We start from the raw sequence: 130,638 nt of genomic DNA, 5'->3' as shown, positions 1-130,638 counted from the left end.
ATTGCATTATATTTTTCGTGCAATGATTAGATATCTGATAAAAATTCATTTTACTCATTTAATTGCATATTGCAGAAATGTATTATAATTTTTTTAAAAGTCATTAAGTCAAGAAAAACCAGTTCGACAAACTTTTCCACTTTGAGAATTTAATTTCTGGAACCAGAATAAGAATTTAAGAAAAAGGAAACAAAGAGAAACTTTAAAAATGACATATTATTTGTCAGGAAAAATAAAAATAAGCAAAAATAATCTGCATTTCCGGTAGTATTCCTTCCAGATTGTATGTTTTTTGAAAACTTGATCCCGATTCCATACTTTAAGATCATTCAATAGGAAGAGTTCATTTCTATGATACTTGTTTATTAGTTAAATTTGTTTAAAGCGAATTGAATTTTCAATATTTCATTAAAACATAATTTATTCACAAATAAAACCAACAATTTAAACAACAGACAAGAAGAAAATAAGAGATCTTATTAGACATAAGAGGAACACTGATAAATAATTAGTACGTATTTTACTACTCTGTGAAAGAATTAACTTTTTAATTACATTTACTAACCGATGGTAGATAATGTATTTTCAAATAAAACAAAGTATGAAATAGTAGGTAATAAAATCAAGTATCAAATAAATTCTAGAAAAGAAACCTGTTGTTATGCTACAGAATATTTATGAGGAAATTATAGTTTTACCGGGAGAAAGAGAATCAAGTAGCATTCACTGTAATATGTTTATTTATTAATCATTTTCATGAAGAAAACAAAAACTTTGCAACAATGAAAAGAATTAGAGAAAAGAGAGAAAGATGACTTAAAAAACGACCCTTCCATCACTTTCAACTTTTGCAATAAGTCATTATTATTATTAGAAAATAGAGAGAAATGAGAGATCATTGTCATGTCAGGAGCGCTCTTTAAAAAAAAATCAAATATAACTTGTCACCAGTAATGAAATTCAACTGCTGCACCCATCAATAAAGATCTTTTGTGAGATATATGTCACCTTTATGGATCTTAAATTACAAAACTATCAAGTAAGTTCTGAATTACAGAAAGTACTCATTAAAATACGTAATTAGAATGTTAAAACACCAGAAGATAAGTGAAAAATTCCGTCTTGAATGACAACAAGATTGTATATTTCACACCATATCAAAAATAAAACTGTAAATCTCATGACTGTCTTTAAAAAAAAAAAGCATCATTATTCAATTCTAATCAGTAGCAAATGATCATTATTGATTCATTGGTAGCATAGATCGTTTATCCTGTTTCTTGGTTTTACGACGAAGGTATTTTTCTAATTTCTTTCCACCTTTTAATTCATCATACTTTTTTCGCCATATAAGTTCTCGAATTTGTGCTTCAAATATTAAAATAGACATTAGTTCAGAATGCATATCATCTGTTTGCAAATAGCTTTGTTTTTTGCTTTTTTTTTTTCCTCTAAATCACTTCGAAATTTGAAATGATTATATGAATTTCATCAAAAACATCACTAAAAAGTGCAATGTTTGAATCAGCGAATTATAAATTTAAAAAGCTAATTCTTTTAGTATAAATAAAGAAGTAATATACTGCAGAGAAGTAATATTTTGATGAAAGATAATTCAACAATACTAATGTTTGAATATACAAACAAATCTCACCTCTTGTCTTAAAGACAGGTGGTAAACCTTGACGCATCCGTTCATTATTCTCATGACGTATTTCACGGATTACTTCTTTACGACGATTAACATCTGCTTGTGTTCTGCAATGGAAATTGTAATTACTTAATGTACAAATACAAATAATTATTTAAAAAACCAACATATTAACAGTATCCCTAGTAAATTTTAATTTATTTCTATAAGAGAAAATAATATGGATTATGAATGATGATTAGCTATATCAATGACAACGGTAATTATTGACAACTTCTTATATCAAAAGTGTTAATTAATTTATATTAGTTTATAAAATGGTCAAAACCTTGACAAACTTACTTTTCCTGATTTTTCATCTTCCTAAGTGCTTCTTTTAACCGATTTCTGTTAACAACGTCCGCTTCTGTCGTATTTTTTAATTCTTTCATTAAGATCTAAAAAAAGAAATTTATAGATACAAAATCAGACAAGAATACAATGAGAAATATATATCGGAATCTTAAACATCTGAATGTATTAAGTGAAATATTAAAAAACCACAACTTCTAATCAACTTTCCATTTATTATTATCAAATCTCTATCATACTAAAACAGTTTGGCAGATATCATTTATTACAATAAATGAAGAGATAAATACCTTTTTCTCTTGTTGACGTATTTCATCTAGAAAACTATAATTATTGTGATATATGTAATCATTAAATTCACCATATCTGCTATCAAATCGAGGATCAATTCTATAACAAAATTATAGATGGTAAATTAAAATAATCTGATGCGCATTACTGAACTCTTTCTATAAGTTCTATCTTTCTAGAAAAAAAAAAAAAAAAAAAACACTATCCAGTAATATAAATAAAGATTTTATTCGATTGTTAAAACTGTATTAATTATTAGAAAAATAAAATAACAAACAAGGAAAGTAACTGGGGAAAAGAAAAGTAATCGAATAAAAAAATAAAATACTGGATATCAATGATGATGAATATTACATTATTCTGAATATACCTATTCAATATTTAAATGATTAAAGAAGAGAATATATGAAATAGTGCCTATATAAAGTACAATATTTACTAAATGAAAAAAAAAAGAAGGATTTACAACAAACAACAAAATGTCACTTACGCAGGTTTTTCCAATTTTTCATTCTCGAACACATTCCTAAATTTCGACACCGGTATTTTTGATGACACTTCACGCGGCCTTTTTGGATTTTCACGCTGTAAATCAAATAACTGCATTAATCCTGCGTAAGAAACCGGTGAATTAATCAGCATAAAACTTGTAATTACTTGAAATATTTTTATGAATAAAACAAAATTACTTTATTTTCAGGAAGATAGCTAAACTTTTGATACTATTTCTCACTAGTGCTCAAACATCACATTCCATAGTATATATTCGCCATAACAAACAAAGTTATGATAAATTTTTAAACTACCAATTATCGATGAGATTTTTTAATAAAATTTAAAACAAATACCACAAAAGATTTGTGAGACGATTTTCTGTTAAGATCAGATGACGAATCTTCAACAAAGAATGCCTTGTCGAATAATTTCTTCCCTAATCGTTCTTGCAGTTGTTTTGCTTTACCTAATGGAATCTTTGCTACTTCTGAAATGTGAGAAAAAAATTTATTAGCTTAGCAATTCTCATAAATGCAAATTAAAAGAAAATGTGGTAAAAATGTGAAATGTGATAATTAAAAGAAAAATATAATGATTAGAAAATGCGATGGAATAATTTGAAATCAAAATATCATGATAATCCATGAAAATTCAATCGTCAAAACAGTTTTGCATTGAAAAAAAGAACAATTGACAAAAAAAAATTCTTTCAATATACAATTTCATAATTGGAAGAGATGAACGATTTAAAAATCTTTTAAAATACCTGCTCGAAATCCCATAGTATCCAAATCTGATTTTTCATGCTCCTCAACTGGAGAATTCATTGTACTATGAACAGACTTTTTAGGTTCTGTAAATTCCACTTCCTTCTCATCTGAGGAATGTCTAATGGACTCTTCTGCTATGCTATTAAAAACAAAATTATGTTAGACAGTTCCTTTGAGAATATACATCAATTTAAAAAGTGCAAAATGCATCTAATTTACATTATATCATCTAGTAAGTAGCTTTTTTAACATATCAAAAATGATTAAACATCCTACCTACTATGTTCAATATAGATTGAAAGTACGATAACGATCGATGTGATCCGGAATTTTTTCCGGATCCTTCCACAGTTATATGCACCGTATCATTGAAAGAAATTCAGAGTAAACTTAATAATAAAAAAAACAATGAAAGAAATGAAATTTCAACACTTACTTGGGTTGATGTTTTGACTTCATATTAGTTTCATCGTTATTACAGGTGCCATCACTTTCATCAAAAATAGATTTAGTATATTTCTGACGACATTTTCTCCATCCTTTTCCTTTTTTTGACTTTGATTTCAAATTATTATTCGCTGTTGTCTTCTTTGGAAATGTCCGTTGCAAAGTTTTTCCTTCCATTTATTCTACCTTAAATCAAAAACAAAATGAAATCATATCTGTAATTAATAACTTAAATATTATCTATGCAAAAAGAAAACTGAAGCTTTGATATTGCTATTGGATAAATTCCAAAGCATAATGGCTTGTGTTTTGTTGAACTAAATTTCATCACTAATTTCTTGGAAGATCTCTTAAGCTATAAATAATGTGGAATAGAAACGATAGAAACGGTGAAACCTATCTTAAGTAAGAATTTAAGAAGAAATGATTATTTAACATTGTTTAAAATGATTAATAACAAATAATAATAATTATCGTAATAAAAATAGTAATAATAATAATAATAGTAATAATAATTCTAACCATAATAATAAATGGTTACAAATGGAACTCTTTGGGCAGAAAAAAAGAAAAACTTCCGCATTATATTCATTTTAAATTCAAAATAATCAATAATCTCTTGGATTATTAGAAAAAAATGAGAGGTACATTACAAATTACGGAAGAAATTGTTTCAAACAATAAATCTTAGTTTATTTAATTGCGGATGGAGTAAATCAAAATTTAAAATATGCAACAAATTATGAATATAGACGATATCATAGAATGATCTACTCCTATAAAATTATCCTTCTCATATTAAAATATCGTGTATGAATATAACAGTTTAAAAGCATAAACGAAAGTATTTAAATTAATTCGATTTGTTATTTTGTGGTTAATTATTATAATTACTGAATTTTTAGAAAAGATTTTTTTCTTTTAAAAAATAAATCTGAAAATAAAAAGATATATAAGCTATTCAACATGGAAGGAAAGCAAAAAATATTGTAGAAACTAAATATTTTATTTACAAATTCTATTTACAAATGTTGAAAATGAAAAAAAAAAAAAAAAAAAAAAAATGTAAACACTGAAGCATTTAGCACTATACGAAGCGAAAGCAAGCAAACAAAAAAATTGATTATACTGAAATTTACAAGTGTATATGTTACAAAAATAAGCAGACAGATGTGATGAACATATATTAATAAAATGAGATGAACACTCTCCAATTAATGTAAAATCTTAAAAAACGAGAATACAGAACAAAAAGAAAACACTAATTACAAAAAATTACAACTAATAAAATGACAAACTTTTTACTTATTTCTCATAGTGTTATCCTTATTTAATCAAATGATTACCATCATTCCATGCTCAAAATAAAACTGTTAACAGTGAAAGCTAAAAATTATAGCAATAATATGTTTCAGGATGTGTATCTTAAATCAAAATTAATGTGATAATGAAGTGAAAATAACAATTCGTGCACAATTTTTCTTTTCTTTTGCTAAATAGCTCTATAATTTAGCTCGATTTACACGAATGAAATTAAAATATAATGAGAATAATATGAAAAAAAAAAGAAGTGTACAGCAAGGGTTCAGTTTTTATACAAAATCTGTGTAATTTCAAGTAAAGCAACAAGTTATTCAATGGCACAACAAATATTTTTGCAAATACATCTCCAATAATTTTTTTTTTTAGTAAATATATATTCATTAAAACTTTTTCAAGGTATATAAGCTGTTGTAATATCAGAAAGAAAATATAAAAACATGACTATCAAAGCATAATGAGAACTTCTGATAAGAGAAAAGGAACACACACACATACACACAAAAAAAAAAAAAAGCATTAGCATATAAAATACAATAGCTTTCTTATACAGTGAGCAAGTGGCAATTAAAACAAAAATACGACCCGTTGCGAAAATTTCCAATCTTTCACAATAGCACTGCTTATCAAATAAATCGGATAACTGCATCAAATCATAACTGCAAAAAGTATCAATCTATCGGGAAAAATTTCACTACCATTTCAAGCTATCTCATAATTACTAAAAGAAAAAAAAAGCTTCCTTTGGTAAATACAAATAAACCTTTACAAGCATGGGTCGCAAAGAGGAAAGAATATTTCGAATTCATTACATAATAAAAAATGAATCGAAAAAAAAAGAAAGAAAATACAGTTTCTTTTCAAACATTCAAAATATTATGTGACAGTCCAGGAGGTGATTGTTCATCACCAGTTATTTCCTGTTGTAGCTGTTCATCGTCGCTTCGAGGTGAAAGCGAAGCTTGAAGAGGTGAAATTGCACTTTGTGCTGGTACACCCCAAACACTGCCCGCTGCTTCGACCACTGTATCTGAACCTCGTACTGTAGTTTCGACTACTATTGGTGCTACAGTTGGAGAAATCGGAGAGATTTGCGCAACATGACGACAAGCCATAGTTGTCGGAGATGATACTATTTCAAGGCGACGATTATCGTAATTAGCATGTAAATTACGCAGATATACAATACTTAATGCGGTCGTCTGTGATGTAAGTACCATATCACCAATATGATTTTTTCCTGCAAAATTGACCTTTAGTCTGCTCTGACAGTTAAAAGAAAAAAGAAACTAATAAATAATTACTACTTCTTCAACAGACAACATATTTCGAATATCTTGAGAGAGAACGAAGAAACAATAAGAATATATAATAGCAGTTATTAATCATTACGTAAATACACGCCTATTATCATTCTTCCATTTCTGACAATTAACATTTATCTAAACAATGCTTAAAATAAAATATATATATATATATATAAACTTACTTTCACCATGCAAAGACATATTTGCTGCACCACTAAACAAATCAGGATTACGGAAGGATACAAAAGATGGTTGTCCACCTATAAATCTCCTAAGTTGCTGGTCAGTATTGAAGTTGAAAGAATGTAGACTATTCAATAATATGTTATCATCCATAACAACACCATCTTTCAGTGTATTAATATCTTGTGTCATCTGAAATTTCATAGGAAAAAATTTTTGTTCCCATTCTTTACCAGTGTAAATATATTTCTGATCTTATCTGAAATTAAAACCAACAACATACCCGGCTTCGTATATCATCAAGAAAACGAGCAGCACGAGGTGGTGGCTTCCACTCTGGATGATTGCTAGCAAAATGTATCAAAGATAATTCTGTTTTTCCATCGTTAGCATGAACTCGTCCATGCATATTTAAAATTTCTGAAAATAAGAAAGGAAATACTATTAAGAAACGTCAGAAAGAATATATATGAATAAAACTAACTATCTCACATTTCGTACAGTTTGAAAATATCAGGTAACAAAAAGAGGAAGGTTATAAAGAGGAAAGGTCGTTTAAGAAATTATATAATTACAAATTATTGACAGGCGCCTAAAATTAATAATAATGGAAATTTTTAATATGAATTTCACCTTGTTTCGTAACCTCATCAAAACTCCAATTTGGATCGCCGTGCTGTCTGATATCCATCTGCGCAAATGAGCAAACATCACCGAGGCCTTCTACAGAAACCGTAAAATTGTGGAAAAAATCCACAAACTCTTTCGCTTTGGGACGAATCCTGGAAAAGAACAGTAAAACGTAATACATTTTTGCCACTATGTTAAAAGTAAGAAGTGCTAACTTTAAAGCATGCACTATAGAGTAAGAAACATAATGAAAAAAGTTTCACTGTAAAATTATCGGAGGAAAGATTTTTTACTATCTTCTTCCTTTTGCTATCACAATATACTTTGCATTGAGAGCTTACCAAAACAGTAGAACAAATGGAGTTAAAACTGGACTCAAAAGTTCCTCAAGTAAAAATTTCGCCTTTAGTTCGAACAAATGCCCAAATTCTCTCCGAACCGTATCTGGAATAAAAGTCCATTTTCCCTGATTTAAACTTGTGCAAAATTTTCATATTTACAGAACAAATAAAGTGTTGCTATCAAGCTAATTTAAATGGCACCAAATTATCCGAAAATAAAAAGCAGAAATCCCGAAAGTTGCAATGTTGATGTAATGCTCAGTTAATATTAAACTAAATGGTAAACTTATTTCAACTCGGCTCAAATCATAGCTTGTTGTAAAATCTATTCTCATAAGCCATTCTTTTCAAAATCGAAATCACTGTAAAATATTCTGAATTTGGTTAGAACAAAATTATAAAACACATTAATCATAAATTCTCTCTATTCTTGTTAGCCTATCTTGACAGGCACCATAACCATTATCTGAGTTATGGAAATTATAAACGGAAATAGAATGATCAAGATCAGTGAAGCACTTTTGGAATACTTTTTCAGTACGACATAACATTTTTACATTATGACGGAAACATTTAAGAAACGAATACCACCTGTATGAGCTTTCCCTTTCCATGAGTCTGGCGCATAATGTATGTGTGCAATCACCATATTTAGCAATGTTTCAGGCCAATAAATCATATTTTCATCTCCAATGAGTGACTGACATGCGACAGCAATCAAACCACATAAAGATATAATCGTCAGAACGTGTTCAACCTACAATACAAACAAGGTATCATTCATTTGATCTGGATAAAGTTGTTTCTTTTTTCTTATGCATAAGTTGAAATCGTGTATGGTACCATATTTTGTGCTAGGCAGTATCCTGTAACTTCATGAATTATAGCATATGAAAACTTAAAACACAATCACTGGAGAGTTCAAAGCTTTTTTCTCTTCTAAGGTTAGATTCCTGATTACCCAACTTTCTGACAATATGACTCTTTTCGTATCTAATTTCAATCTTGAAACTCATTAAAAAAATTTTTTTTTTCAAAGATAATGGAATAAAGTAAAAGAACAACAGCTTTGATTAAAAAAACAAAATGACAAAAAATGTGCATTAAACTAACCGACAATACATCTTCATCCCATAGACCCAACAAAAGCAAAACTATGCAGATTGCACTTGCAACGAATTGCATTTTTCTAGCTATAACCTGCCCAAGCGGTGAAAGAAATTGTTCCATATATTGGGTTGCTGCCCGATGGCTTTTTGAAAGACGTATTCGTAATTCATGGTCTAACTCGTTGAAATGTCGTAACTTATTCCTGCAATACATTCATTCTTTGTTATCATATGATCGTATATTAACAGTTAGAAATTGTACACTCATCAATCCGTATAGAGATTACAAAAAACATTACTTTGCAAATTTTGTTATTAGGAATGTTGAAATGAACACTGTCAAAAATTACTTTCCAAAAAAATGAATACTATCAAAACTACTTTCTAAAGAAGTTCTAAAAAAATGAATACTGTCGACAATTACCTTCCGTAATTTGAATACCTACGCATAGCAAATGATCCCGGATCTCGCTTTAGTAGCTCACCATAAGTAAAAAAGAAATATAATACTTGATATACGAATACAAGTGGAAAAAAAATAAAATTGCCAATAGCCATTTTCAATATAGCCGAATCTAACTCATCCGCTGCAATGTGATGGCTATATTATCAACAGTGTTGGATATTGTGGAATGCTTCACTATCATTTCAACACTTAAATCTCACATATTCATAAAATGAAAATCTGAATTCTATTCCTGCTGCTGTTCATTAGGTAATTTCTACCTGATGAATTTTAATGATAGCCGAATTTAAAGTGAAGGAAGAGCTTATAGTGATTCAAATCTATATTAAGCTGCATTTTTATTCTTATATAATTTTATAATTTTAGCAATCTCACCAAGCCTGAAAATATTCTGTGGATGTTTGTACTCTTCCTTAAGTTCATACGGTCCCTTCCACGGCGACCATACTCCATAAAATAACAGCCATTCCAGATTCATTTTCAAACCGTTCGGTAAATATGGCATTGAACCAATGAAAGGCACATTGATTACTGGTGGCAGTATTTCCTTATTGATAAGGGCGACAAAATAATTCTGAAATATAAAAAAAAACAAAAATTTCTTCAAGTATTACGCAGTTACCATGCCACAGAATTACTTCAGCAGAATTTGTATTTGCACGATTCTTCACATCAATTAAGAGGAAAAGACAAGAATTTGTCACCTTATGCCTCAAAATACGTTGATAAAGATCCAAAGCAGTAATACCATCTTTATTTAAAATTAAATGTATGGATGGCTGCTTCTCGCATATAAGCTGCACAACTTCCTGCCATTTAAGGTCACTCAATAATGTATCCTCAATTCCTTAAAAAAAATAACATTTTATTATTTATTTAAGCAAGAAAAATCAAGGTTAGTAAAATAGTTGAAGATGATGCTTCATAAGGAGTAGTGAAAATTTAATCAGATAAACACATATTTATGAATATGTAGACATTAAATTTAATATTGGCACTGAATTTTTTTAAATTGGAATCTAGATAATAGAGTTGATAAACGGGCAAATTTTTACTAGTTTCCTATAACCAAAAGAAAAAGAATCAGAAAAAAATTAAAAAAATCATTAAGTCTTACCCAACGCTGAATGGTAAAAAGTACGTATTTCGCTAAACTGATAAATTTGATAAAAAACCCGTGCAGCCCGGAAAATCCAAAATAAAACGGCAAAAACCAGCAAACATAGTGTGAAACCACCAATATGACTCCAATCCGGATATATGACATCCTAGACACAAAAGGAATAGCAAACACTATTAAGTATAGAATTCATTTTAACAATTTCAAACAAAACATGAACCACGCGAGTCACTCAGATTCTTCACGTCCTTCGACAATTTTCTTTTCCATCGCAAAAACTTCCATAATATCACAACAAACTTATCCGTATATTAAAAAAAAAAACTAATTCTTCCTACAAGTTTCTTAGATTTTGGCAAGTCCAAACCAAGCAAAATTTTATGCGGAGAATTTCTTTTTATATAGTTATTTCCATCAAAGAAAACAAACTATTTTCAAAACAAAAATGAAAATCAGAAAAAGGAAAGAGAAGATAGACTTACTTCAAGTCGAATTTTCCCACCAATTGGCTTTCCCTCTGCAGAGATATTCTTATTCTTGAACAAAACATCATAATCCACGCGTACTAGTAAAAATGTAACAAACCAAACCACAAATATGAATTGAAATAAGGTAAGAATATGCTTAATAACTATACAAAGATATCCACCATTTTGATGATACTCATAAACTCGAGTGAAAAACTGAAAAATATATTATTTCATTATACTTTCTTTTCTGCTATCAGTCGTAAATATCTTAAAAATACGAACTTCATAACCTTTCATATTTTAAAGCAATTCATATATTCGTAAAAAAAAGAGTATACTTTTTTTTTTTTTTTTTTTTTTTTTTTGAGAGAGAGAATAAAATCATTCAAAGATAACATGAAAGAATGAGTAAATCGTATGTCTTAGATGAAATATTAGAAGATGGTCAATTAATTAGAAGAAGCAAAACTTTCGTTTTACGATAAACAGTGATATTTATAACGGAATGTTAGCAATTAAAACTTATACAATTATCTAATAAAAAATATCTATGAGCTGTGAGAGTAAGCTGAACGTAGCATACAAGATGCATTACCCAAAATTTATCGATCTTATATTAATATATCTTATATTAATAACACCAGACTAAAAAATTCGATCACCTATTGGCGCAATATTAAGATCCATAAAATAACTTATATAGGAATGAGACATTTCAGGTATACTAGATCCAAGTTTTTAGGCATATCCTAAGTTTTCAAGTTTTAAAACGAAAAATCAATCAACGAATCATTTAGCTATGGCATTTTTTTCCGAGGTAATTTATATAATATACCTGATCTAAATTTTCTACTCCATCCCATAAAATACCAGAACTCGTAGCAGCATGACATTCAACGGTTCCACCTACTTCATTCGCTGCGATATCGTGTTCCAATGGTGGACTACCATATACTTCCGATGGTCCATCATCTTCCCTGTTACAAAGGAAACGTTTGATATCATTAAATTGAAATTATAATTTACTAGACTACTAATTATTGCAAGCAACAACAATATCATTATCGACAAATGATTGGTAATCTTTTTGTATTTTTGTATTTGAATATCTTTAAAATAGTTTTCAACTTCAAAAAAGTTAGATCATAGCAAATTATCGTGATTTAATCATATTTTACGAGAATTTTTTATAGAAAGTAGAGATCAGTGATTTAAAAAAAAGAAAAAAAAAACTTACAGTACACTGTTTCTGGGAATCAAAAGTGTCTGCTCGTTGTCAGTAGAATATATTCGAGATTCAGTACTTTCATCTTCAATGCTCTGATAACCTATCCTAGAACGGAACCCAAACATCTACGATGACATTGGCCTGAATGAACAGTAGCATAAAATATTAATTATAATCTAAGATGAAACGATCCACTAAATCTGCAAAATTAATATGATGAGTTGTCGATGCATTAATTTTTATTGTAACTTCTATGCTAACAAACGAAATTCTTTCCTCGCACATTAATCCAATCTTATTATATTCATTAAAGATTTTTTATAACTGGATAAATTCAAAGAAAATAATAGCTATGGTACAAAAGATTAGAAACAAGTACTTTTATAGATGTAGGAATATATGTAATTAAAAAACATAACTAAAATGAAATAAAAAATAAAAAAAAAAAAAAAGAAACTTCTCAAAAAAAGAAAGAAACAATCGACTATAAAAACTACATAACTCCATAAAATTTAATAAATTTACTAGCCTAAAAATTATGTAAAGATTAAAATATTTTAGGAATGAATATATATCACACAGAATATAGCATATTTGAAGCATAGTGAAGTGCAATGTAAAAAAGATATTTGATTAGAATTGAATTAGCATTAATTCAAAGATCAATTTTACCTCTTTTTTTTCTTAAAAGGATTTTAAAAGAATGTAAAGATGTAAGTTTAACTGTTAATGAATTGATTGCTCTCAAAATTACCATCAACTGAACATGTGACCTCAATCGACAACATACATCGAATCGATCACAATTCTCCTTCACCCCGACAATCTCATCTCATTTTCACTCTATCCATTATGCAATTCCAATTATCCCATAAACTATAAGTTTTGATATTGATGTTGTTACGTGCTTAAACGTCATGTTTACGTGTGTGTGTGTATGTGTGTGTGTGTGTGTGACGTAAATGAATACGTGCACACATTTACACATATATTTTATCTTTTTTTTTTCTGTATAAGTAATAATTACGTAATAAGTGCTGAAATTTTGTCCATCATAATAGAAATAATGGAAGAGTGAAAAGTTTTATAACAATTTAATGATTTGCAGTAAGTAAACACTCATATAAGTTGTTAGGCAATAGTATATCAGATGACTTCTATTACTTACGTCATAATAATTAATGATCGAATATTTGAAGTTGTTTACTTGAAAGTAACGAGAAATATGTTGCTACATGTGTTAAATGTATTATATTTACATAAATACAAATAGAGAAAGATTTGTACACGTATGATATATATATATATGTACGTAGACGTATGAAGAAAGTAAAAGTACATACGTACGAGAAATGAGAAATTGTACACGTATCACATACGTTGCACAGATAAGTATGAGAAAAGAATGATGTACATTATGACGTATATTAATACATAAGTATGAATGTATGAGTTTAACTGTTTTACGTAAAATGCGCATTTCAATTGTCTCACGTAAGCAACACGCAAATTATCTATGAAAGTACACGTATTTATCAGAAAAGTGTAGGGAATACTATGCGTATCAATGGAAAATTCAAATTATTTTCATGCATCTATAAATTATATAATATAAACAAAACTAACAATTATTTTTTCTTTTAATTTTTAATAATATTTTCAAAATTTTATTAGTTTAAATTATTATTTCTATTTAAAACAAAAAGTTTAATTTTTTCTCATATGAATTGCTCCATAGTTGAGTGAATGAGTGGATAAATAGCCTATAGATTAAAAGTAAGGAAAGTGGTATGATCAAATATAGCCTATTATACTCCATCTCTTGGCTAATAATATTTAGGGTAAAAAACAAGCCAAGTTATTATTGTTTAGAAAATCAATCATCAGATATTAGCTTCCTCATAATAGTTACACATACTTATAATTTAATTTATAATTGCCTATAAATAATATTGTAATTTATATAAATATAAATAATATTAATAATAATAATAACAATAATAATGACAATAATAATAATAACAATAATAATAATAATAGTAATTCATACATTATATTGTAAAATAATCCGTCGTTAAATTTGGAAGTTTTTTTATTCACTTGAAAAACGAAATTCTTTTGCTCAATTTAATGAAAAAAAATTTTTTTTCTTTATTAATTTAGTCTTATTCTTTAAATTTTTTAATTAAAATTTTTCATATAATTCAAATAAAAAGTTCTCTTATTTTCCATTTCCAATCCTGTTTCTTCCCCTTTTTCCTTCTTCTCCCTCACTTTTTTTACCTTTTTTTTTTTTCAATTCATTTATAATCTTTGAACTTATACTTTGATTAAATTTCAGGAAGAAAAGGACTTCTTTCTTTTTTGATAAGAAAAAAGATGATGAATATAGACGACAGCTGTGTGACAAAATTGAACAAAATGAGTTGACAACGGACAGAAGTGATCGATTCGTTGCATCAAAATAACTTGTTTACTAGCAAACAATCACACTTGTTTACAATTATTACATATTTACTAATTTTATGATCGTTTCTTATTTACTTACATATTATTTCTAATTTTTCATTTGTTTCCTGTTTTTCCACTCAGTGCTTTTCATATTGTTGCATACTTTATTTAAATGTAATAATTGATTATGCAAATTGTTAATTTGCATAGAATTCAAATATGACTTTAAATATATTTTTTATTTAAAATAAAAGAAAAATAAAAGGAACATAACAAAAAAATATTGTTTTATTGAAACAAAATAATCAACGGAAAAAAAAAGTAGCGAAATAAATCTTTTTAATAATACTTCACTTTTCATTAATCTCTCCCTCTCTCTCTCCCTCTCTCTCTCTTTCCCTCTCTCCCACTTTTAAATTAATGCATTTCAATTAACTGAAAGTTTGGATACATCTTCAGTTTCCAATCGAAGCAAAAAACAAACAAACAAAAATCCATTTTTTCATTTTTTCTTTCTGTCTGCTTTTAGAATTAATTTCCTTCTTCTTTACTGTAACACAAAAAACAAAAATACATCCTTGTTGGTTCATTTCAAATTCCATTTTAATTTCTTATCGAATCGTTTAAAGTAAAGAATGTTTTAATTTCATGTAAGTAATGATTAATTGTTGATTAATGAGTGAGAATTTTAATAAAAAGTTGCTTTCATGATTATTGTTGCTATGTAATTAATTTAAATTTATGTAACAATTTAAATTTAAATTGTTACATAAATGAATTTCATCTTATTGCTATCTTGTTAATTTGAATTTTCAATTCTTTTCATTCTTTTTTTTTTTTTTTTTTTTTTGCTATCTAATTAATTTGAATCTATAATATTTAAATAATTCGGTAAATGAATTTCACTGCATTGCTATCTAGATAAATTTAATTCATTAACATTTAGACAATTCCATAAATTCAGAATTTTTTTAAGACTTCAATTTCATATTATCAAATATCTTTCATTCCACAAAAAGAAAAAAGAAGAAAAAAAAAAGAGGAAAAAAAGTACTATACTAATTATATGAAATATATTACTATCAAAAAATTTTAAAATTATTTGTTAAGTAAATTCAGCAAATAATTTACACCAAATGTTCAATCTCTTTTTTTTAAAAAAAAAATTCATTTTTTTTTTTTTTTTGACAGCAAAAACAAACAAATATTTTCCGTATTACATATTGAATTTTGCAAATTGCTGTTAAATGCTAACAATATATCATTCAAAAGTAAATGCAATTAGAAATGGATGTCAATGGAAGAGAAAAAAATAAAAGAAAATGAAAAAAAAAAACGAAAAAAACGAAAAAAAAAAAAAAAAAAAGCATTCATTTTCTTTTTCTTTCATTTTTCTTTGTATCAATTCATAATGAATTTATCAATCATTAACAGCTGATATAACCATTTTCACTCATTTATTATCATATCCATTAATTTGCAAACATTTTACTACAACAGATTACTTATTTAAATATCAAAAATGCCGATCAGAAATGATTTTTCCTCATTCTTTCTTATTTTAAAATTTTAATTCCATTTTGTTCATTTTTATCATCAATTTATTAAAATGAAAAATAACATTAATTCATCAAAATAATTTTTAAATTAAATTATATTAAAATTTAATTTAATACAGCAGTTTTTAGGTTATCATACATAATAATCACAATAATTTGTTAAATTTTAAGCTATGCTAATTTAATTAATTACAATGTTTTTTTATTTAAGTTAAAGTATCCACGAATTTTGTTCATTACAATTGTTTTTGAGTTATAATATACAAATTTTTTTCTTTTTTTTTCTTCTGATATTATATGAATAGTTGATATAAGTGATATATAATAGATTTATATTATCAATTTTTGCACAATTGCAAAATCTGTATAACTCATTCAATTTGTGTAAAAATTGGCAATATAAATCTAAAGAAATATATGAATAATAATAATCCTTAAATTAAATAAACACTTACTGCATCGTTTTAATGAAATTATTTTTCGCAAATTATTCAGAAAATCTTCGATAAATTGTGCAAAATTTAATTAAAGTCAAAAATCAATTTTCAAATTTGCAAAATTTTGGTTTTTTTTTTTTTCTTTTTTTTTTTTGAAAATTTTTAACAAATGTTAGAGAGGATTAGTTTATTGAACAAAAGTTTAAAATCATTTGCTGTAATGAACTCTTAAAGATTGCTGTCTTTGTTTAAAAAACAAAAATTGTTTTCATTATTATCATTTAACTTTTTTAATTGATTAACATTTGAATGTTCAACAAATCATACGTATATATCATAAAATATATTCGATTAAATTTTATTATTAAAAAAAGATAAATTTCATTAAATATAGCAACAATTTATTTCACTAAAATAAAACTATACAATAATTTATGTTTGATTAATTTATTCTCATCATTATGGTGCATTAGATTAGAAAAAAAAATTGAAATTTAGATAATTTTGGATATATTTTAATTTTAGTCATTTTTTAGAATTTATTTTGCATATTTAATTAAATTTTTTCCATTACATACCATTTGAATAATAATAATGCATTTTGCAATTTAAAATGATTCTTAAGAGGGAATTTCAGTTTTTAGCAATAGTGTAAGTAATTTTATGATTGATAATAATAGCCGATGATAATGAAAAGTCAGAATGAAGTGGAGCGAATATTAAAAGCTAATGAAGGACGAATAAATGCTAAAATAAATCAATTTTAAGCATTTTGTTTCTTCTATTAATCTTCAATTTTTAATTTCAAATTCAAAAGTATAAATTTTAAATGATAATTTCAGTATTAAATATTAGCATATTAAATATAGTTAGTCATTAATCATTTACCACCAATCGTTTTCATTAATATGCATAAATGGAATTACTGAAAACAATTTTTTTACATTTTTTTGTTTTGATTATACAATTTTTCTTTTTTTTTGAAAAGACTTTAAAAATGAAAATTTTAGTTATCATTTAGTGTAATTTTTTCTTTTCATGTCATTACTTCTCAATTATTTATTCAACATTAATACAAAAATGCAATAACGATTTTAATTCTCTAATTTTCTGCTGAGACCAAATTAAGACTAATTTCAACCATATTTTATGAATCATGTTCAATAACAATTAAAACTAACATTTAATAATAATAATAAATAAATATTATTAGAATTATGATAATAATAACAAAAATAATAATAATAATAAATGATAATAAATAATATAATAATGATTACAACAATAACATTTAATTTGCTTAACAGGGAAACAAAACTAATGAACTTCTCATTTTTGCATTTAGTGAATTCCTTCTTGAGAAGAAGATTTGCTTTTATTTATTATTGTTATTCTTAACTCAAATGAAATATATAATTTTCAAATCTTTAAGAATAAAGAAGGAGAAAAAAAGAAAACACTTTATTATTATTTTATGGTTTTCAAATAATCAATGAATGCTATTGCAAGGAAAATTCATTCACATAATGAGTTTTTTTTCTGTTTGGTTTCGTTTAGTATTTTTTAAAAATTCTCCAAAATTTTGCAAGTGCTTAAATTTTAACTTCGTTTTCTTCCTTTATTTATTTTTTTTTTTATTTTTTATTAGTAAATGATTTAAATTTTCGATGGTAATTTGTGAAAGAAAGTGAAAAAGAAATTAAATTAATTTGAATATTCATTGCTTTCATTATCACAATTTTATATTATGTACAGTTGGTATAAACATAGAAAAATGGAAGAAATGCACAATTTATCGTTGTTTCTCATTTGTATCCAATTTTTTATTTCCTTTTTTATTTTCACAATCAATTCACAAAAATTGAAAATAATTTTTTTTTTTTTCTTTTTGAAATAATCTCTTACTGAACTTTTAGATAGTAAAAGGATGCGGAGAGAGAGAGGGAGAGAGAGAAAGGAAAAAGTACGAAAAAATGGATCAATGAGAGACTAAAAAGAAAAAAAATGAAAAGTAACAAAATGAGGTTGAAAGTGGGATAAAAGAAAATGAAGGTAAAAATGGAAAAAATAAAATCAAAAAAAATAGAAAAAAACCGGAGAAACGAAAAAAGCAAGGGAGAGAGAAAGAGAAAGAAAGAGAGGGAGGGGAAGAGAGAGAGAGAGAGAGAGACTAAGCCGTTCAAATGTGACATTTAATTGAAGTGCAGTAACGATACCCTTCCTCCAATAATTTTACCAACGTCCCACTTCTTTCTTACTTTTAGTTGCTAAAATGTTGGCCATATAATGCTACGAGTGATGGGACGCTATGAAATAGTTAATGTTTCGTGTGAAATTTAACTTTTATTACGTATTCTTCTTATCGTTACTCCCATTGTTTTCAGTGCTGTTTTTAACTTGAAATTAACCTCCAATTAATCTGAAAACATTATTTTAAAGTCAGCAAAAAATTTTGATGAAACTAAAAGGAAAGACAAAAGAAAAGAGAGGGAAAGTAAATGTTAATTTGTCATACATTGGCTTTTTTACGTTGTGTGTGTTTGTATTTTCAATTCTAAATATTTATCATTTTGCAGGATTTTAATCTTTCATTTGCTTTTACACCTAATAATGTTTATTTATTACTTGTTGAATAATACTTTCATGAATTTTTATCCAAATAAAATTGAAGAAACGAGAGAAAGGTAAAACTTTTTCGTTTACAAATAATTCGTTCATCAATAAGGAATATATTCAGTATTTTGTTTCTAAAATATATTTTAGACAACAATTAAAAATTAATAAGGTGATTAAATGTGTAGTAGGTATATACATATGTATGTAAATATGGAAGAGAGAAATTAGTGTGGGAATTTTTAAGAGATATATTGATATAAATATTAAAAATTGATGTCATGTTAAGAAAAAGAAAAGTAGATGTTATGTTAGCTAATATAAACAAAATAGTTAGCGAAATTGTTTGAAACAAATATTAGAAATAGTATTTGTGAGGTGAAAAATTAGTGTTTGATCATATTAGCATATTTTGATAGTTTTATCAAAAGATAACATTTTTAAGTGTAATCTTTGGTCATTTTGTACATTTTTCAGCTCTGTATGATTGATAGGAATGAATGAATTATTTATCTAGTTTAATCAATTGATCATCTCGTTATTCGAATCATTCAATCATTTAAACAATATGGATATTGTTACAAATCGTACGGTACCTATGCGATTGTTTGCAAACTGGGAAACGGATCGAACAGTTACTTGTGCCGTACAACGGTTGATCGTTTTTTCTTTCTTTTTTCATTGCTAATTAAACATTTAAATTAATTTGAATATAATGTATTTTTCTTTTTTGCTAAAAAATGTTATTGCTTATGTTGTGTAATTATTCTACATACATTTGTTATGTTTCGTGAATATTTCAGGATGTTTTCAATGGCTTTAACTCGCTTAGTATTTAATGCATTTCTTGGGAATCAATCTACTTTAGTTATTACTGTTAAATTACACGTAAGTTTTTAAATTTAAACTTTAAAATTTCTTTTATTCCTTCTTCTTTTCTTTTCTCTTCCGTTCTGTTCTGCTGTCTTTATGAATTATTTTTGTCATGAACAGCGCAGAAATTATTTAATGAAAAGAAATATGATGAAAAAGGTTGAAGTTATATTATTCGTTTTGTTTGCTTTGGATATAATCGAGCCAAATGAAAGTGATTTATAATCGGGATCATTTTATAAAGAAAAAGTCAAAATATCAGTATTAGTTTGCAAGTATTTTCGTATTTTTAGGGTTCGAAACGATCTCTTCGTAGTAATGATTTTTTAATTCAATCCAGGAACGGCAGAGTTGATATAGATTTAAATATATCATTCACAATACAGGTGTTTTAATCGAATTTCAAATTTTTATTTTGACTTTTTCAATATCTTCATTTAAATTCGTTTGTTTAAAGTTACATCCAAAAAAGAAAAGAAAAGAAATTTCGAACAAATTCTAAGAGAAACGCATCGTTTCTTTTTCCTTCTCTCTCTCTCTCTCTCTAATATGTTTTCAACTTTGCATCGTTTCATTTCGTAGAATATTATATTTATTTGTAATATGTTTTGTATTAACTCTTTACATTCAATATGTATTTATGGGATGGTGTTCTGTTTGCTTTTTTGGTAACTGTTGATCGCAGCAAACGTTGCTCAAATTTTTTTAGTACCCACATTTCTTGAAAAGAAAAGGAAATATCTTACATATATTGCTTCAAAGGCGCAAACGATATAAAAACCGACCAATTTTGGGTTATAAAACGCTTGCTGTTGGTAATTTTTTTTTTTAATATCGTATTATTCATCTTTATTTGGTGATGCTTGGTGATTTTTTTTATAGCATATTACTCATCAGTATTTGGTGGTACTTTTTTGTAAGTCATTTTATTTGCATTTTTATAGGCTTTCTTTTATTAATTGACATGAGTTTGAAGAATTCAAATATCCTTCAAAATATGATTTTTAGATGTCATATTATCTTACAGGTACGATTAACTTATCGGAAATGCTCCAAAATTGTTCTATTCGTGAGATTGCTCTTTTTGATCCAGATGCAGAGAAGGATGAAGTGCAAAATATCAATCGTGAGTTACCTTTGCTATAATTAGTAATAAATTTTAGATATCGTCAAGTAGGTATAATTCATAATAGCTGCTTATTTGGGCATAGAATGAATTTGTATATAGTAGTTTCTTTTTTTTTTTTTTTTTTTGTTTATATGATTATTGATGCCATTTAGTACATTTAGTTGTTTACAAGTATTATTTTTTACTTATTTATTCTGTAAGCACGTTCTTATCATCGATATATTAAAGAGGCTAGTAGTAAAACATCGGAAAGTAATATTGTAATGTTTTTGTTTAACTAGTATTCTTGTTGCTCAAGTTATTGAAACAGTTAAGATAATAATCTGTATTTCCAGTCGTGTTGTGTTTCGTTTTCTTAAGTATTGAGAATTTTGAATTCCTGGTGATGGGTGAGGAATATTTCATTTGCAGCAGTTGGACGACTTGTAGTTGGGTCTTGTCAAAGTCAAGCATTCGAAGCTCAAAATGAAGTGAGTGTACGAAGGATCAAAGAGAAGGGATTGGAAAGTGAGGATGACGACGACAGTTCATCAGATGGACAAGAAACAAATGACGAACAAGAAATGCAGGATTCAAGTCGTTCAGAATCAAAGCAGAGGTAAAATATTAATACATTAAATTTCAACTGTTCGACAAATTCTTCATTGTTTTTTGTTTTTGACTCCTTATTAGGTTATATGTTCTATTCTATGCATCTACGCATTACTGTACAATTTGTTCTTTATTTTCTTGCATTCTTAGATGCTATGTCTCTATATTTACTTTACCAATTGACAGTTTATGCATTTTCTAGGTATAAGAAAACACAAGAAAGAAAAATAGCGCGGAAGAATTTGAAGCAGAAATTTTCATCTTTGTTAAAACGATTCAAAATCCCTGAAGAAGGAATTGCAGGTTAATCTGCAAGTATTTGATTTTTATTAAATTTTTTTTTACTGTTGTTTAATCAAGATATTAGACAATAAGTGTTAATTTATTCAGATTCTACATCACGAACTGGTAGTGTAGCACCGACAGCACAAGAGCTTGAGGAGCTGTTCGAAGAACTGGATAATTTATCGGATTCAGGACCAGAAATGGTCATGGATAATTTGAGTATAGTGAGCAATCCACGACCAAGTTTGCGGCCATACTTTGCATCACGGGAAATGTTACCATCAGTCAGCAATGATAAAGTATTGATATATTTCAATCATTCTCTTTAATCCGATTATGATGTTTTATTTTAAAGCAATCAAATATAAGAAAAAAGGAAAAAAGAAAATCCGTTTCAGGATAATACTGAAGAAACGGATAGCGATGAAGAAGTTAGCACTGATGTTGATAATCTGATGGCTATGTCATCTAACATGTAAGTGAGGAAGTTATTTTAAAGTTCACGTAATTTTTCTATTATTTGAAGTACTTGACCTTTGTTAGACATTTCGTTATTGCTTTCTAAACATATCAAATCATTCCATTATTATTTTTTAAAAAAGGGAAAAAAGACTTATAATTTAAGTTTTCCTTAATATGTAGTTTTATTATTTTATTTGATTTAATTATTCCCAGGTAAATATTATTCTTTATTATATAAACTAGGACATTTGTTTAAAAATTGTCATTTAGACGATAGATATTTCAAACTTTTGCTATATAGAAACACCAGATTTATTGGTTGCAGATGTGCTTCAGTTGACAAGAGTCATCAAAAGTTATTAGCAACATTAGAAACAATTCCAAGTACTACCACAATGAGTAGTATTCCTGGTCATCATTTTACCGCTTCAAATGTACCAGCATCAGCTTCTGCTGTTTCATTTCCTCTTTGTTTGCCAAATTCTGATTCAGCAGGAAATGTTGGGAAATCTCATTGGCATCCCATGCGTACAACATCTGTCACCGATTGGGTAAATTTTTACATAGTTAGAAAAGTAAAGTAGTTTTTTTTTTTCTCTGTGTACTCCCGATTATAATTTAGTAAAAATTAAGTATTTAGGGTTTATTTTACTCAACTACTTTATCACATTTAGTTTATTAGGTTTATGTAAAATGAAATGTTATATTTTAGCTGAAATTAAACTTAATTGCAATTACAGAAGTGTTCTGAATTACATTTTTCGAAACTGATTGCTTAATTCTTCAAATTCAAAACTTAAGAGTTGAAATGGAATTATTTGATTACTTAGTATAGGTATGATTAGTTGTAGTTGTCTTTTATAGTTGCTTCATTTTTATTTCCTTTATTTTCTATCTCTATATTACTGAATTACTTTTTTCTTTTTTCGTCCTTTCAAATAGTTTTTTGGAGCTAATTTTTTTTTTTTCTTCTTTTCGTTTCGTTTTTATATTTCATAGTGATAGGCACTCTAATTGAGGTATGAAAAGTTTTTATAGTTATCCGCTGTTATAAACGATGAAGAGTTATGGAATGTTAGTGAACGTTTATGGTTATGTGATAGTTGTGATATCCAGATTCCATCATTTTTTGGTTCCGGTTTTCGGGTACTGGATTGCTCATCATTCAATGATTGCCGCTTATTGATCTCATCAGTTGTTGCGAAAATACAAAAATTGTAGGTATTTTTTGTATGTATTCTATAAAATTTATTAGCAAATTACGGGTAGAATTTATATATACGAAAAAGTTTTGCCAGAAAAGTTTGCTGTTTCATTTTTATATCAAAATTTATTGAAGTTTAAAAATTAGGATATTTTTTTATAGTTGTAACAGCTCATCAATATCTCCACCGTGTACAGTTCTTGGTGTAATTGGTTCAGAAAAATTAATTAGTTTTATTCTTCGTGCGTATGTTGAATCGTTGCAAGATAAATCAGCTGAATGGATCAATTTTCTAAGGTGAGACATTTTATTTTATGTGATGAATTATATGAAATAAATAGTTTTTTCTTTTTATTATCCAACATAGTCGAACTCTTTACGGCAACTTTTTATTTTATCTTTCTTTTTTTTCTTTCATTTTATTTTAGATTTTGCGTAATTACACAACCGTCTAGTCCACTTGGTAAAGTTCTTCAAGCTGGAACCGGTGGTACATGTGGATTGGGTGAATTTTTTGTGAAAAATCCTGATGAATTTCTAATGTCTGAGCTAAAAACATTTTCGGAAAAATTGCGAAATATACAGGAGGGAACATTTCGAAAACTACCAATTGGTGAAGCAATGTTACAGTTGCACAGTAAAGCGTATGTCTTCTCATTTTATATATTATATAAATATTAGTTTCTCAGTACTGTTAGTTAATTATTCGATCGGTCCAAATGGCACTTATGCTCCCGCTATATTTTAATTAGTCAGTAAATAGTTCATTCAGTAATTTTATTCAACTACTACTTAAATACTTGATTAATATTAATGATTAATATTAAAATTTTTTCCAACAAAATACTTGACTAATATTAGATGGCATTATACTTTTTTTGACATTCTTTTGACACTTCTGGTTGTACATTTTCTTAAGAACTAATTGATGAAATTACAGTTTAATCGATGAAAAGGAAAGTTCACAGTTTGTTCCATTTCTTTCCGAAATTCGAGTTGGTCAGTTTGAAGAGGACATAGAAGCTTGCACAATGTCTGCACGACTTAATGAGGAAACTCAGGTACTTGTAAAATGATTTATATGTTTCTTTTCTAAAATCTGTTGATGCCATTAAAATTTCGTTTTGATTTTAATGAAATCTTACAAAACATTGTGGAAATCTTATAAAAAAGTGTTAGTTGATGTCTAACTTAACCAAATAGCCAAGAGTAGAATAATTAATACTTTTGAAATTGCAGAATTCTGTGAATTCCTCTGCAGTGTCATACTGTTAGTCCCTAAACCTGTTTTTTTTTTTTTAGGTAATGTTATTAATTAAGTTGAAAAATAGTTTTATTAATTAAGCATTTTTCCTATGAATGAAAAAATTTACTGATGAAAAAATGCTGACATTATCGTTGCAGGGTATTTTTGGTGTGCAACAATTATCTCCTCCATTAACTCCACATAATATCAAAATATCTGATTCACAGGACCTTCTAATCGAATATTGGATACCAAGTAATCAAAATGTAAGTTAGAGATCCGTCTTTAATTTCGATAATGCTTTTATTTCTTTCATATGCAAATACGAAGGCATAATTTGCGTATATAACAATCTAAATTGAAGATTTTTGATTTTTAGAACTTTGATATTACAATAATATACTACCTGTCCGTTTATTTCTTCTATTATATAAGTTAGCTGTTTTTTGTGGTTTCATAATTTAATAACTTTCATTTCTAGAATGAAAGCGGTGCAAATAGTGGTATCGGCAGCGGTGGCAGTGGAGTAATCAAACGTGAACCTCAATTTTTGAAGTATTCAATTCGATCAGCATTTCGTTCATTTGCAGTATTTCGAAAGCCATTTAGTGCCCTTCTTTCTTTTCAATTTGTTAAAGAGCGAAGGCGCGACAAAATGTTGCATAAATTTGGAATGAAAAAAGTGCAAGTACGTTTCCAATAGTTACTTTAAATATAAGTAGCATAGTTTGTAAAATAATCATTCCATTAATATAAAATTCAAGAACAGCTTTGTTTTTTTTTTGATTTGAAAATATAAGTTTTATATTTGCTACTATTTCTTTGTTCACTTTCTATGATTTTTTAGTAACTATATTTTAATTATTTAACTTCATTGGTGGAAATTTTCATTTGTAGCGAAATGAGTCAGAGGGTCAAAGTTCAGTTCAGTGCATTAACAATGTGGCACGTCTTATTTGTAGTGGAAAACATCCTCTTACAAGTAAGTTAATTTATAGCATCCTTATACGTTTCTTAAAACTGATCAAGTTGTTTAAAGCATTTGGCTTATTTTATCTGATAATATTTCAAAGAATGATTTTCACATATTGTTTTGTTAGAACAAAAGGGGCTCAAATTATTTGCACACAATGAAGTCAGTGAAATAAGGAGGATTGAATTCGAATTATTATAATAATAACAAGATATTATCTCTTTTTTAGCTATGATGCTAATAAATAATTTAAATTAAGAATAACAAATAAAATATCACAAATTAATCTTTATAGCTTATGCATTTTTCTGTCTTGCGGTTTCCATTAAATTATTCATCATTTCATTGATCAACCTTCCTTTTTTCTTTCTTTTTCAGTTTCGATTGATGGTTGTATTTGGTCAGAGATACGATTTTTCCAAATCTCTGCTCAGTGGCAAACACACGTGAAGTATTTTCCAATATGTTTATTATCGCGAGATTTATGACACCAAATTTAAATTTATTTATTGCATTTCTATTTAACTTTCAAGAGCTTATTTGTCTGTTTATGCATGTTTTTGTAATTCTTAATTCGGCTGCATTTAAATTGTAGCTTTCCTCGATAAGTTACAGTGTGTTGGATGTATAGGAATTAAAAAGCATTAATTTTAGCATATTTAATTTCTTTTTAAAAGTTAAGTTTAAAAGCTTATTGAAAATACACGAAATTTAACTTGAAAATTATCCAACATAATGGTATCATTTGATTGCATTATTTCTGCACTGTCATAAAATAAGAATTGCATCTTATATCTTTGCCTTGTTTATTGTAACCGTCCTAGTCAAAATATTGTGTAACGGAATTTTCTCATCGTTTTTTTTCTGCTAACTTTTATTTGAAATCTGAAATCCATAATTTAAATACGTAAGCATGATATTATTTATAACGAAAATTCCTTTTGTCATCGCAAAAAATCCTCACACTGTTTTTATTTAATTATTGATTCAATTTATAATTTTGTAAAGTTTAATTTGAAATTCAAAATTTGTAGCATTTTCATGTTTTGTGATTGTTATTTTCTCCCTTTTTTCTTTCCTCTTTTTTCTTTTTTTCACATCAAATGCTTCGGATATTATTACTGTTACAACGTTTGTAGTTTGTTTTTATCCCTTTCAAATACTTGCTGTTATTTGATTTTTGATAAAATTCCATTTTTCTAACAAATTAGTCTACAAAAAAAAAAAAAAAAGAAAAAAAAAACGCTAAAACATATTTCTTCAATCCATCATTTGATTATAAAAATAAAATTACTTTAATTACTTTGATTACAAAATTACTTTAGTAATTTAAAAAAAAAAAAAAAAAAAAAAAACATGATTATTTTAGCAAAAGAGACCGTCGTCCAAACATTTGTCATCTTATCATATCGCCACAAATATTATTTCATTAATTTGCTGCATACAACATTTTCAAGAGTAATCTGCGGAATTTACTGTAAATGTTAATGCATATTAATTGATAAATGTTTAACAGATAAGAATAAATTACTCTTATCAGTAAGTGATATTTCTGATTAATATGCAAACTTTATAAAACATTTTTTTTCTCCTTTCTTGTTTCACAAATACATTTTTAACAGTTAATTTTGCATATAATCAAATCATCTTAGTTAGAAAAAATTATTTTAATAATCGTAAATAAGTTTAATTTTAATTTAATTTCTACTCTATGGATGTTTACAATCGGCGTAATTTCTACTCTATGAATGTGAGTGTGTTAATTGTAGCCATAGTTGTTTGCTCTTCATGGTTTGTTTACTTAATGCTGTCACAACCAAGAAAAAAAAAAAAAAAAAAAAAAAATTAAAAAATAGGGTAAATAAAATTTCAATCATCCTAAAACCTTAAGTTGATGAAAGTCTTATCTTTGCTTTTATTGGTCTCTTTCTCTTTGTTGAATTTTTATTTTTTTTAATGGTAAAAATTTCAGAAATATGTTATATTATTAAGTATTTTAATTATACTTGTAAATCCAAGCAATTTCTTCAACAATAATATTATTCAACTTACATTTCATGAATCATTTAATGATGAAATAAAGGTTAGCTAAATTATCTAATTTAAATTTTTAAAAATTCCAATTTTCATTTGTTTAATTAGAATGTATTTAGGAACTGAAAATAGTACTATTTGCAATAATTGTTGGATAAATAAATTAATTTTATTGAAATAAGCAGTAAATAATTTTGTACTTGTCAAATTAAAACTTTCTCATTCCATATCAGAAATTATTTGTTTGAATCAAATAATTATATTTTGTGAATTAATTTGAAATGAATTATAATTATTTCATTTAGGTGCATTATACATTACAAAAATGTTTACATGTCGCATTATTGTCCACACAAAAATATCAACTTTTTCTAAATTTAATAATTCATAATGACAGTAATCGTTGTCATATGGAAATTTTTATGCTATTTGCAACTTATAAACCATACATTCTTATCGACTGGCATAATTTATTTGAAGTAGTAAAATTTGCATTTTTATTTTTTTCATTTTTAAAAATTTTGATTCTTTTTTTTTTTTGGTTTATGAAAATAATTGTGTATTTCATAAATATAAAAGCTTTTTTGATTTTATTTTTTTCTTCTTTTCACAGTTCTTTAAAACAGTTACTAAGAAAAAAAAAAAAATGTTCAATAATATTTTTCATTTATAGGTGACAATTTTTTATTTCTATCATTTACACCTCATTTAAATTTATCAGTTTGACATATAATTTTAATAGAACGTTTTTGTGTTCTAACAAAATGATTATTCTCTGTTTCTTGTTTTTTTTTTTCATTTCTATTAGAAAAGCAGGAACAGGTGTTAGATAGAATTTCTAACAATTGATTTCTACTCATTGAAAAAAAAAAAAGTAAAATTTGGTATTACATGAAAAAAAAATTCAAATTAAACACAAAAATAGAATATTTTAATGCAGTGATAAATAGGTCAAAACACTAATGTTTTTTTTTTTTTTTTTTTTTTTTTTTGAGCAGGTTAATTAGGTTATCAATTGTTTGTTACTATTTGTTAAAATTTAATAATTATTAAAATATCAGTTGATTAGTTTGAAATTTGTAATGATTAGACTAAAAAATGTTCGACTGTTCGTTTTACTTTTTTCTTTTTTCATAATTTTTTCTTCACAGTAAAGAGTTAATCGAATATGTAATAAAAGCTACTGTTTTCAAAGCAATTGTTAAGTCTTAGTTTTATTTGAAGATTGAATTTAATTCGCCAACGTTTATTTAGATATTAAAAAAATAATCCACTCATTTCATTTATATAAGAAAAAAAGAAAAAAAAAAAAAATCAAAATGAATTATTCAAAAAATTATTACTTACTACTTTTTTTTTTTTCATGATCATAATTATTGTCCATTAATGTGGAATGTGCGAAAAGAAAACAAAAATCAGTTAATTATGGAAGTTAATTGTATATTAGAAGAGAATATGCTAAAGAATAGATTAGATAATATTGATCAAAAACATTTTAAATGTATTCGTTTATGGATAACAAGTGATCATAATGAATATAATACATTATTTATGCAAAATTTTTTATCAGGTTAAAATTACTATTTTAAATATTTATGTTAATTATTGCTTTAAATGATTTAAATTATTAATGAAAATTAAAAAAAATTTCCAAGTTAATAATATATTTTAAATGTATGCAGTTTTATGCATACAATAATGAAAGCATGAAATTAGTATTATTTATTTTCAAATACTTTAAAAAATTTGGAATAAAAAAAAAAAAAAAAAAACTGTATTCAAATCATATTTAACAGTTTTAAATTTAAAATTCATTTCCTTTTTGCTTTCCTTATTTTCGGAACAAAAAAAGCGAAAGGTGAAAACAAAAAAAAAGAACGTAATTTGCCTTTTTTTTTCTCCTAAAATTTGAATAACAGTTCGGTAACATTTTTATTATTAAGTAAAAGCTTCTGTTTTAAATTGAAATTTATAGAATGGGAAAAAAATTTCTTTGAACCAAAAATGCGACATATCAGAGAAGTGGTAGAAGTTACTAAAACGAATGCAAAATTAAGTGAACATGAAATACAACGATCAAATATTAGTCAGCGTTTGCAAAGAAATATAATAAGTGCGACAACTTATATTCCATTCACATGGATTTCGGATTATAATGATTCGATATGGAATGATACAGAATCTAATATGACATTAACAAATATTACTATCGTATCAACAAAATACAAAAATAATTTAATTTTTGGTTATTTTGAGTTAGTTATAATTATTATTTTTATTATTTTGATGTTTTCCTTTTTCTTAGTATTTAATTATGACAGCTATTTGTAATCATTAATAGAAAACAGTGTTCAAAGCAATACCTTAAGTCAAATTTGACTGAGTAAAATGAAATTTCTTGCTTAAATTCAAAATGAATTCTAATTGTTTTGCAAAGTGCTAAATCCATTTTGAAATTTAAATTAAAATTTGAAACATTACTATCTAATATAGCACTATTAAAAACTTGATAAGTTAGTCGATTTGAAGTTACACTGACTTATTTTTAGCTTACTTCCCTATATTTCTGTTTAATTAAATATTAGTTTTTCTTATTCAATTCGATTGTTAAATGAAATTTTAAAATAATTAGATCATTATTAAAACAAATTTAAAATATTCATTGTCCATAGTTTTAGGCTATATGTCTTGATATTACTTACAATTTTCATCATACTTCTACTTATAACCACATCAATTGCGTGCTATTATGACTGCGAGAATCGTCGCATCACTTTACAAGGTGATAAATACAGTAACATTAAAAAGGGTGCCGCACCAATTGTTACGATCAAGCATGTAAGCAAACAGCCTGATAATATACACGAAAGGATGATTCGAGATGTTAGAATTTGTAATTTGTTTTTATTTCTTTATAAATATTCTGTATACGAATTCAAAGTTCGTACTATAAAATTGTAATCTACCGTAATAATTTGCAATTATACCACTGAACACAAGATAGTCTTGTATTACTGTATCTAAGTACTGTAATTACAGCAATGATTTGTAATCATACTATCACAATATCCAATGTACGTAGTATTAGGTACTTGCATGATAGCTTAAACTCATTACTATAATTTACAGTAATAATTTACGTACTACTATACCCAATGAAAATATTACTTGATTGCGTTTTGAAAAAATAAAATCATTACTGTATTCTACAGTAACAATTTACATACTACTGTACGCGAAGAAACTAGTAGTATATAATTGTACGGCGAGTATAAATTCATTACCGTATTATCCATATCGTAAATCTGTAGTTTATAATTATTTCTTGTAAACATAGATGTATTATTTAAAACAAAAATGTAAAAATAATTTAAGAAAAAATTACCGAATACGATAAGTATATTATATTATGATTATAATGATACTATTTTAGAAGGCAGAAGAATTATCAGTGCATTCACGTACACTGCGTAAGCGTAAAATGCTAATTGCAGCACGTCGTTCAACATCAACACAATCTGTTACATGCAGTGAATATGGTAATTCTTTGATTCAAACCAACAATAAAGCTTTATGCTTAGATTAATCAGAATTTGATAAAAGTAATTCACAAAATTACAAAGTTATAAACTACATTATCATCTTTTTTCATTTTCCTAAAACGAAAATTTATAATTCAAATAATTTTTGATTTTTCCATTAACATTATGATTCATTGTTTTTCTTTTTTTAGAAATGCTAATATTATTTGAATTATTTTATTTCAAATTAATCAACGCTTAAATTTGATTTTAATTTGATAAAATTAGTTTATTATTTTTATTGTATGATTAATTTGTTTAATATTACCATAAATTACATGACATTTAAGCATCGCCGTATTCTTGTTCTCCCTTTTTTTGTTAAAAATTTTTGAAACAAATTTTTACTTTTCTAGTATTGAAAGCTTACTGAAATGATTTCCATTTTATTTACAATTTTTACATTTAATTTTTTGCTTCCTTGTACAAACGTTTTTGCTTTGTTTTTATATTTCACTTTTTTCTCTTTTTTATTAATCATGTCCATATTCTTTTGATGAACAAATGTCATTTATGTGCTTGCTATTATTTTTAACTATTAATGCTATTAATTTTACTAATAATAGTATTAACGTTATTATAATTAATATTATCACTGTCATCATCGAAAAAAAAAAAAAAAAAATTTGTAGGTGACAGCACTTTATGTGAAAAAGATAGGTTGCGTCAATTAATTAATCAAATCCGAGAAAAAGTATGTTTTTTGTTTTTTTGCTTTTTTAAGTATTTTTCCTTATCATTTAATTAGTTGACATACAACTAAAATTATTTTTTTATTCTTTCAAATCAAATTTGTCGATCAAATAGAGTTAGTTTATCATTAGGTAATAACAAAGATTTTAATATTGCATTTTCAAGCAGTTCTTGAAATTTTATGATATTAGTTTCATTTCACTTTCTTGTTTACCGTTTTGCACCATATTTGTTTGAAATTTTAAAAAGCAGATTATTCTTTAGTTGTTATTTCAAAGAAAAAAAAAAATTATAAATGAATAATTTTTTAAACTAATAACAATGTATTATTAATGAGAATATTTGCTTTTTGTTTTAAATTACTATTTCAAATTACTTAAATTTTATATTGATAGTTTATTTAAGCAAATTAGGTTTTATTTACAAAAAATTTTAAGCGTTAACATAAAATTGGCAAAATATTATTATAAAATTTTTTGTTTACATTAGTAACATTATGTTTCATTTGTTGTTTTTGTTTTATATTTCAATTCTGCTTTCTTTTTCTTTCTTTTTTTTTTGAACTAAATTTGTTGTTATATACTAAAAATATGCTTATGTAAGATGAAAGAATTTTAGATAATACTATCGGATGTAACACACAAAATATCGCATTTTTTTTTTTAATAAAAATTGAATTTAAAAAAAAAAGTTTAAAAAGTAATTTCGAAAAAAGCAGTAAGAATACTTTGGTTATTTTTACTTTTCAATGAAATTATGCCATTTTAATAAGGCAAATGCGAAGTTATTATAGAAAGATTTGATGGAACATAACAATGCACACGCAGTAGTATCACAAGGTGAAGAAATGAAAAGGTTTGTGACAATTTTTCTGATTTTTTGATTTAAAATTTTAATATTAAAAGTGACAAATATAAAATGGATAAGTTGAATAGAATATATTGTGGTTTGCTTGAATTATTGATAAAATTGAATTGTAGTAGTGGTGAAAGCAAAACGGGTGATATACCGGATGTATCATCAGTATCAGATTCAAAAAGTATGAAAAAATCAGTAACCGGAAGCGATGATATGGAAGAAGATGAAACGAAATAGTAATAGAGCAAAATTAACTTAAATTTAAAAACAAAAATGCATTCAGTTATTGCTTTTTTTATGTGTGTCTATTTATAGCACTTTTTTTTTCTTGCAATAAATTTGGTTTATTTGATTTTTTTCTATAAAAAATTAATTAATTAGCTGAATGAGTTTTTTTCAAATTCAAATAGTGAAGTAAATAAATAAATAAAACGTCAGAGTGAAATTCAGAGTTAATTCACAATACCTTCGAGTAATACAAATAATTAGTATAAATGAAATTATTAAGAATTTAATTAATTGAAATGCTCAAACTATGATAGCATGCTAATGAGTCAGACTGTAACAGTTGGCCATATTTTATTTTTGAAAATGTTGTTATGATGTAGATTTCATTTGAAATTTTTATTTACTTATTCATTAATAATAAATCATAATTTTAATTTATCACTTAGTGATATGATGATGGATATTGATAAGAATTTCTGTTGTCAACAAAATAAACATCCAAACATTCACTGATAATATTAAACAAGCTATCATATTCAGATTGTTGCATTTCGTTGATTATTTTTGCAGTGTTACGATGCTGATTCATCCTTAGTTGCTTTTGTTCTTCGCTAGCATATTTAAAGCAAAATTAAACTTTAAAATTAGTTACATTAAAATTTGTCAATTAAACTTTAAAATTCGTTACATTAAAATTTGTCAATTAAACTTTAAAATTAGTTACATTAAAATTTGTCAATTAAACTTTAAAATTAGTTACATTAAAATTTGTCATATCTTCCAGTGATATTAAAATTAGAAATTAAATTTCTAGCTCATGCAAAGTTTATGGCTTAGAGAGATAAAAACGCTAAAAATCCGTTGCAAGCCAAAAAGTCTATTGCCCAATATTTGCAAAAAAAATGACAACAAATGTGTCTCTAACAGAAAATAATTTCTTACCGATTCTCAGTCGAATAAAAAATTGCAATGAAAAATTGAAATAAATTTTAATTTAAATACATATGTATTTTATTACTTCATTGAAGTAATAATAGCAATAACAATAATAATAATAAACAACTTTTTAAATGTTTTTTAAATAATCATTTTTAAGTAATCGAATGATGACAAAACGGTTAGTTAGTTTTTTATTTTTATTTAGTTCAATTTATTAACTCAAATCTTCTCATTACACAAACAGTATGAAATTATTTATTCGTTTACATTTTGCTCTAGCACTGAAAAATTTTTAAAACTGAAAATTAAATTTTTTTTTTTTTTTTTGAAAAAGTAAGATAAATTTGAAATTAAAACAAAAATTTTTGAAAAAATTGTTTTTTTTTTTTTTTAAAAGCATATACTTTCTCTTCAAATAATTTTCAAGAAGATGAATTGATTACTTAAATAATTTGAAATTAGGAATAATTCGATAATATTAAAATGAAAGCAAAATTAAAATTTTTTCCATTTTTTTTTAAAAAATGTGTTTCAAATGTCAACGAATTACATATTTTAGTACACTGTGTAAAATTTATTTAAAGGAAAAAAAAGTTAATGCGATCTCATCAATGATAAAGGCTGGAACTGATAATGATAATAATATCAGTTATCTATTATCACTGCCACCATTGTTTAAAGTGGATTTGCTGTTTTAGAATGAATCAGTCAGATATGAAATATTAAAAATGCATTAACTAATAAAATATTATGCATCACAAACAATTGTTCCAATTCAATTTGATATTTGAAGTTTGATTTACCATTTTTACATCAGACATAATACTTCAAGGACATGAGAACGAGTGACGGATGACAACAGATGAATAACAATGGACGGGTGACAACGGATTGGTGACAACGAATGGGTTGACAACGGATCAGTTGGGTTCAAAAAGATATGTTGCAGTAAACAGTCTCGCGATGATGTGAATACCAATAATTTATAATGCTGAACGGTATGCGAAACAATTATTTACAATTATTCGCAATTATTTACAATTATTTATTATAATCATTATTATTTCCATTATTATTTATTTGTTGTTAATATATTATTATTATTTATTATCAATATTATTTATTATTATTATTAATAGTAGTATTGAATAAATATTGTTATATTATCCATTATTGACATTATCGTTAATTACTTTCGCTTCTTTGGTAAATTTGATTAATCATTTAATTAGTTTTTTTTTTAGAATAAAATGAAATGATAAATTCAGTGAAAAAAAGAATAAAAGAAAAAAAAAAAGGTAAATGTAAAGGAAAAAATAAGTAGAACAAATTATAGTAATAATTATTGTTTATTCAAAAAAAAGTAATACAATTTGATTTTTTTTTTTTTTGAACTTGAATTAAAACTAAAAGTGGATAATTTCAATTTCCTGTTTTGTATTATTTTGAATTCGTTACAAAATTTACAAAAAAATAAACATTAATGATTAATAATTTTTGCAGAAATTTCAAAACATACGAAAAAGTTAGGATAAAATATAAAAAATGTTTGAAAAAAATTTTTCACAACATTTTGGATTTTTTTTTTTTTTTTAGTGATGGATAAATTAAAAATGAACTGATTGAAATTATATTATTATGCAATAATAGCTGAAATTAATTCAATTAAAATAAATGAAAAAGATGTATCGAAAAAACACATTTTTTTCATTAACAAATCATCGAGATGAAAAGAATAACCATAATAAATTATAAACCAAAAATTCTAATTTTAATTCAAATTTTTTCTAATTGAAAAAAAGAAAAATTCTAATTGAAATTTTTGGTCAGAAAAATGAAAAGTTAAAATGAAACTTTCCTCAGGTAGAAAAAAAAAAAAACTTAAAATGTTAGGTATTATCATTGTATAAAATTTGTTAATTACTGACTTTAGTATTACTATTATCATTTATTATTGGAATTAAACAATTTCAAATAACACTGATTCAAAATTTTCTTTTGTTTTTATCTTCTTTAGTAAATATTACCTTATAATTTCTTCATCTTTCAATTTAAACCAATTTTTTTTTTTTATTTTTTGAGTTCGAGTTTTCAGCAGATTTTATTTGTTAGCTTTAGTTTTTAATTCAATATTTTTACTGATCAAAAATTTCTATTTTTCATTTGTTTTAAAGTTAAAATTTTTCCTTTTTCTTTTTTTTTTAAATTCAATTTGTTTATTTTTGCTTTAGCTTCTTAAATGTTACTTTTTAATCTTGGAAAAGTGGCAAGCTTTAAATAGTAAATAAATGAATTAAATTTTATATTAAAAACAATTAAAACAAAATTTAAAAATATTATTTAAAAACAATTTTGTATTAAAAAATGTTTGTAATGTAATGCAAAATTTATAGCAAATAGAATTTTTATCAACATTTTGACGCAAAAGACAAAAGAATAAAAGCATCAAAAAAAAAAAAAGAAGAAAATAAAAAATGAAATGAAAAAAAAGACGTATAATGCAATGAAACAGTAATCATATCATATCATATCATATCATATCAAATCATATCATATCATATCATATATCATATCATATCATATCAAATCAGATCATATCGCATCATATCAAATCAAATTATTTATAATCATTCACAGTTAACAATACATTATGCTGCTTCTATGATCATAAATACAACCTAATATCAATCAATTGTACTAATATATTTAAATAAAATAATTAATTTTTAATTCCAATTTCACAATGAATTGAAAAATTAATTACATTTCTTCCAATGAATGCAATTTGTTTAAACAAAATCTTAATAAAAAAAAACTTTTTCTCCGTTATATCTTTCTAATACAAACTTATTTATAGAAACAATTTGAATTCTATAATTAAATTTTCGATTTATTTTTATTAAATTATCTAATAAAAAATCATGCAAATGTTTATCTTATATAAGCAATTATATTGCAAATTTTTGAAACGTTAAAATTATTTGAACTCAAGCTAATCTATTAATTTAGAGCCTAATTAATTAATTAATCAATCTATCAAATACTAAATTTAGACCTGTATAACAAAAATGAAATTGGTTTTTGAAATGTAAATTAAATTTTCTCAGTTCATCATGAAATAATATCTCCGTTTAGGATAAATAATTAAAAAATTTTAAGAAATACAATAATATCATAATATAACTAGCTGAATTTATTATTTAAAACTAATCTAAAATTTAAGATAAAACTTCAAATTCCAACTATTAATAAAGATTACAAAAAAAAAAAAGAAGGAATTAAAGTTTTGTTTCGTTTTTTCCTCATTTTCTTTTTTTTTTTTTTTTTTTTCACTTTCTCTGTTATTATTTTGTTTCTTTTTTCCTTTTTCCTATCCAAATGAATGAAATGCAACGGAAATAGAATTCCTTTCTTAAAAAACAAAAAGAAAACAAATAAACAAATAAATAAACAAATAAACAAACAAAATTACACGCATATTTGAGTACGAAAGAATAGTAAATAAACAGTCATGGATAACAGAGCCCGCGTCATAAGAAGGAAAAAAAAAAGAAGAGAACAAAATTTCGCTTCATTTTGATTTCTAAATTTTAAAATTTGATTTAAAGAGAAAGAGAGGAAAAAGAAAGAAAGAAAAGAGGATAAAAAAAAAGAGCCAAGAAAAGAAATAAACTAGAAAATGAAGTACTATTTCTTAAAATAATTTAAATTTAGCTATCTTTTTACATTTTTCATTTTTTTTGACTTTTGTCAAAACATTTTCTAAAATGCTTCTTTCCAGAATAATCGATTAGCATTTTACATTCTAATTAGAAATATGATAATTGATAAATTATTATTATCTTTTTCAATTTATTTAAAACTAATATTTTCTCAGGGTGAGAAAGAGACAAAAAATAAGAAATAAACGAGAAGAGAAAAAGCAAGAGCCCTGTATGTACCGACAAATAATAATAACAACGATAATAATTACAATAATAATAATAATAATAATAGTAATAACAATAATAGTAATAAAATGATAACGATAAAAAATGGCGAAATAAATAAAGCATAAATAATAAGTACAGTTTTTATGCAATCAATTAACTAATTAATTCTATAATTTCTAATAAATAAATTATTTATCATAATCATTTGTGCTGACATTTTTACTGATAATAATTGTCAATTTTTTTTTTTTTTTTTGCCACAAAATATTTGATCTTTTAGAAATTTTCTTTCCATTTATTAATTAATCACTTCTAAAAAAAGAAATTAATGAAAGCTTATAATAGTAAATGTCAAGTTCATATCATACTGTACTTATCAGTTATCAGTACATCAAAAAAAAAAAAAAAATAAATGTTCGAGAAAAAAAAAAGAAAACATATCTGGAAGATCTTTATTTGTCCACCGGCCTATGAATAATTGAGTTTATATATTTCGAATTATATGCAAATTATTATTTTGCCAGTTGATATAGCATTATTATCATATGCATTTTCATTGCAATTGGTTGAAAAAAAAATAAAAAAAAAATAAAAAATAACAAACTTGCAGGAAATGATTTGAAATGATTGATTGATCGCTTGATCGATTGATTGTTTGATTGGCTGATTCATTGATTGATTGATAAATAAGCTCTTTTTAAACATATTTATTCAAAAAATACTTTTTGCAGTAAATTTAAACTGACAAATGGTTAAAGTTTGTTATTTTAGCACAAATTGTTACTCTGTTCCATTTTGTTATGAAAACATATAATTTCATTTCAAATTTAATTTCACATATAAATTATGATGAAAGATTGATTATTTATTGAAAAGAAAGCGCAAATTTTTAAATACAAAAAATGAAAAAAAGAAAAGATTTCTATCAATTAATTTCAATTCCCGTAATTAATCTATTTTTCTATTTTCTTTTTTTTTTTTTTTTTTTTTTTGAGAAAAAAGCTTTATGAGGAATATTCCTTTTAATTTTTTAAAATCTTTCATTCAAATAATTTAAGTTAATACAACAATAACAGTATCACTAATATATATATTTTTTTTTGTTTTGTTTTGTTTTGATATTATACAATTTTGAATAGTTGGCGCTATTTGATTAACATTTTAACACATATCAATGAGTAAGAAAAAGAGAAAAAAAAATTGATTTAATTTCACAATTTCAAAAATAAACAATTAAGTTTGAAATAAAATATGAATTTTATTTTTATTCAAATTTGCACATAAATTAGTGATAAATTAATATTGTATTATTCAGCTTTGAAACATATAAAAGAGTAATAAATAGAAAAAAAATACGAAAAAAAAAAAGATTTTTGAAAAATAGAAAAAAAAAAAACACCGACACAAGCAGAACTGAGTTCAAAAATTCAATTTGAGCAAATTATGAAAAAAAAAAAAAAAATTAATAATAACATTTAAAAAAGTAATAAATTTGTTTTACAGTGATTTTATTATCTTTTCTTTTTTTTGCTAAAGACTTGAAAGAATTGCGGAATTGAATTTTATAAATAATAAAATTAAAATGCTTTCTTTTTTTTTTTTGGTTAAAAAAAAATTTTTGAACTATTATTACCATCATTTCCTAATATATTTTATTTTCTATTACTTGCATTTCTTTAATTTTTAAACTTTAAATTAAATGAAAAAGAGGAAGAGAGAAAGAGAAAGAGAAAAAAAGAAGAGAATAACCCATCCGTATATCTACTATCATTAATATAGAAATTACAGTATCCTCTTCCTTCATACATATCACAATACTTCTTTTTTTTTTTTCTTTGTAATTATTTTCTGTGTATTCAGATATTATTATCCGTGTATGCAAATATTCATTTCCATGTTGAAAATATTCCAAATAATTGTAGCTGTTACACGGATGATTGATCGTTCCGGAATTCCGGAATTTTTTCTTGTTTTTTTTTTCCTTCTCGATCTTCATTGCTTCATCAAGAAGAAATCACAAAGTCATCCCATATAGATCATTAATGACTTCCTTCAAATGCCATAACAATATTTATGCATCCATAGACATATGGCCTGGCATCAATGATTCCATCCATACATTTGCGCCCATCTGCGTTTGCGCCGCACTATACGGTGCCATCATATGACTCATCGGTCCCGGCATAAACATATGGCCCGTTAATGCACTGTAAAAATATACTTTTTTTTTTTTGTTAGAAAAACAGAATTTTAATTTAAAAATAAAAAATAAAAATTTAAAAACTTAATATGTTAATTTTAGAAGCAGAAAAATTTTTACACACATAATTAGTTTATTTTCTGATATTTTATCGCAGTTATTTTAATAAATAATAAATGTTCTTAGTTTAAAACCAAGAAATTATTTATTTATGAATGAAATGAATTTTTTCACCAACTGAAAAGTCCAAAATTTTCATTAAGTTCTCATACATATTTATTTTTATTGTGATTCTTTTTTTTTAAAAAAAATTATTTTTCTTTTTTCATTTCTTTGCAATCATTTTTCACAGTATACATAACTTGTAGACTTAATTTACTAGTTATTTTGGTGGGAAATAAAAATACATTGAAGTGAAGAAATTTTTAAAATTTCATAAATTATGCAAAATATGCCAAAGCTTATATAAATACCAAAAAAAAAAAAAGTAAATTAAATAATCCTACTATACTATAGGTTATGAATTGTAATTTTAATCTACTTTCAATGCTTCAATGCTTTCAGTACATTTAATTAATTAGCAAAAATGTAATTTCAAAATATAACTCATCAAATGTAATGTTAAACTAAATACAATACACCTTTAAATGTTTTAATAGTTAATATTGTAGTTTATTAGAAATAAAAAAATAACAGTGAATTATTGGAAAAGTGACGAAAAAATTTAGAATTAAAAATATATCATATTTTGAATATTATTACATACTTGAATATGATATTTGCATCAATCAGTTATCATTTATCAAATGTAAAAGGAAAGGAAAACATACGCCGGATTGGTAAATGCCGGATGAGCAATACCGGCTGCATACGGATTACCGGGAAACATCGCTTGTGCTGGATAACCCGCTGCTGCTGCTGCAGTTAACTGATTACTGTCAGGACTGTAGGTATGACCAACACCTAGTAAATCTGAAATAATGAAACATTTTTTTTTTTAAAAGAGAAAAGACAAAAGAAATTAAATAAATAAATTGCAGGAATTTTTATTAAATTTGAATTAAATTAATGAATTATTATACAATAAACTGTTTGGAAGGATTTAGTAGAGGATTATATATAAGAAATTTCAAAAACTATGAATAAGAAGAAAAATTATTTAACTGATTAATTTTTAAAATTAATTTATTGGCTAAAATTATTGATATTGCAAAAAAAAAAAAAAAAAAAAAAAAGTTGTGCAACTATAATATAATTTAAATAGTAGTATAAATTTTCCAACGTTTTTTCGCATCAAAATTTGCAGGAATAGTGAAGAAAAAAAAAAGATATTATTCTATAAAAATTTATAAAATTAATTAAATTAAATTGCTATAAATTTTGTTGTAAAATTTGGACAAAAAAAAATTGTTTTAATTTGTGAAAACTAAATTTTTCTTAAAATAAGAATTGAATTTAAAAATTAGAAAACATAAGCAATAACAACAATAAAGTTAACTGACCAGGTGATGGACCAGGACTTTGACCACTACTTTTCCTCCTCCTATTTTTAAAAACGCTAACACCATTTGGCCGGCCAGCACGATTACTTTGATCAATCATCGGTTGGACAATCCTTCGCCTAGCATTGATAAACCTATAAAAAAATAATCAATGATATCATTGCATAACATTTTAGCAATTTTTTAAATTTAGCATAAAAAATTTATTTCTATAAGCAATTGATATTTGAATTCTGTCTACTTTTAAATTCATTTAGACACGAATAAAATATATATTTAATGATTTTTCTTTTTCTTTCTCTTTTTTTTTTCTCAAATAGCATTATTTTTAATGATCATTTCTTTCTGTCATATAATATCAAAGTATTTATTGGACAATTAATTACATAAATTATATAATTCAAAATTTTATAAATCAAAGATGCGTAGAATTGAAATTTGCAAATAATAATTTAAAAGTTTGATCTTTATTATTTTTTTATTATTAATACTTTTTTTGATCTTTATTACTATTACTTTTATTAGCAAATGATAATTTAAAAGTTTGATGTTTATTATTACTATTATCACTATTTCTTTGTTATTTTTAGTTATCAAAAATACTATTATCTTGCTTATTCATTCCTTTCGTGTTAATTTTTTTGCTAATATAAAAATTTTTGTTTTTAATTTCAATCTACTGCTTATTTCTTCCGTTCATTTCTCTCTCTCTCTCTCTCTCTCTCCATTATGTTCTTAATTTCAAATTCCCCCAACTTCGATAACAACTCCATAATCCATTTATGGATGCCATAAGATCTAATTTTTTATTACCCTCATAAAATGACTCCTTCTCATACTTATATATCATTTAATACTTACAGCAACAATATATCTAATCGATTTATTTTATTTTGATGAATAAATGTGCCAAATGAATGGTATAAAAAAATGATTTTTGTGATGCCATAAATAACTATCAAAAACAGTTACAAAATAATTTATATAATATTTAAAAAAGACTAATCAAAATAGCCATATTTTCATTCTATTTTAATTTTTATTCCAATTCTATTCATCCATTCATTCATTCATTCATTAATATCTAAATTTATTCATTCAGCACAATCAATAGAAATCTAAAATAATTTTATATCTAAATATCTAAATTTCAATTTAATATTTAAATTTATCCATTCAGCACAATCAATAGAAATCTAAAATTAATTCATTACTAGTTCATTAATCATATCATCTCATAGAAAACCATACTGATCGAAATTCATTCAAACAATTCATTTATTTATTTCTGATTCAATTCAAATTCATTCTAATTCATTCATTTCACATGAAAAATGCTATGACTCATTTTAAAGCCATTCCAAATTCCAATTCATTAATTAATTCATCCATTCATTTCAATTCAGTTCTGTTCATTTTGTCCATGAATAATTAATGCAACATATTAATAGCTATTTTAATTAAGTTATTCATTTCAGGAATGATATCAGATTATTTAGTTGCATTTCATATTAAAATTTAAAATTTTTAAAATATTTTTCGCAAATTATTAGAACTTATAAAATATATGCAAGAATATTAAAAAATGTATGGTTGTAAATATTATAATTCAAGTAGAAATAAGTTTGTAGATTAAAAACAAACTAAAATAATACATTTATCTTTTGTCAAAGAAATATTATTTGTTATTTAATGTAGATCAATAATAGCAATATTCTTGTCGTAAACTTTAAATCTTATTACTATCAATGAAAAAAAATTTATATTAGACAAAATTTCTAGCAATTGTTTTTAATAATATAATAAATTTATTAACCGTAATTCTCTCCAAGCTTATATTACAGTTCCTACTACTGCTTATAAAAAAAAGAACATTAATCTGATTAAAAATCAAATCATAAATCTTTTTTTCTTTTTATTACCTCTTAATCTTGCTAAATTTATGGCAGTAGATAACTAATCTATTTTGCTATAATCATTTTATAAATGTTACGTGGAACTCAATCAACAAAACTTATGTAATTTTAGTTTTTTTTTTTTAAAAAAAAAACTAAATGATTGAATATTTTTTGTTGAAATTACACTTTAAAAAATAATAGCAAAAATATATTGCATAAATCATTTCTTTTATTACATTTTACTCTTCATATACTTCCAATTTTTATTTTTATTTATATTTTTCTTTTTAGTCCTCTTTTTTTTTTCCATGCAAATTTTTTAGCTACAAAACATTTTAAACATACGAATGAAATGAATATTAAATAAAATATAAAAATATTCCTAAAAGCGTTTGTTTTTACTTTTTTTTTTTTCATTTGTTTCTTCTTTTTTTTTTTTTCATTTTTAAATTTCAAAAAAATCTTTCAAATGTCATAAATCGTTTCGTTCCGCTTCATTCATCTTACATAAAAAAGAAAAAAGAAAGAAATGGATAGGAAAAAGTTTCAAAATTTTGTTCTTTTCTATTTGCTTTATTCTTTCTGTTTTCTTTTTTTTTTTTTTTTTTTTTGCTTCGCTTTTTAAAAAATGATGAAAATTTGACCACTATTCTCGAGAAAACTGCAATATTTGCCATCAATCTCGAGAAAAAATAAATAAAAAGTATGATAAATTAGAAAGGATAGGACAAAATGCAAAACAAATTTTAATTGCTTCATCTATTAAAATATTTCCCGTGGGAAAATAAATGTTGCTGTTTAGTTGCATAGTCAATACAAAATAATAGCACACATAGATAAAATTAATTTTTTTTTTTTTTAATACTTTAATTACAGGTCGAAAAGAAGTTTGCATGATAACAAATAAATAATATATTTATAAATAAATTTTAAATTGTAAAATATTCAATTTTTTTTTTTTTTGAACTTTGAAATGTGTTAGTTGAATTATTTATATATTAATAAATCACTGTAATTATCGAATACATACAAGCATATATATATATATATATATATATATGTAAACCTCTTGAAACATTTATTGATGATAATATCAGGTGAAATTTATTGGTAATAATAAGCATAGCTTATTATCTCATTTGACATTTAGCATTAATAGCAAGTTTTATCTTTTATTTATTTATTATGTTCTTTTCAAGTTATTAAGTTTAAATCAGTTCAAATTATTTGAAATTTACTAATAATTATTGAAATTTATTAACATAGTTTAACCGAAATCAATTCTAGTTACTTGAAATTTGACATAAGAAACAAGCATAGTTTAATTTAACATCAATTAAAATTGTTTGAAATTTAGCAGAAACAATAAGTTTTACTTCTTCAGCTCTTGTAAAGTTAATTATCATATGAAATTGTCTTAGTATCTTTTTTTTATGTTTATCTATTTTCTCTTTCTCTCTCTCTCTCTCCTCCTTCATTCTTTCTCTATTTTTTTTTGAAACTATTAAATTCCACCTTTCAAAATGTCGATAATTTGTGTTCCATAAAAGTGTCAAGGACAGTAAAAGAATAAAATAACACAGTTTAATATTATAACTGGAAATTAAGGGAAAGAAATTGAAAGGGCAGAGAGAGAGAGAGAAAAAAAAAGGGAAAATGAAATTTTTTTTGAAATCTTTCATTTTTTTTTTGTAAAATAATTTCTAAATAAGAGAAATAAACTAATGAAATTCAATATCGTTGTTATTGAAATGGTGGTAAAAAATATGTTTCACCGTTTTTTTTTTTTTTTTTTAAACTATCTCTCTCTCTCTTTCATCATTTTTTTAATAAACTGATTGAAAATGAATAAAGAGAGAAGAACAAGAAATACTTCAAAGATTAAAAAAGAAGAAAGAAATAATATGAGAAGCAAAAAGAAGAAAAAAGAAAACCCCCCAATTAGTTTAATTTTGTTCAAGAAAATTCAAGTCTAAACTAGAAAGACATCATTTCTACTCTCTCTCTTTCACTTTCTCTCCCCTTTCCCTCTCTTTTTACTTTCCCGATAATATCAACATCATCATCATCATCATATCATCATCATCACTATCACCATTATCATTATCATCACCATTATTATCATCGTCATCATCCTTCTTCCTTTCTCCACATATTTTTCCCCCAGTTCGACATTAAAAAAAACCTTTTTCCATCCATACCATCCCTTTCTCTTGCTTTCTTTCTTCCCCCCTTACCCTACAATCATTTTCTTCATTCGACAGCTGTGATAATCCATCATTTTCAAGGCTGCTTTCCTCTTTACTTAACGAACTCTGTGACAGCTCCAATCGAAAAATCTCTCCTTTTTATCTCTTACCCTCTCTCTGCTTCCTTCTCTTTCTCTTTCAGTCATCCTATCTATCTATAGGATAAAACTTATTCCATCTTTTCTCATCAATTCCATTTTCACATTTATCTTAAAACCATATTTAATATCATTCGCGATTGCTTCAAAGATTATTTAAATATGCAAATTTTGCAAATATGGTATTCTACTTTAGTTTGTCGTCTATTCTCTCTCTCTCTCTCTCTCTTTCCCTTTCTCCCTTGAGACTTTTTATTCCATCTTTCTATTCTTCCATCTCTTTATTGATATCATAGCAGTTGTAATCGTTGTACTTGTAGGAGTAGTAGTAGCATTCTTATTATTATAAATCCAAATGCGTCATCATATCATTAAATATTGATATGATGAAAATATGAAATGTAAAGTGAAATGAAGTGAAAAGAAAAGAATTTGAAAAGTACTGAGAGGGTAAAAGAGAGATAGAAGTATTACATGTAGGATACGGTAGGAACAGCTGAGGGAATGAACGGTGTGTTCTTTAAACCTCTTCGCTCCATCTTCTCAGCCTGCTACATTTCCAAGGTCTTTCTATTAACAGTGAAGTGAACCTCATCAATCATACGGTGTGATTCGCATCTGCTAAAGTTTCACATCTGAACAGAAATCGATGATCCTAATGCCTTCCCAGCGCTTTCCCTTCCTCTTATTGTTGTTAATGACGATAATGATGGGAATGACAGCGATAATAATGCTAGTAGTACCATGGTAGTATCAATGATACTATCTATAGTGATGATGATGACGATAATAGCAGTAATACTATAATGATAATGATGATGATGATAACGATAGTAGCAATAACACTATAGCAATCATGTGATAATGATAATGACGAAAGCAATAATAGTATAGTGATCAGAGTAGTAATGATGATAATGATAGTAGCAATGATGATAGGATGATGGCGACGATATGATAATGACGATAATGATAACAGCATAGATAATAATTATTATGATAACAATAATGATAATAATACTGATGATGGTGATGAAAAAAATGATAGAGGTATAACTTTTGCTAAAATAAAATTGGTATAAAAATGAAAATGTTATTGATGATGACTGCAGTAATAATAATGGTAAGAGTAACAATAATAATGATAAAAATAATAATAAATAAAAAAAAGCAAAATTTTTCAGAAAAAATTGAAAAAAAATTGATTAAAAAAATTAATTAAATTAATTTGAAAACAGGAATGACGATGATATCATAAAAATGACCATAACAAGTAATGAAAATAGCAATGAAAATGAGTGAAATAATGAGGACAAATGCTAAAAATGAAAAGATAAAATTTTGTAAAAAAAAAATAAAAGTTGGAAAGGATAGGACTCTATTAGAAGAATGTGTATTAAGTTTAAAATACTCAGAAAATCTTTTATAATTACATTTTCATACCTTTTTTACTCTTATCTCGATCTAATCTATTAAAAACTACAATTGAATATAATCAATAATGAAACTATAAAAAAAAAATTTTTTTAAAATAAAATTTTGAAGATAAATTTACAAAAAGTGCCAAATAATAAACCGAAAATCAATAAATAAAACCATTAAACTTTTCGATAGATCTATAAATATTTTTAATATTGTTCATTTTAGGTAAAATTTAAAAATGGCATAATTGATTCTAAAAAAAGAGAATTAAGCAAGCAAAATTTGTGTGTTAAGAAAGGAAGGGCAAAAAAAAAAATTGTCGTTTTTCTTTTTAGGATAAGTTAAAAATCAAACATAATGATTAAAAAATATTTTTCCATATAATTTTTTTTTCACATTTTTTAAAATTTTAAGGACAAAAATTCAAAGTGATAGACAACAAAGAGAAGAAGGAAAAACGAATAAAAAAAGCAAAATAAAATAAGTAAAGTAGTAATCAAATAAACTAGTTACGATATATTCTTTTTAATTTCATTCTAGCACTTGTAATTATTATTTTATTTGTATGCAATCATGAATAATTAATTATAGAATATCGATATTCAGGAATGAACATATTTTGTTCTAAGTATTGAAATTTTCAAATTAAATAAAATAACAATGTAATTATCATTATTATTATATCAACTGAAATATTTTTTGATAATAAGAATATAAAATGAAAACACAAAAAAAATAAATAAATTTGAAATTACTTTCATTTTTCTAAAAAAGGAATGCCAAAAAAAAAAAGTAAAAAATAAACTACAAATCCATCAGTGCGAAATAAAGTAGCAAACAATTTAATTAATTTCTTTCATTTTCAATTTTTCTTTGACTTGCAGTCTTTTTTCATAATTATTTAATATAAATATAAAAATTAACTTAATGATGTCTTATATATTTTAGAAATATACCATAAATCTATGAAAATTTGAAAAAAAAATTTTTTTTGATAAATCATTTGTACGATTTTTAATATATTCTAATATTTCTGACAGCATTTTGTTTTAACATATTAAAGATTTCAAACAAATTATCATAAATATACTATGGTATTTCTAAAGTATTCCTAATATTCATTAGATAAATACTATGTAAAATTTATTAATGACCAAATTTAAAATTTAATAATATTTCATTAACACTTTGATTATTTTATATGCGCTATAATCGTTTGGTATTTATATCATTATTACTTTGAAATTAAATGAAATGAAAAAATTTTTTATTTTTTTAATCTATCAAATTTTTTGATTAAAAAAAAAAAAAAAAAAAAACATTAAAATTTGTTCTTTTTCTTTTACTTAAATGAATTCTGATCATTTTTATGATTTCCATATATAAAATATATTTCTCCCTGATCATTTTCATTTTTAAAAACAGTAAAATAAAGTAATATTTTAATATTAAATAAGCGGAAAAGTAGTTGCCATTCATGTGTTTATCCATTATTCAAAATGGAATCAAATAATTATTTGGTTATAAATGCATCAAATAATTGAGATTGGTGCGGAAAATAGCCAAGCAGCTAATGTATACCACTTCAATTCAATGCGGCTTTGACACTTTATGTACCGTATAATAAGATAATTACTCATTTCTCTATTAGCTTTAAGCAAATCAATCCTAAATGCTATCAATAGTAATTTAAATAAATTTTTCAACCTTCAAAATATAAATTATTAAGCAATTTAAATAATTCTTTGTATTTAAATTTTCAAATCAAAAAAACAAAAAAAAAAAAAAAAAAAAAAATTTCTATTAACAAAATTGTAATTACTTGTTCAAAATTTTATAAATTTTAATAATATAAATAATGAAAAAATTTTTCATGCAATAAATAATCATACATGAATTCAGAAAGAAAAAAAAAAATTAATATTATAAAATTTCAAAATACGGAATTAATTAAAATACGTTACATATATTTATTTTTCATAATTATAATTATATATACTAATATTCAAATTTATATTTATTCTTAAATTTATATATCTGATTGTTTTTACTTGTTATCTATATTTATATCTAAACTTAAAAAGTTATAATAACGTGCATCTATTATGCGACCGATTAAACATATAATACAATTATCTCATCAAATTATACGGTATTAAGTTACTTTAAATCGGATAATCGGATAAAGTAAAATAATTTATGATAGCTTACTAAGTTCATTCAGTGATAAAAACTACTAATAAAACAAGAAAAAAAAGAAAGAAAAGAAGAATTACGGAAAGTTTTGATTGTTATAGGATAAATAAATTAAAATAAATATAATATTAAATAAAATAATTTAAAATACAAAATGAAGTAAAATAATTTAAAATAAAATGACAAAATGAAGTCAAAAAAACGAATATGAGAGCAAAAAAAAAAAAGTGAAAATAAAATGAAGTAAACAACATAAACAAACAAAAAAAAAAGGTAAAGAAAAAATATTATCAATTAATAGATTAAACAGAAAAAAAAGAGTGTTTAAAAAGGAAAAAGAAGAAAAATCTTTTTTTTTTTTAAAAAAAATTTCATTTAGTGTTTTCTAAATAGATATTTTTTTCTTTTTTTAATTTATATATTAATAAAAATTGCAATATTTTAATATTAAAATTTATTTTTAATTCCTTTTTTTACTCTATAATTTATACAATTCATTTTCTTACTCATCCAATTTCATTAAATTTTTTTTTTTCAAATTTAATTTTCTCACTTTTTTCAGCATTTCTCATTTTTTTTTTTGTCTTTTCCTGCTTATATATACATATGTCTATGCATAAATTTAGTAGTATGATCGTTGCTCATTTATTTATTTATTTATTTTCGTTTTTCCTTTCTTCTCATTTAATCAGTTATCATAAATCTAAATAAAGTGATAAGTTAATTGAGAAAAAAATATTAAATACAAAAAAAAAAAAAAGAAAACGAAAACAAAAAGTAATTATTGAAGTGAAAAAATTTCTCACTTAATTGGAATTAAAAAAGAAAAAATTATTCCTGAATGTATTAATATATTTTTAATGAAATTAAAAAATAATTCTAAAATATCTATTCCCAATTTTTTCTTTCTTTTTTGATGTAATAAAATCAATAATAATAATAATAACTATATTTAGTTGACCTATTTCTTTCCTTTCTTTTTTGTCATCAATGGTACCAACAACTGTCACTCAATTTAAGCATATATTTAAAAGAGAGAGAGAGAGAGAGAGAAGAAATGATATATTAGGAAGTAAGCAATTAGCATTTCAGATCATATAACTATCCATTTTCATTATCCTAATGCATCATCATTATCATTATTATTCACGTCTGTTCAATAATTTCATTTTTTTTTTTTAATTTGCATTTAGCATAAATTTTTCTTTTTTTTTTCTTGCTTTTTTATTCAAATTTAAAAAAAAAAGTGCAATTTTTAATTAAATAAAAAGCAAGAAAAAAGAAAAAAAAACAATCCTTTAAATTATTTCAAAAGTTTTTTGTTCTTCTTTTTTACTTTCTAAATTTAATTGAGAATTTTAATTTAATTGTGTAAAAAGAATTTTTAAATTAGTATTAACAGAAACTCTTTTTTTTTGAACGAAATACAAATTTCTATTTTTTTTTTTTTTTTTGAATGGAATAGATTAATGATTGGTAGGAAAAGTTTTAATATTAAAAAAAATCGAAAATTAGCATTAAACTAGTATTAATATAAGTTTTGTCTTATTTTTTAATAAAATATAAGTTTTTGCAATTTTTAATGAATAGAATAAATTAATAATTGGTAAGAGAAGTTTTAATCTAAAATAAATAATTTTGCTAATTATGCATGAATTATTGATTAAATTTTTTTTGCCGACAATATTTAATGATAATAATAATAGTAACAAAAATATGATAATAATAATGATAATAACGATAATAATATAGACCGATAAAGTTTTAATAAAGAATTTTTATTTTTTTTATTTTTTGATTTACTTATTACTAGGGTTTAATGATGGAATGAATGTTACAATTGAAATTAAATGTTATCACAAAATTAATTATTTTGAAAAAAAAAGAAAAAGAGAAAATACAATTTCTTTATATCATTGCAATAACAATTACTTACTTTATAAAGTATTAAAAGTAAAACAAAAACAGAAGAAAAAATTTGAAATCAAAAAAAAAAGAAGAAATACTTACCAATTATTAACCTGTAGTATTGTTAAGCCAGTTTCATGTGCAAGCTGCTTTTTTTGATCTTCTGATGGATATGGATGCTGAAAAAAAAAGTGAAAAAAGAAATTAAAATTATTATTTTCAATTTATGAAGAAAAAAAAAGAAAAAGCTAAAATATTAAAAAAAAAAAAAAAAAAAACAAAAATTTGAAATCAAGAAGAAAAAAAAAAACACAAAAAAAAAGAAAAGAGAAGAAACATATAAATATAAAATACATATATTTATATACAATGCTAGCATCACTGCAGTTATTTATGATTTTTCTTTCTTTTTTTTTTTCTTTCTTTCAGATTTATAAATTTATTAGAAATTTTATTTTTCAAAAATTTTATTTTATAGTTTTTTTAGAAATAATAAATATAGCAAGAAAAAAAGAAAAGAAAAGAAAAAAGACATTGAAATTACTGTAACGATAATGATAGTAATAAAAATTGTTAAAAGAATAAGAAAAAAAAAAAATAAATAAATAAGAAAGAAAAAATGAAAATTATGAGATGGAAAGAGGAAATTTACAACTTTTTTCAAAAAAAAAAAAAAAAATGTTATTTAATTTTCAATTTTAATTATATTCAAAAATATTTTAACACAAATGTAATTGAATTATTAAATTTGCTGTAATCAATTAAAAATTAAAACAATTTCATATGAATAAAATAAAATGCTTCAAAATTATAAGAAATTTAAAAAATCAAGAAATCAAAATACATATAGAAATCAAAAATAAATTAAATTTAATTCAAGACAGTTTTATTAATAATATAATATCATAGATGTCAGAAAAAAATTTAATGATTTCAAAAAGAAATGGAAGTTATTTAATATATTTTTAATGAAAATTATAATTTAAAAAAAAATTTCAAAAAAAATCGATTAATAAAAATTTTCAAATCAAATAAACAAAAGTAACCTATTAAAATCGATGAATAAAAAGGTGAAGGATAGAGAGAGGAATGGAGAGAGAGAGAAAAAGAAAGAGAGGGAGAGAAAGAAAATTGATTTATTTATTAAGTACAACATTTGATATTTAGTAATTATTCAGGATTTGTCAATCAAATAAATTTCATTTATTGTTTGATCAATCAATTATTCAGTTAGTTAATCATTCGTCTCATTTCATGTCAATCATGTTTCAATTTAATTTAATTTAACTTAATTTAATTCAATCCAATCTGTCATTTATCAGTTTTTATCAAATGAATAAACTTTTTGAGAAACAGAAAAAACGAAATTAAATGATGATGATCAAACAAAGAAGAGAAGAGAGAGAGAGAGAGAAGAGGGAAAAAGAAAAACAGAAAAGAATTGATTACTTTACAAATACAAATAATATAAACTAATAATTCACAAAAGATATCAAAAATGACAAATATTGCAAATAAAATTAATCACTTCGCAATAATTTTTTTTTTCTACAAACAAATTAGATTAATAATTTAAACAAATCTGGTTAATAATTATTTACTAAAAATGATTTATATGATTCCAATATTATCAAATATCATTGATGACTGTAATAATTGTAGTTTAAAATTTTTAAAAAGTTTCCATAAAATCTTTTAATATGTCATCAAAGGGAATGAAAAAAAAAATGTGTTATTATATTTTCAAACAAAACTTAAATATTTCGAACAAAATTTGATAATCATTTTGACTCTTTTTTAAGCGATTACAACTTATTAAAATTTTTAAGCAATCACAACTTATTAAATAAACTATTGCTACTTGTACTTTACAAAATTTTTGCAAATTTTATATTTATTAAAGGAAATATAATTGATTTTAAAAATAAAATCAAAAATATTTCTCCTTGTTTTCAAAATTAAAAGAAAAAAAAATAATATCGTTAATTATTAATAAAAATAGAAATGATACTATTTGATAATATAAATGATATTATGGTATAGTTAATAGATTTATTCATCCATTATTCAATAATTTTTCTTAACATTGTGATAATTAAACAATAAGATTAAAGAAAAATATAAGTCCTTTTTTTATAAAAAAATTTAAAATTGAATTATATAGACAAACTTTTTCTTAATTTTTATTTAGATTTCATTTATTTAACTTAATTTTCAAAAAATAAATTATGCAATTTATATATCCAGTGAAATTGAGCAAAAAATAAAAATGTGACAAAAAGAAGAATAAATAATAAGTGGAATTAAATTTTCTTTTGAGTTATTTCATTTTTTTTTTTTTTCTTTCCATCTTTAAATGCAATTTTTTTTTCCTTCATTTAATGCAAAATTTGCAAAGCACTTAAATGCAAAATTTCACATTTCATTTTCAGCATCTTTTTTGCTCCATTTTTTCTTTCCATTTTTCTAAATGTATTCATTGCAATCCCAAATGCAATTACTATTTCAATCCACCGACAAAATTTTTTTCAAAACAAAAAAAAAAAAAATGCAAAAAGAAAAAAAAAAGCAGAAATAAGGGGAAAAATCTCACCAAAAACGATTGACTTCCAGCAGTGTATTTAAAAAAATGAATTTAAAAAGAAAATGAACAATTACCGTAACCCTATTATTTTTATTTGTAATATATTGGCTGACTTCAAGGACACTAATAAAAGTTTTTTTTTTTTGAAAAACTACTTATTTTATTATCAGATGACAATACTATTAACATATTTTGTTGATCATTTAGCTGAGCTATTGACGTTAATGAAGACTACAAAAAATGATATGATATGATATATAACACTAATAAAATAATTAATGATCAGGAAATAGAAAAAAATATGAAAAATAAAAAAAAAAAAAAAACAAAAGAAGAAATCCTTGATAGTTTAGAATTTAATTTGATATTTTGTAAATTATCAAAATTTTAAAAAACGTTTTAAAAATATTCAACTTGAAAAAGACGAAACAAATTTTTACAATCAAAAAGTAAAGTAGTAAAAAAGTGAATTAGTTTTAATGATAAAAAACCGTTTAACAGTTGTTCAATGTTTTTTTGAAAGCCTAAGCCCATAAGCTTGTACGAAATGAGAAAACCTAAATGAATTGAAAAAGATAAAAACTGATTATAATAATATAATAGCAGTAACAGTGACAATGATAACAATGGTAATGATAATAACACGAATAACAGTAATGATAACGACAATGAAAATAGAATAAACGATTTATAGTGTAAAATAGTATGATCAAATTGGATCAGATGATTGACAATTACATAAATCCGAGGTTTATATAATTTCAAATATTAATTGACTGGAAAAGAATTAATAATAATGAATTAAAAGAATTGCTTCATGCATTTACAGCTATAACTGATAAAAGAGATTATAGAAAAAAAATAATGACAAATATAAAAATAATAGTAATAAATGAAATTTCAAATTAATATAGTAATCGAATTATATAAATTATTAATATTATTAATAATAGTTGTTCATAATTAATATTGATAATTTATCAATATTAATTGTATCAGCCAGAATATTAGCCAGATGATCTAAAACTTACAGTAAGATTCTGGAATAGCCATGCCCTGAATTTGGTGATTGCTTCTTTTGAAAAAACTTTTGGTACTTTTCGTTTATTTGCACCGGTTGCTGAACCACCACCGCTTCCGGTATTTCCTTCGCTTAATACCGATTCCCTCCCACCGTCATCATTTAACGAACCGCACATCGATAACGATTCATCACCTGGAAACACCACATGGCTACCACCCTAAGTTTTAACTTTTTCCTTTTCTGGAAAATAAAATGCGAAACTTGAATTATTAAGAATCTGTAATAATCCTTTTATGATTTAAAAATTTATTGTATTTGATCAGTCCGGAATCTATTTGGCTGATCCGGAATATGATTGGTAGTCGATTGAAGAAAAAAAAAAAACGAAATGATAAACATTTCACAAATAATGATATGATTGATAATTACCGATTCTAACATTGTAATAAATTAGGTTTGCTGGCTAATTTTTCTTTTTTGATGACTTTAAAAGCCTAATTTTGAAAACAGAAACATATTATTAAAATCAATAAACGAATGTGATCTTTTTTCGTTTAAGAATTTTTTTTGTATAAAATATCTAAAGATGACGTTCACGTATGACACGTTTGAACTCACGCATATGAGAAATATATAAAGAAAAAAAAAAGAAAACAGAAATTCATCCAAAGAAAAAACAATATTATACTTATATTATACACATGTGAAATAATCGTGTCAATTTTTTTACAATTTATAAATAATAGTAAAATTAAATTTATGCATATGTGAAGGAAAAGAGATGAAGAAAGAGAGAGAGATAGAGAGAGATGGAAATAAGAAGAATGATATTATGCATTAAACTTTAAAGTTAAATTACTGCATCAAAAAAAAAAAATAATTAAAAAACCAAAACGTGTTGTATTAGCAATTTGCAAGCAAAAGCAGTGAAGCTAGCAGCAACAAAAACAAACAAAAAAATTAAGCTCATCCATAAAAATATAAACAAAATAAGTAAAAAATAAAATAAAATCATTATAAGCAACATTAAAATAAATAAAAAAAAATGCCAAAACAATCACAATATTAGTTATGAAAAGTTTTATAAAAAAAGGCGGAAGCTGGCATATAGTATTATTTTTGTAATACCGTAAATATCTAATTTTGTCTGATACTGTAACACTTTTTTCCATGGTACTACTGTAACATTTAATTTGTCATTAAGATTTCAAAGAAAAAAGAAAAATTATAAATAAATAAATGAAAATAGCAAATGATTGACAGTATTGAATTTAATCTTTTATTATATTCAAATATATATTGCGCTATCATTATTCTTAGATAATGTTTTTGAATTATAAAGTGTGAAAATAATTGACTGTATTAAGCTAGAAATCTATTGAAAATTTTAATCATGATAGATAGAGAATATTACTGTTATTAATTAATTAGTTTTTATTCCAACAAACGCTGTTAGGAATAATTAATTAATTTTGCATTCATTGTAACGTATCTAAATTGGAACAGTTTCTATAAACTAACCGTTAGATGATGAAAAAGCCAAGCTCTCATAATATTTGTCGCTGGCTTTGGAAAAATTCCACGTTTCTTCGTTAACGACATCATCAATAATGGTGACGTAGTATTAGTATTAGTAGTAGTGGTGATAATAATGTCCTGATTATCAGTAGATAATGATAATGGTACTACTGTATTGCCATGATTTTGACGTTGTTGCTGTTGTTGTTGGGGCATACTGTCAATACAGTAATCATTTGTAGTTCCGTTTGGTAATTGCTGATGTTGGCCAAAATGACTGGATAAGGTAACAGAGGATGGATATGAATCCGAACTTTTGCTACCTGTAAACGTCTTTAACCCGCATACAAAATTAGCATATAGCATTTCAAGCTAAACCTTAGAGATAAACAAACAAACAAAACAAAGCAAAGCAAAGCAAGCAAATAGACAAACAAAACGAGTAAACAAAACTTCCTTGCTTATATTATTGTTATTTTTATCACCATTATTACTATTATTATTGTTATTACAATTAATCATGCAAAAAAAGCAAAGTTAAAAAGGCATTTAATAATGCGTAAAGCAAAAAACATAACATAAACTTAAAAAGAACAGAAAAAAACTTAAAGTGATTATAAATAAATGATATTTTATAAATTAAATTCAGAATTTTTTTTGCAATTTGAATTTTTAAATAAAACAAAAAAAGAAAAAATGAAAGCAAAAATTTATCAATTAATAATATAGTAGCAATAAATAGAATTAGCAAATTTTCGAAAAAAGTGTGCATATATATATGTTTATTTAATTAACAAAAAAAAAAGTGCAAAAATGGCAAACATTGAAATTATTCCACTAATAATTTTATGAACTAAATAAATGAATGAATGAAAAAATGATTTTTTTGAAAATTTATGAAGTAAGAAAAATTCGTACTTTTTAGGCAAACTACATATGTTTATGTGTATGGAATCTTTATCTGGATAATAATTAATTAACTAAAAGATGGAAATTTTATAATTAATAAATGCAGTGTAGCGTAAAAATGTCATCTCGGTTAAATAATTTCGAGCAAATTGTATGTTAATGTGTATATCTCATAAAATGAGCAAATAAATATATATTATGTAATAATTTAGAATTAATCTGGCATGAATTTAAAAATTAATTCGATAGATTAAAAGAAATTAATTTATCTAGATGAAGTAGAAATAAGATAAGAATCTATAGTAAGTTTAATAGATAATTAGATGGGATGGAAATGATAATAGAAAAGGAATTGGTTTTTTCTTCTAGTGAGAATTGTTCATTTAAAAATTTGTATAATAACAACAAAAAAGAAAAAGAAGGAAAAAGACAAAAACGAAAAAATATAAAAAAATTTTTTTTGAATTCATTTTAAATAAATGAAGGAAGAAAAAATGTATAAATAAATTTTTGATTTCAATACAAGTTTAATAAAATGTATTTACGATTTTAATATTTAATAAAACAATGCAATTAATTAGTTCTAAGCTTTTTGAATTTTCAAAAAAAATTTTTTTTTAATGGTTCTAGAGGTAAACTACTGTATATTACATGACTGATTTGCTTGTTGAAGAATGGATTGAAATTAACATAAAAATTGAAATATAAATTGAAATTAACAAAATGAATGAAATTAGCCAGCGAACCAATTTTAGGCAAATTTTTGAAATAAACATTAGGAATAATATTCATAATTAAAATATGTTTGAAATTAAATTAAAGTTTAAATCGAACGAATCATAATTGGGTAAATTTCAACACAAAAATATTAATATCATATATGGAAGATATTGAAAAGTTACATTAGAATATTCGCTGGCCACAAATAAATAATAGGCCTAGCAAAAACCATATCTTAGACTAAAAAAGGCAGAAATAGGTTATAAATACTTACATAAAAATAAAGAAACGTGAAAGAAAGGGCAAAAAGAGGTATAATGGTAATAATAATAAGAGTATAACTAGTAATTAAAAACTAATTCAATTTCCAATTAATGATGTAATCTTTTTTTTTTCACTAAACCGTTAGTGTGAATTGAAAAAAAATCAAAAACAGAAAAAAAAAAAATTGGATATCATCAATTTCTGGAAATGGAAATTTTCTTAAATCAATATTTCAAAGAGAGAGAAAAAAAAAGGAACTAAGCGATAATTTAAATTGCTCATATTGGTCATAAAAAGTAAAAAATTGAAAGAAATTTGAAAAAGAAAATATAAAATTAACAAATCAATCAATACCTGTATCAGAAACATTATCTTGTTGTTGAGCGGTGAGCAATTGATTTGGTGTTTCCACCGAATGTGGCGTTGAATCAAGTCGTTGACCACCTGCTGATGAACTGTAAATTTTAAATTTTATTTTTTCCAATTTTTTGTTTTTCTCTTTGTTGTTCTTTTAGCTTCTATTTTTCCAGCAAACATCGTATCAATTTTGTTTAGATATATAAATAATAGCATAAAATCTTCGTTCATTTTTTTCTTTTTTTTTTTAAGAAATAAAAAGTATAACTTTTCAGAGTGTATATTAATAAGATTTAAAAATTTGAAATAGAAATACAACAATTAAATTTAGGCTTAATAGTTAATTATGGAAAAGACTCAATTTTAATACTGAAGTAATGTATTTTTAATAAGTCGAAGGTTTATTCATTTCTTTATTTTAATTCCTTTTCCAATTTTTTTTTTTTTTAATCGAATTGAATTTTCATTATGTATTGTTTGCACTTTTTTTTTTTTTTCAATTTGCTAATATTTTTAACCTTCCTGACGGACTACTGACGGCTGTTAGCGACATGGACGTTTGGGTGCCCCCAGCCGTCAGAGGGGTCACCCCGCCCAGCACTAAAGGGTGACTATCGGGGGTTGTCGACTGATGTTGTTGAGTAGCCACAGCCACAGCTGCGGATGACGATGAAGCATTGCTGAGATCGTGCACCGATCCATGATAACCCTTGAAAAAAAAAAAAGAAGAAGAATTAACTCCCGAATTGAATAAGTTTATAAGAAAAATTTTCTAAAATAAAATTTCAATTTTATTTCAAATTTAAGAATAATTATATTATTTAAAATGATATGAATCTTTCATTTCTTAAAATTGAAATATAAAAAAAAAAGTAAAATTAATTAGTGAATTAAAATTATGATGATAATTAGATTTTGATATGCTTAATCAAATTAAAATTAATACATTTAAGAGACACTGAAGCTAATACATTTGAATTCAAAATTGAAACTAAAAGAAAAATAATTACAATAATATCAAAATATTAATGATGCAATAAATTTATTTAATATTATTCATATTAATTTTATAATAATTAACTTAGGTGAAGTGTAGAAAAGAAATACAAGCAATCATTCATTTGTATCTTTTCGATATAATAAAGTACCAATGATAATATTAACAACGATAATAATAATAATAATTTATGATAATTATTTAATATAATTTTCAGTAAATATAATAGTGAAATATTATGTGTTAATTAATTAATTATCTCATTTTTTTAAAGCATATTTACTCGTTTCTTTGTATTATTGTTAGCTTCACAAATTAAAATTTCAATTTCACTATGATTCATCAACCAAATTGAAATTGATGTGTTAATTGAAAAAATAAAAATAAAATAAATGAATGAAAATCATTATTTGATGATAAAAGATTACTGATAGTAAATTAAAATAAATTTGTTTGATTGCCATGAACAGATGTGCTATTGCTTAATCTATTAGCACTAATGTTTTAACTCTCTCCCTCTCCCTCTCCCTCTCTCCATATACTCTCTCTCTCATCAGGTTGATTAAAAATTTCCTAAAAGGGTTCTTTTCTTTTCTTTCTTCTTTTGCAATTTGTTCAAGCATAAAATAATTTTAGCTTGAAAAAAAATTTTTTTTTCAATGAAAGAAAAAATCTTCAAATAAAAAAAAAGGAATTTTTTTTTTTTTTTTTTTTATAAATTTTTCATTTCTCTTTTTCATTCTTTCAATACATTAATGTTTTTTCATTTTTTTTTCTTTTTTACTCATTTTTCTTGAAAAAAATTTGTTTTGTGATATTTTTAGTTTATTCATTTATTTTATAATATTTTTCCAATATTGTAATTATCTTTTTGGCTTTTTTCTTATTTTTTTTTTTTTTTTTTTTGTTGTTGTAAATTCAAAAGCGGATAACAAATAGAAAATATAAATAAATTTATATAGAACTTGATGAATTTTTAATTTATATTTACAAAAAGAGCAAAAAAAATTCTCGAATTAGTTTTTTTTTTTGAGTTATTTTAATTGAAAAGCATGATAAATAAGAAAAAAAAAATTGCTATGTATAGAAAAATGATTTATTTTTCCTAAAAATGCATAGCAAATTATATAGATTGTAAAAAATGGGTAAGGTGAAGTGTATTATTGCGCATGGATGAAGGTGAATTATTGCGCACAGATGAAGGTATATTATTGCGCACAGGTGAAGGTACATTATTGCGCACATTTACATATATCGTAATCATCAATAAGCTAAGGCACAATTTTCAATCGTCAAATTGGTATTTTTATTCCAATTATTTCACATTCCCTTTTAAAAAGGATAAATTGCGCGAAAAGCTACTGCTATCATTGAAACTAACATTCTGTCTAAGATCAGTCAACTCAATCATATAATCAATTCTTTTCATTATTACTTATCCTCTCTCTTTCTCCCTCTCTCTCTCTCTCTCTCTTTCTTCTTCCTTTCTTAAAAGGAGTAAACCGCCATTGTCCATATATTTGTTCTGGTTCATTTACCTTAAAAATGACCCACTTGTAAGGCTATTTTTGTCATCTTGATATCATCATCATCATCATTATTATTATTATCATCAGCAAATAACAATTTTATATCGGGTCTCTTCAAATAAAACCCTCTGTCTCTTTCATCCGCTCCTTTTTTTAAGGAAAAAAAAAATTTTGATTTTATTGAAATAAAATTAAAAAAAAAAAAAAAGGGAAAGAAGAAAATGATATAAAATTAACAAATATTTCAATTAAAAAATTGCTTTTTTTTTTTGTGTGCGCTCTCTTTAATTCAAACCATTTATCTTTCTAAATTTTTCATTTTCATTTTTTTTTTCTTTTGTTTGTTTATTTGTTTGAAATTAGTGCAATTTGTTAACATTACAGTCATTCATTATTTAATTGATAGTAATTAAATAGCACAATAATATATTATCTTCATTTTTTTTTTTTTTTTTTGTTGTTCTTTTCTCTCTTTGCAATAAAATATATTTTATCATAAATAATCATTCTATTCATTACTTTTGATATAATCCCTTTATAATTTCTTTTTTCTTTTATTGAAACAAAAAGAAGGAAAAAATTCTTTTAAAGTTTCGTTGAGCAAAAGAAAGACAAAGAGAGAGAGAGAGAGAGAGAGAAAGAGAAGATAAAAAATTTTTCTTTCTTTTTTGAAACTGTTAATTTTTCTTTTTTTTTTTTTTTTTTGAAATTAATACTTCTAATATTGTGTATAACGATGGATGAATAGCTTAAGAGTAAAGTTCATAATGATCTATGATTTTTTAACATTTTTATTTGTTATCACATCAATGATAAAGCCAAATTCTAAAGCTTTCCTCTTTTTTATCTTCTCTCAATTCATTGCTTCCATTCTACTTTATAAGAAGAATCCTTTTCTAAATTTTCCTGCTTAAACAGTTGGTTTGATATTTAACAGATGAAACAAGTAAAAGAATGAAAAAAAAGAAAAGACTAACTAAAAGCTAAACTAAGCAGTTGTTAACTTAAAAGAAAAAAAAAAATTTTTTTTCTTTTTCTTTTTATATAATAGCAATGGTATTTAAATAATTTCAAACAAAATTTAACATTTCGTACTTAATTTTAACCGATGAATTTTAACCAAAATTAATTGCTAATTAATAGATGATAACAATGTTTATTTAAAATTAGTGCAAAAAAAAAAAAATTTAGTTGGAAATATTAACAGAAATATAAAAAATTAAAAGTGCAAAATTTATTATTATTATTAAAAAGATAATTTTGATAGAAGTGCTGAAAGTTGAAATTTAAATTTTATAAAGAATTACAAATTAGACATGAACCTTTTTTTTTTTTTTGTTTCATTATTTTTACATTTTGGTTTTTTTATTTGATTTCATTAACATCAATAAAAAATTTTTTGAATTCTTTTTCTAAAATATTTTTCAAATTTATTTTTTTTTTGAAATTTAAAATTTCCTATATATCTTTCTTTCATTTCTTTTTCCATTGTTTTTCCTTCTTTAATTTAATTTTCAGGAATGAACATGAACTTTTAATATTTTTTAAAGTTTTTTTCCTAGTTTCTTTTTCCGGTTTATTGGAACGGAATGTTTGTGTGATAAGAAAGAGTAATGATGGAAGTTGTAAAGAAAGAAGAATAGATGAAAGGGAAAGGAAGAAATTTTGGAGAAGGAAGAAGAAGAAGAAGAAGGATGAGAGGACAGTAATTGGTATGTGAGTATGACAATGTCTGAAATATGAAAATGGGAACATAAATCAAAGGTGAAGAAAATAGGAAAAAAAAGCAAGGAGCGCAAAGTGTACATTTTTCTGGAATATTTTTTTCTCTTTCTCTTTCTCTCTCTCTCTTTCCCTCTCTTTCTCCGTTCATTTTTTTTTTGTTTAATTTTTACATTTTACCTATTATTATTCTTTAAAAAGGAAAAAAAAAGAAATGAATGTTAATTTTAAATAAAATTATGGATAAAATGTTAATATAAATAATTAAAAGTTGCTAAAATTTAATTATTAGTTTAAAATTTAACATAATATGTAATTAGTTAGTTAATTAATTGAACTTATGCAATTATGATTTTTAATTTTTATTTCTCACTTCTTTTTTGTTTTTTTTTTTTTTTTCAGCGCTAAATTAGTTATTATTGAAGTGTTTTATTTTTTTTTTTTTTTTAATAATAAATAATTCACTAGAAGAAATGAACTTTGACCATTTTTTGAATCATTTGATTATTTTCTAAATCATTAATTTTTTTTTTTTTTCATTTTAAAATTACTTACATCATGTCCGGATGAAACTGCTGTTGTATTTTCGGGTAATGGTACAGATTGTGGTTCATAAGGAGCTGGTTGATATTGTGAGCTAGAAAAATTGTTTAATATTAATTAAAATTTGCTAAAACAATGAATAAATAAATTCAACACGCGTATTTTTTTTTTCTTTTTTCACATATTAACATGAAGAATTAAATAATTTTAAAGTTGAAAATTTATTTATGTCATCAAGAATTGTATTTCTCGATTTAAATTGAAAGAGAAAAAACCATTACCCAATTGGTGTACTCATAGAAGGACTAGATGAAGGAGCAGCGGTACTAGGTGAAACAGGTGTTTGTGAACTGCTTGCACGTTCCTCACCAACAATATCCATTGGCATTTTACCTTTTAAACAGGTAACATACCGATGACAAAAGTTATCACATAATTCATGCACCTAAAATTATCCAATATGTTAATTGAATTAAGGAATGATAGAAGAAGTGAAAGAGGAAAGATGAAAAGAAAAAAAAAAAGGAGTGATATTGTTAAAAGATATTGATAATTAATTACCTGATAGATTAATTAATTATTTGAAAGTAAGAAAAAAAAAGCAAATAAAACTGATAAATGTTATGAAATTAATTTTTTTTTTAAGTAATTCCACTTTGAAAATCAATTTTTTTTTAAATAATTCCACTTTTTTTGGTTAACATATTTTAATAATTGCAGTAATATTTCATATCGTAATTATCATTCAGTGTTAGGTTTTAACTTTTTTTTTTTTTAGTTATTTAGGATGACAAATCTTTTTGAAAATTTAAACATCATTGCATTGTATTGACTATTTTCCAAACAAAGAAATATATCATTTTATATGACAATTACAAATAATACATTGATTCCAATTTTTTTTTTTTCGCTTTTTATTGCTGAAATAAAACAAAAATTAAACCAACCAAAATTTTTCTCTTTTAAACTATTATCTAATTTAATTATCTGTATTTCAAAGAAACAAAAAAAAAAAAAAAGTTTTACATCATTAATTTTGAAATATTGTCATCTTACATTTCATTTGTCATTTCTATTTCATTTCATTCATTGACTGATTAGATGAACAAAATGATAGATTGCAAAATTATGATAATTTTCATCTTTCAATCAACACTTTACTTGACGTTTTCTTTTACTTTTTTTTTTTTTCAAACTCATTCATTTGAAAATAGTATCACTAAATTTATCATTATTAATCTATCAGTGCTGTAGTATGGCAACTTTTTTTTTTAGCATTTTTATAAATGATTGCTAATAGCAAATTATATTTCATTTTTATTTTCCTTTCTTTTTTTTTTTTTCATTCTTTCTTCATTTATTTTATTTTTTTTTTTTTAAATCATGCAATCATTTAAGTAAGAATGTTACAGCCATTAATTTTTATCCTCACAAATGAAATGATTAAACGAGAAGAACAAAAAAATAAAATAAAGAAAAGCAAGAAGAAAGAAAGAAAAAAATCTCTGTAACAAAGTTTTCTTCATTCCACTCATTTTTCTCTTAAATTTTAACTTATTTAATTTTTCCTTAAAAAATGAAAAAAAATCAAGGAAAAATTTTTGGCAGAAAAAACTTTACTGACAGCTGTGTATATGTATATTGCCTGCAATGTTCGTTTAATAATTTTAAATTATTGATTGATTGATTGATTCATATATCGATTCATTGATTAATTAATTAATTAACTCATTCATTCATTTGTGCACTTATTCAGTCAATTATTCAACTTATCTGTCTATCTATTACTTATTATTTTTTTTTTTCAAAAAATTTTTTCTGAAGAAAACTTTATTGACAGTTCTGCACATGCATAATTGTCTGTAATGTTCGCTGATCATCTTAGATCATTCATTCAATCGATTAATCAATCAATCTATCTACTTATCTATCATTTGTGCTTCCGTTTTGTCTTATCGAAAGATGCGATATGTATAAAATATTGTATGTCATCGACTAATTGAAAAACCGGTATTTTAAAAGAAATAAGAAGAAATTAAAATTGACAGTATCACATTCGTAAAGGAACGTTTAATTTTTAATTCCATACCTTTTCAATCAATTATAGTGAACATCGCATATGCTTACAGCAGGGGGTATTACATTATTATTTTTTACAACACAGCATGGGACAACAATTTCTCTCTTTCATCTTTTTTTGTTCTCTTCTAATATAATGCAAAATAAATGCTATATTGTAAAAAGAAATTAATTAATTAATTAGGACAATTTGAAATTTTTAAATCTTAAAGCAAAAAAAAAAATCACTTATTAATTTCATATTTTATATGCTTAATACATGTAAAAATGAAATGTATATAATAATATCAATAATAATCAAACTCATCTCATTTAATATTACATACTGTAGAAGATTACAGTATGCAGTAAATACAGTATGTTACGAGCAGTACGGTATAACAAGGTAGGATTGTGTGAATATTAAGCTTGATGAAGAGCAATGAAAAAAAAAAAAAAATGCAGTAGTGTGGATGTGACAACTATTCAAAAGTAAGAATGAATGGAGACTTTGAATAAAGAAAAAATTAATGAATAAAACTATTATATAAAATTATTGAAGTTTTTTTTTTTTTTTTTTTTCAATGAATAATTAAATAATTGTCTAAATGATAATAATTGAAATAATGAAATTGTCACTGATTTAGTATAATTATGTTTATTATTTTTATCAATAATTAATTTGAAGAAATATTTGTAAATATACATTACAGTTTCTAAACAATTATTTTTATTAATAACAGGAAGGAAATTCTGTTTGTTCCTCTATTTTAAAGCTTTATTAGTTCTTAACAAAATTATCAAATTTTTCTTCTAAAAAGTGTTAGATGATTTAGAATTTTTGTTTTTCTTTTATTTAATTTGGTTGAAATGATTTCAAGCAGGAGTTATGTCGATGTTATTCTACAGCAGCTTATTTTTGCTTTATTTTTTTTTTTATTTTACTTTTTTTTTTCGCTTTATTTTTATTTCGTTTTCTTTTTTTTTACTGAAATCTTTCAAACAAATGCTGCTAAATAACTTAAAGTATGAAATATAAACTGATGATAAATAACATTACTTTGTATTTCCTCGTAAAAAAACAGAGAGAAAAAAGTAAGAATTTGAGCGAAATCGAAAATAGCAAAAAGAATTGTTTTTTTTTTTTTTTCAACTTTGTGAAATAATTTAATTAAAGGAAAAATTTAAACAAGAAAAAATGAACGAAAAAGAAGTGTTAACCTATTTTATAGCAATTTGAGTAAATTTTTATGATCATATTTATGATCTTATAGTCTACAGCAATAATTTATTAGTTTTTTAATCATTTAATGCAAGCTAACTTATTACAGCAATAAAGTAATTCTGATTCCTGGGATTCCTTAATAATTACATTCATAATATGAGATGTTTTATTATCATTTCTATTCAGATTAATCAGTATACTTTGAATTACGATATAACAAGATTTAACTTTTCATTTGAAATATCAGTCATAGTGATATTACTTTATACGAAATTTAAATTCTAATACTATTGCTATATTGCTATATGAGCATTTTGATAAAAATTTGTCATTTGGAATATTTTGATATTTGATAATAATTTGTCATTTGGAATTTGATTTTGATATTTGAATATTTTGATATGTTAGAAAAGACAATAATTTCATTAAATTAAAAATTTCACCTTAAATTTTTTCAAAAATTCACAAGCTATACTAGAAATGAATTTACACTTTATCATTTTAAATCATTTACAATCAATCATATTCTTTCCACTTTTCATTTTTGTTATTCCAAGCAATCTTATCATACAAACATTGTTAAATAAAACAACAATGATAAATGATAGTGATAAAAGTGATATAATAGATATATGCTAATCATTTATTGTTCTTCTCTCTTTTCTTACTCTAGCAATAATTGATTGTTGTACTTGAAACAATAACAAATGCATTATTAATCGTTGCTACTATTGTTATAATAATTATAGTAATTATACTATAATTATAAAACATAGCTTACAGTTGATTAAAAATGCTAGCTTATAAAATATATAATTACATTTCAATATAATTGAAAAGTACTTGTGAGTAACGAAAAAAGATTAATTTGTTAAAATATTTAATTTAATCAAGTATTTATAAGATATTATGCAACTTGTTTTTGCTTTATATAATTCAATAAAAAAAAAGGAAAGAAGACTAATTTTTTAACCGTTAAAAGACGGTAAAAGTATGTAAATTATTAAAACTAAATATTGTAGTCAGAAAAAATTGTATATATATATATTTATAATTTTTCAATTTTATAAATTTGACCATTTTTGTATACCTTTAAATTGCTCTATCAAATGTAAATATGATAAAAGTACCTGTGACACAAGTAGCAAATTTATTTAAAAATTTATTTATTAAACTAACTGTTCTGTTTTGATTATAAATGATAAATGGAACTTTAAAAAAATCCGTTCCAATATTTGGTAAACTTATCAGTATAATTATATTGTTTAGCATTTAAATTTTTATTAATTCTTTTTTTAATAAATAGATGATTTTTAGAGAAGAAATTTTGTGAATTTTTTTTTAGTTAGTTTAAACAAAAATTTTTGTATTATACATTATGATGCTTTTCATTCGCTTTTTTTTTTTTTAAATGAATAAAAATTTAAAAAATAAATTTTTTTTCTTTGAATTAAGTGTAATGATTTTTAATTGTGGATGTACAGAAGTTGAAAAGAAATTAGTAAAATTTACTACTCATTATGATGTCAGCAATGAATAATTTAAAATAGTGAAAAGAATGAATGGAGTGATAATTTATCAATAAATAGATATTAGAATAAAAATAATTTCAAAATTTTGAAAAAAAAAATACAAAGCTTAAATTTTTTAAAAAAGAAAATTAAAAATATAAAATTAACCTTTTCCAATTCTAATAAATGGAAACGAAGGACTTGTATTGATTGCAACATCTATAAATGATAAATTTTGATTTCAAAAAGAAAGAATTGTTACTTTTTTTAAGAAAAAAAAAAACATAGTAATTATTAGCATATATGCTTAATAATTTCTTATCAAAATTCCATCCGTTTATCATTTTCTTTAGATTATTAAATTTTAATCTCATCAATATCAATTAGTTAATATTTAAAAATGAAATAAAAAAACATACCAATGTGTCAACTTCAGGATTTGGTACATAATATGGCTTTTCACTTTGTACCTAAAAAGAAGGAAAAAAAAAAGAAAATATTTTATGAGAAAAAAATGCTTATTGTATGATTATTTTAAAATTTTTGTAGCGATTAAAATAAATAGAAAAAAAAAAATTTTTTTTGTGAGATACTGTAACGAATATTAGTGATCAAAAATGAATATACGATAAAAAATTTAAATCAAATTTTTTTTTTTCTTTCAAACATAAACAAGGGAAGAGAGAGAAAGAAGGCAAAAAAAGAAAGGGAGAGAGAGGGAGAGAGAGAGAATAAAGAAGTGAGAAAGGTGTAATTTGGTAAAAGATAAATAATTTGATCAAAAAGTTTGATTTGTATAACAATATGATGAGAAGAGAGAAAGACTTTATCAATAGCTCCAAGGTTATCGTGGCGCAACTAACCATTTTGGCAAAATCGGCAAGGTCATCTTTAAATGAAGCTGATGAGCAGACGTCATTTGTTGACGATGTTGACGTTGAACTTGACGTTGCCGTACTATTCTGTTCTCGTGGTGTACACGTTGCTAACTCGCATTTTTCGAAAAGGCACGATAATAACGGAAATAATGGATGACTGCAAAAATTATCTTTTGTTTTAAACTATAAAAAATTGAATAATAAAAAGAAACTAAGTCCTAAAATTTAAACAATTTAATTTGTTTTTACTAGTAATTAAATTTTGTTAATTATGCAAAAATAAATTTCACATAACGTTTTCTTCTTTGTTTAAACTGATTTCTTTCTTTTCTCTTTTTTTTTTTTTCTGAAATTATAAATTTTATTTATGATATATCTATGTTTGTGTTTATTTTCGTCTTTTTCTATTTTTAATTTCTACAATATTTTCCCTTATATTACCGTATTATTCGAAATATTTTAGATAATATAGCTTATTAATTCTGCGCCCATTGATAATGCATACAAATAAAAGCGCTTTTTGATAATTTACGCTTCATTTTATTATTGTGCTCTGATAAACAGATGGCGCTTTTTATCATTTGCTAAAATATGCGCAGAAGATACTGTATCCCTTCTTCGTCTTCTTCGTCTCTTCTTATTTTTTCCCTTTCTTCCATCTTTCACATCATCACTTTTATTTATTCATAAATTTTTCCTTTTATTTATTTATAAAATTTAATTCTATTTCATTTTTCATTCAGTGGAGAGAATAGGATGAAATTGATGTAATTTAATAGGATGAAAATTTAAGCAAAAATTTTTATAATTGTGTAAAAAAAAAGGATTGAAAAATTTTTTTACTTCAACAAACCTTTATTTTTTTTTTTAAACAAAAAAAGTTTTATCATTTTTATATTTGCAATTACTATCCCTGATCAAATTACCTTTTTTTTTTTACTACTCGTGAATTATAAATTTGTTGCAATTTGTTTTTTTTTTTTTTTTCTCTTGTAGAATTTTTTTTGTATCATCTTAGAATTTATTAAAAATATATTTTGTAAGATTTTTTTTTTATTAATAAATTATTTTTTCGATATAATTCAATATAAAGAAAGAAAGAAGGAAAAATGAATTTAAATGAATTTTAAATAAAAATTATAAAATATTTTGAAATTTACTTATAGATGGCTTCCTTATCACGTTTCATTCGTTCATTGAGCGGATCAGCAAGCATTGTTGGTGGTGCGGTAGCAACCGGCGGATATGCTCCCATACCAAAATAACCCAGTGATGCCGCTGCGGGATCGGTACCCGTTCCGGTATAAACATCTGATGCCGTGGGCGGTGGCCCATAACCATCTCCATACTGTAATTTATGCATTCAAAAAGAGTTATTACAACGAAAAAATTTATTTAAAACAAAAAAAAAAAAAAAAAAAAAAAAAAAAAAGAAAAACTTTTAGATATTTTATTAAGTTTGCTATTATTTGATTAATTGACTTCCTGTATAAATTGAATAGTTTTAAATTGTTAAAATTTCGAAAAATTTCAATTACTCCTGTATAAAATTCATAATAACAGCATGCAGCATTAAAGTTTTAATAATTGAAAAGTTTAAAATATAAATTAGATATTTTGAATTATGTTTAAGTGATCTTTCTTCGGCATAACAAGCTAATTACTATGATGGAAAAATCTTCAAAATAAGGAAAAAAAAACTTCAAAATTATTAAAGTTGTCATCTATATTATCAGTTTTGAAAAATTATAAGAAGGGAAAAAGTCGTTAGCATGAAATTGACTAAAATATTGAAAATTTTAAAATTCCTTGCAAAAAAGTCATTTTTTTTTTGCTTTTTAACAAAATTTAAAATTTAATAAATTTTAACATGTATTCAATTAATGTCTTTGCTTAAAAAGAACGATAAAAATTTGCATACATATGTAAATAATAATAAGTAATATAAAAATTCGTATTAGTAATTATTAATTACAGTTAATTAATATGTAATTCATATTTTATAATTTGTAAATAAAACATTCATATTTATGAAAAATTGAACATAAAAATTCATATTAGTAATTATTAATTACAATTAATTAGTAATTGAAAAACCCAAAATTTACAAAAAATACAAGAAATTATGAACCAATAAAAAGCAATAAATATGCAAATTTAATACCTATGTAACAATGAATATAAAAATTTCTTACTAATATAATAATTAATCTAAAGAAAAATCACTGCAATAATTTATTAAGTCATCAATGCAAAGTTTATGAAACGGTGACAGAATTGTGGAATTTATTACTTCTACGACGAACTCTGCAACTGTCTCTCATTTACTGTTTCACATAAATTTATTACCGGAATATACCGATCGGATAGAATCATTAATGTAACAAAATATATTATTACGCCTAAAAATTCATTCATAAAAATAGTCATTAATGAGACATAAATTTGTCAGTTACTCAAACCTTTCTTCAATCATTTAAAATTATTCAATAAAAAAAAAAAGAAAAAGAAAAAATAAGTTCGAAATTAAAATAACAAATAAAGAGAAATAAATTTTGAACAAATATAAAAATTATTTGATCAAATTTTTCTCATTTTGAAAAAAAAAAAGAACTTTTTTCTATATACAATCAATCAATAATTGTTTTTAATATGTATCTGAAAGATTTAAGAATTTGAAAATAAATCTGAAATGTTAGATTTTACTATATTATAGTATAAATATACACATATAATTATGAATAATAATCAAAAAAAGATGTTTAAATTTTAATTAAACAAACAATATTACACTGTCATCAATAATAATTGAAACTTTGTTAAAACTTAGAAAAAAAAGAAGGAAAAAAAAAAAAGAAAACGAAAAAGAATAAAAACAATAATTGAAACTGTATACCGTAATTCATCCTGAATGTACGAAGAACAGCAAAAAAATAAAAATTATTTTTTAAAAATTAAGAAAGTTGAAAAAAAAAAGATGGGAATTTTTTTTTTTTTTTTTTGTTTCTATAAAAATTTCAAATTAACTAGTTTTCTAATAGTGTAATATTATAATTAATGAATTTTTGTTACTCCTAAAAGAGCAAAAATTAGTCCGAAATTTGATCGCAAATAATTTTAAGGATGCAATTTTTTTCCAATCGTAGCAAATTTAAAAAAAAAAAAAAAAAAACAAAAAGTAAAAAAATGAAATGCAAGAAAAAGGTGGAACAAGGAAAAAGCAAAATTTAGGATGCAAAATGCAAAATAAAAAAGAAAAAATTTATTTTAATTTGGTAAAATTATTATTTCGTTCATTTTTAAATGCAACAGAAAAAAGATGGAAATTTCAAAAAAAAAAAAAAAAAAAAAAAAAAAACTTTGTTTTTCATCAAATTTTCAAAAAGAAAAAAACATTTTTTTTTTGTTTAATTATACGTTTTTTTTGGCGATATAAAAAAATAAATAAAAAAATTTTTTTTCTTCTCAATCTCTTTTTTTCTCAAATTTTTAACTGAGAAATTTTGAAAAAGTTAAAATTTTTTTTGGAAATAGTAAAAAAGAATTTGAAGAGTCAGCTGTTTAAAGAGGTAATTTTGCTGAGTTCATTTTACACAATTATCTTTGCTTACTTTTTTTTTTTATCATAAATTATAAAAATTACAATAAATTTTTATAACACAGAATCAAATTTCTAAAATCAATTATTTTTGATATCAGAAATTGTTTAATTAAAAAAAAAGAAATTAAAACAAATTGCATATATTAAAGTTCTATTTATTTCACTTTTTTAAAAATTCCATTCATTCAGAAGTAAAAAAAAAGAGGAAATTGAAGTGAGTTAATTAAATTAATTATTACTATATTATGAATTAAGTTAACAGATAATAATTAATCAAAAAAACTGATAATAAAATATTAAAAATTAAAACAAAAAAAAAACGAATATTTTAAGTATTTTTGTTTCTATTTTTTTTCCAATTCTATTTTTGGATATATTTTTGATGAAAATTTTCATGCAAATAATATTAGATTATTGTCACTATTAATTATCGAAAGTTTCACATCAATAAATGATAATTCAATTTACTTTCCCTTCTCTTTCTCTCCTACCTTCATTCATTCTAACATACATATATCAATTAAATAATCTAACTTTTATAATTCATCACTTCTCAATTACCCATGGGCAATTTCCCTAATCTAAATCCATTTCAATGATTTCTCAATTACTAACTAACATTTCCATTCTCTTTTTGTCGTCATCATTCATTCAATAACATTAATATTATCATCTAATTAACGCATTGACAATTAGCACTTAAATTAATAATCATAATAAAAATAATCGCAGCAATATTCATTTCAATTTTTTTTTTCAAAATATTATTAAAAGAATAATTATTGTAATTAAAAAATAATTTCATATTTGTATATAAAAACAAATTTTATATACAAATAATTTTTATATATAAAATATATAAATATATGACGCAGACACACACATAAAATACAATAAATCAATTTCCTTTTATGTTAATTAATTAATAGATTATAAAAGCAGTAATAATTAACAGAATTTAGCAACATTTTTGATAAAAGGTTAAAATTTTTATAATAATTTTTAGATTATTCATTTATATCATATATGTTAAATGTTATGATTTATTAATATCAAATTTAAAATAGTAAGTACTTTTGCATTTAGTAATACTTTCAAAAAATTTCAAATCTTAATCTAAATTAATTACAATTATCAATTAAACCAATATTTTATGTAATTTATATATTGCAAAAGAAAAAAAAAAAATAAAATGAAACAAACAAAAAAAACAGAACAATTCATTCTATCATTCAAAATTTGTGAGTAAAAATTTTCTTTTTTTTTTTTCATAATAAATTATCTTTTCACTTCCACAAAGATTGTTTTATCCTCAAATTCAATTTAAAACTTAAAATAAGCAGTAATTATCTTTATTAATGAAAGTAATGCTAAAATGCTAAGATTTAATTACTAAAATGAAAGATTTAGCAATGTGAAAAATTTATGCTTTATCTTTCGTTTTTTTTTTTTTATTTTTCTGGTATTCATTAAAAAATTTAAAAAATGATAAGATGTGAAGCAACAAAATATATAAATTTTACAATTAATAATGATTAATGATAGAGTGATGCATAATTTTATAATATTCTTTTGAATACGTAAATTGCATCAAAATAGCGCACATATTTTAAGATTGACACAAGAAATTTGAAAAAATTATAATATATTTTTGAAAAATTATGAAGTCAAAATTGCTATTAAAATTATTAATTACTATTCATATTACTATTATTATTAGAATGATCATTTGTAATCATTATTTGAGCATCTGAAACCATCAAAAAAAATTCTTGAATTTTGTATGAAATATTATCAAAGCATTGACCTGATTGATAATGATCATTTTAGTGATTAAGTGATAAAAGTTTATCATTGATAAATTCATTAAAATTGTCGATTAAATTGATTTGAAATGAATATTATCAAACTTATTCATTTGTTTATTAGTGTATTATAAAGTATGGTCAGTTTGAACATTGTTTGATATTTGGAAATGTTAAAATCAATAACAAATTTCTATGCGAAATAAAGTTTCCATTTTTTTTTTTTTCTTTACTTAAATTCCTAAATGAAATAATTCTCACTGATATCTTCACTTCATTTCATGTCAACTGTTTCAATCATAAAAAGGTACTTGATTAATTGTTGAAAAATTTGATCATTCGTTCATTAACCTTTAACTTGTCAATCTTTCTTCTTTTTTTCGCTTTTTTCTTCTCACTTATTATCATTTTTGTGAAGATTAAATTCTAAGAAAAAATGGAAAAAATAAATCCCAGAAAATTTAGATTCTTCTAACAATTTCAAAATAGTTCGAATAATGAATGGTTGTGAACAATAAATGCACCAAGGAAGAGAAATAGCATTTTAAATTAAATGAAATTAACAAAAGCAATCTTCAAAATGTAAAAAAAAGAAATAAAAATTAAGATGAATTACTTGAAAGAACTAATGAGTAATATGATAAGATTCAATTTGTTTGATTTTGTAAATTAATGATTATGACAAATAATTTAAGTAATTTATAAATATAACCAACTAATGTTATTTATTCTTGTTTGAACAAATTTGTTACTGTTATTAAAATTTACATTAAACTTCAAAAAACAAAACAAAAAAAAAAACTGAAAAATTTAATTTGGCATAAATAAAAATTTTCATCTAAATTATTTTTTATGAAATCAAAAAAGAAGAAACGAAAAGAATTAAATTTTGAAAAAATAAAATTTATCTCAAAAAGTTGATAATTTAATTCGTTTAAAGAATTCCAAATTATTATACGTTTTATTCAGTTTAAATGCTAGATTATAATCGAATAACTTATGCAAATTCGATTTGAAAAAAAAAAAAAAAAAAACGGAAGAAAATAGAAAGTAGGATGAAAGTAGTGATAAATAATGATAATGACAATGATAAGAGTTGTATGTAATCAATAATGACACATTTAACAACTAAGCAAATGACGACATAAACAACAAGTTGGAACATTTTATTGAGCGCAATTTATTTGTCTCAGTAAAATCATTTATTCTGTTTAATCCGTCAGTTGCGCAATTTATTTAATTTTATTATATTTATTTGTTTTCTAAAATTCTTCTGTTGCTTACTTTAATAAATAAAACATATTGAAATGACAGAAATGATTTTTTGAAAAAAAAAAAAATAAATAAATAATTGAATGTAATTTATATGGTTAAATTATAAAATATTATAGTGCAAGGAATGGTTATGCAAAAAAAAAAACATTAATAAAAATTTGAAAATAAAAGTAGAATAGAAAATTATGGAACGAAATGAATAGATCAGAATAGAATGGAATGGAATGGTATGGAAAAAATTATAAAATATAATAGAATGCTAAAGAATAAGATTAAATTAATTTGATAAATATTTGTGATTATAAATGATTTTTGAAATGAAATCGTCAACTTTTGTCGCTAATAATTTAAAAACAAAATGTAATCAATCAAAAACAAAAAAATTCCTTTAAACAATGACAGAAAATAGCAAAAATTTGTAAATTTATAAAATAATTTTTCAATTTGATAGATAAAATTGAAATGGATGTAATGGAATTTTAATGCTTAATTTTTATTCTTTAATTGAAATATAACTTGCAAATATTTTATAATTTAAAAAACATTGTTATTCTATTTTGCAATTTCACACAGACACACACACACATACACATACATGCATACTCACATGCATAAATACACACACATGCATACAAACATACACACATACATATCAATACATCCATGCATGAATTAATTTTAGGCGGAAAGGTTAGTCTTTTCCACAAAATCTATTTTTTTTTTCTTTTTCAAATTTTAGTAATTCCAATCACTGTCATTACCGTATCCCTCAAAACCAGTATCGTATTCTAGGCGCATTAATTCTGAACTCATTCAATAATTACTTTGAACTAATAATCTAATTTAAATGAGTGAAATAAAATTAAAAATTTTTGCACTCATTAATTTATATATATAAATAAACATTCAAATATGTAAATTTCAAAACGATGTTAATTTCTCCTTTTTTTTTTTTTTTTTTTTTTGTTCATTTTTATTTATCGGTTTGTTAGCAAAAAATTTTTAGATCATTTTCTCATTTTCTTTTCAATTCTCCCATGAGAACTTATGGGAGAATCGCAAAATATTTGGTTGCAATTGTTGAATTGGATAAATTGCTAACAAAGTTGCTTAGCTTTTTTCGTTTTTTTTTTCTCCTTTATCTTTTTAAAATATCAAACAAAAACTTTTAAACTACAAGAAGTAAACGAAATATCAAATGAGTATGAGAGAAGGAGAGAAGAAAGAAAGATTTCTTACTTCATTTTATTCATATTTTTTCAATTATTTTCCTATCTTTGCTCATTTTTTCCTTCCATATGGTAGAAAATGAAAAGAGAGAGAGAGAGGGAGGGAGAGAGGGACAGAGAGAAAAGGAGAGAGAGAAGAAAAAGGTAAAACAAAAAAAAAAAAAAGAAAAAATGGAGAAAAAAAAAACTGAGAAGAGTCGAGTTTTATTTTTTGATTACTTCACTCATATGCCAATAATATTACGGTAATTTCAGATCAAATTGAAATGTTAGGAAAATTTTAATCAGTTCGAAATATGCAAATTATAAAACAAAAATAAAAAAAATTATAATCTCTAAAATAAAAATTAAATTGTTCAAAAGCTATATTTTACTCTCCTTTTTTTTTTTTTTTCGTTTTTCATAAAGGAAAAAATATATGGAAATTATTAATTTGTAAAATATAATGACTTCACTAAGAATTTGCCAAGTATTTTATAATCAAATAAACAAATTTATGTAACTAATAAAGTAGAGTAAGGAGCTAATCAATATAAATAATCAAAGATCGATAAGTAATGAATGAATGGAAATGGAATACAATGGTTGTGCATGCGAAAATTGTCAAAAAAAAATTGCTTCCATCCGCTCATTTTTGGACGACAATCTTTAATGATTGAATGGAAAATAGTGTTTATTATGATATAAAAATAAACTAAGCTATAAAAAAAAAATTTTTTTTTTATTATTTTAGTTCTTTTTTCTTGAAATTATAAATAAATTATAGTAAAAAAAAGAAAAAAAAAACTATATTTTGGTACTGAAAAATACAGAAGACCTAATATTGACTAATACGTAGTATTGAGAAATGAATTTAAATCAAAATTATTATTTTAAATTTAGAAAGAAGAAAAAAAATTATCATCTAATTTTGTGATCTGAAGATGAATTTATTTAAAGAAATGAGGATTTTTGCTTCCAATTTTTATAAGTTTTGTTAACAAAAACAAAAATTTTAGAAGAAAATGTAGAAAAAAAATGATCGTATTAAGGTATAATAATCTTAAAGGAAAAAAAAATAATAAATAAACAACTAAAAATAGTGCAAACAGCAATGTTTATTAAATGAATACAGTACGACTGATGTGTACGTACAGTAAAATTTTGAAAAATTCATCATGGGAATGTTAGGTATTATTTATCAAGTTGTATTTTTAATGATAATAATTACAAAAAAAGAAAGTCAATCTCATTGCTTTCATTTGCGAATAAAAATTTCGAAAAAAAAAAAGAAAAGAACAGTAATCCCATTAAAATATAAATTACAATAAAAAAAACTCTTCTATATCTCATCTGTAAATTACGGTAAAACTTTGAAACTAATACGGTATGCCTTCAAGCATACAGCAGAATTTCTAAAATTAATACTGTATAACCTTACTCTACTACTATTATAAATGTATGATAGCAAAATGAATAAATGTATCGAGAAATGAAACTGCTTCTTCCCGTTGCTATTATCATAGCGATAATGATGAAAAAATACTTAAAGAAATTAAAAAAAAAAAACTTAAGTACAACAGAATAATGATAAACTATGAAATTCAAAAAAAAAAAAAAAAAAAAAAGAAAAAGAAGAAAAGTAATTATAGAAGACGGACCCGTTGTGACATATGTATGGGACTTCCGAGATACTGCTACTACTGCGGTTGTTGCCGATGATGATGTTGATGTTTTTGATGATAATATTAACAGTATAATAACAATAATAATAAGGATAATATCGATAATAAATAGTGAAGGTGAATAGAACGATGATAATAATAATAATAATAACGACGATTTAATATTTATCTCGCAATAACAGTTCGTTCTTTCTTCTTTTGCTTTCTTCACCTTCCTGTGGAAATGAAAAAATTCCTAAAATTATTTTTACAACTACAAATGAATTATTGCTGAACTATGTTAAAATGTATTGTAATATCCAAATAAAAATGGATGATTAGCCTTTTTCTTTTTTTTTTCAGCGAAAAGAAAATTAATTAATGATAATCGGAAAAAAATTAATGAAGTAACATTACGAAGTAGCAAATAACATTAATTCATAATAATATTACAAGGAAACAAAGACATAATAAAATCAATTTTTCTTAAACTATTAATGTCACTTTATAACAAGTACTTTACTTTTAATCCATAATTAAATGTCATCTTTCTGTTATTTCAAGAAGACATTTATATCAGTTTACCTACCAATCAATCTATGTTATCCTGTCTTATCCTGTCTTGACTTGTCTTGTCTTGTTTTAACATCCATTTCATCATTCTATATATCATATCATTGTTACTTGATGGATTATGTAATGATATATTGTATCTTTTCAAATTAAAATTGTTACCAATTTTAATTTAATTAGTTCATTTACAATGAAAAGAAAAATTAAAATATCAAATCAATCAACAATACATCAATTAAATGTTATTTCTTTAAATAGCCATACATTTGAATTATCACTTTCATTTAATTAATAAATTATTTTTTTTTTAGCTACTTTAAGTTGTTACATTATAGAAAATTAGACAAAATGAAATATAAAAGACCTTTTTTTTAGACAGATTTGTTGAATATTTGTGATAATTAATATAAAATTAAACAAGATGATAGTGTAACTATAAAAAAAAAAAAAATTAAATTTATTACTATAATATTAAACCAAATAGTACTTATTTATCACAGATAATCAACAAATCTGTATGAAATTTCTTTTCTTTTCTTTTTTCTAACAATTTTGTTCAATTTAAAATAGCTGAAAAATAATTTATGAATTTTAATTAAAGTTTTTTTTTTTTTTTTCATTTCTGACAACAAATAGAATAATTATTTTATTTAAATTGCTACAATTGTCATATTTGTATCTTTTGAATATGTCCCTCTTTTATTGGATACTGTAATTCCAAGACCGTCTGCACATTTATGTATGTGTGTGTGTGTGTGTGTGTGTGTGTGTGTGTGTGTGTGTGTGTGTGTGCGTGTGTACATTGGTACCATTTAAAAAACAAATTATTTTCTCCTCCCCCCCCCCCCCCCCGCTCCCCCGTATTATACTAATATCTATCAATAAACATATTAATATAATAATTAAAATAAATTTCAAAGAAAAAAAAAATTCTATCTAAAATTTTGATAAATTAATGAATGAAATATTCAATAATAGAATGAGCAAAAGTAAATAATTAATAACTAAGCACTATAAAAATATTCGATAAAATTTTTCGTTTCGGTTAAACTGTTGCAAAAGTTATTTAGAACTGAATAACTGTGAATAAAAATATATTCATTACATAACTTATACGTACACGTACATACACGTGTATTTCGCGCACATATATATATGTAAGTAATAATTTACTTAACAATAATAAATTGCAAACAAATGCTATGATATATTAGAAGGATTTTAATTTTAAATCCGATGAGGTGTTAAAGAAAATAAAAATGAAAAAAAAAAAAAAAATTAATCGCCCGTCAAATACGGTTAGTTTATTGTTAAAGATCGATATAATGAATGGCTGAATGAATGAATGACTGACTGACTGATTGAATGAATGAATGAATGAATAAGTGACTAAATGAATGACTGAATGAATGAATGAATGAATGACTGACTGACTCAATGAATGAATGAATGAGTGAGTGACTAAATGACTGACTGACTGAATGAATGAATGGATGATTGGATGGAATATTAACGGAAAGGACAAAAAGAATAGGATGGAGGATAAGATGAGATGAGATGAGATGAGATTGGTTAGATTGGGGTGGAACTAAAATTGAAATCTTTCCGTACCCATCCAATCTTATCCCGCCTAGTTTAAGGAAAAATAAAATTGACAACAGCAAAATTCTCCTTCCTTCTTCCTTCTCTCTTCTCCTCCTTCTGTTCTTCCTTCTCTCTTCTCTGCTCTTCTCTCTCTCTCTTTCTCCTTCTTTTTTTAATTCCTCCTATTTTTTAGTTTTTATTGTTGTTATATATATATATATATTTGTGTTTTTTTTTTTTTATTGCTTATTTATTTACTTACTATTTCTACTTTTACAACTATTTTTGAAATTTAGTTACAAAGTTAAATTATTAGCAAAAGAATGATTGATGTTTAGAAAAAAATAAACAAATAAATAAGAATAAAATAAAAGTAGATATTAGGTAAAGCGACTAAGTTAACATTGTTTTTGCGTTCTTTTACTTTTCCCTATTACTATTAATATAATTATCGTTTTATTGTTATACCGTTACTACTACAACTATTATTGCTATTACAAATTATTATTATTATTGCTGCTACAATAACAAATTATTCATACAGTTTCCATCCTTTTCTTTCTTTTATTATCATTTAATGATGGCATAAATTCTTTAAATTAGTTTATAATTTTTTTTTTTTAAATAAATAATTTTTACCATTTTGTTTTTTTTTTTTTTTGTTTTTTTTTCGCCTTTTCTTGCTTTCATTTATCTTTTATTTCCATTTTTTTTTTCTCATTAACAAATTTAAATAAGTAGTGCAAAGAGAGACAGAGAGAGAGGGAGAGAGGGAGAGTGAGAAAGAGAAGGAGAAAAGAGAGGAAGAGAATGATTAAATAAAGTACGAAAAATTGATTAATTTAAAATTTTTGGATAGATTTTGAGAATTTTTTGACGGATTTTGGAATAATTTCAATGAAAAAAGAAAAAAATTGGAAGAGGATGAAGAGAAGGAGGAGGAGGAGTTAGGAGGAAGAGAAGGAGGAGAGAGGAGGAGGAAAAGAGAGGGAGGAAAAGGGAGGAGGAAAAGAGGAATTGGTTGTAGTGTACTGATGGTGATGCTTCTGTTGTTGTTGGTGTTTGGGTAGTGTTAAAGGAGATTAATTTGGAATCAAACAATAGTACAGACATGTGCACCACCCATACACACCCGTGCACAACCACACACACCCATACACACCCGTGCACAACCATACACACCCATACACACCCGTGCACAACCATACACACCCATACACACCCGTGCACAACCATACACACCCGTGCACAACCATACACACCCATACACACCCGTGCACAACCATACACACCCGTGCACAACCATACACACCCATACACACCCGTGCACAACCATACACACCCATACACACCCGTGCACAACCATACACACCCGTGCACAACCATACACACCCATACACACCCGTGCACAACCATACACACCCATACACACCCGTGCACAACCATACACACCCGTGCACAACCATACACACCCATACACACCCGTGCACAACCATACACACCCGTGCACAACCATATATACCCATACACACCCGTGCACAACCATACACACCCGTGCACAACCATACACACCCGTGCACAACCATACACACCCATACACACCCGTGCACAACCACACACACCCATACACACCATATACATATATATTGCACTTCAGAAAGCCAATCTGTGTCTCATTTAAAAATAAAAAAAAAATTGAAAAAAGAAAGAGAAGCAGAAAGAAAAGGTTAGGAGAATGAGAAGGGATAAAGATGAGAGAAAGAGAAAGAAGAAAAAAAGAAAAGGTTCAACTTTTTTTAATTTGTTGAATACAAAAATATTCAAAAAACGAAGAGAAAAGAAATTTTTTTTTCTAAATTGAAGAAAAAAAAAGAAAGGGAAATAGACGAATGCAAAAAATATAACGAAAGAAAGGATGAAAATAAGCAAAAAGGAGAGAATGAGGGAGAGAGAGAGAAAGCAATAAGAGAGAGAGTTTAAAAGGCCTTGCAAATTCTTTTTTTTTTTTCGTTTACCTATTTTTAAAAAAAATTTCTAATATTTTTTTGTTTTGTTTGTAAATAAAAGGTAAATTCAAATCTTTTTTCCTTCATCTTTATTTCCCCTCTCCCTCATTATCATTATCACCACAATCATTATCATCATCATCAACAATATCAGTTATCATCGTTATCTCACAATTCTATATCATTACTTTATCACTCTCATTAATTATCCTTTTTTAGTATAATGATGATCATAAATAGAGAACTGATATTGTATTGTAACAATGATAGCAATGATAATAGTAATATCGATAATGTATCAGTTTTTATTCTTACTCATTCAGCCGGTTTTTCATTCTTTTTTTTCTTCGATTCCGTTTAAACGAAAAAAAAAATGAAAATTTCTATCAGTTTATTTACTACTTGTTCGACTGTATGTTTTTTTTTTGTCTGATATTTTGTCATATCATTTGCAATTAAATTAATGTGATAAGTGAGATTAATGGAGAAAAAACGAAGGACTGAAACACAATCAACAATAACAATTTTGTAGTTAAGTAATTACTTATTATATTAATTAGGAATGAATTTCAATTGCAAAACTTTAAGAGAATAAATTAAACAAAAGATGGATAAAGCTTATCATAGCTAAAATTTTTATTATTATTATTGCTACGATCATAGTTAAATTAATAATATTTACTCTATCAAACAAATCAAAAAAAAAGATGATAGAAATCAGAAAAAAGGATAAGAAAGAGGATGATGATGATGATGATGATAATGATGATAATGATGATGATAAGGAGAAGGAGGAAGATGAAGTGAAAGAAATGGAGGAGAAAAAAAAATGATGTGACATAGATAAGTGTTAACATATTAAAATAAACGGTAACGATATATATCATTGATATTTTCTTGATTTTTTTTTTCTCTTCATCTTTTGCTTTTTTTTTGAAATTTTTTTTTCAAAAAAAAAAGAATGAGGAAAGGGGATTTGTTGTTTTTCATTATCAATCTAATAATTGTAGTCAGTTACTATTAATGATATAACAACAATAATCATGATTACGATGATAATGTTAATAATAATGATAATTCTTGTATTGAAATATTATCATCATCATCATCATTTTCATTACTGTTATAATAATATAAACACTAATTAACAACAACATTAACACTATCATTAACATTATTATCATGTAATAAATTTTATCAAGTTGAAAATGACAAGAGATATGCATTTGTGTACCATCATTTTCACCTATATTTTATACCGCGTATTTCATTCTTTCCCCTTCTTCATTCCCCTACCCTTACTCTACCCGTTCCCGCCTTCCTTACCCTTCCATTTGTTGCCCATTTCTCCTTTCAAGTCATATATAATACATTCATCGTATTATCCCTATAATGATTAATTTTACAATCATTTTACGTATCCGTTATCAACTTTCCTTTTCCTCTTTACTTCCCCTCCCATTTCCCCGCCTCATTTATCCTCAAATTTTTTTTTTTGTGCTTTTTCATTTTTTTTTTTTTTTTTTTTTGAGACAAGAAGATATAAATTTGGAGAAAGATAAAAGGGTAAAAGGTAAAAATAAGAAGAAATTACCTAATTCTATACCATTCACATCTTCTTACACATTTAATATATATGTATTGTTATTTACTTATTTATTTTAAATATAAATATGCCTATTAGCTGCAAAAATTTAAACAACAAAATTTTAAAAAAAAAAAAAAAAGAACGAAAGAACAGGAATGGAATAGAATAAAAATAGAATAAATTCTTAAGAAAAGGGAAGAAAAAGAAAAAAATTGGAGATGGGAATTTCTTTTTTCTCTCTTTTTTTTCTTTGATTCGATTCGAATTTTGAATTCGATTCCATTCCATTTGATTCCATTCGATTCGATTCAATTTGATTTGATTCGATTCGATTCGGTTCCATTCGAGAAAAGAGAAAAGACATAAGAGAAGGGGGAATGGGAGGAGGAGATGAGGAAGGTAGTCGATTGGCACCCAATGATTGATAGCTTCATGCCCGTCCATCTATTCCTGCTGTCGTTTAGGGACACCACCCCAAAAGATTCACATCCAATACACATACACATACACACACACATACACACATACACAGACATACAAACATACATATATACCCTATGATACAGCAGCAGTATTTCTCCAGCAGCAATAACTACATCATAGTATGATACCCACCCTATCGAGCATCTATCTCTCTGTGATATTACTACTACTACTTCCTTCCTTCCTTCCTTCCCCTCCCTATCCTTCCACCACCACACCTCATTCCAATGAAACCCGCTGACATCGTGACCGATTGCCGTTGCTACCGCTTCTTCTCAGATTACGGTAGTTGCTGATGATGATGATGATAATAATGATGGTAGTGATGGTGGTAGCAGTAGTAGTAACAATAGTGATATTAATGATGAATTATTAATATCAGTAGCAGTAGTACTAATTATTATTACTAGTAGTAGTCATAATGGTATTGATGATGATAAAATTAGTGATGTCAATAATAATAAATAACAATAGTAGTTAGTAATAGTGGCGATGATTGTAAGGGTGATGATAATATTGATGATAGGATGATAGCAACCATGACGATAGTGATTTAAAAGAAAAGGAAAATGTAAAAAAAAATTATTTCCTCTCCTTTACTACCTCATTCTTATTCTTTTGCATTCCAGTCATTTGAACATATTCATACATATATATAATAAATATTAATAATAATAATAGTAATTATTATATTATGATGATAACAATAACAGCTATTATAATAAATAAGAAAATATTAGGGAAAGAAATGAAATGAATATAGTGGAATAAATATAATATGAATTTTATTAAAGTTTATTATCATTTCACAACATATATACATAAATTGATGAGATAAACAAAATAATTAATTCTTTCATTATTATCGTGATAAAATTTTGAATTATTTTTTGAATTTTGTTAGTATTTTTTTTTTTTTTTACAATTTACAGCTTTTTACTCAATTAATGTAATGGTTTCATCTCCTTTTCTTTTTTTTTTTTTTTTTTTTTTCATTATTTTATTAACTATATTTTAAAAAAACTTATAAAAAAATATTTAAACTTACCTAAGCAAAAATTTTTCTTTTTGTTATCTATTTTAACAAATAGATTAAAAATATAGTAATAATAATTTATTTATTAATTTGATGAGTTATTTTAAAATTAGTACTTACTAAAATATGATTGCAACTATTTTACGTTTGTTTTTCTTTTCCTTCACTTCTTCATTTCAATTAGAAATTATATTTGAACGATAAATTTTACTTTTTGACATTCATTTAAAAAATAAATTGTAGATGAAATTTTCAAAAAATATTAACTATCACCTTCTTAATATATTACTAATTTGATTGAATGAGTGATAATTATGTGATAATGGTGATAAACATATTGCCATTAGCTTAAACAAATAACCAGAATTTATTATAGAATTTAAACGATATTTTAAAAATTAGTAAACATTTCATCTTTAAGCAAAAGAGTGAAATGGAACGGAATGAATTCAAATCAATACTTTTCGGGTTTAATCTTCAATTTATGCTTTCAGGAAGGCATTGAAGAAGTTCAGAATTAGATTATTGTGATGCTGTCACTATTAATTTGTTTAATTATCACAACTGAGATAATGAAATTAAGAGAGAGAGAGGGAGAGAGAGAGGGAGGGATAAACTGAGAAGGAGAGAAAGAAGAAAAAAGAAAAAGAAAAGAAAAGAAGAGAGAAATGGCATATTAGTAAAAAGAAAAAAAAAAAATTGTATGGCACACATATTTCCAATTTTTTAATTTCTTCTAAAACTCAAATTTTTAAACAGCAATTGTTATTGTTACAAATTTTTGTTTAAATAAAAAAAAAAAAAGAAAAGCGAATAAAATATATTTCAAATAATTTTAAATCAAAAGATTAAAATATTTGCATTGAAATTTAAATAAATAAAAAAAAAAATTTCATTATAAATAAACTTTATCTCTAAAAAGAAAAAAAAAAAGCTTATAATTATAATTGAAAAGGATTGAAAAGAAAAGAAAATTTGAATGAAGAAAAAGCAAAAGAAATTGGCAAATTTTTTTTACGCAAAAAATTTTATATTAATAATAGAGAAGATGAAAATAAAATGGAATAAATGCTAAAAAATTAAATAAAAACAAAAATTATTTCTTTCGTTTTTTTTTTTTATATTATTGCTGGAATATTTATATTATTATTATTATTATAAAAATTTAAAAAAACAAAAAAAGTGATTAAAAAAAAGCAATGTATGATGAACGAAATATTTTGCTAAAAGTGAATTTTTCATCAGTTCAAATTGCTAAATTTTTGATGTTTTATAGACTTGTTTTTTTTTTTTTTTTTTTTTTTATTTTTAATTTTTATTTTTATTTTGTTGTTCTTTCATTTCTGCTCCTAGAAAAGGTTGAAAATAGGTAAAAATTCATTGATGGCAATAATAATAAGGAGAAAATAAGAAATGATTAATGACTTATACTGTTGATCTTAAATCATTTCTTATTATTTTTTTTAACCCTCTCTCTCTCTCTCTCTCTCCCTCTATCGTTTATCGTCCTTTTACATTTTCTATTTTTTTCTTTCATTCTCTACTCATCCAATCTTTCTGTTCGTTTTTTTTTTTTTGATCTAAAAATTAAATTGTAATAGAACGAGAAAAAAGAGAAACCAGGTGAAAAAAAGAAAAGGAGAAAAGAAGCAGTAATGATGAAAAATATTGAAATAGGAAAAAATACTAAATGCAAGAATAGAATATTTAAAGTAAGAATAGAATATTAAAAGGAATAATAGATGTAAGAATAGAATATTTGAGGAATGGAACATTTAAATGAAACTAAATGTAAGAGTGGAATATTTTAATGAAGAATATTTAAGAGAATATTAAACGTAAGTATAGAATATTTAGAGGAAGGGTAAACATAGGAATAGAATATTTAAAGGAACGGTAAACATAGGAATAGAATATTTGAAGAAAGAATGGAATATTTAAAGGAACGGTAAACATAGGAATAGAATATTTGAAGAAAGAATGGAATATTTAAAGGAACGGTAAACATAGGAATAGAATATTTGAAGAAAGAATGGAATATTTAAAGGAACGGTAAACATAGGAATAGAATATTTGAAGAAAGAATGGAATATTTAAAGGAACGGTAAACATAGGAATAGAATATTTGAAGAAAGAATGGAATATTTAAAGGAACGGTAAACATAGGAATAGAATATTTGAAGAAAGAATGGAATATTTAAAGGAACGGTAAACATAGGAATAGAATATTTGAAGAAAGAATGGAACATTTAAACGAAATTAAATAGCCGAAAGATATTTTTAATGATAATAAAAATATTTAAAAGAATGCTAAACGTAGGTACAGAATATTTAGATGACGAGTAAAATATTTGAAAAATTAAGAAATGGCAATAAACAGCAGAATAATTAATGGATACAAGGAAAAGAAAAGAATGGAAATATATTATCTAACAAATTACAACAATTAATAAATTAAATTTGAAATTGAAAAATATTTGTCAAAAATTGTCCAGCATCCTTCTGCTTTTATTAATTACTATTTCGAATGGAATGTATATAATAACAACGATGATTTATGCATTTTTTTTAAATGATGATAATGAATAAAAAACTTTTTTTTTTAACATTTAAATTTCAATAATAAAATTTAAAACTTAAATTTCATTTATTATCTGAAATGAAATATTAACAAATTGTTTACAAGCAAAGGAAAAAAACTGAAATTTTGATGAATATTAGTAGCAAAGATATTCATTGAATAATTTTGTTCACAAATATAATAAATAAAAAGAAAAAAAAAAGAAAGCTCTGTTTATTAAAAGCATTCAACTGTAATCAAAACATTAATTTTCATATGAATTACAAAAAAAAAAAAAAAAAAAAAAAAAAAACAGAAAAAAACATCACATTATTTTCGTATAAATAAATAAAGAATTCATGTTTTCCCGTTCTTTTTTTTTTTGTTGTTTGTGTTTTTTCTTTTGTTCCTGCCTTTTTTTTTCTTCTAAATAAACAAATAGCAGGGGTTAAATTTGTTTTTTGATTGAAAAAAAATGATGCAAAAAAAAAAAGAAAAAACAGGAAAGAGAAGGAAAAAAAAGCTTCAGATATTTAAGGAAAGCGGGGCGGGTAGGGCAAGAAATTGGGTGGGAGAAGAAGGAAGGAGGAAAAAAAGAGAAGAAAGAAAAGAAATGGACAAATTGGAAATGTAAATTGGATTATAAATCAGTATGATAGAGCTATTTTGGAGAGATGAGAAAAGATTTTGTTATGGTTTATCTAGCAAAAAGGGATGTAAAAAATTGAAAATATTTATTTATTCGTTTTTTTTTTTTAAATAATTGTTTTATTGTGTTATTTGTTGTTAAATTTTAATAGTAATAGCTAATCATTGAAATAATAATAGATAGTAGTAGCAGTGCATTGATAGTTGTAATAATAGTAATAATAATAATATGCCACCTTTAGTTTGCACAAATGTTATCGATAAGTTTACTAGCAATTATAACAGAGATAATTCTCGAAAGAGCATTAGTCTTTATCAGAGTGACATATCTTCAATTGATGAACAAACTACATTTTGAAATAATATGATTAAGCATGTTTTCCACTAGAAATACTCAAAAAGTCTTATCTCTTTACTAAATGTTAAATATTGAGATTGAAAAATGCTCATTATTAAGATAAGAGGGAATATGCAAAAAAAAAAAAGCGAACTAAAAGAGCTATCTATATTTATATTAATTGATATAATTAAATGCTATTTAAATTAGCAATACTTTAAAATCATTCTGCTCATTAACAACTTATAAAAGTAAATCATTCAAATTATTAATATTTATAAAAAATTTTTGAAATGATTAACAGTTTATAAATGATTTCAAAAATATTAAAGCATTAAATATACAAAATCATATTCAATGCAATTAATTAAGACACTTTTGTCTAATCTAATCATGCGGGAAAAAATAAAAAAAAAAAAAAAAAAAGAATTAATTGTTACATAAATAACAGACAATTGAAAAATTTAATCGCGACAATGTCATCAATTATTACTCATTGAAGTAACAATAAATGCCATTTTCACTCAATAATCTCATCAATTAAAACCTATCCAATCATTTTGTCATCTCATCTCATTCAGTAAAAACTCGATGACTAAAAAAAAAAAAAAAATAAAGAAAATGAAGAAAATCACTGAAAGATAAATGGATGATCATCATTACTGCCAAGTAAACATTTCATACATATTGCATTTCTTTTAGGTATGCGACATTTACACTTGTCAAATTCTACACTTAGATTTTATTTGACATGAAAAAAAGAAAAACATTTTTCACGTAAAATAATTTTTACTTTCATCATCATTTCGTTTTCTTTCATCGTTTCATTATTATGATTGATCATTGATTGCAAAATAAAAGAGTAAATGATTAATTAGCATTAATTATAAATTAATCATTCCTTTATCATAAATAATTTATATTATTATTCTGTTATATAAGAAATTATAAATCATAACAAACTAATTGTATTATCAATGATTACAATTAAATTATAATTGATTAATTTTTCTCTTTTATTACGATTAATTTTGATATAACATTGAGTAGTAATAGAGAAAAGTTATCATTCAACATAATTAATCATTAAAATTAATTCCAATGTAATGATGAATTTCTGAATAGTAAATGAACACACACACACACACAATCTTGTGAATAAATATTATAAATGAAATTGAAAAGAAGATAATTTCATAGTTATCAAGTGATTAGAAATTAAGATCAAAATAAATTTAAAAAATAGATAGTATAAAAATGAGTATTTTATAAATCCAAACAACTAAATCTATCATTTAAAAAGAGAGAGAAAAGAAGAAATTGTTAAAATTTAAATATAGTATAATTATATTATACTTTTTACTTTTTCTTACTTACTTTTTCTCAAGATCAACTAGTTTTTTTTCTTTACACTTTACTATATAGATCAATAGAAAAGAAGAAAAAGATTTGAAATATAAAGCTTATACTATGTGCATACTAATTAATTTATAAGATCGATTAATTAATTTCAAAAACTTGGAATACCAACATTAAGCGAATAAGATTAAAGTTTTCAATTTCAGTGGATTTTAAAGTAAATATTACTAAAATACCTCATATAAAGCCTGATTGATGAAAATTTGTGTAAAATTTTAATCCAAAATATCTGATTAGAAATGATAATAATATTCCAATTTATTAATGTTTCAACATTAAGCACATCAGATTTTATTTTTAATTTATGAAAATCAAATGAAATGTGAAATTATTATTTATGTAAACAAGATAGATTTGTTTTAGGTTTTAGAACAAAAATCATGAAAAAAAAAAAAAAATTCAAACTATTTTTCATTTTACTGTTCCATTATCACTAATAATTACTGCTAGAAGTAAAATAAATATGCAAATAACAATTTTTTCTTTTGATATGAAAATTTTGGTTAAAAAAAATTGATAATAATTAAAAGAGAAGTAAATTAATTTTTGAAAAACATGCATAAGTTTATCCTGAAAAATGAAAAAAGAAAAAATTTTTGTAAGAAGAAATGGAAAGTGTGAGAAAAGGAAGTTAGAAAAAAAAAGGCAAAAATAATAAATCAAACATACGGAATTTGAAAAAATTGTTGTATCAATCGATTTGTTTTCCAGTTTTACCATATTTTTGATAGCAGCAGCAATTGTTGTAGCACCGGTAGAAGTTGTTGTACTGATAGTATCATTAACGGATGATGTCGATTCGGAACGTTTACTGATCAATGATGAGTGAACATGTTGTTGTTGTTGCTGTTGCTGCTGTTGCTGCTGTTGTTGATGATGATGACGATGATGATGAGATGATGATAATAATGATGTTGATGTTGATGCTGATGATGATAATGGTGATAATGATGTTGATGATGATGATATAGATGTGGTAGGAATTATTTGCTGTAAATATGATGAACCAGCTATAATGCCACTATGATTATTATTATTAGTGGTAGTATTGCCTGAAAAAAAACCACCAAAATTTCCGGAAATTTGTCCAGCATTTAATACGGAATACATATTCCAATGTGATTCCGGATGAATTGATGATTGTGATTGTGATGCTGGTAACACTAATATTTTATTCGGATTTGTGCCATTTTGCATCCATATATCATCCATGATTAATATTAACAGATAATATTATTATTAATGTATCAGTAATTTGTAAAAAAAAAAAAATCGTAGTAGAAACAATAGTTGATCCTTATTGTCGTAGTAATTAGTTGTTGTTATCGTTATTATTATTATTGTTGCTGTAATTGTTGAAAATAAATTTTGTAGCAGATCAAATATTTTTAATCGTGCTATTTTATCGTTCTATTTTCCTGCTTTTTTTTTTTTTTCTTCCTTTTTCTTCAAACAATTTAAATTGCACAAAAATTTTTGTGACCTGAAAATAAACTTTATTTTTATCTTTAAAGAAAACAATTTTTTTTTTTTAAAAAAAAAAGAGAAAGAAACAATCGTTTTGTTAAAAGGAGAAAAAAAAAAGTGGGATTTAATTGATAATGAGAAGTGTCATTTCATTTTGATACATATTTTTATCGCAACTTTTTAACATTAATTTTATTTTTTCTCGTAATCGTAAGAAAAAAAGCAAAAATAAAAAAGTAAGTCAATAAAAATAAAATCAACAAATTTTTGCAAAAAAAAACAAAAAAAACAAAAAAAAAAATTTATTCAGAAAAGTTAATTTAATTAAATAATTTGAAAAAAAAAAAGGTTTAAATTGCTTCGTTGTCGTTTTTCTTTTGTTTTTTTGTTTTTTTCTTCCACTAATATAAATGGAATTAATAATAAAATTTGTAGTTTCACGCAAAAAATTAACATTTTTATGATCGAATAAATTTGAATTAATTTTTATATACAAAATTTTTTCAAAAAAAAAATTTTATTTTAAAAAATATTATTTAATAGTTATATAAACATAAGTTTATAACAAAAACACGCGACACGTGACGTGTAATGTTATATGATAAAAAGTGCATTATTACGTCAAAATACGAAAATACACACAAAATACATTAGAAATAAAATTCTATAAGAATAAAAATAATTTTACTAGAATTAATTTTTTTTTTTAAACTTAACAAACAATAAAATAATTTAAAAGTGTATCAGTTCTAATTAGCAACGATCAATTAATGCGATACAAGCATAACTAAAAGTAATAAAATAATAATTAGTAAATATTCAAATATTACTAAATATTAATTTTTGTTCAACTCAATATTTGATTGCTATTTGCTAAAAAAAAAGAACAAAAATACATTCTTATTTATTTATTTATGCAATAATTCATTCATATTATTTACAAAAAAAAAAAAAAAAAAAGAAAAAAAACAAAGTGTAAACAAACTAATTTTAGGATTAGAAAAATGATATGCAATCTCATTTTTTTTTTTTATCATTTTTCTCCTTAAACTTTTTTTTTCCTGTTATTTTTGTCTGTTTATGCGCAAAATGATGAACGTAAATTTTGTTAAATTTGTTAAACTGCTAAATAAAAATAATTTTCTCGATTACGCAGCATGAGATCTAACCTTGGAAAATACTAGTCTAAAATGGCAAAATCAATCTATCAAAGTATTTCAATTAAAAAAAATTTTTTTTATCGTTTTAAAGGAATTACTATAAAAAAAAGAGAACGGAAAAAAAATTTTTCATTTATTATTTATTAAAAAAAATATATATATCTAAAGTATAAACATATATATGAAAATACAAATGTGATAATGAATGATTGAAATACCTTTGGTAGATGATAATGATCTAATCTTTACTGGAAAGTTTCTATTAATTTATTTATACTTAAAAAAGGTAAGTCAATAAATGATAAGCATCATTATCTCTCTCTCTCTCTTTCTTTCTCCCTCTTTCACTCTCTCTTTTAAAGACTAAAAACTTTTGCTAGCCAAATATACTTACTTCAATGATAGGTCAATAAGAAAAGACAAAAGAGAATTTGCTGGAAATTATTTTTCATTCAAATATTACACCAATTTTTCCAATAGAACATGATTGAAATTGACATTTTAAAGAGCCATTTTGAAGAAAGATGATGAAAAAAATTGAAAAGAATTTGCCCGGAAAATATATGCTTTGGCCGAGATTTATAATTTTCAATTTCCGGTTTATTTTCAAATTTTAGTTTAGTACATAATCCTTTTTTTTTTTTTTTTTTTGCTGTTTGCCTTTCCTCACCTAAAATTTAACCATAAACTTGAAAGTTTATGAGTGGAAGAGAAAAAAGAAGGAAAAGAAATTTTGAAAAAAGAAAAAAATATACGGTAAATAGAAAAAATACAAAAAATGAATGAAATCAATTGAATTTATTAAAATATTAGCTAATTGATTGATAAAATTTCTAACAGTTATACTGATAAACTGATATGCTGATAAATAAATAATCTATTATTAGGTAAATAAAGATATAATTTATGTTTGAGTATTTTAGAATTTTAATAAGCATAAAGTATCGATTACTACTATCAAACAGTTGGTCATTTATTAAAATTTGATAGCTACAGCGAAGCAGTTTAATTAAAATTGCGTGAAATGACACGTTAAATCAGTTTAGCTTACAAAATATCTATTACTTAATACACGTTAAACTAGTTTATAAGTTATCCCTTATTCACTATATGCTATATCAAATTAAGTAACAAGTAAGCTGGAATAATTTATTAGAGTATTGATTACTTATTACACGTTAAGTAATAAATTTTACTTAAAGTAAGCATTACTGATTCTTTCATTTAAAGCTAACTTAAAAAATATAATACTTCTTACTTATCACACGTTTTAACTTATTCAATAAATGAATTAATCATTACTTAACACAAGTAATATAGCTTAACTTTTCATTACAAAAAAAAAAAGGTATAAATAAAGAGAATAAATTAAAGCTATCCGAATAATCGACCATCGACCGGTTGCGCTTTAGCTACGAGAAGTATTACTATTCATTTATTACTATTTGGTAAGCTCTAGCCTATATGTCTCGGCTTAGTCTCTCATTCTTCACAATCATTTTGCGCCGAATAATAAAAATCGGAAAGAAAAAAAAAGGAAAAAAAGTTAGAAAGCAAAATAAAGAAAAAAAAAGGTTAAAAAAGTCTTAGAAAGAAGTTAGTTTATCATTAATCACACACACATATATATGTGATAATATTTGTTTACATTAAATGATAACAATAGATAAATAAGAAGCTAATCATATTGTAAATAAAAATAAATAAACAAAACAAAATAAAAAATAATAATAATTAAAAATGATTGAGAATTTTATTAGTAGGAAAAATATAGTAATAAATGATGTATTTTGCTACAATAAATAATTAAATATTATTGGTGTTATCAATTTTATTCTTTTTTTTGTGACAAAATAGAAAAGAAATGTCATTTTGGATCAAAAAAAAAAAAAATTAATTAAAAGCAGAAATAAACGAATTTTTAATTTTTTTAATTATTATTTTCATTTTTTTAATTATATTTTTATAATAAAACATTTAAAACAAATAAGATTTTCAATTATTAATTATACTATTTTTTCTTTTTTTTTTTTTCATTTTTTAGTTTTCTTTTTTTCATCCTTTATTTATTGTTTATTTCATTTCAAAAATATATTTCATATAAGTACTAAAAATAACAAATTATTCCTCAAATCAAATATTAAATTATTATTTAATTCAAAAAAAATATTATTTTAATTCCGACATTTAATTAAACACATTTAATTCTAAAATATTAGTTTAATTCCAGCATTTAAAGAAAATATTTGCTAGGATCAATTAAAAATAAATTCAATTTCATTTTTTCTTCTTCCTACGGACAATATTTTTTAGCAACGATATATAAGAATCAAATATTGGAATTGAAATAATGAGAAAATTAAAATATTAAAAAAAATTCTAATCAATTACGAGCAAATTTTAGAGAATAATCAAATAATTAACTTATCACATATCAATGAGCTAAATTATCCTTTATCAAATAATCATTGTTAATATAAGCGATAAATTCATCTAATATATAAATACAAACCGTAGTTTTTTTGAATTTTGTTCCATTTTTTAAAAAAAATTTTGTAGATTTTAATAAGAATCTAATTTAATCCGATGCATCATCTTATTATATTCACAAATTCTGAAGCATTTTTCAGTGATAAATTATTTCAAATTGATAATAGCAATATAATATGTTTTATTATTTAAGAAATTATCAGTAAATCGTTATCACACATAAATATAATTATATCAGTGAAGGAATTGATCTGATCTTCGTGACTTTATAAATTTTTCTATTTATTGAGGTCAAATTAATAAATAGTTCAATTGTAATAAATACTTCCTATAAATTGATTTTGAAAAATTTTAAAAAAACAAAAAGATAATTATAATTTCTTTTCCTATCCTCTAAACTTAAATTTTTTAATAGCAAAGTTTGAAATTGAAAAAAATTGATAAACAATAATTAAAAACAAAATTGCAATCATTTCAAATTAATCTAATTATGAGATATCAGAAGAGAAAAGAAGGGAAAAAAAACAAAAGTAGGAAAAAAAAATTGAAATTTGAAAATGACGCATCGCTGCTAATCATACGCTGTTGTTAACAAAAAAGAAAAAAAAATAATTTTAAAATAAACTTTTTCAAATTAATTAATTTGAAATTATTTGCCTGAAATGATTAACATATAAATAATCCAACTTCTTTTTCTACTCTTTCAAATTATGAGAAATATTTCACATTAAAATTAACTAAAACATTTGATTAAGTTGAAAAGATATAATTTCAAATTATGAAAAAAAAAAAAAAAAATTCACATTAAAAGTAATATTAAGTTGAAAAGAGTTTTAATTTGAATTTTTTGAGTTAATTAATTAAAATTGGTTTGAATTTTTCTTTCTTTTTTTGCATTGAATGATAAAAATTGTTTTTTTTTTTTTTTTTTTTTGAAATATTTCATTTGATATATGTAAATTTTTCTTTTATTCGTTAACAATTTTGTTTGTGTTTTTTTTTTTTTTTTTTTTTTCAAATTTCTCATTTCCTTGCATTTATAGCATAGAAATTTAAAAAAAAAAAAGAAAAAGAAAGAGAATAAAGAAGAGATGAAATTTGTTTATTTATTTATTTATTTATTTGTTTGTTTGTTTTCTTTCGCTCTCTCAAAATAAAAGAATAAATTATCGAAAGAGGCATACTATAACTATGAACAATTCAAAAAACGATTGTAAGAGTAAAGAAGTAAAGAGAGAAAAAGAAGTAAAGAGAGAAAAAGAAGTAAAGAGAGAAAAAGAAGTAAAGAGAGAAAAAATTTTTTTGAAAATTAAAATTCATTTTGCAATACAAATAACCAACAAATACACATCTAACAAAACAAAAAAACAGTAATTCCATTCACACACAGAGACACACACACACACACACCCTCGAACAGACAGAGAGACAGACAGAGGTACACACACATTTATTCCATAAATAAATGAATGAAATAAATTTAAATGAGAAGTGAACCGTTTTTTTTTTTTTTTCTTTCTTTTTTTAGTTTAGCATTTTTTTTTTTTTATTTCCTTTTCTCTCTTATTTTTCAATTCAATTCAAAAAAAAAAAGAAAAGAAATAGAATGAAATGAAAAAATAAAATAAAAATAAATCAAAAAAACAAGAAAAAAATCAAATTTAAAGAAATAAAAAATGTAAATAAATACCATTGCTACTAATATATTTTATTTTACATATTCGATGATTGATTTATCTTTTAATTTAATCTAAAATTAAACCTTTTTTTTCAATCATTTATTAAAATTAAAAAAAATTTTTTTTTTAATCAGTAATAATTTAAAAAATTTTTACTATTGTTTTCTTTTTTCTCAACAAATAAACAATAAATCAATTAAACAAAAAAAAAAAAAAAAAGAAAGAAAGCAATGAGAAAAAATTTTTGTAAATATAAATGAAAAAAAAAAAAGTTTTTAAAATAACATGAATGAAAATTGTTATTGAAAAAATGAAAAAAAAAAAAAAAAAAATGATTCGATTTCTTTTTTTGTTGTTTAGAGAAATATTACTTAAAAAATTTTTCTTTGTTTATCGCTTAGCAAAAAATTCATATTTTTTTTTTTTTAACCCAAAAACAAATAATTAGCATAAGTATATTAAAATTTAAAAAATTTCTAAAAAAGGCGAAATTTCAAAATTTCTCAAAAAAAAAGTTATTTTTTTTCTTTTTTTGAAATAGTTAAAAGTTAAAGTTGGAAAATTTGAAGGTGAAGAAAGAATGAGAAAAAATGACAAAAAAATTTCAATTAATTTAATGCAAAAAAAGTAAGGAAAAAGTGAGAGAATTTAGAGAGGAAAAAATCAATCGTTTAAAATTTCAATAAATATTACCAATTAAACAAAATCAATCAATCGATCAATCGATCAATCAATCAATCAGTCTATTTATTAGCATTGTATATCATTGATAATTTTTTTTCTCACAATCTCATATTTCTTTTGCTATCTATAATAAATTAGCAAAACTAATTGCAACAATTTACATTTTAAGTAATAATAATAATAAATATTTAAATAATTTTTTTTTTTTTTGAATTAAATAAAAAAACATTTTTTTTCGATTATTTACGCTTTTTTCTATCATATACAAATATTATTGACAAAAAAATTATTAATTTGAATTTTTTCCTATTCCAATTTTTCTATTTCACAAATCCAAAAAAAAAAAAAACTTTTTTAATTTATCAGAAATTTTTAAAAATATTTTCTGATAAAATAAGGAGAGTGGAATAGGAAAAAAAATGCAAAATTTTTTTCTCTTTTTTATTTCTTTTTCTCTCCATTTTTTTCAATTATTAAATCTAATTTTTTTTTTAATAAAAAAAAAAAAAAGAAAGAAAATAACAAATAAACGATTAAAATAGGAAAGTAAAAAATAAAAAGATTAAAAACAAAAAAAAACATAAAAAAAAAAAATTTATCACAAATTTTACAGCAAAACTTGAAATAAAATATATTGGATGAAATTAATGAACAAAAAAAAAAAAAAAAAAAAAGTTGAGCGGGAAGAAAATGAAAAAAAAAAAAAAAAGTTAAATTTGTAAAAATTTTTTCGTAACAGATACTAATCTAATCTTTGAACAATTTAATTTTTGCTCTAATAGCTTTAGAATATTTATGCAATTTGGACAATTGCGCAAGTGGTTTTCAATTTACTAATAAATCAATGGTGAAATTTTTATATGGATGATAAATTTTTCTTTCTTTCGTTCCTTTTTTTTTTTTTTTTTTCTTTTAATTTTGCAAGGGTGAACAAATGAGCAAAAAAAAAAAAAAATTAAGGAAGAAATTTAAAAAAAAAAAAAAAAAAAGAAAACTAATAAATTAAACTAAATTGCTGCAAAATTTCAAATAATAATGATAAAATAAATTTATTAGACAGCAAAAAAAGCACATATATATATTAGTAGATGATGGATCAATTGAATTGATTAGCAAGCATATCGATTGATCAGTTGCTGGATCAGTAATTAAATAATTGAATTGGAAGGAAAAAAAGAGAGAGAGAGAGAGAGGAGGGAGAGAAAATGAAACAATGAATTCATTTAAAAAAGAAAACAATAGTTTGTAGTAAAGAAAGAATTTTTAATTTGGTACGATCAGATGGTATCGTACCATTTTGAAAAAAGTGACAAATTATTTGAGAATTTTTTGGCGGTTACCAAAATGATTATCGGTATTTAAGTGACAGATGTGAATTTGAAAACAAAAAAAAAAAGAGAGAGAGGATGAGAAGATAAGGGAGAAAGAGAAGGAAACAAAAAAAAAAGCAAACTAAAATTAATTTCAAAAATTTTTTTGTTGCAATTTTGCAATTTCTTTTTTTTTTTTTTGGTATTATAATTTTTGAAAAAATTTGCTTTTTTTATCAAGTTTTTTTTTATTTACTTTTTCTTTTATTATCATTTTAGTAATTTAAAATAAACGGTGAAAAAAAGAAAAGATAGAATGATTAGAAAACAAAGAAATTGCTTATTATATGTATAAATAATTTATCATTGAGTAGAAATTTTATTGAATTAAATTTGCATTTTTTGAAAAAAAAAAAAAAATTCAGAAAAAAATTACTGAAAAATAAATATTTGTCTAAAATGGTAGCATATTTTATTCAAATTCATAAAAAGAACATTGAAAAAATGAAAAAAAAAAAAAAAAAAACTTATCTTCTAATTTCTTATAACAATAAATTTTACTACAATTACTCTAATTTTTACTTTCGACTGCAAATAGTTAGCATCAAAAAAAAAGAGAGAATTTTCCTTTATATTTCTAAAATATTTCAATTTTTTTTTTTAACTTAAAAAATTATTCACTCTAAAATCAAAAAAAAAAAAAAATAATAGTAATTAAAGAGATAAATTGAAGACATTAATTCATTTTGAATAGTTTATATTAAAACAAATTCATTTTTTAAGACAAATCTTTTTAATCAAAAAAAAAAAAATTAATATAAAAAAGATATAGATCATTGGTCACGTTAACGTGACCTGCACACTATACGTACGTAAACATTTATGTCTATAAACACGGATGTTAAATAAATTCAAGAAAAAAAAAAAGCCTTTTAAAATTGTAATTTTCATCAACAAAACTTTAATAGATGAGAAAAAAAACTTTTTTTTAAATGATATAAAATGATTTGTTTATGTTTATTGGTTATAGCATAATTGCTAAAGCTAAAAGAAAAATGAAAATTTACTTAAGCAAACTTTTGGCTTAAATTCCTAACTGTGAGGCTAATTTAATTATGAAATGCAAAAATGTTCAATGCCACAAATTTACATTTTCCATTTATTATCTAACATATACGTAAACAGAATGGAAAAATGGATGGCTGGCTTAATTAAAAAATAAATTAGCATAAAATAATAAATATATAAAAGTAAAATAAAGTAAAATAATAAAATAAGATGAGAAGAGAAGAGATAATTTTAAATATTTTATCTTACAAAAAAAAAAAAAAAAAAAAAATGAAGGGTAAACATAGAAAATTTTATCATAAAGCATATGAAATTAATTACAATAATAGTATTTTTGCAAATTAAATTTTATATTTAAAAATTTTTATTATATTATTTAATTTTTTTATATTATGTAAAAATTTTATTATATTATGTTTGAGTTGTAAAATTATTTGATAAAAATTTAGTTAATTCAATTTTTGCTATTTTATTTTTATTTCAATCATTTGAAATTCATTTTTTAATTGATTTTTAATATTATTAGTTATCGTCTCTAATTTTTTTTTTTTTAATATTATTTTATTAATATTAATTATCGTCTCTAAATTTTGATATTATTTTAATATTATTAAATTATCGTCTCTGATTTAGTGTTAATATCATATTTTATGCTAAAATTTTGATTACTTCTTTATCATTTTTCTTCTCACATAATTTTATTCCTTTTTTTTTTCACTTATCAAACTATGATTTATTTATTTCTCAATTAATTTTTAATATAAATTTAATTTAATTGCTTCAAAAGGACAAGAAAGAAGAGAGAGAGAGAGAGAGAGAAAGAGAAAGAAAGAAAAAGAAAAACGCTCAATTGTAATAAATAAATTTTGTTAAGTGATAAAAAAAATTTTAATGCATCATTTGAAACTTATAAATGACCAAATAATAGTTGTGTTAAAAATAAATTAATTAGTCAATTAATGGTTGTCTACCTTGCAATTACCAATGCAAACAATGCTAATAAATTTTTTTTTCTTAACTCAATTGAAATTGATAGCATAAATTAATTAATTAATTGATGAAATTTTACGAGAAATTACGAGCGCTTTTTTTTTTTTTTTTTTTTCAATCTATTTGTTGGTAGTATAATTCACATACAGTAAATAGTTAATTGAACAATGATGCCAACTAAATGTAAATTAATGACCGAACAATAAATAAAATTTTATTTGACAAATTTATTGATAATTAAAACTGGTAATGAAGAAATTAGGAAGTAAGTAGAATGAGACAATATGAAGAATACATTAGGCGCCAGTTTAATTTTTAATCATTTAAAAGAAATTTTGAAAAAAAAAAAAAAAAATGCAATGTAAAGAGAAAAATGAGTTTTTTTTTTTTCTTCTTTTTTCAGCCATTGTAATTTCAAATGAATAAATGGATTAATTAATTAATCAATTAATTAATTAAAAGGAATGATATACTAAAATGATAAATATTTGAACAAAAAAAGTAATTAAGGTAGTCGAAATAAAAATTTTAAATAAATAAAAATAAATGATGAATAGATTTAAAAAAAAAATTTATACATATATTTATAAATAAATTAATAATGTTAAGCATTTATAAATAAATATTTGATAATTCCAGAGAACTAATGAAAAATTTTAAAAAAAAAAATTAATTATTTAAAGTAACACAGTAATTTTTTTCATAACTTTTTTAGAAGAATTCATTTTTTTTTCAATATTTTTGAACAAAATTTCTGAAATTTCACATAATTTTTTAAAAATAATATATAAAATTAATGAAATCACATATTGTAAGCATTTATTAATTATATTGATAGTAAAGTAAAGCTAAATAAATTTTAAATGTTTACTTTTCTACAGTATTCATCGAGAGAAAGTAATTGTGACAGAAGGAGACAAACAGTATGCGAAGCATTTGATAAACAATATAATCGTCCCGCAAATGACACTAAATTTTAATGAATAAGGTAATCTTTTGCATAAATGACATTAAATTTTAATTAATTGATTAATTCTCGCTCCAATGATATGAAAATGATAGCAATGAATATGTTAACAATTTCATAAATAATTTAAACTTAAATTAATAAATTAATTTTTGTGTAAAAAATTTTTTTTTTAAATTTTAATAAATTGAATCATGTATAAATAAAAAAAGTTAAATTTGAACTAAAATGTTAATATAAATAGTATAAAACTTTAATTAAATCATTTTAATCACCTCGGAAATTAAATTTAATTTTAGATTATTCCACTAATGATGTTAAATTCGATTAAATGAGTTAATAACAATTAATTTGATTAATTAAAGGTTAATTTTTTATGACCAATGTAACAAGACATTTTTTTCTTAAAATCTTTACAAAAGAAGAAAAAAGTTCAAAAAAAGAATTGTTATCATTATCAAATCGTTATCATTCAATTATACTGCAATTCACAAATTCTCAAAATACAAACTTAAAAAAAAAAAAAAAAATGCGACGAAATATTGTCAAACATACATATTACTAAAAATTGTCAAAAAAATTTTTAAATTAAAATAGTTAATAAAATAACAAAATATTGATCAACAATTAATAAAATATTGATTTCCTCTATCGTTTTTTTTTTCCTTTCACTTTTTTTTTTTTATCATTTATGATAAATGTTAAGTCAATAAAACGATTTGTTTCATTTCACACTTTTCAAAAATTTTCTTCTCAAAGGGATTTCTTCATTTTCGTTTTTCGTTTTTTTTTTTCTCTTTTTTTTTTTAAATTTTTTTTTTAAACGAAAAGAAAGGAAAAAATTCTAAACAAGGAAAAACAGAAAGAAAAAGAAAGGATCTTTTGAAGATTGGTGATGTAGAAAAAAAAAAAAAAAAAAAAAAAATGAAAAACGAAGTTCGAAAAATGTTAAACCGAAAGAACTTTTTGACTCCATCGGGAATTAACTCATAGGCACATTTTATTCTGTTTCCTCTCAACTAATTCAAGAAAAAATCCTCTAAGAATACAAAAAAGGAAAAGGAAAAAAAAAAATTTAACGAATGCAAAGCCCAAAAATTGACTTTAGACATATAATCATATATTCCTTTTTTCAATTATTTCCTTTTTATGAAAAGCTAAATGGAATGAAAGCAGATGAATAATATAATTTGAGATTGATATGGAATTTTTTTTTTGATTTTTAATAATTTAATACCTTAATTTAAATATGCAATACTTTATTTTTGATTGCTATTATTATTGTTATCACTGTTATCACTACATTGTTATCATTATCATCATATGATTATTATTATTTATTATCATATTATTATTAGCTATTATTATTATTTAACTTATCTTTCTATACACAAGAAAAAACTATAAATTTGTTGAAATTAATGAACTAATAAGGGCAAAAGCACAAAAAAAAGAGGAAAAATGAAACAATTAATTTAAAAATTGAAATTTGATATTTTATTTTGAGTGAAATATTAACAAATCGGAAATAAAAATGGAAATTAATAATAAAATACATTGAAATACAAAAAGAGAAAAAAAAAAAAAAGAAGGATAAAATGACCCATGTAAAGACGAAAAATCATGGCGCATTTCTTCTCTTCTTTTTTTTTTTTTTTTTTGAATCAATTGATGGATGATGAGAACAAGTACTACATTTAAAGATAGTTCAGCAGATTCATCACAAGGTAATTCAGATCATTTCACTTCATTCTCTTCCTTCACCTTACCTTTTCATTCACCTTACCTTCTTTCCTTACCTCTTCCTTCACCTTCTTTCCTTACCTTTTCATTTACCTTCTTTCCTTACTTCTTCATTTACCTTCTTTCCTTACCTTTTCCTTCACCTTCTTTCCTTACCTCTTCCTTCACCTTCTTTCCTTACCTCTCCATTTACCTTACCTTCTTTCCTTACTTTTCATTTACCTTCTTTCCTTACCTTTTCATTCACCTTTTACCTTCTTTCCTTACCTCTTCCTTCACCTTCTTTCCTTACCTTTTCATTCACCTTACCTTCTTTCCTTACCTCTTCCTTCACCTTCTTTCCTTACCTCTCCATTTACCTTACAATTAACTAAATCTACCATTTGGTCAGAACGAGAGAAAGAAAACAAAAATATGGAAAAGAATTGATCAAAAAATATTGTAGCAAAAAACAAACAAATATGAAAAAAATGATCTTTGCCCTCTAATTTTAAAAGATTAAATTGAAATTATTATATGTGATTGTTTTAGCAATTAATGCAATTAATTGATCACATATTATTACACCTCATTTCACATTATAATGTGAAAATAAACGATAATAATTGCAGTAATCGATCATTTTTACTTGAATGAATTGCAAATATAAACAAAGAATAAAAAAAAAAAAATGAAAATGAACGAAAAAAGAAAAGAAAGAACGAAGTTTTTGGTTATTTACAAAAAAAAAATTTTCTTTTTTATTTAAATTAATTAAACATTTTCTCACATCTTTGGTTTTTTATTTTTCTTAATAAAAGATAAATTTACAAAAGATTTTTTTGTACATTTTGTTTTTTGATGGAAGAGTTTACATTCATTAGCTTTTATCTATTCAAAATTCAAAATAGATGGATATGAGCAATCTTTTCATCAATTATTTATTCATCTTTAATAATGATACCTTGAGCAGTAATATCCCGGATAATCTACCCAGGAATTTCTTTCTGGAAAAAAATTGCAAGAGAAGGGAAAAAAGAAAAAGTAAAAGAGAAAATTGATCTTTATGTAGGAAAGTTGTAAAAAATTTCTTATTTACATACCATAACATTTTGTAATTATTTGCATTGAAACATAGTCAAAATTTAATTAATCATTTTATAAATTAAAATTAAATATGAAATAAATATTAGTGAAAATATTACAATTTTCTGCTAATCTTATTAAGCTTATTTTGCACAGAAAAAAAAAAAAGGATAAAAACGCTGGAATTTCTCTCAAATGCTAAACAATTATCAAAATTTTTCATTTGCTAATTTGCTGAGGAAACAATAAGTCCTATAACAATAAATGCTAATAATTTTATAACAATGCCAGCTTAATATTTTAAATAATCATACCAATATGAAATATTTTTACAGTGCTACTAAGCAAAGTAAAAAAATTAAACAAATTAATTTGTTTTAAAATGAGAATAAAAAAAGAAGACAGAGGCTAATATTGTCATTATTATTATATTATTTCATATTTATTGATAATAATGCATAATTTGGCAAAAAAAAATCACCAAACCAAACAATAAACAATTAACTTTTTAAGCATTGTTTATTAGTTTCTCTTACTTTTGTCTTTTTCTTCTTCCAAATTCATCAATAAATTTTGATCAGTTATCAAAGTAAACAAATGAACTTGAAATATATTTTGATTTGTGACAAAACTATATAATTTTTTACTAATTCTTTTTTTAACATTAAAATTTGTGCTTATATTTTCTACTTTCCTCTTTATCTCCCTCTTGTTTAGTTCTTTTTCCGCCTCATTATTTATTTGATAATAATAAAACAGCTCAAGGATCAAGGATAAAACCGGTGACAAATGTCAATATTGTTGACAATTAAATGGTCAATTAAAAACTTTGCTAGTTGACATTAGCTTCTATTTTCTTCTGCTTCTTATGAGACAATATCCATTCTTTCCTTCATTTTGCTTATATCATTTCAACCTTTTCCTTATATTAAATTTTTGTTTACATATTACCATAATATTACTGGAAGTACTACTGTAAGTACCGTATGATATAGCGTATAATCTTTTAAGTTTCATTGATGGAATGATGTCAATAAAAAAATTTTATAACTGAAATAATAATCCTCACAACGGTGTACTACTTATCGTCATCCATTCGTAGACGTAATTCACGTGACAATACACGTTTGTCGTCACTCTTCTTTCATAGACGTAATCTACACGAAATGCACAGTTTATCATCATTCTTCCGTAGATGTAATCCATGCGTAGATGTATCGTTATTCTTCATTTATAAACGTAATCCACGCGACAAACCGTCATTCGTCTTACGTAGACTTAATTCAAACGACGACACACAGTTTATTTTATTTCTTTTCCGGATACGTAATTCCCACGATGGTATACAATTTATTGTAATTCTTCCTGAAGCATAATTGCACACAACGGTGTGCAATTATCGCCATTCCTCTTTTGAAAGCCTTGATTCCCATGACTCTATATGGTTTATCGTTATTTTTTCTTCCGGAACAGTAATTCCCATAATGGAATGAAATATGTCTTTTTCTGATACACGTAACAAATCTTTCTCGAAACATTAATTCTTATAATAGTAAACGATTTATTCTGTTTTTTTTTTTTTTTTCTAATTTAGCTGATAAACTCAATAGAGAATAAATAGATAATATTGTAAGTTATGAGAGAAAATTTAATTAAAATTTCTCTTACAATAAACTTAATAAAAAAAGAAAGAAAAGGAAAAAAGTAAAAAAAAAAAAGAATGAAGAGAATTGCTCGAATTGAAGAAGTGATAATTGATTAAATTAATTTATTTTTATTCAGCATAAATACTGAGTGTGATAATCATAATGATAATATCTGTTTCGACTAAGTTTGATATGATATAGCAACGATAATGATAATAATAATAACAGTAATATGAATCAATGGTAATAAATATGATTTCTGCATTTACCAAATTAATAAATGATAAAGACAGAAACAATAAATAACAGATATGATAAAATTATAAATATGCATGATAAGATTAATTAATACTGAAGAAGAAAGTATTAAAAAACGAAGATTAATTCAATGAAGTGAATAAAAGTTAACAAAATTAACAAAGAATGTTCCCAGTACCAGACAATAGCACGACCATCATTATCATTATAAGCAGTATAAAATCATCATTATTATCACTATCACTATCACCATCACTATTATCACCATATCATCATTATCATCAACAACAACAACGATAACGGTAGGTTTGTTGCATTTTATAGATAAAGTAAAAAGAAATGAATTTTTAATTTTTGTTAAATTAGTAATTCGAGTAAAACTGAACTATTCGTACTTAAATTTTATATAATAAAAGAAAAATATGGGAAATTATAGAAATATAAGATGATAATTGGTAAGAGAGAAGAAAAATTTTAGAGAATGGAATGAAAAAAAGAAGGTGATATAAGGAATAAGGGTGGAGTTCGTTTGATTTCACTTATTTGTCACATAGATAGATAGATAGATAGATAGATAGATAGATAGATAGATAGATAGATAGATAGATAGATAGATAGATAGTAGATATATTTGAGCTGAAACCTCGCCTTATCCTTCTGTAGAAGATTTAACCTTTAAAAATGCATAGCATATGAGGGTTCTTTAGCTTAAGCTTTTTCTTTTTTTTTTTTTTTTTTAATCCTTTGTGCTGTAATTTCATCAGTGCTACGCTCGTTTACTACCCACAAAAAGATGTTCCAAATTTTTATGATTGTTCTATCTTAAACAGATGTGTTTAGGTTGATTTTTATTTCCATATCAGGGAGAGAGAGAGAGAGAGAGAGGGAGAGGAAGAAAAAGGAGGGAATAAATATACCAAAATAGAATTATTTCTCTTTCTTTCTTTAGAAATGATATTTGTTACAAAAAGGAAAAGGAAGATGATAAGAAAAGATGAAAGAAAGAGAGAGGACAAAGATAAATGAAATAATATTTGATAAATTAGCATTAAATACATTTGAATAGTAATGTTGCATAAAATTGTAGCTGCAATTAAATAGAATTAATATTAAACATTTTTGAACGAAAAGATGAATGATGAGAATGATAATAAGGTTAGTGATATTGTCAACAAACAGCAGTAAACAAATCAATAAACAAATAAACAAATTCAAACAATAAATGATAATAATTATAATAATAATAATAATGAATAAGTTGAATATATTATTGAAAATTGGTTGCTACGACGAAAAAGTGTGCATTTAAAGATTTTTTTCTTTTTTTGAAATTATTGTCTACAAAATATCTGCGATAATTATCTAAAGAAAAAAGAACGAAATGAATTTGTAAGTATAATCAAAGATTCAAAGATGAAAATATTTGTTATTATTACCATTATTTTGAAAAAAATTATTCGGTAATGCATTAGTATTTCTGAAAATTTACAATCTATTTTTCTTTTTTTTTGTAACAATTAATTAAATATTAAAAAAAAATTGTAAAAATTTACAAAAGTATCTATCAAAATTATTTCATTATCACTATGTGTAATCGTCGTTATCATTATAATTGCTGTTGGTATTATTATTAATATTATTATTGTTTTTACTGGAAATTTTGTTTACAGTAAGGAAATGGATAATAGATCATAGTGAATTTGAAAAGTTTTTAAGACAGAAAAAAAGAAAGGAAAGAAAAACATTTGATTAATTAATCATTTTCATTCTTTTGATAAGCATTCCTTACTTTTTTGTTTTTGTTTTTGTTTTTTTTTTTTTTCATCTAATGATCTTTTAAATTAAACTTATTTCTTTTTATGCAAATTATGCCAAAAATTCTTTTTGTTCTACCATTTATTTTCATTCATCCTTCTTCTCCTTCATTCTCTCTCATTTTGCATTCCTTAATCTTTGATCATTGTTTTTGTTCGCACAAAACTGTCGCACAAATAAGATTGTCACACGTGTCACATCTAATATTAATTCCTTTGTCTTTGTCAATTCATTCATACATTCATTCATTCGATGGACACACCAACGACACTATGACACTGCGGCACTGTCACTTCACTAACAATGACAGAATCTGCATTTGCATTTTTCCTCCATAATTTTATGCTAGATAATCTAAATATATTCATGTCACATAGTCATCTATTCATTCATTATCATTAATCATATTGGAATGATTAATTAATAAATGATTATTTATTATAACAAATATTTAAAAAAAAAAATTTTATCACAACACCAAAAGTTGCTATTATCACAGAGAATTGTTGATAAGAATTTACAGTATTTCAAATTTTGCTACATATATCAAAAAAAAAAAAAAAAATGGTGATAATAACGAGAAATGGTAATAATAATAGCAATGATAGTGATTAGATTGATAACTAACAGCGATAATGATGGTTGTCAATACTACATGAATTGTCAAGAATATGAAAATTTAATCCTCATAATACATGAAATATTTGATAAATTGGTATGATTAATCAATCATTAGCTATGATTGACAACAATAACAATGATAAATGATAGATAATGTTGATAACGATGATAATCATTGTTGTAAATACTAGAAAGAATACGGAAATTTCATCATATTATTGCACAAAATTTTTCGATAAGATGATGTGAACAAATTATGGTGATAATAGTAGTGATAACGGCAATTGCAGTGATGCATAATGTTGATTATTACGATAACAGTAACAATTGATTATCACGAATACCTTTTTGATCTTTTCAACAATCATTCATTATTCCATAATTGTTATCAGTATTGCATTTATCATATCACTTTTACAATATATGTATTAAAAAGAATTCAAATTATTGGAGATAAATTACTTATATATAATGCTTCATCTAATTTAAAATTTACAAATAGTTTATGTCGTAGTTTCTTTCTTTTTTTTTTTGAAAATGTAAATTTTAACAAAATAAGATGAAAAAAAAAATGAGCTAAATTGATTAATGAGCTATAAAGTGATAATAATAATTAACAGTATTATCTGTTGTTATCAATAAGGATCAAAAAAAAAGAGGGCAATGATACCATATATAAGATAATATTACCTAATAATTACCTTATTATTTCTTTTTTTTTTTTCATCAAATGAAAGAAAAGTAAAACTTTTAATGATCATTTAAACATCTCAATTTTATGAGTTATTTTATTATCACTTAAACAGCTTAAGTACTGTCATATTTATTTATGTTATTGTCAAATTGAACTAATAAAAAAATGTGTGAAAGAAAGGGAAAGAGAATAAAAGAGAGAGAGAGAGAGAAAAGATTAGGATAAAAAAAGGGGAAGGAATATGCAATAGTTATTATTATTATTGCTTTTTTATCGTTTTTCTCTTAGCCACTTTCCTCCTATTTGATGTGTTGCATATTTGAATAACTCTGTGATGATGTTGATGATGATGATGATGATGATGATGGTGACAAGTTCAAGGGTCATTGAGTCAATGATATGTTTATGATCGGCATCTTTCGGTTTCTTCTTTCTTTCTTTCTCTTTTCATCTCAGGTATTTTAATAAATGATTAGAATTGTAGGAAAGAAAATAAGAAAAAAATGAAATAGCATGAAATTAGATGGAGTAGAAACAGAAAACAGGAAAATAAAGGAATCAGGAAAAAAAAAAACGGTTAGAAATATGAACAAAATGGATAAGCAAATAGATATGGATTACGGGTGGATTTATGAGATATCAGATTAATTTTCAATGATGTAATATGTGTATCGGTATCTTTCTTTCTTTCATTTTTTCTTTCCTTTTTTGATTTTGATTTTGATTTTGATCTTTTTTTGTTACAATTATATATTATATATAAATAAATTAAACTATTGCAATAAAGAAAGAAAGGAAAATTTCTATTTTAAATTTTTAATCTATTTCTAACTAATTGAAATTATTTTTAATTAATTGAATTTATTTTTTCGTCAACAATGATACATTTGATGTTTTAAAAAAAAATTTTTTCTCTCTTCTTTTTCTTTCCTTTCTTTTTTTTTTTTTTTTTCCTTTTCTTTTCAAATATCCGAAATATTAGGAAACAACAAAAAGAGAAAGACGAAGAGATTTAAACATTTGTGATCAGATCTGTTACAACTTACAACAAGTTATCTGTCAAAATGACCAGCAATGATGATATCTGGCGTATGTGACATTTGGTTACTTCAAAAAATTCTTCTTTTAAGTATCCGAAATATTAGGAAGCAACAGATACTTAACATTTTTTCATCTAATTGATTACAACCTACAAGTCTAAATTTATTTCAAGACAAAAAAAAAAAAAAATTTCTTTTTTTTTTTCTCTTTTTTCAATTGTTTGAAATTTTTAGAAATGATTGAATAAATATAAAATAGTAGGAATTTTAAATCTAAATATATATAATAGATATGATTTATTTATTTTTGTTATATTCTTTTATTTTAATTTTATTTTCACGAAATGTTACTTAATTATAACTATAATTTACTTTTCATTGCTTTTTTTTTCTCTCTTTTCATTTACATAAAAATATGCGAAATATTTGAAATTTCTTTGCTTGATTTTTTATTCAGAAAAAATTATTTAATTTTAAATTTGATAATGTTATTGGTTTTTTTTTTTTTTTTTAGTTTATTATTGCTGTAATTTAAAAAATATATGATATCACTTATGAAATTATCATTTCGTAAATAAATAATTTACTTTATTAAACAAAATATATACTATCAAATTAATACGAATGAATTACTTATATCTTTTATTCAAATCTTTTATTCTATTCAAATTTATCTTTTATTCAAAAAAAAATTTAATTTTAATTTGATTTTTAAAAAATTTTTTTTTTTTTGGAATTCAATTTATTACAAAAAAAAGTATGACAGAGAAGCATTTTTAATACAATTACAAATTAGAAAATGATGTCTTTCATTTGTTAATTTATTTGAATTGAAATTTTAATAATAATTAATCAGATAATTGCATAATCATTATGTGATTTAATATACTGTTAAACAGCAATATATTCAAATATATTTTTATTTGTTACTTTCATAAATACACATACTATAATATTTATACTTATACAATAATAAAGTTAATCATAGTATATAATCGTTGTAAATTCATTGTAAAACAAGTACAAATAGATGATAAATTATAGTTTAACTATGCTAATCATTTAAAAAAAAAAAACATTATCATGGTAATAAATAAACAATTTTAAAACAATTTCAAAATAAGAAAACAATTTTTTGTCGTTTTATTATTTTATTCTAATTGAAATATTATCAGAAAATATCATTATCATTTTGTTATCACGGTTATGATTGCCTTTTTCAAAATTGTTATCAGCATTTTTTCAGTAATATCAAAAATAGCAAAATTATAATTATTAAAAAAAAAAAAAAATTGAAATTACCAAATAATATTTGTTTATTTTTTTTCTCGTTCTATCTTTCATTTTTCTATTCATTATTCTTCTTAATAATATGTAAGTAAAAGAAAATAAATAATACACACAAAAAAAAAAAAAAAAAAATTTTTTTGTTCATTGTTTAATTTATGTAAAATATTTCTCATTAAAATGAGAATTATGTAAAATGGATCAATGTATTAATATAATATAAAATAATAGTTGTTCGTATTTCTGTATGAATGGAATATAAATGAAAAGTAATTGTCACATTTTGATGACAGTAATGTCAATCAACGAAATTAAATTAAAAATTGTTGTTTATTTGAAATTGTCTCTTCTTTCAAGCTTATTCTTCATTAATTAATTCAAATTGTAAACTTATTTAGCTTCCATTCGTTTTATCATTCAACTATGGATACGGTTGAATTTAAGTCTAATTTTCCTTCTTTTTTATTTTACTCTCATTTTTTTTTTTTTTTTATTTTTAAAGAAGAAAGAAAACAGACAAAAAAAAAAAAATATCAGAGAAAGGAAGAAGAAAATAATATAATATTCAAATCGATGTAATTTTTTGTTTATATTTAATTCTTACACTCTTAATTTTATTTTATAGCTTCTTCAAATTGAAATTGTGTTCAATTATATTTTTTAATTTAATAAAATAAAATGAAATAAAAGATAGAATAAAATTTCAATTTAACAAAAATTGTCAATCATAAAAAAGAAGATTATCAATGAATCAATCATTAAATTGATAACGAGTGATAACACTCATTTGATCAGAATAAATATTATTATTGAATAGTGCATAAGACAATTGCATATTGACAACAATTCATTAAAGAAACATATTGTGAAAATTCATCAATTTGAATTTATTAAAAAATATAATAGCCTAAAAATAAAACATTGAAAATTCTGGTTGATTTGCTTTTCTTTTTTCCCTTCAAAAATTTTTAAAATTATTTAAAAATATTAAAACACAATGTATTTTAATGTCTAAAATCATAAATAGCAAAAATATAAGTGAATAAATAGCTAAGAAGCATAAAATTAAGGCATAGTATTTTTCAAATAATCATTCAACAACTATTTTTTTTTTTCATATATCATTTTAAAATATTAAAATTAAAAACGATTTCTTTTTTTTTCAAAAAAAAAAAAAAAAAAATTAGATATATATTAATATTTATGTATTATTAAAATTGATTTACTTTCTTTTTTACATGATACAATTACTTAAATAAAGTAAAAGTAAGTATTAGATAAAAATATTTGAATGAATTGAAATACAAAAGCGCCGTTAATATGTGTCATCGTTTTGTCGCCAAATACCGTATTATTCTCTCTTATCAATCGAATCATAATTATATGCGTTAAGATGGAAAGACTCGTGAGAAGGATGAAAATGATGTGATTGGGCGATATGATCAATGAACTTTTTTCTTTTTTTGCTTTTTTTGCTTGAAAAACTTTGCGATATTGACGGATAATAATAATAATAATAATAATAGTTCCCTCATTTTTATTCTTTCATTTATTGATTGATTGCTTGATTGATCGATTGATTAATTTAAATCTTTTCATAATCGTTTTTTCTTTTTATTTTTCAATCATATCAATGAATGAGAATTATTCTATTTTAATTAAACATTTATTTATTTCCCTTAATTAGCTAATATTAATTATTACTTTTTTTTTTTTTACTTTTTTTGATGCTACTTTATGTCGCGTATAATTTGCATATGAATAAAATGAACAAATTAAAAATGAATAATTCAATAGAATTTAAAATATAAAAAGCATTATTAATAATTATTGAACTCATTTATTTATTTAAATTTTTCATATCTATCATTATCAAAAATAATATATTCACTCTAAGAGATAAACATTAAAAAAAAAAAAGAAAATTTGAGAAATTAAATTCCCCTTTTGTATTAACTTAATACTTCAAACCATTTTTGTAATTTCAAACATGCAAAAATTTTTTAATAATGTTTTTTTCTTTTTCTTTTTCACTCCACATATTTTTTTAACAACTACTTATAGCAAAAAAGAAAAACCAAAAAGAAGCAAAATTTTATTACAAAATTTAAAAATTAGTTCATTACATAATCATTTGCATGAAATAAGTTCAGTACGAAACAAAAAGACTCAATAATTAGAAAATATTTCTAAAATTTAAATTGTTATTTTATAGCAAAAAGTCCTTTTTCTTTTTCTCATTTCATTTACTGCTCAAATTAATCGCAATATTAAAATGTATCAAAAAAAAAAAAAAAAAAAAAAACAGTACTAGAAATGAAAATTAGAATTTATTATTACAAAAATTTTTGTTTCCTTACTTTTTTCTTTCATTTTTTGTTAATCTTAGTAATAGTTATGATTTGAAGTGGATCAACTTTTCCATTCTTAAGATTATCCATGTGCTTAACCTATCTTATTAATCATATAATTTGAATAATAGCAGTTATTTATGAGATTAAGCATAAAAATACTTTTTGAAATATCATCATCATCATTATTAACAAGAGGAGAAATGCTACATGTTTTTTTTTTTTTTTTTTTTTTTTTTGAATAAGTTTTTTGATGAACAAATAAAACAAAGAGATATAAAATAAAATTTAGCATAAAATTTTAGTAATTTTTTTCTTTTTTTAAATAAATTAAAATAAAAAATTTCTGAAAATACAAAAAAGAGGAAGTAAACAAGAAGAGGAAAAGAAACATTTTTAGGAATTTCATTCTATTTCTTACTTCAGATAATAGCATATGCGACAATTACAATTGTAAATTTCACCACGAATTGTAACATCTGGTATAGGCTGTATAAAATCACACATGGTAAACTGATTATCATTTCCTTTTGCTTCTTCCGTTCGTTCATTTTCTTACTCTTTTTATCATCTTAATGTTCTCTAATCTAACTTCTCCTTTTCTAAGCAAATAAATACCAAAGTATTGTTAGATGTTTAATATGCAGCAGTTCTAACAATTGAGTTCTATCAACCGGAAAGAAACGCTCCATCAACCGAATGGAAAAAAAAAAAAGGAAATTCTATCAACCGGAAAAGTTGAAGAGATAATACTAGTCCATCTTTAAGTGAGTAAATCCAATAAATAAGTCTTATCTAATATAAAACAAACAATTAATTGTGCTAAAATCATATAATATTAACTAGGATATATTCAATTAATGAAATAAACTAAAAAAAAAAAAAAAAAAAAGAGAAATGAATTTCTATTATTATTATTATTGACATAATTTTCCTCTCAACGACGAACATAAATGATATATTCACAAATCAAATAATATTCACTAAAAAAACATTGCTATTTTTGAGATATAATCACTACAAACAGTATAAACATACTATAATACAATTGAAGTAAATTAATTAAAATTCACATCAAGAAATATATAAATCCACTAAATAACTGTTATCATCACAATAAAAAATATATATGAGCAAAATGTTATTCAGAAAAATTCTACCATTCAGTTTATCATATCACAAGGCAGCAAGTTAAAAGTAAAACTATAGGACTTACATAATTAACTACATGAATATTAGACATTAAATTTCATTATCTGAAATGAAAGTAAGAGAGAAGATTAAAAAAAAAATCACTATTTCATGAAATAATAAATTTTTCTATGCAAAAAAAAAAAGAATTACAATTAGCTAATTGTTAAAGAATTTGATAAAAAACAAAAATTTTTCCACAATTATTATTAAATAATTATTCATTCATTCATCGATTAATGCACGCTGTACAAGTATCAGTGCACTTTTTCGCTTATTCCTTTCTTCCATCAAATTTAAACGAAGCGTTTTGATATGTTCATCTTTGGCAGCTACTTCAGCACGTAATCTTCGACACTGAAATAACTATTAAATTTTAAAAATAGAATAAATAATGAAGAAGGAAATAATATCACAATCAGCTGCTCAATCACACAATCATTATCTAATGAATAACACATGAAACGATTACCTGTACCCAAAAATGTAGATTACGAAAAGTATAAAACAATAATACTATTAAAAAAAAAAAAAAAAAAGTTGGTAATGCAGGAAACAATCAATGATAATCGTTTTCCATCAACATCTCATGTGCATGCCTAATCTAACAGATCTTATCTCTTTCCTTGTTCATCGGAGTTTCATCAAAGAATAGCTCACATAAGGGAGAACCAAACCAAAAATTTGACCTTATTTTTTATCTTTTACCCGTAATGTGTTTAATACAAATATCAAACAGTTTAAGAGTAACAAATTAAAATACTCCCACTTAATATTCTTAAAATTTTTATCCAAATTTTTTTTTTTTCGAAGTTACAAAACCATCCCGTATATTTAATATCAACTTCAGAATATGTCTTCTAGAAAAGACAAACTTCAGCTTCCAAACGGCGATAATCACGAAGGAATGACTCAACTTGACCAGCAAACTGTCCCATAGAATCACTACTTACAGCTGATGAACCAGCTTCGGTATCCCTATAAACAGAAAATATTGAGAAGTTAGTACAAATAATATGAGTAAGGCATTAGTAATCAGTATCATCCAATTTATCATTGTTAGTCTCTACCACAGCTGAAAAAAAAAATAATAATATTCCGATTCACTTTCAATTTATCCTCAAATTCAAAAGCATTAAAACATGCACTAAGTTAAAAGATAAATTTATTATGAAATATTGTACTGAAATTCACGACAAATACATCTAGCTTTCAGCAATATTCAAATTATATAACTTTAGCCAAGCTAACGCAACAAATATATTTGCCTTACCCAGTAGATGAACCAGTGAAGATAACTTCGCCAGATGATGAAACTTCAGAATTCTCACCACCATTGCCTACATCATATCGAACAAGCGAATTTTTAGACTGCAACAGACACAAGCATACGTTCATGATAAAATAGAGTTGAAATTTTAACAAAAAATGTCACTTAAGAATTTAAAGGTAGGAAAGAACTTTAGCTTTTCTTATTTCATTATTTTATATTACTACCTTTAGTACTATTAATAATCTTTTGAAAAAAAATTTCCATTTTCCTGCTAGCACCTGAATGGACCGACCAAACGGCATTTCATTATTTATTATTTTTCTAATGTTGCTTTTACTTTATAATAATATTATAATGAAATTATTATATATTTCACGTCACTTGAACGTTCTATATTTCTAAAACTTAAACTTCATCAAAAAGTAATTTTTTCCTCTTAACAAATCACCAAAACTAAACAATTTCAAATACTCAGTTAAATTAGGTAATTAAACAATGACCATAAAACTCACAGTATTTGATATTAGTGCAGAACAGAGAAAAGAATGAAGTTCAGCATCCTGTGAGTTACCGGTAGTATCATCCGTCCAATCATGATTCCGATGTGTGCCTGATAATAGAAAAAGTTAAAATACACTTCTATAATAATGATTAGACAATAATACGCCATGATTTAGATCGCTTACAGAAATTTCCTGAAGAAAATAGTATACAAGCAGCTATTGATGTATATAAGAAAATGTTAAAACTCTAACTTATTCATCAATCATTTATTTATAGCACTGATAACAATATAACTAACAACTATTCATCATTTTATTCTTACAATATGATTTATGTTATATATTAATTAAGCAAGAATAAATAAATGATCCCACTAACCATCATTCATGACTTCATAGTTCAGAATGGAACCTTCAGCAGTATTACCTTCCGAAGTGCACGCTTCCGCTTTGACACCTCTTTTTGAAACAAGCTGAAATAGTTCATTAGCAATGATAAATTAAACATCACAGATATTGCTATAACAAAATGGAAGAAAATACTATATAAGCAGCTAATAAAGAGAAAAATTACATTACTAATATGTCGAATAGAGTTCCTTAGGAGGGTCTTAATCAACTAATATAAAATTTTGTGCGGCAAAAATGAACTACTGCTTATTATCTATCAATATGAATCACTCTAATTAAAGTTTATTAGCTCTTTTTTTTTTATATATGATAATATCTGAAAATAAAACACTACTTTCTTCAGACTATTTCCTCTCAATATAAAATTAACCAAAAAATGAATTTATTTAAAAACAGAAACCATAAAAAAAAAAAAAAAAGAATTAGAAAGAATTTGAAAAATAACCTCTCTAATTGACTGATGCACATCACCGAAGAATGTCCCTTGCTTTGCACCTTCTAGTAAATCAAAATACAGTAAATATTCATGTTTATGTTTACAACGGAGATGTTTTGTAGCATTTGTGGTATTTGGTGGGCCAGTAAATCCATTGCCGCACATCAAGCACATATAACCCAAAGTAAGTCCACCAGATTTGTAAAATTTGAAAAAATTCCAAACAGGATGCTTGGGACCTGCAAAATTAACCAAAAAATGATTGCTGTTAATTGATGGATAGTCATAAAAAGTTGCAACCTAAACCAAGTGATCAAAAAAAAAAAAGAAAAAAAAAAAGGCAAATAACTGCTTTCGTTTGTTAAACAGATATTATATGCAAGCTTACAAATAATGGTACTATCAAAATTACATACCGTAAAATTCCTAAATGTGATAGTGAAGAGAAGATAAAACTAAACAACTGATAACGATAACACAACATAAAATTATATAGTTGCGAGTAAAATCAAACTTAATGAAATAAAAATTTCGTCTATTTTAAATATAAAATAATATTTGCTAGTGTAAAAAAAATACAAATTAATTTGCTAGCGTAGAAAAAAAATTATGAACAATAAATAAGATTTAATTACACTTTCAAATAATTCCAATCAAAAATTTTACCTCTTGGACGCCCTTTTGGACGATAACGATCAATATATTCCGCTTCAGCAGGATTTAATGCATTACTTAAACTGATCAATAAGTGAGATGTATTTTCGTCAGAGTCAATTTCATTTTTTACATTATTCTTTTCCCTAGGATGCGCTTGACGATTAGCCTAAAAATGCATTCAGAACTTAAATCAACCAAATAAACGCTGTTATCAGTAAGATCTCTCAAAATGTTTTGAAATTCTAAAAATTTTTACTCACATGAGTATATAAAAATAAAATTTGATGATTTATTTTGAAAACTTATTCGTCTGTTTGAAAGCGACACTTGCACATCACAATGTTGTGAGTGTATATTGCAACGTTGCTGTTGTATGTTACAGTGTTGTGATTGCACATCACATTGTGATGTTTCATAAGTAATTTCACGTGGTGCACAACGTGAAATATCATGTAACGTCTGATGTTCACCATCATCATCAGTACCAACCAATTCTGATCCTATAAAATAATGATTTATTTAAATTCTCAAATTAAAACAGCTATAATTTCTTATCCTTTTATCATTTTTATGTTCATTTAAACTCCAACATACCTGTATCATGATATACGCTATCACCCTGTGGCAATAAACGCTCAGGACTTTCTAAACAATTATCATTTCGAGGAATCTTTGTGACACTACAACCACTTTCTTGGCCATATTGTTCTGCTCCAGCATTCGTCAAATATACTGGTCGACGTTTGCCAATTTCTAATACCGTTGTTGCTTCAGGTGCAACATTGTCATTATCAGGTTCCTGAAATAATAACCATTATCCTCAGAATGTACCATAAGAAAGCTAAGCAGAGATAAATTTTATTGAGAGAGAAAAAAAAAGCATCAATTAAGGAAAAGGGATTTATTGTAAAACAAATATGTTAACTTACAATAAATATTTTCAAAACATTTTCGATTAAATGTTTCTTTTAGTCATTTAGAAGAATGCTAATATCATATGATCTGCTTTTAATGATTGTTCATTTTAAAAACATGAGAATTATTTCTGATTCATCATAATCCTAATCATTATGGCAGATAGTTTTATATAAATTTTTGAATTTTTCAAAATTTATCTAACAAATTCATTATCATGATTTAAAGAAAAAAGGAACTTCACAAGATTAGTGTATTTCCCAGCGATTAAACATGAAAATAAGAAATATAAAATCATCGTTTTTCGAAACTGTTCATCCAGTATGAAATACTACCATTGAACTTCCAAAAATTTCATCGAACGAATTCGAAGGCAGAACATGATTTTTCAAATATGTACGTTAGAAATAAAACTAAACATTTGCAAAGTTTAAATTTTTTTTCGAGAAAAATACAAATATTTGTCATTATGAATCGCAAATTACTCTACAACATTATATCTGATTAAATATAACCTCCAAATCTTCACTCCGCTAATTGTGTCACTTACAACTGCTAATTGTATACATTAATTTTCAAATGTTTCAAATTGGAAATTTCAATTACTTAATTAAAAACACTCTAACCCGATGGCAATCTTTTCCGGTTTCATATGTAACATCATTCGCCACACTATTCGTAGTAATTTCTTGATTTCTCATCACATCCGGTTCACCAACCACTACGAACGTGTCTTGCGATACTTGTGGCTGCTGATCATAAACACCGATGCCACCGACCGACATTTTAGGTTTACTTCTACATACAAAAAAAAGAAAAAAAAATAGGATAAAATACATTGGTCAACAAACTGAGCAACTATTTAACGAATCAAACTAATAAAACTACACGTCAAATAACTAGTAGTACTAAGTTATATAACCGATAAAAATTATTTCAAATTTTTAATAAATGCTAGATAATATATAAAATAATGGCAATTGAGTAATAGGTAAACTAATTTGAACAAATAGCATTCTACTTCAATCCTATTCATCGGTACATTAATTTAGCATTAGATGAATATGGATAAGAAATAATTAAATAATAATCAACTTAATTCTTATAAGTAAGAAAAACAATGTTGAAATTTAATAATAATTACGTCGGCAACAATAAACATATGCAACATAAGTTAATAATACACACATATATTCTCGCAAAAAAAGTTTCAATATGGTAGAACCAAAAAATAAACAGTAAATACTTAAAACATGGCAAAACCAAAAAATATTAACTAAACAAGGGTAGTAAGCAAGGGTAAACCAAAAAAAAAAAATTCTAATTTAATCAGCTCAAAAAAAAGAGGACCAAAAACAGTAACATTAATCTAAAAACATTGGAACAAATAGTATGTACAATAATCACAAAAATCTTATTAAAGATATCAAATACTATTTTTGTGACTCGAAAATAAGCTTAAAGATTGCAAAAAAAAAGTGATAATATAAGAAATACTTCAGAAATTTTACAAGCCTTGAAGTGAAAAACATAACAAACAACCTGAAATGGAATAGTTGATTTCAGGCTAACCTGAAATAGCAACAACAGTTTGCTCTCAGTCGCAGCTTGAACTACAACCTTTTGCAAATACAAATTGCAAAAACTTGAAATTGCCTCTTTTTTTTCCACGTTTCTTTTTTTTTTTTTTTTTGTTTGTTTGTGACGTTTTCACTCTCTGTCTCTCACTTGTTTTAATGCTTTTTTTCATGTTTCTCAATCTTTGCATCTAGAATTGGAATGTATTCTTTTCTGATTTTCTCTCTTTCTTTATCACACAAGCACTCTCTCATATTCCATTGATCTTTATTCATTCTAGTTTTTTTTTGAAATATTTTCATAATTTTATTTTGTTATTGTTGCTATCACATGTAAATTTTGTTTAATGGAATTGTTAAAGCAATTCTAATTTTTTTTTTCAACTTATTATTTGCTTAAAGTAGTTTGTAATTAGTTCGGAAAAATTATTTTAATTTTTGCTAATACTAACTGATACAATTTGTTAAATTGTTAGTGTTAATATGAAATTTATTCGGTATTACTTTTTTAAAATAGATTTTCAATTTTTTATTTTTATTAAAAAGTTGTGCTACCGTATAGCTTGCAATGAAATATGAAAAGATTTTTTTTCATATTTCGATTATAATGTTAAGAATATATGCCGCAATAATAATACTTAAATATACCGATACTTAGAAATATACCTGCATCAAAGATATACCCATATTCATAGAAATAGCTAGAAAAAATATGAAATGATAAGATAAGAAATGATTTATGAAATGTTTTATATAGGAATTCTTATTGCAAAACTGATGTTAATTAGTACTTGTTAATTTGAAAAAATCAACCATACATATTAAAAGAAAGCTTAGCATGAATACATACAAAAGTTAGACTAAGACATGAAAATGATGAATAATTACTTACAGCAGTTAAAAAAAAATTTGATATGCAACTATCAGTTTTTACGTAGCATGAAAATGCTAGTATCAAATTAAAGGTTAAATTTAAGTACTAATTTATAAATTAGCGCTGCTAATGTGAAGTTTTTTGTAATTTTTTGTTTTCTTCTTTCTTGCAGTGTATATTACTGTTTAACAAAATATAGTTGTATAATGGAACAATTTGAACCGATTATTCTTCAACCAGTGGATGTACCTGTAGCAACAGGTTCCGGTGAACCAATGGCATGGATTACTCGACTTCAAGATAAAGAAGTATTCATTTCATTTATTTATGTTAGAGAAGAGTAAAGTTTAAATTTCAAGACATATTTTAAGTTACTAAACATTCGAACTATAATTTTACTTTATCACATGAAATTGTCATTCACAAATAAAACGTATGACAAAACTTTAAAAAGTTGACTGGAAATACTCGAGTAATAAACTAAGAAAGATGGAAGCTGAAACTAAAGCTACAATTATGGAATAAAATGCAGTTCATCTTAGGTTATCTGATTTCATTATCAAGTGATAAAAATAGAGGGAAGAATAATTAATACGCAGATATTTTTATTATATCAAAGTTAAGATATGTATCTCTTTTGTTTTATACAAATTATGAATTCGCACTCAATATGTTTAGTATGTCAATAGTTTTTTCTTTCTCCTTTTCATTTCAGAGAATGAAATATAGTTTAATTGATCTAAGATTACCTTTGTTAATTGATCAATTCTTATTTGTTTCAGTTTTATTTCAAATGTTTATGGTCAAGCTGTTTTATGGTATACGATACTTTAAATGATTTACTACAACATATACGATCTCATATAGAACAGTTAACAGGTTTGAATTACTTTTCATTTGTGATTTTACTTTTTCTTTTTTTGTTTTGTTTTTTTGAAATAGTATTTTAAGTTTTGGCATAATTTGGTATCTTATTATGTTTCTCTGTTTTTTGTAGTTCAAAATCAGAATGATGGTAGTATTATTGTATGTCCGATAAGTGGATGCAGTAAGATACTTGCTACAGAACATCATTTATATCGTCATCTTTACATGCACAATTATCATATTCGACGACAATGGACTGGTTTAAATGTTATTTTCAGTCGAGATGATGTGGCAAACATCCCACAGTATGTTTGTACTTAACTAAAAAAGTTTTGCTATATATATGCATTGTAAGATATTAATGATTTACATAACTAATTAGATATTATAGGTTAAGCTGAGATGATAACACGATCAAGTGAAAGATGGAAATTGAAAAAAAGAAAAGAACTTACTCTAACTTTTGTTTTATTTCAGTTGCATTAATATGAGTATGATATGTTAAAAATCGAGAAAAAAATTATTGGAAAAACTAATAAAATATTTGTCATTATAAAGTTACAATATTTTACTTTTTAAAATTTATAAGTTAATATTGTATTAGTAATAAAATACTTTCCGTTCATTTTTTTACCATTTCTTAAAACATTTGTTTGTAATTTGCTTATAAACTGTTCGACTAATGAGATGATAGGTTTCATATCAGTACGTTTTGATAGACTTTATTTCTTATCTCCATAAGATATCTATTAATCACAGAATAAGTTACATTCAAAGATAATTTATGTTTTTTTTTTTTTCATAAATTGTACAAGTTAATTAAATTTGGCATAGTTTTGCAATAATTATTTCAGTTGTGGTTTTCGTACATCTATGGAGCTAATATATGATGGTTCAGCGATGGCATGTGGATGGGTTAACTGTAGCGTTAGTATAATTCATCAACTTTTCCTTTATTGATTATTTTAAAATCTATTATAACTTTTTTTTTTTTTGAATTTTTAAGACTCTTTGGGATGATATCGATTTATATTGCAATCATGTTGATGATCATGTCGATTCTCTTGATGTTATGGATCGTGATCAACGATGCCAATTAAATTGCGGTTGGCAAGGTAACAAATTTTTTTATTTTAAATTGAACTGCACATTATTATTGCCGAAATATATAACCGTTATTTTGTTCACGCATAGCTATTTTCTTCATTTGAATATTTTTGATTTACTTATGTTACACATGGACCTAAAATGTTGAAAACAGAGTACTATCAAATTTGGACAATTTTATTGTTTAGTTTTTTTTTTAAGGTTGTAAAATGCATTTCAAGAACAAAGCCAATCTTCGGGTACACTGTCGGCACCATTCGGGTGACAAGACGGCAGCTTGTCCATACTGTGGCGTTTTCTTTGCTAATAACTCAAAATTGATTGATCATATGCTTCGTAAAAATCAGATTGGTAAATTACCATTGAGTGATAATGTTGTTATATTGATGTCGCATGATTTTATGCTAATCATTTATGTAGCATAAGATAAAGTTATAGAAACACTGAATACAGCCTTCGTATCTTCATACCTAGTTCAAAGATAGACCCAATAATTGGTTTTTGCAAAACTTAGTATAAGAAAAAGATTGACACAATTCAACGAGGAGTTTTCAATAGGAAAGGAAGTTCCTACTTTTTGCACTATTTTTACGGTATTGGAGGAGGTTTTTAATAAATAAATTATTCAAAAGATGTATAATTTGCTGAAGCATTCCATAAATTTTTAAAAAGACTTTTATGCACATCTCTTTTTTCTATTTTTGTTTCTAATTGTAGGACCAGAAATGCTAGAAAACGGAGAGCTTCGAACCATTTATTCCTGTCATTTATGTCAAAAACAATTTGGTACTCAACGTTTGTTACGTGAACATTGTCGCCGTCACGTTATGAATCATAAGTGTAAATATTGTACAGTGACCGTTGACAGTCCATCAGCACTGAAAAGGCATGTCGCTGCTGTTCATGCCAAATGTCGGCTTTATACTTGTTGCTATTGTGGCCACAGGTAAAAAAATTGTGAATTTCCATGCAAGCAATTCGAGAAATTATGAATGACTTTAAGTAGAAATTAGCTACCAATTAACTTAGATTAGATAATTTCTAAATAAATGTTTAAAAAAATTTCGGATTCGACATATATATCAAGAGCTGTGTCAAATTTTGTAGCAGTTAGTATTGGACTGTATTATTCTTCAGAAAATCATTAACACCACACACAAATATGTAAAACTTACTGTGTTGTAGGCCATTCTAATTTTAGCGAGTTTCATCTTGAGTAAGCATTAAAATTATTTAAAATTTGAAATTTTACAAATGTGATTTGTGAGCTGCCATGCTTTATTGGATAGATTTTGAAAAGGTGGAATTTGAAGTTTTATGCTATTTTAAAATTGTATCATGTGGATATTAATGGACATTAATGTTAAATTTTGATATAATTTTAAATTTTGATATTACATTTAGTTAGTTAAATGGTTTTCAGTTTTTCGCAAAAAGCAGATGTTGACCGGCATATGGTAGTTCACTCTAATGAACTTACGCATAAATGTGGACATTGTGGGGAGCAATTTCGTTGGAAAAAACAATTAACAGCACATATCCGAAAGCATGACAAGGTCTTCATATAGTTTTATATTTATTTAAATTAAAGTGGTTCACTCATTTAATTTTGTCGAAGAAATTTATATTAATAAAGAAGAAATAATTGTATCTAATCTCTTTTGCATATTTGAAAACAGCTTTCTTCCTAGTTTTTATTGAGATTACATTTAATCGATAATGCCAAACTTAAGTTTACATCTGAACACTTTTCACAAAAATTTCACATAAATAACGTCTGTAAAGGGTAGAGTAACATTTCATTGTTGTTAGAATAAGAAGGAACAAATTGTTTGTTAAGGGAATTTTTTTTTTTTTTTCATTTTATCATTATTTTGTTTAAGATGAAAGTTAATTCAAGATTGGATTTTTTTTTTTTTTTTTTTTTTGTACGTGGGGCTTGTTTTGGATGATTTATTAATAACACTACGTTCATTTACTTCTCTATTCTGGATCATTTTAGGTCAGTTAAGTATGTATAAAAAGTATGAAATTTCAGGTTTATATACCGTATACTCATTTGTGCCACCTATGTGATGCGAAATATGCAAATGGTTTTGGTTTAAGCCGACATTTAATGCGAAAGCATAAATGCTCGATACCACGTGGATTTACACGATTTCAATATAAAAAGTGTAAAGATGGTTATGCTCGACTGCAGACAAAACGTTGTTTAAGTAGAAGTTTGGCTATTGACTTAGGTTGCTGTGTTAATGAGACAAAAGAGAAAGCATAATCTATGAGCTTAGTATAGGTTATTGTTTGCAGATTTTATTGTGAAGTTTATCCTAATGTGTAGTTTTTAAATTTTCTTCATCAGAATTATAATATTATGTAATAAAATTCAATGTTTTTCAAATATTAAATTTGTTCCATAAAATTATATTCTTGATTGATTCCTGGAATTCATTTCGTATTTTCTTTTCCGTGGTAAATATGTAAGTATGGATAATAAGATAAAAGCAAACATATCAGTGGACTAAATGAATCTAGTATGGCTTTTTTTTTTTTTTTTTGATTTTCCGTTTTTTTTTATATATAGGATCTTTTTTTTTTTTGTTTTGAAAGTAAAATAAGCGATTAACTCTTTTGTTGTTTTTTCCATTTTAAATCAAATTCTATACATAATTTCAAGGATTCGAGATTTTTTTTTTAACTTTTCTAAAACAAAAAAATTTTAGGTTTTGTTGGCAAAAAAAAATACTTGAAAAAATTTTCTTTAACATTTTTAAAAACAAAAAATTGAATAGGCTAATTTTTGAAAAAAAAAAGTTATTTTATTTCTACAAGCATTTAAAAATTTTTAGCAAATTCATATAGCTCAATATATGAAATAAAATTTCTGCATATTAATGTAGTGAGATTTTTTTTTTTAATTCACAATGTTAAGTGGTTAATTCTTTAAAAAAAAATATGTATATGTATAGACAGTTTTGTTTATATCGCGAAGGGTTTTAGAGAGGATTTGAATAATTCAAAATTAATTTTGGAATTAAATGATTTTTGATCTCATTGAAAATTTTCAATTGGATTTAATTCGTCGCATACATTTTTTTTTTTTCGCCTTTCATTTATTTTGTTGATTGTAATATATGATAGTTGTTGGTTGGTTCTTTACTTTTTATCTTCTCATGTCATCCTATCAATTTCAGTTTCGTTTTTTTTTTTGTCGGTTTCTATGTGTTATGACTAAAACGGTCAAAATCACTGTTAGCAGTTGGCTTAATGAACAGAAACGAGAATTCTTTTTTTTTTTTTTTTCCTGAAAGTATCAGAAAAAAAAACTAAACGAAATTGTTTTTGATAGCACTGTGAGATCTGTCAAATAGATTAATTTATCGGCCAAAAATGTTTACAAGTTTAGCTAACGCTAATAATATTAGAATTTGATTTAAGTTTTTCTCTTTAAATTTCTTATTTTAATTCGTTTTTTTTTCAATTTTATTCGAGCAATTTTTTATTATATGGTAGAAGTATTGCTAAGGGAAGTAGATGTATCATTGTATATAAATTAATTATTAATTGTGTAAAATATGCAAGAAATCACAACGTAATTAAATAATCATTTATTTCTTACTAATTATTATATTAGTATATTCTGATTAATGAAATTAATTGTATTTAATAGTGATAAAAAGAAAAAAGTAGTTTGTTACTTCCATATTTGATATGATAATTCTAATTCTAAGCAACAAGCTAATTGATACTAAAAATGAAAATTTCTTTTGTGGTATATGAATTTTTATCATATAAATTGTTTGGTAACTGAAATGTTAATTTATGTTTTCATAATCGTATAATGGAAAAAGGGCGATAATATTTTACTATCTTTTGTTAATAACTTTCTTAAATATTGTTGAAATTTGTACAAATTATTGTTACAAATATGAATAGTAATTCAACAGCTATGATATTTTTCTTATTTAAATAATTTATTGCATATATGATATGAACATTCATATATTTCCATCATTCTTTTTTTTTTGTTTATTTTATTTATTTATTTTTTGTATATATTTAAAATTTTTTAAGTGCACGTTATGCAATTTCACGGTGAACGACGTATAGCAGCTACAAGTGATTATGGAAAATTGAAACAATCAGATTTACATTTACCCTACATGGGTAAATCGGAAGATCGAACGCTTTATGTTCAAAATGTACCAGAAACGTGGGATAAAGTATGTTGTATTTCTTCCGAGACTTTTCCTTTTTTTTTTTAATATACTGTTTTTGTTTTGATTTTTTATTGCTATTTTTTTTTACAGTGGAAGCTGCTTCATATATTTCGACAATTCGGACGAATTGATAACATCAAAATTGTAAGAAAACATGAAGATTCATTAACATGCGCGTATGTTATTCTAATTCAATTTTAAAGATTAAATTTTTTAAAAAAAATAATAGTTAGCTTAGTTTATGCATAAGCATTTCATTAACTATGGAATGGTACAGCTATTGTTTGGTTGAAGAATGTTGCTGTTTTAATTAATTATCTAATTAATTTAAGATTTATTCATATGATGTCAATTGCTGATGCAAATTCCGTTATTACCGCAACAGCTCATGATGATGGCAAAATACTGCTACCGGAACTATCGAAACCGCTCAAGGCATGCTTAAATTAGAAGGAAGGGAAAAAAGGAAGGTGGAAAAAGGAATGAGAATTTAATTAATAATTTTCGGATTATTCTTTTATCACTTATTGTTTAGATTCAATTTGTAAGACAGAAAGGAAATACAAACTGGAAAACGGATTTATCAACGACTGTTGAAAGAGAAACGGAAAGAATGAAAAGGTTAATTTGTAGCTGCCATTTTACAGAATATTACAAAATAATAGTGCTGATGTTGACACGGTTAAATAGTTATTTGAAATTTTTAAATCCTAATTTAGGTTTAACATTTGGTCAGTGGAACATTTTTCAGAATTTTCGGAAAATTATCAGTGCTCACCGGAACTTTCTGTTTCAGTTACTTCTCTATTATTGATAGACCGGAATTAGCTCTGACAGAAGGAAATATTCGTAAACCGATTATCTACCATGACCGCCTTCATCGTCATGACTATCTACCGTTGGGAAAGC

General features: G+C 23.9%; 9 protein-coding genes across 10 annotated transcripts in view; 4 read left to right on the top strand and 5 right to left on the bottom strand.

Moving 5' to 3' along the window:
• Nucleotides 1-1,240: 1,240 nt before the first annotated feature.
• Bm5935 (C6orf153 protein, putative) lies at nt 1,241-4,182 on the bottom strand (the record flags this gene model as incomplete). Of its 2 annotated transcripts, XM_001895365.2 has the most annotated exons (8): nt 1,241-1,368; nt 1,655-1,758; nt 1,994-2,088; nt 2,293-2,392; nt 2,784-2,878; nt 3,142-3,275; nt 3,555-3,697; nt 3,995-4,182. In XM_001895365.2, 8 exons carry the CDS (start codon nt 4,180-4,182, stop codon nt 1,241-1,243), a joined length of 987 nt encoding a protein of 328 aa, XP_001895400.2. The 2 variants fall into 2 exon arrangements, with proteins under 2 accessions (XP_001895400.2, XP_042937242.1); XM_043081308.1 differs by lacking the exons at nt 1,241-1,368; nt 1,655-1,758; nt 1,994-2,088; nt 2,293-2,392 and having other exon boundaries at nt 2,780-2,878.
• A 2,003-nt stretch (nt 4,183-6,185) lies between these two features.
• On the bottom strand, nt 6,186-12,304 carry Bma-atg-9 (Autophagy protein Apg9 containing protein; the record flags this gene model as incomplete). The annotated part of the gene is made up of 14 exons (XM_043081307.1): nt 6,186-6,565; nt 6,815-7,007; nt 7,099-7,235; nt 7,449-7,597; nt 7,787-7,889; nt 8,378-8,543; nt 8,900-9,098; nt 9,320-9,482; nt 9,737-9,935; nt 10,066-10,208; nt 10,479-10,629; nt 10,964-11,164; nt 11,787-11,928; nt 12,189-12,304. 14 exons carry the CDS (start codon nt 12,302-12,304, stop codon nt 6,186-6,188), a joined length of 2,442 nt encoding a protein of 813 aa, XP_042937241.1.
• A 7,503-nt stretch (nt 12,305-19,807) lies between these two features.
• Nucleotides 19,808-26,490, top strand: Bm5824 (phosphofurin acidic cluster sorting protein 1, putative; the record flags this gene model as incomplete). Its single annotated transcript, XM_043081306.1, has 18 exons — nt 19,808-19,893; nt 20,043-20,127; nt 20,406-20,498; nt 20,822-20,927; nt 21,140-21,238; nt 21,653-21,839; nt 22,035-22,135; nt 22,223-22,416; nt 22,516-22,592; nt 22,905-23,130; nt 23,618-23,796; nt 23,946-24,080; nt 24,212-24,427; nt 24,724-24,844; nt 25,188-25,295; nt 25,511-25,717; nt 25,927-26,011; nt 26,381-26,490. 18 exons carry the CDS (start codon nt 19,808-19,810, stop codon nt 26,488-26,490), a joined length of 2,415 nt encoding a protein of 804 aa, XP_042937240.1.
• A 2,932-nt stretch (nt 26,491-29,422) lies between these two features.
• On the top strand, nt 29,423-33,405 carry Bm8756 (Uncharacterized protein; the record flags this gene model as incomplete). Its single annotated transcript, XM_043081305.1, has 7 exons — nt 29,423-29,606; nt 30,012-30,291; nt 30,715-30,919; nt 31,470-31,575; nt 32,250-32,311; nt 33,104-33,165; nt 33,291-33,405. The coding sequence occupies 7 exons, from the start codon at nt 29,423-29,425 to the stop codon at nt 33,403-33,405; spliced, it is 1,014 nt and encodes a 337-aa protein (XP_042937239.1).
• A 6,933-nt stretch (nt 33,406-40,338) lies between these two features.
• Bma-unc-62 (uncharacterized protein) lies at nt 40,339-79,141 on the bottom strand (the record flags this gene model as incomplete). Its single annotated transcript, XM_043081304.1, has 14 exons — nt 40,339-40,474; nt 41,298-41,439; nt 41,970-42,103; nt 51,843-51,919; nt 55,356-55,540; nt 59,114-59,214; nt 59,635-59,825; nt 63,920-64,001; nt 64,189-64,352; nt 68,870-68,920; nt 69,121-69,171; nt 69,565-69,736; nt 70,740-70,927; nt 79,130-79,141. 14 exons carry the CDS (start codon nt 79,139-79,141, stop codon nt 40,339-40,341), a joined length of 1,686 nt encoding a protein of 561 aa, XP_042937238.1.
• Nucleotides 79,142-82,382: 3,241 nt separating this feature from the next.
• On the bottom strand, nt 82,383-92,578 carry Bm9317 (Uncharacterized protein; the record flags this gene model as incomplete). The annotated part of the gene is made up of 2 exons (XM_043081303.1): nt 82,383-82,940; nt 92,036-92,578. 2 exons carry the CDS (start codon nt 92,576-92,578, stop codon nt 82,383-82,385), a joined length of 1,101 nt encoding a protein of 366 aa, XP_042937237.1.
• Nucleotides 92,579-117,117: 24,539 nt separating this feature from the next.
• Nucleotides 117,118-121,872, bottom strand: Bm9318 (Uncharacterized protein; the record flags this gene model as incomplete). The annotated part of the gene is made up of 10 exons (XM_001896447.2): nt 117,118-117,249; nt 117,768-117,870; nt 118,166-118,263; nt 118,678-118,775; nt 119,048-119,141; nt 119,525-119,754; nt 120,182-120,338; nt 120,500-120,672; nt 120,767-120,971; nt 121,714-121,872. The coding sequence occupies 10 exons, from the start codon at nt 121,870-121,872 to the stop codon at nt 117,118-117,120; spliced, it is 1,449 nt and encodes a 482-aa protein (XP_001896482.1).
• Nucleotides 121,873-123,744: 1,872 nt separating this feature from the next.
• Nucleotides 123,745-127,787, top strand: Bma-hinf-1 (Zinc finger, C2H2 type family protein; the record flags this gene model as incomplete). Its single annotated transcript, XM_001896448.2, has 9 exons — nt 123,745-123,846; nt 124,321-124,417; nt 124,536-124,710; nt 125,260-125,332; nt 125,412-125,520; nt 125,714-125,863; nt 126,230-126,458; nt 126,936-127,068; nt 127,551-127,787. 9 exons carry the CDS (start codon nt 123,745-123,747, stop codon nt 127,785-127,787), a joined length of 1,305 nt encoding a protein of 434 aa, XP_001896483.2.
• Nucleotides 127,788-129,591: 1,804 nt separating this feature from the next.
• The window catches only part of Bm9319 (Tudor domain containing protein), a gene marked incomplete at both ends in the record, with an annotated part of 3,092 nt that continues 2,045 nt past the window's right edge, over nt 129,592-130,638 (top strand). Inside the window, 5 exons of the mRNA XM_043081302.1 lie at nt 129,592-129,732; nt 129,820-129,905; nt 130,062-130,164; nt 130,265-130,350; nt 130,526-130,638. The exon at nt 130,526-130,638 is cut by the window's right edge and continues 8 nt beyond it. Coding sequence (XP_042937236.1) covers nt 129,592-129,732; nt 129,820-129,905; nt 130,062-130,164; nt 130,265-130,350; nt 130,526-130,638 — 529 coding nt within the window. The remainder of the gene's footprint in view (nt 129,733-129,819; nt 129,906-130,061; nt 130,165-130,264; nt 130,351-130,525) is intronic.

The sequence above is a fragment of the Brugia malayi genome (assembly GCF_000002995.4).
Source record: "Brugia malayi strain FR3 genome assembly, contig: Bm_v4_Chr4_scaffold_001, whole genome shotgun sequence".
NCBI lineage: Eukaryota > Metazoa > Nematoda > Chromadorea > Rhabditida > Onchocercidae > Brugia > Brugia malayi.
This window is presented reverse-complemented; position numbering and strand designations above follow the sequence as displayed.